General features: G+C 38.7%; 1 protein-coding gene across 6 annotated transcripts; it reads right to left on the reverse strand.

Moving 5' to 3' along the window:
* Positions 1 to 1,954: 1,954 nt before the first annotated feature.
* Positions 1,955 to 112,301, reverse strand: LOC129560125 (DNA repair and recombination protein RAD54B). Of its 6 annotated transcripts, XM_088844670.1 has the most exons (16): positions 112,187 to 112,301; positions 98,158 to 98,308; positions 89,588 to 89,756; positions 48,733 to 48,924; positions 45,198 to 45,479; positions 42,315 to 42,389; positions 41,005 to 41,167; positions 38,081 to 38,306; positions 37,608 to 37,815; positions 27,932 to 28,071; positions 25,618 to 25,908; positions 19,621 to 19,796; positions 14,299 to 14,560; positions 12,733 to 12,799; positions 12,348 to 12,545; positions 1,955 to 3,381 (listed from the first exon to the last, which is right to left on the reverse strand). In XM_088844670.1, the coding sequence occupies exons 2-16, from the start codon at positions 98,290 to 98,292 to the stop codon at positions 3,164 to 3,166; spliced, it is 2,802 nt and encodes a 933-aa protein (XP_088700796.1). In that variant the 5' UTR covers positions 98,293 to 98,308; positions 112,187 to 112,301; the 3' UTR covers positions 1,955 to 3,163. The 6 variants fall into 6 exon arrangements, 5 of the variants coding, with proteins under 5 accessions (XP_088700796.1, XP_088700795.1, XP_055288016.2 ...); XM_055432041.2 differs by lacking the exon at positions 42,315 to 42,389 and having other exon boundaries at positions 1,956 to 3,381; XM_088844669.1 differs by lacking the exons at positions 42,315 to 42,389; positions 89,588 to 89,756; positions 98,158 to 98,308; positions 112,187 to 112,301 and adding exons at positions 64,891 to 65,021; positions 69,062 to 69,527.
* Positions 112,302 to 122,574: the final 10,273 nt, after the last annotated feature.

Genomic DNA, 122,574 nt, shown 5'->3' on the forward strand with positions numbered 1-122,574 from the left:
TTTTAAAAATGTTTTCATGTATCAGCTCATTCCATTCAATGATTATTCTGCCAACAACTAATGACAATTGTAAGCCATCGAATAATTATTCGAGTGCTTTTCCTTGGTGATGCCTCTGTGGGTAATGTCTTAGGTCATCTGGAAAACAGACCAAGCAGATCTGCATGCACGGAGTCTGTTAGGAACGACATCTGTAAGGCACTGAAGGAAGTGGGTCTGGACATGGAGACATGCTGAACGGCAGTGAAGCGTCAACACAGGCCTCAGTGGAGGGCCTGGAGTGGAGTGGTCCTGAAGGCTTGTCCCAGACTGAGGCAGGGGGCTGGGCCTTTCTAGCCTACCTCATCAGCGGGCGCCAGTCACCTAGGGGAGGGAGGGGAACTTTGCATAAGGCAGCTCCTTTTGGCTGTGGGCTCTTCCTGGAGAGAGACTTGGCTATGAGTGATCATCGGTGACACTCCCAACAACTGGATAAATGAGCAGCTTGATCCTCAAGGGGGCAACCTGGGCAGTACACCCTAGTGTCCACTACAATTAACTGCCGGGAGCCAGCGAGGGAAATCCTACCCGTGGCAAAGGTCAACTGGGGAAGAGGCCTGACAGGCAAAAGCTAATCAGGACTCGAGGAACCCCCTGGACTTACCTGAGCATCCACCCCAAAGAAAACCGGAGTCTGACTGCCTTACTATCTTACGCCTCTTATCAAGTCCTCTAATACTTACGGGGGCTTCCCCCCAACCACCTTTCTCTGAAAACATTAATTCAGAGCTATAGTTAAAAAGTTCTCGGCTTAATAGGAGTGTTCCAATCCAAGCCCCTCTGATAGCTTTCTAACTTGCATGACAAGTTTGTCCGGGCTCACCTATGAATGTGACTGTTTACAGCCTCCCAGCCATGCAAGGACAGAAAGCCTAATATTCTAAAATACAGGAATTTGTTGAAGAAGTTAAAATCATTAGAATAGTACTAAAAAAGATTTCATTGTTGAATCAATGCTTGCTGCAAAGTTTCCTCTATCTATTGTATCCTTGGAAATATATTAATCACATATAGAGAAAATAAGTAGTAGCCTTTGATTTAACCACATCAGATCTTAAGTTAATAAATTCCTTTCTTGCAGCTCACTACACCTTTGCCTTATAGGAATGTAACTTTGTCATGTGTCTAGCACCTGACTTTAGGAAAATCACCTTAAAAGAATATAAGACTTTTTCTAACTAACTAACCTTTGTTAGGAGAGAGGGCCATAAACTGTTAGCAGGCCTCCTGGCCAGAAGATGATGTAAACCACCTAAAACTTTTGTATATCACGAGACATACAAAAATAAGCCCTGATCCTGATAAGGGTCAAGACTGCTGACCCCGCGTGATTTTGGCATGACTCTATACCTCCCTTTCTGTATTTTTTATGTGCACAACTTAGGGTATAAAAGCAGCACTGGAAAATAAAGTTTTGGGCCTTGCTCACTGAAGCTTGGTCTCCCCGTGTCGTTCTTTCTCTTTTTCCGTCCTTTTCTCTATTCTCCTTTTTCTGGTTGAGATCCTTGGAGCGCTGGGCCCTCTGAGTTTACTTATCTGCCTGGGCTTCTAAGACCCACTCGAGGGGGTGCCATGGTGGGGTGCCTCCAGTGATTCTAGAGGGTGCCTGCGGCCTACGTAAACAGAGCAAACCCCGTGCTGGGGTTTTATTGGTTTCCTGCGTAAACCAAGGAATCATCAGCCCCTGTCTCTCTCTCTCTCTTTCTCTCTCTCTCTCGCTGACGCTGACGCTGTTCATCCCGAGGATACCCTGGGCCATATCGAGGCTGGTCCCCAATAATTAACACAGACAATAATGCAACTAGTCTCTTACCTTTTTAAAAAGATTTTATACCTGAGAATAATGTGATACAAGATACATACTGAAGACAGTTTTATATGTTAAGCCTCACATAAGAAGCCTATACACAGAGTCCAGAAATACCATTTTTTGCTTTTTATTAGTTGATTACTTCCTTTCTAACAAACTTGGTCCCCAAAATGCCAGTTCATGAATCATAGACGTACAAATGCCCAGGCGTGCATATGTGTGCATGTTTAGTCACTCAGTCATGTCCAACTCTTTGCGATCCCATGGAGTGTAGCCCACCAGGCTTCTCTGTCCATGGGGATTCTCCAGGCAAGAATACTGGAGTGGGTAGCCTTTCCCTTCTTCAATTCTTCCCAACCCAGCAATCGAACTGGGGTCTCCTGCATTGCCAGTGGATTCTTTACCATCTGAGCTACTAAGGAAGCCCACAAACGCCCAGGCATGGCACTACAGATCTAAAGAACTCAGATCTGATGATAATTGAGTCCTAACTCAAAACCTCAAGACCATATTCAGTCTAAAAGAAATTTCCCTAAAAGGAATCAAAAGCTGATTATAGGAGCCCTAACTGGAGATTCAATGAGTAATTCCTTTCTCTTTGCAGACTTCAGTCTTGTAAAGCTTGCTTTGTACATTAATGTCAACAATTACCTCAGAAACCTTTGGCATGATGGTAGCTGAACCATGGTCCAGTGTATGCACAATGCTTGGTGGACATGGCTTTACAGACCGCGTGTCAGTCCCCTAGGAGTCAGAGGCCCCAGATTAGAAACCAGTGCTCTGAAGTGTCCAACGCTCCTCCCCATCCTGCCACAACCTACACACCATTCTCACCCAAACTGCCCTGCAGTAACTACTGCATCACATCTTCAGCATCTGTAAGCCTAATCTCTCATTCTCTTTCTCCTTTGAGCTATAGTTTAAACTTATCAAAGTTTGCAATTGTCTCCCACATCTACGGCTACAATTCCTAATCGATTTAGCTTTCCCAAAGACAAGAAACTGGGCATTTTACTTTTTAATATTCCTTATGAAAATTCTTTAGAAAGCACTTAATAAAGTGTACAAATTATGGAATTATTGATAAGCAATTATAGGATGATAGAAGTATGTCTTTAATGTTTCAATATTTAGGAACATATACAAAACATTAAACAAGTCAGTTTTGACTACCGTATCAAAACTATAATACAGCGTGCAACAAAATATAGTATTATAATTAAAATAATTCTATTTATTTTCCAAAAGTACATTTACTTACTAGATTAACCTTTTAAAGGGGGAAGCAAAATAACGTCATAAAGTAATATTTCATTATATAGCAATAGTTTGATTGGTTATATTTTGAAAAAAGAATGATACATTTTCTCTTATTCTTTCAAGAAAAGGATCTGTAACATTTAAATGGTCTCCAGGAAAATGTTTCCACTGCTTCAGTTGAGACATGGAGAGGGGTTTCAGGGAAGCAGACTTCTGCTGATGTGGACCAAGCTGACAATTTCTAGACACGGGGAGTTTTTCCAGTGAATCACCTGAAATAAGTAAAACAATACGAAAATCCTTAGGCCAATCAATACTCTATTATATACAACACTTTTTTATTATATAATGAGCTTGTGTGATTTATTACATTTGATTACCATAGTTCATGTTAAGATGAGCAAATTCAATTAATTCATTCCTTCTACAAATATTTATAAATTGTTTATTATGTGCTAACTTGAGCAAAGAGGGCCAAAATGGTCAACAAAAATAGACATGGCCTCAGACTTCAAGGACCTTATGATCTAACAAGAGAACTACACATTAAACAAATAACCATCCAGAGAAATAGATGTATTATAGGTCCACAATTTCTTATCTAAAAGCCTGTGGGGCCAGATAGGTTTCCAAATTTAGAATATAATTGTAACAACGTGGTATAACACTCCATAATCAAACTCATTAATCAGCTACAGCAATAACAGTTGTACAAAAGAGATTAAAGACCATCGATAAATTCACATAAATTTAGCTAAGGTTTCTGCCACCAAATAAGATTGTTGCAAATTTATGAAAGTGAAGTGAAAGTCACTTAGTCGTGTCCGACTCTTTGCTACCCCATGGACTATATATATAGTCCATGGAATTCTCCAGGCCAGAATACTGGAGTGGGTAGCGTTTCCCTTCTCCAGGGGATCTTCCCAACCCAGGGATCAAACCCAGGTCTCCTGCATTGCAGGCAAATTCTTTACCGGCTGAGCCGCAAGGGAAGGTGAGGGGCAGGGGGGTGGGGGGACAACTTTTGGTCTTTCAAGCTTTCTAGATTTCAAAACTGGAAATAAGGAACTAGGGAGCCACATTACAAATAGAGCTAAGGGTATGAAGCTAAGACAGAGAGGGCTATCAGCACGTATAACAGGAGAAGCTGACCTGTGTTACTAAGATCTGAAGGATGACAGAGTGGCCACAATGGTAAAGTAGGAAGACCCTGAGCTCGCCTTCTCCCACGGGCACACCAAAAGTATGACTATGGAATTGTTACAAATTTCAACTTTCTATGAGAGGGATGTGAAGACCAACAGAAGAGATGTTCCACAATTAAAGACAGAAGGAACTACAAGGAGATGGGCAGGAGAGGCAGAGACGCAGTCAGGACCCACACCCCGGGCAGGTGACCCACAAACAGGAGGATAATCACAACTGCAGAGGTTCTCCCCAAGGAGCAAGGGGCCTGGGGCCACACCAAGCTCTCCAGCCTGGGGGTCCTGCACAGGGAAGATGAGCCCCCAAAACATCTGGCTTTGAAGACCAGAGGGAATTTGCATATGGGAAAGCCAGAGGACTATAGGAAATAGAGACTCCACACTCAAAAGGCTCACGCAAAATGTCACATGCTCCCAGTCCTAGGGCAGAGGCAGTGATTTGAAAAGAACTGGTGTCAGACCCACTTGCTGACCTTGGAAAGCCTCTTGGAGAAGCAGGAGCCAACTGGCTGTTTCCCCTGGGAACAGCCATTCTGGGGAGCTCATTCTTCCCACAAGGGCACTGATGCTGGCGAGCACCATTTTCAAGTTCTCCCTCTAGCCGAGCAGAACCAGGGACCCACCTACCCACCAGCAAGCCAACACCAGTCCCAGAAACCACAGGCCGAGTCGCTAGACAAGAACATGGCCCCACCCACCAGTAGGCCAGCACTCCCTCTATGACCGTCTGGGGCACACAGCAGCACAACCAGGACGTCATACCGCCAGTGAATGGGCTGGAGCCACCACATGAGGCAAGTCTGGCAGCCAACCAGGCCAGGGACCGGCCTCACCTCCCAGGGCACCCACTCTGTCTGTCCCACCACAACAGAAGGAGCCATGCAGCCCCCAGAGGGGGCACCCGACATACAGCTATAGTGACCAGAGGCGAGTGCACTGAGGGGCCCCACTGCGTGTCTCCTACACAAGGCTACTTCTCCAAGATCAGGAAAAATCCAACATATTTAATACACAAAAATAAACACAGAGGCAAAATGAGGAGACAGAAGAATACATTCCAAACAAAGAAATAAGATGAAACCCCAGAAGGAGCACTAAGAGAAGTAGAGATAAGCTGCTGCTGCTGCTGCTAAGTCACTTCAGTCGTGTCCGACTCTGTGTGACCCCATAGATGGAAGCCCACCAGGCTCCCCCATCCCTGGGATTCTCCAGGCAAGAACACTGGAGTGGGTTGCCATTTCCTTCTCCAATGTGTGAAAGTGAAAAGTGAAAGTGAAGTCGCTCAGTCGTGTCCAACCCTTAGCGACCCCACGGACTGCAGCCTACCAGGCTGCTCCATCCATGGGATTTTCTAGGCAAGAGTACTGGGGTGGCTTGCCATTGCCTTCTCCAAGAGATAAGCAATCAACCCAATAAAGAGTTCAAGATAAAGATGCGCAACAAACTCAGGAGATGAACAGTGAGAGAAATGGTATGGACCTAACAGAAGCAGAAGATATTAAGAAGAGGTGGCAAGAATACACAGAAGAACTGTACAAAAAAGAGCTTCACGACCAAGATAGTCATGATACCGTGATCACTGACCTAGAGCCAGACATCTTGGAATGTGAAGTCAAGTGGGCCTTAGAAAGCATCACTACGAACAAAGCTAGTGGTGGTGATGGAATTCCAGTTGAGCTATTTCAAATCTTGAAAGATGATGCTGTGAAAGTACTGCACTCAATATGCCAGCAGATTTGGAAAACTCAGCAGTGGCCACAGGACTGGAAAAGTCTTCATTCCAATCCCAAAGAAAGGCAATGCCAAAGAATGCTCAAACTACTGCACAATTGCACTCATCTCACATGCTAGTAAAGTCATGCTCAAAATTCTCCAAGCCAGGCTTCAGCAATATGTGAACCGTGAACTCCCAGATGTTCAAGTAGGTTTTAGAAAAGGCAGAAGCACCAGAGAGCAAATTGCCAACATCCGCTGGATCATGGAGAAAGCAAGAGAGTTCCAGAAAAACATCTATTTCTGCTTCATTGACTATGCCAAAGCCTTTGACTGTGTGGATCACAATAAACTGTGGAACATTCTGAAAAAGATGGGAATACCAGACCACCTGACCTGCCTCTTGAGAAACCTGTATGCAGGTCAGGAAGCAACAGTCAGAACTGGACATGGAACAACAGATTGGTTCCAAATAGGAAAAGGAGTACGTCAAGGCTGTATATTGTCACCTTGCTTATTTAACTTATATGCAGAGTACATCATGAGGAACACTGGGGTGGAAGAAGCACAAGCTGGAATCAAGATTGCTGGGAGAAATATCAATAATCTCAGATATGCAGATGACACTACCCTTATGGCAGAAAGTGAAGAGGAACTCAAAAGCCTCTTGATGAAAGTGAAAGAGGAGAGTGAAAAGGTTGGCTTGAAGCTCAACATTCAGAAAACTAAGATCATAGCATCTGGTCCCATCACTTCATGGGAAATAGATGGAAAAACAGTGGAAACAGTGTCAGACTTTATTTTTTTGGGCTCCAAAATCACTGCAGCTGCTGATTGCAGCCATGAAATTAAAAGACGCTTACTCCTTGGAAGGAAAGTTATGACCAACCTTGATAATATATTAAAAAGCAGAGACATTACTTTGCCAACAAAGGTCCGTCTAGTCAAGGCTATGGTTTTTCCTGTGGTCATGTACGGATGTGAGAGTTGAACTGTGAAGAAAGCTGATAGCCGAAGAATTGATGCTTTTGAACTGTGGTGTTGGAGAAGACTCTTGAGAGTCCCTTGTACCGCAAGGAGATCCAACCAGTCCATTCTAAGGGAGATCGATCCTGGGTGTTCATTGGAAGGACTGATGCTAAAGCTGAAACTGCAATACTTTAGCCACCTCATGCGACGAGTTGACTCACTGGAAAAGACTCTGATGCTGGGAAAGGTTGGGGGCGGGAGGAGAAGGGGACGACCGAGAATGAGATGGCTGGATGGCATCACCGACTCTGTGGACATGAGTTTGAGTGAACTCCGGGATTTGGTGATGGACAGGGAGGCCTGGCGTGCTGTGATTCATGGGGTCACGGAGAGTAGGACACGACTGAGCGACTGAACTGAACTGAAGAAATGGATGAACCAAACAGAGCAGAAGCTACAAAGGCTGAGGCTGCTCTGAGAATCCAGGAGACAGTAGAAAGTACTGACCTCGAAAGTACTGACCTCGAAAGTACTGACCAAAAAAACAGAACATTAAAAACCCTGTCAACTAGAACTGTACACCCAGCAAAGATGGAATTTAAGAAAGAGAAAAAACACTTTGAAAAATAAAATACTGAGAGACTTAACCACTAATCGACCCTTGTTCGGGGACAAAACAAAAAATGAAAAGACAGTAGAAATGAATCAAAATATATCAGTAATTATAATTAAAGTAAACAGACTGAATGCTCTAGTTAAAAGAAAACATCAGACTGGATAAAAAAAGAAAATCCAGGCTCATGCTATTTAAATGAGAGTTACCTAAAACATAAGGATACAGAAAGATTCAATGGAAAAAAATGTATCAGATAAACATTAACAATGAGAAAGTCAGTGTAATATATTAACATAACACAAAATGAAAGCAAAAGACATTAGGGATAAAGCAATCCCTACATAATAAAAATATAAATAATGATAAAATAAATAATAATGAAAAAATTCCACAAACAACATATAAAATATATAAAGCAAAAATTGACAGAACAATGAGAAACAGGCAAATTCTCTGTCATACTATAAAATTTTAATGTATTTCTTTCAATAACAGACACATCTAACAAAGAATTAGGTTATTAACAGAAAAATGGACAAATGTTATGAACAGGTGGTTCACATTAAAAAAATACAGCTCTTAACCATAGAAAAACATTCTCAACTTCACTCATAACAGAAAATTAAATTAAAACTAGACAAACAAGCCATTTTTTACTCTCAGATTGGCAAAAACCCAAACATTTGATAATCCTAAATTAGGAAAGCTGTGGGGAAATAGTATACTGCTGGTGGGGTATAAACAATACAACCTCCCCTCCAGAGGAGGGCACCTTAGCGGGACCTATCAAATGACAAATGCACATATTCTCTGACAGAGCAGCACTGATGATTAACCTTACAGAGATATTTGAACGCATGGAAAAGATGTATGAATGAAGATGCATACTGACTGGAAAGAACCTAATTACACAGCTGTGAGGTTAGATGAATAAACTACGGTCTGTTTGTTCAATGGAGGATTATATAACTGAGGGGGAGAAAAGACTGAGGAAACTCTTTCTGTAATGATAAAGAAGGGTTTCCCTGGTGGCTCAGAGGTTAAAGCGTCTGCCTCCAATGCGGGAGACCCAGGTTCGATCCCTGGGTCAGGAAGATCCCCTGGAGAAGGAAATGGTAACCCACTCCAGTATTCTTGCTTGGAGAATCCCATGGACGGAGAAGCCTGGTAGGCTACAGCCCATGGGGTCGCATAGAGTCAGACACGACTGAGCGACGGAACGGAACGGAACGATAAAGAAAGATCCTGAGGTATACTATGAAATGGAAAAGGGACAGAAGGCACAGAACCATACACACACTACACTATCCCTTACGGGGGCACAGGAGAACTGGGCAGTAATATTTATTCAGAGTTCCTTGCACACGCATAAAAATACATCTAGAAGGATACACAAAAAACCAGTAACAGTGGTTTCCTATAGGGTAGCAGGACTAGAAACTAGACAGATGAGGGCATTACAGGAGGAAATGTTTCCACCATATACATTTTATACTTTCAGATAGCTTTCATATGTAAACGTTATCAATTTTCCAGTTAATTTAAATCTTTAAAATAAGAAAAAACTAATTTGGTAACAGAAACTTTGACTAATATGGCAGAACTCTAAACTAAGTAATTGAGAGAATACAAATGATTTTCATGCAAAAGAGAAACATTTACTAACAGAACACACCAGGCCACACACCAAGTCTCTATAGTTACCAAAGAATCAATATCATGCAGACCATACTTGGAACTACAGTGCAGTAACCAGAATTCAATAACAAAAACTAAAATACATTTTAAAATATACTTTTAAATATCTCATGAGCCAAAGAAGAAATCATAATGGAAAATAAAAAATATTTAGAACTGAAAAATAAAAAGACAGCATTTCAAAATTATGAGATTCAGCTTAGTAGAATATTTACAGCCTTAATACCCATTTCAGAAAAAAAGACTGAAAGTTATCAGGCTAAGGATTCAACTTTAGAAAATGAGGAAAAGAATTAGATAAATACAGGGCAAAAGAAAAGAAATAATTAGAGTAGAAATCACTAAAATGGAAAAAAAATAGAGGAGATTGACTGTATAAATTATTTCATGCTAGTCTTATACAGTTTCACCTCTTAAACTCATCTCAATACAATTATCAAGTGACTTCCAACTTCCGGACACTGCTTGCTCAAGTACTACTCTAAATCGAGTTCCTATCTGAATGGTGTTCATTCTGGAGGGTTGACACTTCCAGCCTCACTGAAGCAGCACAGGCAGTGTGTGAAGTACTAAGAAGCATGGTGGCTTATGCGTACCGTCCAGAAAGTATGACCTCATTAGGAATAAGCTGTACACAAATAAACAGCAGGATTAGCCTGCCAAGTGTTTGTGTGTGTGTGAAACAGAAACAAGGATTAAAAACATTTCTCTCATTCTTAAATCATTATCATCAGGAATTGAAAGATTCTTACTAAATAAGTCAAATTTTCTCCCAACTGATTCTGAAATAAGCTAAATTAAGAGAACTAATAGGGTTCTAATTAAAACTTTCTCTCCTAGAGTAATGGAAATAAAAACAAAAACAAACAAATGGGACCTAATTGAAAGTAAAAGGAAACTATAAACAAGATGAAAAGACAACCCTCGGAATGTTAGAAAATAATTGCAAATGAAGCAACTGACAAAGGATTAATCTCCAAAATATACAAGCAGTTCATGCAGCTCAGTATCAGAAAACAAACAATCGAATCAAAAATATGGGTGGAAGACTTAAACGCACATTTCTCCAAAGAAGACATACAGATAGCCAACAAACACATGAAAAGATACTCAACATTCAGTTCAGTTCAGTCGCTCAGTCATGTCCGACTCTCCGCGACCCCATGAATCACAGCACGCCAGGCCTCCCTGTCCAACACCAACTCCCGGAGTTCACTCAAACTCATGTCCACAGAGTCGGTGATGCCATCCAGCCATTTCATTCTCGGTCGTCCCCTTCTCCTCCCGCCCCCAACCTTTCCCAGCATCAGAGTCTTTTCCAGTGAGTCAACTCGTCGCATGAGGTGGCCAAAGTATTGCAGTTTCAGCTTTAGCATCAGTCCCTCCAATGAACACCCAGGATTGATCTCCTTTAGAATGCACTGGTTGGATCTCCTTTCAGTACAAGGGACTCTCAAGAGTCTTCTCCAACACCACAGTTCAAAAGCATCAATTCTTCGGCGATCAGCTTTCTTCACAGTCCAACTCTCACATCCATACATGACCACGGGAAAAACCATAGCCTTGACTAGACGGACCTTTGTTGGCAAAGTAATGTCTCTGCTTTTTAATATATTATCAAGGTTGGTCATAACTTTCCTTCCAAGGAGCAAGCGTCTTTTAATTTCATGGCTGCAATCAGCATCTGCAGTGATTTTGGAGCCCCAAAAAATAAAGTCTGACACTGTTTCCACTGTTTTTCCATCTATACTGATTATTAAAGAAAGGCAAATCAAAACTACAATGAGATATCACCTCACACTGGTCAGAATGACCATCATCAAAAAATCTACAGACAACAAACGCTGGAGAGGATATGGAGAAAAGGAGTCCTCTTGCACTGTTGGTGGAAAAGCAAACTGATACAGCCACTATTCCTTTAAAAAACTAGGAATAAAACTACCATATGACCCAGCAATCCCACTACAGGCATAAACTTTGAGAAAACCATAATTCAAAAAGACACACGTACCCCAATGTTCCCGGCAGCACTATTTACAAGAGCTAGGACATGGAAGCCACCTAGATGTCCACTGACCTAAAAGAAGTTGTGGCACATGTATACAATGGAATGCTGCTGCTAAATCACTTCAGTCGTGTCCGACTCTGTGTGACCCCATAGACGGCAGCCCACCAGGCTCCCCCGTCCCTGGGATTCTCCAGGCAAGAACACTGGAGTGGGTTGCCATTTCCTTCTCCAATGTGTGAAAGTGAAAGTGAAGTCGCTCAGTCATGTCTGACTCGTAGCGACCCCATGGACTGCAGCCTACCAGGCTCCTCCGTCCATGGGATTTTCTAGGCAAGAGTACTGGAGTGGCTTGCCATTGCCTTCTCCAACAATGGAATGCTACTCAGCCATAAAGAGGAAGAAATCTGAGTCAGCTGAAGTGAGGTGGATGAACCTGAAGCTTGTCACACAGGGTGAAGTTAAGTTAAAGAGAGGAAAATATCGTATATTAATACATACATATGGAATCTAGAAAAACGGTACTGACGAACCTATTTGCAGGACGGGAGCAGAGATGCAGACGTAGAGAACAGACAGTGGACAGAGCTGGGGAAAGGGGGGTGGGTGTGAATTATGAGAGCAGCACGGACAGATGAGCACTGCCATGTGTGAGACAGCTAGGCGGGAAGCAGCTGCAGGGCACAGGCATCTCAGCTGGGTGCTCTGGGATGGCCTGGGGTGGGGCAGGGAGGGGATGAGCCAGAGGCTCAGGAGGCGGGAGTACATGCACACCGATAGTGGAGTCATGTTGTCGCACAGCAGAGACCAACACAGTCTGTAAAGCCATTATCCTCCAATTAAAAAAAAGGGGGGCTGCCAAAAAGAAATTTCTTTTCTCAAATACCCATGTCGCAGCTGCCCTAAGACCTGAAGAAAAAAGAACTAACATATGGAAGTGGTCAATATTTTAGTTATTCTGTTTTTAAATATTTTTAACTGCTCAAGAGAGACCACTTAATTTCATCATAACAGAATTAAAATACAACTAACCTGTATGGTTTTCTCCTGTACATTCACAGTCAAGCAGGTCATGAGTAACGCAATGTGAACTTTCATGCAATGTGAACAAATTTTTAAGCTCTTCCACTGAAAACTGAATATGATCAGATGTCTTGGAAAGGTCTACAACTGCCCCAGAAAGACCTTGCTTACTGATCTGTCTTTGATAGATCTTTTCTTCTATTGTACCTGAAGAGAAAACATTCATTAGATTTCCTTCAGATCTTTACAACTGTCATTTTGGTACGGTAAACTATGTTTATTATTATACTAGCTAACAAAATAATATTCCTGGTACTGAAGCACAGTTTAACACAAAAAACACCTTTATTTACTCAAAGAGAACGCATCTGTTTTCATACGGGAGGCTTACTACCTGTGGTTAGGAGTCTATAAATATGTACAGGGTGCTTCTGACCATCTCGCCAAACTCGAGACATTGCCTGTGGAAAATAAAGGAGAACTCTGAGAGCACAGTAGAAACTAATCACCTTCTCCACATAAGCAACTGGTATGCATAAACTTAAGACTAGGAATTCTAGATTTCACTTACAGCTTCAAAAAACAAAGCCCAGGCATAACTAAGCCTTCTCCATTTCAATTTTTTTTTCCTGAGTTAAAGAAAGGGATGAATGAACATTCGCTATGGTACTGTAAAATAACTACAGGGTGCCATGCAACAGTGGGAGGGTCTATCTGCATCGAAAAAAAAAAATGGGATAGCAAGTTTGGGAAGTAAGAATGCAAAGAACCAAGGATAGCATGGCCATGGAAGGTTTATTCTCAGTCCAAAAGGCTAATGATTCACCTCTAAGGAACCCTAGGATACCTGCAATCAGCTCAGACTCTAGGCAAATCCCTGAGGTTTTAAGATTTATCAGTGATACTATTTAGTAAAAGGTTTATGTTCAAACCCTGAATATGCCAAAGAAATTTATGGCCTTCAACCAGCTTGTGGAAGCCCCTGGAATATCATGCCTGATAAAAGCATCTTAGGTTACCTGGGGTCTTGGTCCACACCAAGCTGTTTATGCTAATGATGTGATTTAGGTGAGGACTTGGGCCAGTCTGACCTTTGCAGAGGCTAATCACACAGGTATCCGTGCCTACATGACCAACCTCCAGCAAAAAGTCTAGACATCAAGGCTCAGGTGAACTTCTCTGGTTGACAAAATTCCATGGGTGTTGTCACTCACTGATGCTGGGAAAATTAAGTGTTGTCCATACAATTCCACAGGGAAAGGAAAACTGGAAGCTTGTACCTGGTCTCTCCTGGATTCTGCCCTGTGTACCTTTCACCTGATTTTACTCTGTTTCCTTTCACTGTAATGAACCCTAACTTGAATATAACTGCTTTTCTTGATTCTGTGAGTTCTTCTAGTGAATCACTGAACCTAAGGGTTATCTCCCGGCCCCCTAACACAGCTACCAGGTGAGGTGCAAATCTATAGGTAGAAACTTCAAAATCTGTCAAGATGGACTGTACTCTGAAGAAAACCAAAGGCTGCTTCTGAAATATTTTCCTAAGTAAAATAATTTTATATCTTCACTATACCCTGCACAAACACCGATCATGGCACCTGTAACACCTTACTGTCCTCCCCTGATGATCATGAGCATCCTGAAGGCCCAACTAACTACAGAGTCAAGTAGGGCCTGGAGACATATAGGTTTGGGTATGAATGCTGGCTCTGCCTCTTACAAGCTATGTGATCTGGAACAAGCTTCCATACCTCCATCTACAAAACAGCATACAACACGCACACTTGTAGGACTACTGTGAGGACTGAATAGATGTAAAGCATTTAGCAGAATGCCTGATACAAAATAAGGACTGGATATGCAGCAGTTCTTATACTTCATCATCACCCTCATGTCCCCACAGGCACCGTATCCCCCTTCGGCATTTTATAATGTTTGTTTAATACAGAAACAGTCCTACCTGGATGTCAGTAGCTGGATTCCAATCAATGTCATAGAGGATTAAGTGAGATCCTCCAATAAGGTTAAGCCCCACACCACCAGCTTTTGAACTTAACAAAAAAATAAAATCAGAAGAGTATTTACTATTAAAGTCATCAACAATTTGTTGCCTTTGAGAGATTGGGGTCTGTCCATCAAGTCTTGTATAAGCATATCCATGACGCTTGCAGACTTCTTGTAAAATATCCAAGGTTCGTGTATAGTTGGATACCAACACGACTCTGTCAATCAAAAAGAAAGAATCTTCATATACAACTTGGAAGCAGTATTAGATTGTTTTAATTAGATAAAAATACTAATATTATCACTGATATTTATAGAATATCCAACAGAACTTTGTATAATTAAAACATAGATTCTCTTTCAAATTCCATTTTAAAGTCAATATCTAAGAGGGAATTCCCCGGCAGTCCAGTGGTTAGGACTTTGTGCTTTCACTGCCAAAAGCATGGGTTCAATCCCTGGTTGGGGAGCTGGGATCCCACAAGGCACATGGTATGGCAAAAAAAAAAAGAAATCTAAGAGACTTTCAGTATAAAGATAATGGAGTAAACACCTTTCTGCTTTCATTACCTTTCTTAAGTCACCCTAAGAATAGCAGAATAAGAAACAGAAACACAAACTCTATCTTTGATGAAACAAGGAGAGATTTATATATGAAAACAGAGACTAGTGGAATGGTGACCCGTTTAGGAGTGAAACCTAAGTGCCCAAAGAGGGATATACAAGTTCATACACACAATCACATCTTATAAAGGCAGCGCAGAAGGAAGGGGTTTAGACTGCAGCTATTACAAGAGCAAAGGTAAGTGGAACCCAGGTCCTACTCCCATGAAGCTAGTTGACTTCTCTTTCTCAACTAGAATTCTTATTCTCTGTGGAAAGTAAATCAAAGAAACGTGGACCAGGGAGCTCTAGAAGGCAGAGATATAGCAATAAACCAAAACCCAAGTCTGCGTTTCTCATGGCTCTCATCCTCTAGCAGGCTAGCCCAGGCTTATTCGCATGGTGACAAAAAGGTTCCCGGAACCCCAAGGGAGGGCAAGCCCCACTGCACGAGATCTTTTCAAGCCCCCTGTTTTGCCATGTTTGCCAACATCTCAAGTCAGGTGGCTAAGCTCAGAATCAGAATGGGATATCACCCAAAGTTACACCAAAGGAACAAGGATAGAGGGAGGGAGAACTTGAGACCACTGGTTGCAATCTACCAACATTCCTATAAAAAGGATCTGCTTGTACTAGGAACAACATTATTACTACTATTAGTAGTATAGGAAGGACACTCCAGTACTAATATTTCAGTCACTTTTTCCCCTTCCTTTTCAATACTATTGTACGGATGAATAACATTATCCAAACATAGTTTTTCTGATACAACTTTACTGGACTGGAGGAAGTCCGGTTTAGAATATTTTTCCCCAACAAGTTCTTTCTTACAAGACTAGCTGTAGACTAACAGCAACAGGGATTATCTTGGTAAGGAGTCTTGGACAATCCCCTTTAAGAGGTCGAGAGATCCCCCTTCCCCGCCACGTACATACCACTTTCAAATAAGGACAGTATTTTTATGATTACTTTACTGTCCCTAAAAGCAGTTGAAATCTTCAGGCAAGGCTGCCATGTGAGGTAGAATGCAAGGTGTACCCAGCACAAGAGTGTCCAACCAAGATGTATGGGGCTAGAATTCAGAATGAACTCTGCTCACTAGGTTTCAAGCCATGCATGAATGCAACAACCGAGAGGGAAGAGGAACTTTTTAAATTTTGAAGTATCTTTTTAAGAAAGTCCATATAAGGGCCACCATCCAGACAAGTCAGGAGTTCTAATTCATCTGAATGTACACAAAAGCACTGTTGAAGAGTTCAGCCTGGGGACCTAAACCACAGCTACCTGGTTCCAGTTAGTGATAGCACAGGAAATAAAGTGACAGTAATACCATCCCTGAAATCAAACACCGTGAGCAACTTATAGCTACATACTTTAAAGGTTTAGGAGATGCCTGTGCACAGGCAGTTCAGCTGTGGAAAACCTGACCTCTATACCCAACTAGCCATATGAGAAAAAACATAAAAGGCTACAACTCAAGAACAACAACAAAAAAAAACCAACCCAATTAAAAAATGGGCAAAGGATTTGAATAGACATCTTCCAAAGAAAATATACAGTCAACAAGTACATCAAAAGAGGTCCAACATCACTAATTACTGTGTGTGTGTGGGTGCATGTGTGCACTCAGTCACTCAGTTTTGTCCAACTTTTTACAACCCCATGGACCCCACGGGCCTCTGCCAGGCTCCTCTCTACATGGAATTTTCCAGGTAAGAATACTGGTTGCCATTTCCTACTCCAAGAGATCTTTCCAACCCAGGGATCAAACACACATCTCTTACATCTCTTGCATTGGCAGGCAGATTCTTTACCACTGTGCCATTTTGGAAAGCCCCCATTAATTACTAAGGAAATGCAAATTAAAACCAGAATGAGATATCATCTTACACCCATTAGGACATCAAAAACAAAACAGAACATAGCAATACTGGTGAGGCTGTTGAGAAACTAGAATTTTTGTGCACTCTTGGTGAGAATGTAAAATGGTATGGTCACTGCAAAAAAAAAAGAGTATGAAGTTTCCTTAAAAAATTAAAAAGAGAATTATCCTATGATCCAACAACTCTGTTCTGGACATGGATCCAAAGGAATCTAAAAGAAGGTCTCAAAAAGACACTGATACACTCATGTTCATGGCAACATTATTCACAATAGCCAAAAGGTGGAAGCAACCCAACTGTCCTTAGCAGATAAATGGGTAAACAAAATAGCATATACATACAGTGGACTATTATTCAGCCTTAAAAAGGAAAGAAATTCTGACACATGTTAGACCATGGATGAACTTTGAGGACATTACGCTAAGTCGAATAAGCTAGTCATAAAAAGACAAAAGATTGTATGATTTCACTTATATAAGGTACCTACAGTAATCAGATTCATGGAGACAGAAATTAGACAGGTGGTAACACACTAGTATATATAAAATATTATCCAATAAAACATTTTAATCCAACTGTATTAAAGAGTTCATAGAAAGTTTCCTTAGTCACTTTGTTATTATGAAAAAAAGCAAATGACGATATTAATGCTCCAAAGAGGTGAAGCAGACTCCTTGACAATTAAATATAATTACTATTTTGCAAACTTTTCTCTGTATTTTTACGTTCAAAAGTTTGAATTATCTCCTACAAGGATAATTAAGACACAGTCCCTGTACTATAGGTGTTGACAGAAGAGAACTGTTGATTACAGTATAACACGAGAAGAGCTCCATCAGAGGCAGGTACATGACACTAGGGGAGTACAGAAGAGGGGCCGCTAACTCAGTATGAGGCCAGGGGCTTCCAAGAGCAGAAAGCATCTGAGCTGAGTCTTAATGAAGCCAAAGTTGGCCAGAAGCATGAGAAGTGGAGGTACTTCAGGCATAGGAACCTGCAACAGGTAAGAACAGAGGTGAGAAGCAGAGCAAATTATAGGTTCTGTAAATAGATTCTGGTGTAACCTGACAACATGAAAGCGTGAAGGAGTCAAGAGGGATAAGGTTGGAAAAGGAGGCATCTCCCATGTCATGTGCTACAATGTGCTACAGAGTTGAGAAATTTCTGGAAGACGACTGGGAATCTTTGAATGATTTTTAAGAAAACGAGTGATGTGTTCACATTTGTATTTAAAAAATATATACAACTTAGGACATACTGATCGGAGAAGGCAATGGCAAGCCACTCCAGTACTCTTGCCTGGAAAATCCCATGGATGGAGGAGCCTGGTGGGCTGCAGTCCATGGGGTCGCTAGGGGTCGGACACGACTGAGCGACTTCACTTTCACTTTTCACTTTCACACATTGGAGAAGGAAATGGCAACCCACTCCAGTGTTCTTGCCTGAAGAATCCCAGGGACAGGGGAGCCTGGTGGACTTCCATCTATGGGGTCACACAGAGTCGGACATGACTGAAGTGACTTAGCAGCAGCAGCAGCAGGACATACTAATATGCAATGGGATTGAAAGTCAGAGGAACACAGTTTATACGAGACTACCACAACCCAACTGTAATAACAAGAATCAAAACAAAAATCTTGGTGCTGAACAGCAGTAATTAACACAACAGTGTAATCCAACCAGACCTCAAAAATAAATTTTTAAAAATATTTAAAATAAAACTCAAAACAGGTGCTGAAAAAAATCTTGGTACCAGAAAGCAAATGGATTCCTGAGATTAAGAAATAAAACCAACAGAATGTAGTGACTGATGACACTGGGAAAGTGCAGGAGAAAAGTGACTCTGGAACGAAGAAAGCTTTTTCTGTGCGTATGGTACCATTCATCAAGCCAAGGAACAGTGAAAAAAGATTTAGGCTTGCAATGGCAAAGTGATGAAGCTGGCTTGGTACATAAGAAGACTGAGATCCAGACAGATTTAGATTCCATTAAATTGAAGCTTGAACTAGAGATACAGATTTGGAATCAACACTATATGGCTGACAGCTCAAACTAGGAGAAGAGAACTAAGGCAGGAAGGATGTTTAGAGTGAGAAGGAGGCTCAAGAGAATGTCCTCAGGAGTATCAACATTTAAGGACAGAAAAAGAATGATTCTTAAAGAGATAAAGAAGTGACTTAGGGGCTTCCCTGGTCGCTCAGTGGTAAAGAATTCAGCTGCCAAGGTAGGAGACACGGGTTCGATCCCTGATACAGAAAGATCTCACATCCTGTGGAGGAACTAAGCCAGGGCACCACAACTATTGAGCCTCCGCTCTAGAGCCTGGAAGCTACAACCACTGAGCCCACACGCACAGCTGCTGAAGCCCGCACGCCCTAGGGCCCATGTTCCACAAGAGAAGGCACCGCAACGAGAGGAGGCCCTGCTTGCTGCAACTAGAGAAAGCCCGTGCAGCAACGAAGACCCAGCATAACCAAAAATAAACACATTTAAAAACAGAAAATTTAAAAAAAAGAAAGAAACAAGTTAGGTATTACATATCAAAAGATATCTCTAGGGTTTTTTAAATATAGGTATTTACATTTAGTTTCTCTTAGATAAAAACTTATAGGAACATTAGTAATGATAAGTTTATAAAAGACTAAGAGCTGATCATGCCCCCAAAGAAGAAAATAACTTATTTTTAATGTTTTCTTTTTTTCAAAAAGAGGCAGTGAGGGGGGCAGTAAGGACATGGTCTAAGCTGAAATTCCATAAGCATATAGAAGTGGTTTATTAAACTGCCCTCTTACTTTTCAGCAGGACGAAGTTCGCGGATAACGGCTAAGAGCTTTGACAGCACCTGCAGTTTTCCGGACTCTTCCTCAGTAAACATGATCGGGTTGTAATCAGCAGGGAACACATTCATCAAGCCTTCATAGAGATTTCTTTCTTCACTCTCATCCCAAGTTGAGCTGCTTTCTTTTTCCTGTTCAAAAGGATGATTGTCAACCCTGGTTCTTTTTTTTTAGACAGGGAGGAAAAAATGCTAAAATTATGGGTAAAAAAACTGAAGCTTAATAGCTACCTGAAAAGCCCACTCTAATTGTTACGTAAATCTTTAAAGGTCACAGTTTGGCCATGTTTGATTACAGAGCAGTTCTAATGATGTCTCCAAAATGCCTGCTCCCTGAACCCAAGTGCAGTATCATTGCCGATGTGTGACTGAGGGGGAGGCGGGTAGCGAGAAATAAACGGGAGGAAAACAGGGCAGACAGTGCTAGGACATCTATGCTCTCCGAAACCCTGAGGATCCTCATCACTGGTGCCTCGTTTTCTCTCATCCTTCCTTCTCTCCCTGCTATTCCTTTTCTCTCTTGATTTGCAGGCTCACACAGCACCTCCCAGGTGATACTCAACCTCAAACACAATAGTTGACTCAATCTTATCCATTTCTTCTACAAGAAGGACTAATTCTGCCAACACGTTAACAGAGAAATTTACTGTTACAATATTTTGGCTTTTTTACAAAAAGTTTTTGTATATTATTCCAAAGAGATTATCACCACCTCTGAAATTCTCCTGCCAAAACTGACATGTGAACACAAAACTGGAGATTACATTTGTTAATGACTGCATCATTTTTTTAGATTAAATTTCTGGGATTGGCAGTCTCCTCACTCTCTCCCACATTCACCAGATTTATCACTGTTCTTGAAACTTTGTTCAGCCTATGCCCCCTGCCTGGAATGTTCCATCACTTTTTAAATTTTGCCCAATTATCCCACTCCTATAAGCACTTGAGGACCCAATGCAAATTCCACCTGATTACTCATAGACACCTTTTGGGGGCCATTGAGTCTTAAAACTTTATGGCTACACAGTACATTTCAACTCTGAATTTATTTAGTTGTACAATTAATAATTTTTTTTATAATTCCCTAATGCTTTAATGTGTTGTAATCTTTCATTAATAATACTAGAAACATCTTAAGGGCAGTGAATCCTGTGGCATAAAATGCTTGGCACAAAGTACTAATTTTAACTTGGCTTATTCCCAAAACATAGCAATATTTGCATAAAATCACTTGATTAAAAATACTTGGAACCCTAAGATATTTACATAACTGGGATATATATGAGAGGAGAGATGGTTGTTGGCTACTTTGGGTTAGGTTTCCTACACCAATGCCTACACCTTGGCAGGGTTATCAAAGGATGACAGACCCCAGGTCCAATCTACAGCTTTTCATGTTCAGAAACTTGCATATGCTTAAGCTCTAGGAAAATGAGCCATACTAACCAAATTAAGAGACTAAATCAGACTATAAAATATACAAATTTATTGACCTATAAATGAGACCTGCCTATTTAAACCGACTGGTCTATGTATTCTGTCCTATAAACGGTCCATGGGGAAACCAAATTATTAGCACTAAGTTGTCTGGTGAACATTAAACCAAAGTACAAGGGAGATGAATGATCCTAAGGCACAAGAGTTCTTAGCCAGGAGCACATAATCAGAATTACTCGGCGCAGCTTTTTCAGAATCTTCATGACTAGGTCCTACTCTCAGAGAATCTGAACTGGCTCACAAGTGTCTGGAGTGGACAAATGTACTCTTAAGAGCTTCCCTGAAGACTGTAATGTATACTCCTAATTAAGAATCAACTAACAGATAACACCTTTATGCTGAGACAGCCTGACTCATGGAGGTGCATCACAGAGATTTACCAGTTAGACTTCCCAAATCAACTAGACAGGGCAATCTCTTCTCTGACTCTATGCAACCCAATACTCTCCTTATAAGAAGATACACATATATCATATATACGAAGATACACAGAAATATGCAATTCCTGTAAGTTGTAATATTTTTATTGGTTATATCCATGTACATTTCCTGACGAGAAACCCATCATTTTGATTGAACTTGGGAAAAAAATCTAGTTTCAGTTGGAATACATTTATTAAGCCATTGCTTAAAGATTACTTATATATGTGAAAGGCTCATTTCAGTCATTTTTTTTATTGATCCTTACTTGCTATGACGTTAGAGGGACGGTAAATTATGTACCCTATTTGAAGTTTGTAGTATACTCTGCCTATTATTAGTTAAGCAGTACATTCTGGGCCATCGTAGGTTTTTTCTTTTAAGGAAGACTTCTAGCTTCTTTTGTTGCTGGGCATCATGCCAAAGAGTTTAATTTTAATCACTGTGTATAGAATCTGTTCCTTTAAAAGTTGCTTAATAAATTGTTATAATCCTGCTGACTGCAGAGTTATAGAAAGCTGACTTCTCCTATGATAAGCTATGTAAATATAATCCACTGTAGGAATAAACATGGAGAAACGTGACAGAACACTACATCTCCTAAATACATAATTAATGACCTCTGCATAACATAGCACCCACAGGTTTTCTTTTCATTTGTTTGCAAATTATTTTAATGTTTAAAGAAAAAAAAATTAAGGGTGGGTTGGGGATAATAGGGTATTAATAGTTACTGTACAACTTCCATGACCAGGCATTCTTCTAGGTTCTTTCCATATTCTTTCAAGTTGCCCCAATAACATTATCAGGAGGTTATTATTATCTCTGTCTTCCAGTTAAGACAAACTAAGGTTCACAAACATAAGTTGGCCATGGTTAAACTTGCTTTTAGCTAAATAAGTAGTCCAGAAACAGAAATCCAAGAAGGCAAAGTGGTTGTCTGAGGGGACTTTACAAATATCTGAGAAAAGAAGAGAAGCAAAAGGCAAGGGAGAAAGGGAAAGACATACCAAACTGAATGCAGATTTCCAGAGAATAGCAAGGAGAGATAACAAAGCCTTCTTAAGTGAAAAATGCAAACAAACAGTGGAAACCAACAGAATGGGAAAGACTAGAGATCTCTTCAAGAAAACTGGAGCTAGCAAGGGACCATTTCATGCAAAGATGGGCACATAAAGGACAGGAATGGTAAGGACTTAACAGAAGCAGAAGAGATTAAAAAGAAGTGGTAAAAATATACAGAAGAACTATACAAAAAAGGTCTTATATGACCCAGAAAATCACAATGGTGTGGTCCCTCACCTAGAGCCAGACATCCTGGAGTCAAGTGGGCCTTAGGAAGCATCACTACGAACAAAGCTAGTGGTGGTGATGAAATTCCAGGTGAGCTATTTCAAATCCTAAAAGATGCTGCCATCAATATGTCAGCATTTGCTGACCAAGGGGAAAAGGTCAGCTTGCATTCCAATCCCAAAGAAAGGCTATGCCAAAGAATGTTCAAACTATTCTACAATTGCGCTCATTTCACATGCTAACAAAGTTACGCTCAAAATCCTTCAAGTTAGGATTCAACCATAGGTGAACCAAACACTTTCAGAGGTCCAAGCTAGGTTTAGAAAAGGCAGAGGGAAAAGAGCTCAAATTGCCAACATTTGTTGGATCACAGAGAAAACATCTACTTCTGCTTCACTGACTGTGCTAAAGCTTTAACTGCATGGATCACAACAAACTGGAAAATTCTTAAACAGACAGGAATACTAGACTACCTTACCTGTCTCCTGCAAAACCTGTATGCAGGTCAAGAAGAAACAGAACCAGACATGGAACAAAGAACTGGTTCAAAACTGGGAAAGGAGTATGTCAAGGCTGTATACTGTCACGCTGCTTATTCAACTTATATGCAGAGCTGTTGCTGTTGTTCAGTTGCCCAGTCGTGTCTGACTCTTTGTGACCCCATGACTGCAGCACTCCAGGCCTCTCTGTCCCTCACCATCTCCCAAAGTTTGCCCAAGTTCCGTCCATTGCATTGGTGATGCCATCTAGCAATCTCATCCTCTGACACCCTCTTCCCCTTCTGCCCTCAATCTTTTCCAGCATCAGGGACTTTTCCAATGAGTCAGCATCAGACAACCAAAGTATTGGAGTTTCAGCATCAGTCCTTCCAATGTACTTTGCATGATATGCAGAGTACATAATGCAAAATGCAGGGCTGGATGAATCACAAGCTGGAATCAAGATTGCCAGGAGAAATATTAACTACCTGAGATATGCAGATGATACCATTCTCATGGAACAAAGTAAAGAGGAATTAAAGAGCCTCTTGATGAGGGTGAAAGAGAGGAGTGAAAAAGCTAAGAATATTTTAAAAACTAAGATCATGGCATATGGTCCCATTACTTTATGACAAATAGAAGGGGAAAAAGTAGAAACAGTGATGATTTTCTTTTGCTGGGCTCCAAAATCATGGCAGATGGTAACTGCAGCCAGGAAATTAGAAGATGCTTGCTCCTTGGAAAAACAGTTATGACAAACCTAAAGAGTGTATTAAAAAGCAGAGACATCACTTTGCCAACAAAGGTTCATATAGTTAAAACTATGGTTTTTCTGGCAGTCATGTATGGATGTGAGAGTTGGACCATAAAGAAGACTGAGCACCAAAGAATTTCTGCTTTTGAATTATGGTGCTGGAGAAGACTCTTGAGAGTCCCTTGGACTGCAAGGACATCAAACCAGTTAATCTTGAAGGAAATCAGCCCTGAATATTCACTGGAAGGACTGATGCTGAAGCTGAAGCTCCAATACTTTGGCCACCTGATGCAAAGACCTGACTCAATGGAAAAGACCCTGATGCTGAGAAAGACTGAGGGCAGGAGGAGATGGGGGCGACAGAAGATGAGATGGTTAGATAGCATCACTGACTCAATGGACATGAATTTGAGCAAACTTCAGGAAATAGTGAAGGACAGGGAAGCCTGGCATGCTGCAGTCAATGCGGTTGCAAAGAGTTGGACATGACTTAGCAACTATGTAACAACATCAGAGTAGGGACTGATACTTAGTTCCAACTCCAAAACAGAAAGTTCTCACTGTAGCCCAAACTGCCTTATGTTCAAATCCAAATGGACAGCTCAACTATGTAGCTATTAAAAACTGTATTTGTAGAAGGCATCTAATGTAAGGAAATGACTACGATTTATTTAGTTAAAAAAACAGATTTTTAAATAATAAGCATAGCATCATTACAATTTTCTCTAGAAAAAGACTACACATGTGTATCTTTAAGCTCCTATTTTCTCACCAAAAAATGGGGATGGTAATAATACTTATTCCTTAAAATTTTGTGAAGAATAAGTAAAATAATATTTGAAAAATACTTGGTGTTTGATACATGTAAATGTTTAATAAACATCAACTAAGATTATTATTATTAATACCAAATGTGGTTTTCTCTAGCTGAAGAGCTTTACCTCTTTATAACAAATTCCCCAAAGTGGTATTGCCAGGCCACAAGTTACATAAAATTTTAAGGTCTTTGATACACATTGCTAAACTGTCTCCCAGTTAGGCCAATTTGCATTCTAACCAGTAGATGATTTTATTTTCTTCTTTGTGATTTTCACAAATTTCATACAACAATCACGCATTACTTCTATAATGAAGAAAAACTAAATTATTTCTTAATGGTGGATTTTGCATGAGTCAAGCCAAACAAACTGACTGGCTTTATCCCCATAAAATAGGAAGGAAAACCAGGACTTAGCATTAGGAGAGGCACCGGGGGGCTTGGACACAAAACCCAGAAGGAAGACCCTCAAGCCCAGTTCATCCCTCGCTCAGCTCTGCGAATAAGGACACGCTCTGAAGAACAAGCAGAAGCATGGATGAGCTCTAGAGAAGAATCACACCGGAGAGGCTGCACAGCTTTTGGAAAACATACAAATGTAACCTCAGAGAATTAGTCTCATCTGCCCTTTTGGGTTCATATGACATAGAACCCTCAGCTCATATTCCTGACACAGTCTCACACACTACTTACCTTTATTGAGCCGAACAAAAGGCAGGGGTGATTGCACAGTTTTTTAAGAGCTCCGATACATATGAGATGAGAAGTATTTTCCAACAATCCTTGAAGACAGAATCTGACGGCCTGAGAATTTAACAGTTTTCTATAAAGTGCAATCTGTAGGGCTCCTGGTCGGCAAAAGACTACATTCTCAATTTTAGGAGGGAGATATTTATTTATGACTTCTTGGGTTCTTCTAAGGATGAAGAGTCCAGTGAGGCAAGTAAGTTCAGCTGCTCTTTGCTCTCCTAACTCCCTTTCTTCCTATGGAAAAATAGCAGACTTAAAAGTGTTTTAGACAAAAAAATAAATAAATAAATGCAGTTAAAAAGAATATTAAACATTTTATCATGATCAAACATTTACTAATTGCTTCCTTTCAGATTTATTTTAAACAAAAATTATTTTAAATACAGTTTAGAATAGAAAAACCAACAATCATCTCTTTAAGTGTTTAGCATAATCATTTAAGTGAAGCCACAATCTTCGAATCCTTGCTTCTTTGGCTATTGCCACTACTGAGAACCACTGGAAATCAATAATCTACAAACTGAATTATCTGAAAATAAGCTTTTATGTGAAGATACGATGGTACAATAGTCTTAAAATCATTATCAAAGCACTAAAAAAGCAAATTCTTGGAAGAAAATATTTTGACAAGTTACTGACCCTAAAACTAAGCCTTTAAGAAATTACTGGCACAAGGCACTGCTGACTCTTTCAAAATCATTACACATTGTTTGTTCATTATATAATAGCACATCTTTAAAGTCAAAATACAGTATGAGTGAAATATATGTTTAAATTCTCTACATAGAATCTTCTAATCTTCTACATTAGAATCTTCACCATATAAGTACATATTTGTTTCTATATAAGTCATGGAAAACTTCCCTTATATTTTAAAACTATTTTCAATTTTTATTCCAAAAAAACTGGGTCACAGGTCAGAAAATACAGTGATGCAAAAATAAGAAAATTAAAGCCAACTTTCATCAACCAGAAATAGCAAATGCTGTCAAAACTTTTTACAGACATCTTCAAAATCATTTTGTTTGCATAAATATGCAAGTATATTAGATGTTTTCTTTTTGTTACAAAAAACATGATCTCAAATGATAAAGCATCATGGAAACTAGAAACCAGTTTGGCTTATCATCATAGTCCCCCATGCCTGGCATTTAACATTTGCCCCACTTCAGGGATTTCATATGTAAATACTGGGAAAATGAATGTCATCTTATTTTTAAATAATGTATCATAAACATTTTCCTTTCTACGAAATATATGAAATAATTATTTTTATATGGTTCCTGGTTCATGGAAAATGCTCAGCAACTATCTGTTAACTAATAATAGCACTCTGTTAATTCTGAGATTTACTTTTTTTCTCACTTTAACTTCTCTGAAATAGGATGCTTTTACAATTGGTGACTTCTTACAATTATAACTGATAGTATGTTTTGCTACTGGTACAAAAAATAATGGTGCATCCTAGAATTAACAGTATCCTGCTGCTAAGTCACTTCAGTTGTGTCCGACTCTGTGCAACCCCATAGATGGCAGCCCACCAGGCTCCTCCGTCCCTGGGATTCTCCAGGCAAGAATACTGGAGTGGGTTGCCGTTTCCTTCTCCAATGCATGCACGTATGCATGCGAAGTTGATGCAATGAAATATACAACATACAGCACCTAACTTAGATTTTCAGAAATGTTTATTTCCAATTAGTTTGCTTTCCTTAGTTTTATCTAATTATTTTTACCCTTACAGCTAAATCTTTAAGCATTTAATAAAAATCTATGAATCTTTCTTTATAATAAATTCCTAAAGCTGGTACTTGCAGGCCAGAAGATACACTCAAATTTAAAGCTTTTAATACATATTGGCAAACTATCTTCCAATCATACCAATTTTTATTTCAACCAGTAGAGGACAGTATTCTTAGGTACATTTGCTATTACAATGCAAATCTAACCAACTAAAACATCAATAGAAAAGTATAAAAATCACTTCACAGTTACATTTTTCAAAATCAGTAAAGATAAACATTTTTATACGTTTACTGTCATTTATAATTCTTTGTGAAGTGCCTACCAATGAATCTTTTTAAAGTGATAATGTCATTTTACAAAGTAAGAAATGCAAGAGAAGTTGAAAGATTGTGGAGAAAATAAAAAATTCACTCTACTAATTAATTTTTTCCTAAATTAAAATAATACCCAAGTTATGGATGATTTTCCTAGATAAACTGGTCATTCTTAACCTACTTATTAAAGTAAACTATACCTCAGAAGCAGAAGGTTGTCTTGATATAATAATGGGTTCTTCATATATTTTTCTATAAGCTGACAAAGAGCCTAATATTCCTGGATTTACAAAATCAATTAATGTAAAAAATTCTTGGAGATCATTCTGAACTGGAGTACCTAAAGAGATAAAAGTGATCAGAAGGTCAAGTTTGTGTTTTACAGTATCAGTTTTTTAAAGAAATTTGTACTCTCTTCCCTAAGAGGACTACATATAAGCAAAGTCTCAAATTAGGAAAGAGCAGTTAAACCAAGTTTTTAAAAAGGAATAATCATGTAAATTTTTAACTCTGGTTGTAACTGTGAACTGAAGTCTTATTTAGTACAGCATTTTGGCAGAGTACAGGCTCCAGTCACTCAGTTGTGTCCGACTCTTTGTGACCCCATGGACTGTAGCCCACCAGGCTCCTCTGTCCATGGGGATTCTCCAGGCAAGAATACTGGAGCGGGTTGCCATGCTCTCCTCCAGGGAGAGTCTGACTATTTGGGTTCAAATCCCACCTGTATCACTTACTCTCTGAGTAACCCTGAAAAGTTACTTACCCCAATTTTATTTGCTGTAAAATAGGAATAATAAAAGCAGTACTAGGCTTGTGAGGATCAAATGAATTAATTCATACACTAAGAACAGTGCCTGGAGCATAATAGCTGTTATCTGTTACTATTAGAACTGTGTGACTCTGGACAAAGTTGCTTAAGTTCTTTTAAGTTAAACTGGAGATTGTTTTTTCACTTAAAAAAGTGGAAAGATAATAATTTCCCAGTGATATTACAAAGAAAACTAAAGACAAAGGATGTGAAGTGCCTAACGTTTAGTAGACACACTGAAAGGTACCTAATATTAATACATTACAAAGTGATCAGATAAAATTGGGATCTTCACTAATCCTAAAGAGTGACAAAGACTCTAATGGATTGATATACCCTGCACATACTACAAGCTCAATAACTTTTGGCTAACTAATTTTCAAAGAGACACTAGCATGTTTCAATAATTACAATAATGTCAAATGAATATATAAATCAGCACAGTAAGACAGCATCATTTCAGATGAGTTTCAGACAAGAGACTACAAAAAGTTGTCCAAAGATATAAATAATGTAAGATGTACATTAAAATGGACTTCTTTCAGTAACAGATGACATGAACTTTTACGATGTTAGAGAGTTTCACAATCACTTTCTTTGAAATTAAATGGGTAGACCGAGGTTGGACCAATGCTTGCTAATTTTTTTAATACATCTAGTTAGTTTTAAATTTTTTTAGACACATCACAGTTAAGAAAATACATTTATATTGATATGCATTTTGTTAAGCCTTTAAAAGAATCCATGACAATGATTAATAAAAAAGTGGGGGAACCAGAAAAGCAAAAAGGGAACAGAAGGTACACGGTTCATTGTGACTGGCTTCCAGACAGTCATCCAAATGATTAACCCAAACTAATCATAGTAGTTCTGTCCCCTTTGCCAACGACTGATGTTAAGAAAGAGTTTGTCTCGGACTAGGTTCTCAGTAGAGCCTGAGATACAGATTAGCTACACCTGATTTATGGAGAAATGACTCAGGAGAAAGGGAATCAGAAAATACAGGGGAAGAAACCAACAATGTAGCTTGAGTTAAATTACAGGGAGACGTAGAGCAAAAACTGCACCATATAAAGCTGCTCCTGAAATTACCCTAAGGTGAAGGAGCTGGCATTTTCCACTTGCTGCTCTATATGAGTCAATCATTGACCGAGCTGCAAGGGAGGGAAGAAGCTCTCATTCAACCAATGATAATTCTCCAGATAAGGCAGGAGACACGAGTTCTTTTAACCAACAGCCCCAGCAGCTAAGGAGTGGGTCTGACAGCTCAGGAAAGGGGAGCTAGGGAGGGCACCAACAGTGTCTGCCAAGAGTATGCAATCCATCTTGTCCAATGAGATACAAGAGGAAGTCAGGAGACAAAGGCAGAGCCAGCCCCTGTTCTCCTTTCTTTAAACATCACCACATCTAGATGTGATGTCTGGAACTGCTCTGGCCACTTGTTACAAGCATGGGGATGAAGTCAACACCAAACATGGCACAGCAGACAACAAAAAGAACTAGAATCCTTGACAACATTGTTGAGCTGCTGGATCACCCCCCTGGAACCTGTCCTCACTCTAGATTTGCAGTTGTGTGGGAGAATAAGCACATTTGATTCACAAATCTGTTACTTGCAGCTGAAATCACCCTGATACACAAGGAAAAGAGGCAAAAGCAAAACTGGTTAAAAGAAAGGTAAAACATAAGAAGTGGGTATGAAAAGGATTTAGGGCAAAAAATAATAAGGAAGTAAAGAAGGAAAAGAAAAGATGGATTTCCCTGGTGGTACAGTGGATAGGAATCCACCTACCAATACAGAGGATACAGGTTTGATCCCTGGTCCAGGAAGATTCCACACAGCAGGGAGCCATTAAGTCTGGGGACCACAACCACCACAGCTAGTGAAGCCACCGTAACGAGAAGCCTAAGCGTGGAAAAGAAGAGCAACCCCCGCGCACCACAACTAGAGAAGGCCACTCACAGCAGCAACGGCCAGTGCAGCAAAAGTAACACACTTTTTAAAAAAGAAAAGAAGGCGCTATAAGCTAGGCAATACACTAGCACAGCATCATTCTGAGAAGCTGTCACAAATGTCTAGACATACTTTAGTCCCCAGGTCGCTGCTTTTAGTATTCCCTTCTAATTCTAGACTATGTAGAACCTGTAGAAGAATCTAAATAATATGATGTTAATAAAAGTTAAGCAGCAATGTCCTGTGACAAGAAAAGAGGAAACACTAAAGATTTTTCAAGTTTGTGTATTTACTAAAATTATTTTCAGAGCTATGGAAGTGAAATTAAGAGAACTTTCTCTTCCCCATGTCTATCCCAGCAATAAAAGCTTTTTATTTCATTGTTTACTTTTAAGGAGACATAAATCTACCACCCAACCCAAGTACAGGAATACTACCAATAACCTACAGCTATATTCATGTCTCTGATCTCCATAAAAATGTGTAAGAGCTCTTTATACATACTCCAACGTGTATTTTTCCTTTAGGTCCAATAATTCCACTTTTAGCAGTCTACATAGAAAAAAGTATGTGTTGTAGATAGTCATCACATTTCAAAATTATGCAATATAATAGAAAAATGTTTACATGAAGTGTATTTTGATGTGCATTATGTGTGTCAATGAATAAAGATGGATTTTGTATGTACTGGGTTGGCCAAAAAGTTCATTTGGGTTTTTCCATATAGATCTTATGGGAAAATCCAAACAAACTTTTTGGCCAACCCAATATATACAAAAAATAAAGAAATATGCATGTATGTTCTGTGTGTGTGTGTCTGTGAATAATGAAACATGACAAAATGCTAACAGCTCATTAAGAAACTGAGAGTGAAGGATGACCTCCATTCTCCAGTTTCTAAGCATGCCACAAACCAGCAGTATATATATGGACCTATATGTCTATGTATGTTGTATTATATATTTTTAACTTATACTCTTTAATAAGAACTTTGCTTCAAATTTCACTTTTCTTTTTTATACTATAAATAAAGGATATCTAATATCTAACGAAGGCTATCTAACATAATGAGATGTTATGAATTGACCTGTGTCCCCTCAAAATTTGTATCTTGAAGTCCTAATTCCCAATGTGACTATATTTGAAAACAGGCCTTTTAAGGAGGTAAAGCTAAAGAAACTCATAAGGGTGAGGTCCTAATCCCACATGACTTGTATTCCTTCAAGAAGAAAGAAAGACACTGGGATACACACACTCAGAGAACAGGCCATGAGAGGACCCAGCGAGCAGACGGTCATCTTCGAGGCGAGGAGAGAGGCCTCAGAAGAAATCAAACCTGCTGACAGCCTGAGACTGGACTTCCAGTCTCCAGAACTGCGGGAAAATACATTTTTGTCACTGAAGAAATTTACCACCCAGCCCTTGGTATTTTGTTATGGCAGCCCTAGAAGTCTAATATACCTCTATTAAATTTTAATATTAAAATTTTCCAGGAAATAGTAACTGAATATTCTTCACAGCACTGGGCCAGATAAGAGCAGGAAACAAAATCAAAATTACTTTCATTGGATTCTTAGATAGTTTTTGAGCACCTGTTATGTATGCAGCACTGCACATACTCATAATCAAATGCTAATTCCATAATAAAACACAAATCACCTTGGGAGTAAGATATCCTGCCACTATTAAGAAGAATTTATTCTGGCAATTCTGAGCAGATAAAAACCAACTATAAGCATTTCTAAATATGAGCGGTTACCCAGTGCTGGTTTTCACCTAAATTCACAGCTCAGGAGCAGCAGTGACCGGGACAAGAAAGCAGAAACAGGGACCTCTCTGGTGGTCCAGTGGTTAAGAACCCACCTTGCAAGGCAGGGGACCGAGTTCGTTCCCTGGTTGGGGAACTAAGACCCCAGAGGCAACAGGGCAACCAGAGAGCCTGCTTGCCACAACAACACAACAACAACAGCAAAAAAGGTCCCACATGACGCAACGAAGATCTGCAACTAAGACCCAATGCAGCCAAATAAATAAATATATTTTTAAAAAAGAAAGCAAGCAAGCAGAAACAAGGTAAAGAAGACAAAGCACAAATAAAGGGGGCAATGCTAATTCCTCAAAGGAACGACCATACTGGTCATCATTGGGACAGTTCTTCTGAATGGAGTCCCAGAATCATTTTCTACTGAAAATATTAAATTTATTAATCTCCAAAATATATAAGCAGCTCATATAGCCCAATATCAAAAAAACAAACAACCCAATCAAAAATTGGGCAGAAAACCTAAACAGATATTTCTCCAAGGAAGACACACAGAGGGCTAATAAACTCATGAAAAGATGCTCAACATCACTATTAGAGAAATCAAATAAAAACTACAATGAGGTATCACCTCACACTGGTCAGAACTGTTGTTCAGTCACTCAGTCACGTCTGACTCTTGCAATCCCGCGGACTGTAGCACACCAGGTTTCCCTGTCCTTCACTATCCCTCAGAGTTTGCTCAAACTCATGTCTATTGAGTCAGTGAGCCCATTCAACCATCTCATCCTCTGTCACCCGCTTCTCCTCCTGCCCTCAGTCTTTCCCAGCATCAGGGTCTTTTCCAGTGAGTGGGCTCTTCACATTAGGTGGCCAAAGTATTGGAGTTTCAGCTTCAACATCAGTCTTTCCAGTGAATATTCAGGGTTGATTTCCTTTAGGATTGACTGGTTTGATCTCCTTGGTGTCCAAGGGACTCTCAAAAGCCTTCTCCAGCATCACAGATCAAAAGCATAAATTCTTCAACACTCAGCCTTCTTTATGGTCCAACTCTCTTTGACTATATGGACCTTTGTCAGCAAAGTGATGTCTCTGCTGTCTAGGTTTTAATATGATGGTCAGAATGGGCATCATCAAAAAATCTACAAACAAAAAAGCTGAAGAGGATGTGGAGAAAAGAGAAGCCTCCTGCACTGTTGGTGGGAATGTAAACTGATACAACCATTATGGGGAACAATATGGAGATTCCTTAAATAAAGAAAACTAGGAATAAATCTACCATATGACCCAACAATCCCACTACTGGTAACATACCCTGTTGTTGCTGCTAAGTCACTTCAGTCGTGTCCGACTCTGTGTGACCCCATAGATGGAAGCCCACCAGGCTCCCCTGTCCCTGGGATTCTCCAGGCAAGAACACTGGAGTGGGTTGCCATTTCCTTCTCCAATGTGTGAAAGTGAAGTCGCTCAGTCGTGTCCGACCCCTAGCGACCCCATGGACTGCAGCCCACCAGGCTCCTCCATCCATGGGATTTTCCAGGCAAGAGTACTAGAGTGGCTTGCCATTGCCTTCTCTGAACATACCCTGAGAAAACCACAATTTGAAAAGACACATGTACCCCAATGTTCACGGCAGCACTATTTGCAAGAGCTAGGACATGGAAGCAACCCAGATGCCCATCAACAGATGAATGAATAAAAATGTGGTACGTATATACAATGGAATATTACTCAGCCATAAAAAGGAACACGTTTGAGTCAGTTCTAGTGAGGTGAATGAGTGTAGAGCCTGTTATAGAGAGTGAAATAAATCAGAAAGAGAAAAACAAATATTATATATTAACGCATATGTATGGAATCTAGAAAAGTGGTATTGATGAACCTATTTTCAGGGAAAGAATAGAAACAGATACAGAGAATGGACGTGTGGTCACAGTGGGGTAAGGAGAGAGCAGGACGAATGGAGCAAGTAGCATGGACATACATACACTACCAAGTCTAAAACAGATAGCTGGTGAGAAGCTGCCATGTAACACAGGAAGCCCAGCCTGGCACTCTGTGACAATTCAGAGGGGTAGGATGAAGGGAGGGAAGGGAGGCTCAAGAGGGAGGTGATATATGCATAATTAGAGCTGATCTGCATTGTTGCATGGCAGAAACCACACAACACTGTAAAGCAATCTTCCCCCAATCAAAAATCAGTATCAGTTCAGTTCAGTCGCTCAGTCATGTTCGACTCTTTGCGACCCCCTGGACTGCAGCACGCCAGGCCTCCCTGTCCATCACCAACTCCCAGAGTTCACTCAGACTCATGTCCACAGAGTCGGTGATGCCATCCAACCACCTCATCCTCTCTTGTCCCCTTCTCCTCCCACTGTCAATCTTTCCCAGCATCAGGGTCTTTTCAAATGAGTCGGTTCTTTACATCAGGTGGCCAAAGTATTGGAGTTTCAGCTTCAACATCAGTCCTTCCAGTGAACACCCAGGACTGATCTCCTTTAGGATGGACTGGTTGGATCTCCTTGCAGTCCAAGGGACTCTCAAGAGTCTTCTCCAGCACCACAGTTCAAAAGCATCAATTCTTCGGCAATCAGCTTTCTTCAGTCCAACTCTCACATCCATACATGACCAATGGAAAAACCATAACCTTGACTAGACGGACCTTTGCTGGCAAAGTAATATCTCTGCTTTTTAATATGCTGTCTAGGTTGGTCATAACTTCTCTTCCAAGGAGCAAGCGTCTTTTAATTTCATGGCTGCAGTCACCATCTGCAGTGATTTTGGAGCCCCCAAAAATAAAGTCTGCCACTGTTTCCCCATCTACTTGCTATGAAGTGATGGGACTGGATGCCATGATCTTAGTTTTCTGAATGTTTAACTTTAAGCCAACTTTTTCACATTCTCTTTCACTAAGAAGCTCTTTAGTTCTTCACTTTCTGCCATAAGGGTGGTGTCATCTGCATACCTGAGGTTGTTGATGTTTCTCCCACCTTTCTTGATTCCAGCTTGTAACTCATCCAGCCCGCCATTTCTCATGATGTGCTCAGCGTATAGGTTAAACAGCAGGATGACAGCAGACAGCCCTGTGGTACTCCTTTCTCGATCTTGAATCAATCAGTTGTTCCAAACAGGGTTCTAAATGTTGCTTCTTGACCCGCATACAGCTTTCTCAGGAGACAGATAAGATGGTCTGGTATTCCCATCTCTTTAAGAGTTTTCCAGTTTGTTGTGATCCACACAATCAAAGACTTTAGTGTAGTGGATGAAACAGAGGTAAATGTCTTCTGGAATTCCCTAGCTTTCTCTATGATCCAGCGAATGTTGGCAATTTGATCTCTGGTTCCTCTTCCTTTTCTAAACCCAGCTTGGACATTTGGAATTTCTTGGTTCACATAATGCTGAAACCCAGCATGCAAGATTTTAAGCATGATCTTACTAGCATGGGAGTCATTGAATGCAACTGTCCGACTCACAAAGAGTTGGACACGACTGGGTGACTGAACAACAACAACAAAAAATAAAATTTAATTTGTAATGCTAGTTAAATTGGTATTTTCTTATAATTGAGAATAGCAGTAAAACTGTTAGTTTTTGCTAAGGGACATTATCTGATCGTCAAATAGAAGAGAATCCAATTTTTTGAACTGGGTCTGGGTCTGGTTGCCATGTGTGGGCTTTCCCCAGCTGTGGTGAATGGGCTCCTCTTCATCATGCTGTGCAGGGTTCTCACTGTGACAGCTTCTCTCATTGCGGAGCACAGGCTCTAGCCGGGCTTTGGTAGTTGTGGCTCCTGGGCTCCAGAGCATGGGCTCAGTAGTTGTGATGCTCGGGCTTAGTTGCTCCACAGCATGTGGATCTTCCCAGATCAGAGATTAAACCCGTGTGCCCTGCATTGGCAGGTGAATTCTTATCCACTGTGCCACCAGGGAAGCCCTATTTTTTTAATTGCTCTATTATTATTACCCAAAAATAATCTAAATTTCTCTTCATTTTTGTTTTCCCCCTTGAATGCCAATCTTTTTAACACTATAGCTATTACTACTATTTAGGTAAGCAATATTGACACCACATTGAGCAGTAAAAAGAAATAATCTCTGCTTTGCTCTTTCTACAATGTAACTAAATTCAGCTAAATCTTTTTATTCCATTGCTTTTCTGGCCCCAAGGATTTCAAAATCAAAGGCTAGTCAAAAAATATAAAGAATCCACTTTGACTAAATATGAAGAATGTAAAGGTCATTTAAGTTCCCCAAATCATTTCTAAAAAGCATATATGGTCTTAAAAATCACATTTGGTAACGGTAATACAATCCTTCTACACAAATTGGAAGTCAAATAGCCGTAAATTATTTAAAGATGGGCCCCCTCTGTAGCCCAACTCAGTGAGAGCACAGCAGGGGCGCGGTTTCTCTGTTGCTCCAGGGCACACTTCTACCCTGAAGATGTATATTGGAGGAATAAGCTGTTGGTCACACCCCTTCTCCCTCATTTTAACTTCAGAGGAGAGCTCTGACATGCATAAAGGACCCATGACGGACACAAAGACATGCGATATAATGCAATAAAAATAACCATGCCCTGCCCATCCTTTCTAAAAGGATAAAAGACAATCAGGAAAAGCAGCCTTGAGCAGAAAACAGAAGGGCTGTAAACATTAGTAATGACAACAACTTTTTTCTCCTGCTACCAAAATGGTAAATTGAAAGCACCACACAAAACCAAAATGAGGTGTGGAAAAATAACTCCTCTGAGTTATTTAGGACTAATTCTAGTCTAGGCCTTAAGCTAAAAAAGATAAGGCAGAAAAGTATTCTTGTATTTATGTACAGTCTATCCCACTTTTCCAGACAACCTGGGCTAGAAGCTTTGGCCAGCAAAAAACCATATGCATACAGCACAAACATGGAAAAATAAAGTATATTTATATTAAACACTTATCATATAAGGGTAGTCTTTCAAGAACTTTACATGAATTAACTCATTTGACTCTCAAAACATAAGGAATCTATTTCACACATAAGAGAACTGAGGTACGGAGAAGTATAACTTGCCCAAAGTTGCACAGCTGTAAATGAATGTCAGGCTTGGAAACCAAGCTCAAGCAGTCTAACCCCATCTCCTACTTTCTTTACCACGATACCATCGTGTTTATTCCTCAAAGAATCCAAAATCTGGGAAACATTACACAGCAATTTGGTAATTCAGAATCCTACCGAGACTCAACTAACCCAGGCTGATTAGTATAAATTCCACTCAATATCATCAATTCTTTGGATGTCAAACATCATACTACAAGTTCGGCATATTCATTAGGCAAAATTCCATCATATCTCACCCAAAGTAAATACAGACCAGTTAAAATTATCCTTTTCTCACAGGAGAGGCTAATGAGGGCTGTAGTTGTCTTAATGGTACTATTCTTCAGACGATGCCCTTCATCACAAATTAGAAGATCAAACTTTACATTCTTAATTTGATCCAGGGAACGAAGTAACATTTCATAACTGATGATAAGAACAGAATAAAATGGAGATTTGGTGAATTCTTCTACTTTGTGGTCCTAAAAAACAAAAGGTAGCCTTTAACAAATCATGGGCCAAAACTGTGTGAAATTAAATAAAAGCAGCATATTCCTGAAAACCATTATCTAGGTATTAAAATATATTAACTCATAACTAAATTGTAAGGCAAGATTCCCTTAATCAGAAAAAAGAGAACTACATACACTTGAAAAACTGCTGGATAGACAGTGAAAGCTGCAGCATTGATGTGAAAAGCTAGATATTTAGTAAATGACCAAATCTAAATTTTCAAAAGTCTCTTACCTGATCAACAGTAAATATCTTGATCCTTTCAATTCCTAGCCATTTTTGGAATTCTTTCTTCCAATTATTCACCAAGCTTCCGGGTGTGACAATAAGTGTCTTCTTTACTACTGGCTTGCCTCCATAGGGTCCCTGACACTGTAGGGTCCAGATAAGCGAAATACATTGCAGCGTTTTCCCTAAACCCATTTCATCGGCAAGAATAGCTCCACATCTGCCATTTACCCTGTTAGAAATAATTATATTTCCTTCAACTACAAAAGGAAAGTATTTTACGCACCTAACATCATCACCTATTAGTCAAAAACCAGAAGCTGGTATTTTGTAATTAGGATGAATTCTAGCCCCCACTAAACACATTTTCTAGCTCTTCATTCAGCTGATTTATGACATTTTGCATCTGCGCTAATCATATTCATTATATATTTATTGTCAACTAAATTACTAAAACAAATTGAAATTACAGTTGAATCTAAATCTGTTACTATAATGATTCCATATTTAGAAACTAGAAATGAATGCCAATTTCATATCTACAGTTAAATAATTTAACTATAACTGTGCTTTTCATCACTAACAGCTGAGCAGTTTTTATCAGTTTCGGTATTAGATATAAAAACACTTTAAAGTGTAATGAAACATAAACCAGAAAGACCTAGTGATCTGTATTTATGATTCTCTTGCAATAAATGAAGTCCTCAACCAAAATAGCTCCTTGACCTGTAAGAAAAATTAAACACTATTTGATCTAATCACATAATTTAGTAAAAATCTTATCCTACAAGCTTACTTGGTTCATGCAATTCAAAATTAAACATTATAAGGAATACTATCAGTAACTGGGATTTATACCACTTCATAGTTTTAAAAGTTCTTTGACAGGTATTAGATAAACACTTTAAAAGTTACAAAATCCAAAGGAATTAAGGAAGTATAAGTATAGTTTGCTAATCCATTCTGTTTCTTACTAGTAGAAATAACAACCAAAGCCGATTTCATTTATGTTTTCCAGTTCAAAATGTAGAGAAAAAATTACAAACATGAATTATCACCACTATTATTATTTTAGATTATTATAGCCCTTATTATTACTTTAGATTATTTTAGATTCTGCCATTGCAAGATGCCAGCTAAACAAGATACAGTTAGTGGCAGAGAGAAAACAGTGATCCAGCATCCAGGTATAGCAAAGAGAGCAGAAAGGCTTCCCTTGAAGAAGATGAACCTTGAGTAGAGTTTTAATGGAAAACAGAAATTCACTACATTAACCAGTATTAACACATCAGCACAGCTGGAGCTTGAACTGAATTCCAAGCAAAGAAATACAAGGTTAGGAAGCTGGCAAGACTGGTAGAAGACAGAAGATAAGGATACTTGCCCTTGAAAGCTGAGACTGTTTCCTATAAGTCAGTGTCTCCCCAACGTAAGTCTTCCATGAATGACTACAATGCTTTGCCATATATGTGATACTGTATGTGTTACTATTCATTATTTTTCTCTAAATCAACTCACTTTTTAACTTAGATTTATTTGAAAAGAAAATGAATTCTTTCCAAGCATAATCTACTTATGAAACCAAAAGTTTGATGTGCTATTTCTTTCCAATTATTCACTAACTAAATATGCCATGATTAAAAGTAAAAAATAAAGTTTGTCCAGGTACACCTAAAATAATTCTATACACCACCCAAGTGGAGTGCATACCACAGATTAGGAAACATTGCTCTAAGTTCTGAGAATTGCAATCATTTTAAGCAAGGAAATGCCATGTTCAGAACTGTTTCCAGAAACATCAAACTGGCAGCAATAAGTAGAAAGAATCTAAGGAGCATCAGAAACAGATACACAAGTTAGAAGCTGTTGCAATAGTCCAGATAAAATGTAATTTTATGACACCAGTTACTAGAACTGCTATAGTGAGGTGCCAAAAACAGTTAGGTTCAAAATGGTATTTGGGAAGTCAAAATATTCAAAAGTTCAGCTATGATTAGATAGAGAAGGTGAGAGAGAAGATATAAAAGATGATTCTCAGGCCAACTGACCTAAGATCTCCAAAAGAGAAGAGCATATTTGAGAGATCATGAATCTAGAAAGTTTCCAGGAGATAATTTTCCCCTTGTCATCATTCAAGGGGTTCTTTAGAGCTTGGAGGAATTTACATTCCCAACTCCCTAGTAACTGAGGCATACTGAGTGGCAATGACCAATGTAAAAATTGAGGTCATATGCATTAAAAACAACAAAAAAGGACTGGAAGGAAATGTACTAATACGTTAGCAGAGACCTTTGATTCTTTTAACCCTCTTTGGTTTGAACTTATGTGTGCGTCTTCTACTTCACCTGTATTTTGACTATAATTCTTTAAGAAAACTCAATTTAAAAGAGGAAGAGGGACTCGTGTGTGTGTCTATGTGTGTAAACAGAGGTGAGATAAGTAGAAAACGTTTTTGCAAAATCCTTATAAGTTGTGTGTCCAGTTCCAAGCAAGATGTCTAGCACACAGTATCCTTCAAGAATTACCTGTGGAGATTTCCCTGGTGGTTCACTGTGGCTAAGACTCTGGGCTCCCAATGCAAGGGGCCTGGGTTCAATCCCTGGTCAGGAAACTAGATCCCACATGCTGCAACTAAGAGTTCTCATGCTGCATTAAAAAAAAAAAAGAGATCCTGCATGCTGCAACAAAGATTAAAAATCCTGCCTGCCTCAACTAAGACCAGGCACAGCCAAATTTTTTTTAAATAAAGTGAGTTTTTTAAAAAGAACCCATCTGTGGAATAAAACATACACATTACTATTTGCCATTCCTATCAACTAAAATATATGCTGCACTCATTGAGACTCATTATATAGTAGGCTCATCCTAGAAAACTATTATGTTACAGGTAAATCAAAGCTCTGATAAGATCAAACAAACTATTTTCCTACCTCATTCCCATCACACATTCATAAAGGAATATGATCCCTTCTTTCTGATGTGGTCGAAGGTAATGTACAAGGTGAGGATCTATCACTACATCCACAACAGGAAAACAGTTCTTATTGAACAGCCACTGGTGATTCTTATCTGGTCGGAGCATAACAAGGGAATCTTAAGAAAAAGGGAAAAGTATAATTATAAATGTATTCCACTCTGTCAGTAATTACATTATCTTGCTCTAATTACTCAGAAGATAAAACTGTTTGCCATCATTTGTGACCAAAAAAAAAATCAAACTTTGACATTAAAAAAGAAAAAAAATTAAAACAATAATTTTGAAATTCAGTAACATCAATGCTAAGCAAAGGTACAAAATTTTAAAAATAAAATCTCATACCTTATTGACGTAAGATTCATGCAAAGAATGGCAAACAGCTTTCCAAATTCATGTGCAAAAGTGCTTTTAAACCACTAAAATTCATTATTGTTTCATAAAGAATTCATTAAGCCACAACACTTACAAGTTCAGTAGTCAAAGCAAAGAGAACTATTTCCAACTGAAAGCACAGGTTGGAATTTTGCCAAGATGGCCTTTACTAATACTCATAGCTTCTTATCCTGAAAAGGCTTTCCAAATTTAATATAAAGGCTTGCTTTATTTTCATTCCTATGCCCACTAACAATGTCTATTACCCCTATTAATCAGAAGAACTGAGAAAGAACGACAAATTTTCCATTGACTTCACCACGATTATTTAAATTTATTACTTCATTCATGAAATGTAAAATTCATGAATCTTGACAAAGCAGCATGGAGTACCATCAAATAACAATGTAATTCTTTAGTAATATGGTAATACAATTTAAAAGATTTATTTAAAATCACTCAAAAAACAAAACCAACCGTAACTAGAAAGCTGGTATCAATTGTTAAATCTGAAATCAGATAATAAACTCATCAAAATAATTTTTTGGATACATTTGTATGTCTGTCTGCATCATGGTTAAAAAAAGTAAAATAGATTTTTTAAAATATGAAAAAAGAGAACAAAGATGAGAAAAGGAGATTAAAAAACAAAAGGTTCCAGGAGACTAAATATGGGAAATCCCCTGGTGGTCCAGTGGTTAAGACTCAGTGCTTTCACTGCTAAGGACACGGGTTCAAACCTTGGTCCAGGAACTAAGATCTCACAAGCTGTGTGGGGCAACCAAAAAAGAAAAAAAAAGGGGGGGGGTGGGTATTTAATAAATAACCATCATTGTGGAAATATATAGTCACAGAAATGAGAGTCTGGTCATGTTTACTGATAGTAATTACCTGGAGGAAGGTTTTCTGTGGATCTTCCCAGGTTTCTGAGCAACCAAAAGAAACTCTCATTTTCGAGGTGAATTCCTAGCAGGTAGGGGACTAGGGAGTGAAAACGGAAAACTTAGCCCCTGAGTTTCCACCATATCCCAGTAGTAAAGAAGAGTGTATGTCTTGTGGATTTCCAACCAAGAAATGGTCCCTTTTTTTTTTTCTTCTTTAAAAAAAAAAAAAACAACAACAAAAAGAGGATCTCCTTTGTGGTCCAGCAGTTACGAATCCACCTGCCAATGCAGGGGACACAGATATGGCCCCTGGTCCGGGAAGATCTCACATGCCTCAGAGCAACTGAGCAAACGCTCTGCAACTACTGAAGCCCGTGTGTTTTAGGGCCCAAGTGTAATGAACAAGAGAAGCCACTGCAATGAGAAGCCTGCACAGCAACTAGAGTAACCCCTGCTCACTGCAACTAGAGAAAACCCACATGCAGCAACTAAGGCTCAGTGCAGCTTTAAATAAATAAGTAAAGCTTTAAAAAAAAAATAGTTAAAAAGAACAAAGGGAATTAAAAAGAAAATAGAGGTAAAGATGATTCAGAGCTCAAGCAAGGACCATAGAATCATAAGTCATCTAACAAAGCATGAAGCTTCGAGAAAAATAAAACCTAAAGCACCACAGCAATAGGACATCAGTTTAAATCTTTAGATGCCCTTCATGATCATGAAGCATCATTTAATGCTAACAAAATCTCTCTTGCTTTAGTTTTAAGTCTACAACTTAATACTACCTTTAAAAAGATTTAAAAAGAGAGAGGATAATCAAGTATTTACCACTTAAAAAAAGGGCTTGCTTACACACACACACACATATACACACTCATGTACAAATGTATACAAATTATCATAATAAAATTTTTCATTCACTCAGTTATCAAATATTTATTGTACACAGTATATACCAGGCACTCTAAGTCTCTATGGTAGTTATTAAAACCCACATTTTACAGGAGGCAAAATATATAGTGAAGTAAGTGACTGCCTCAACTGGTTGAAGAATCAGTAGTTTAGTGGCAAAAGCAGGACTCTAACTCAGGTCCTTGACTAAGCACGGTGTTCTTTTCGGTTCAGCACAGCTCTCTACTCACAACAGCAAGGCGAAGAGAAAGACACATAAAGGACAGAAGGAGGCTTATGAGCCGGTGTGACAGGCAAAATATTCCGACAAAGAGAAAAATCAGAAGCAGAAACTCCCACTCTCTAAATTTCAGCTAAGTCTCAAATGAGCTGAAATAAAGCAAAGAATTTTTAATTTGGGGTTTTAATCCAAATTATGCCAATACCTACTTTAAGCAAGTCAGTTCATCCTTCTGATACTCAGTTTCCTCAAATGCAAAGTGAAGGGATTGGTCTAAATTATCTAAAAGGTCCTTTTATTTCAAAAATTGTTTCCAAAATGGCAAGAGGGGAAAATAGTTATTTTAATACTTTTTGCAAGCATGCGTGCATTCTAAGTCCTTTCAGTTACGTCTGACTCTTTGTGATCCTATGGACCGTAGCCCGCCAGGTTCCTCTGTCCACGGGATTCTCCGGGCAAGAATACTGGAGTAGGTTGCCATGCCCTGCTCCAGGAGATCTTCCCAACCAAGGGGCTGAACTGGCGTTTCTTCTGTCTCCTGTATTGGCAGGTAGATTCTTTACCACCAGAGCCACTTGGGAAGCCCTTAATACTTCTATTTATAGCTATTTTAAGAGTTATTTTTATAATTATTTCAATATTTTTACTATCATCGTGAGAAAAGTTTACTCTATTCTCCAACTTCTACATAACAAAACAAATTCAATAGGAATAAGTCTTTTCAAACAAATGCTGAATCAACTGGATATCCACACGGAAAGAGCTTCCCAGATGGCACAGTGGTAAAGCATCCACCTGCCAATGCAGCAGATACAAGAGAGGACGATTCGAACCCTAGGTTGGGAAGATCCCCTGGAGAAGGAAACGGCAACCTGCTCCAGTATTCTTGCCCTGACAATTTCATGGACAGAGGAGCCTGGCAGGCTGCAGTCCATGGGGTCACAAGACACAACTGAGCACATACACTGCCTTTCTTACTGCCACATGGGAAAAGATGAACATCAATCATTAACTCACCCTGTACACAAAATTTTAGGCAAAATGAACCACAGACTTAATATAATTCAAACTTTATGTCTGTCACGTCACCAAATGAGAAGCTCTGTAATGACAGTTTTACCTCTGGGCCCAATGTATAAAAAGCATACAAAAAATACTTGTTGACTGAGCAATCAAATCTTAAAAAGTCATAAACAGACTAGGTTTTATTTTTGATGCAATTTTTAAATTAAATTCATTAATGTGAAAATTAACTTGACTGGATTGAATTCTCATGAATAAAATTTGAATCCTTTACATGAATTCTCACTTTCCAATACTTTTTTTCACTTTTCAATATTTTAATACTCAATTAAGTCACTAATTACTAATACTTGTGATCAAAGCATACAGTCTGCAAAATGGAAATTCAAAAATATTCCTAATTTATGAATTTACTAATTTTTATCCCTACAAAAGATATCAGGTTTTGTTGAAATCATACACATGTATGTGTGTATACACCTATAATTTGCACAATTTTCCTTCAACACATGTATTTTGGTTACTATACTCTTGCAATTGAACATTTACCTATGAAATAATTCTCAAACTATATTATTGTTCAATTTCAACATTATCCCTTATGTCAGACTATATATCTGAAAAATGATACTACTTTTACCTGAAAGTGTTAAAACAAAATTTCAACTTTAAATTCACCTACCAAAATATCTTTAGACAATAAAAACAGAAAACTGAGATTAAGTTTTTAAATCTTACTTGGCGCATATGGGTCATGGCGTGGTTTGCAATTTTTGGAACTGTTCTGTTTATTTTCCTTTGAACTGAATTTACAGACACTTTTGAAAGGGTTAGAGAAAGATTTCTTGGCAGCTTGAGAAGAACTTAAGACAGCAGAACATCCTCCTCCAAACTGAAAACATCTCCCACTGTTGAAATCATCTGGAGAGATGACACCCGTGACTTCTATTTCTTTTCCACCAATCATCATTGTTTGACCTTCTTCAATCTTTTCAAGCTCTTTCAATTTATATCCAGTGCCTTTAAATTGAGAAGGAAAAAATTAATTTATTGACACTCTAAGATGACTTAATTAGTAAAACCAGAGTCTCTTCTTAAAACTGTACAGAATGAAAACTACTTTGAATGCAAATAGCCTCATATAATAACCCACTAGCCAGAACAAAAATATAATTCATCCTTTTAGTAAAAATACACACATGAAAAAATCAAAAGGAATAAATAATTATATAGTTATAAAAATTAGGTAAGGTTTAGAGAGCCAAGGCTTTTTTTAAATTACTTAAAATACAGTCTACTGTATTCATAGTTTTGCCATCCGCTGTCTAAAGAAAATCAAGCAAAGAAGGGTTTTGGTAGGCTATGTATGGACCCTCCTTTTTTGTGAACAATCTAGACAAATGCCAGGACAGCTCTATTTCCATTTAGAAACAAGTGGAAATGTGAAGAACTAGCAATAGAAACAATTTCTAACACAACCAGTACTGTACTCTTCCACCTGCAATAGCATAGTAAAACTACATTTGTCATAGACGCTACTGATAGTCCAAGTTCTCGCTCTTGAATAAAAAGCAGGATAACATGCTTGTTTGAATTATTATTAATTCAACAGACATTTATTAGGTGCTGCCATGTGTAAGGTGTTGATGCAGTATAAATATGAGTAAGTTATCACGGGCTGCTTAAAATGAACTCATTTATCAGATAGAGTGAGGGAATTTTATACTCCTCTGCTTGAAAAAATTAAATGCATGATTTTTGTGCCACTGTGAGGGGCAAAACTGTGTATACCAAAAACTTTAAAGTTTCTAAAAACAAAATAAAAGATCATCATATTTTAGATAACATTACATGACCCTTTTAAACTAGCTGGAAAATTGCTACAATTCCCTATTAATACTGGGCTAATAATTACAATCTCTGACAACTGGGAACTACATAATATACATTTTTCAGTTACTAATGATAAAGCTCTAAGATGAAGCCAAATAGTTATTTGGCTGGTGTTCCTAAATGCTAAAATACCCAGCCCTCCATTTCCCAAACTGTTTCAATTCAACAGCAGTCCTGACCTCTCCATATTAATGAAGATAACTGTTTTACCTTCATATTGAAGCCAACTCTATTAATCCAATTACCATTAATTACATGAAAATGGGAGATAAGGATAAATTTAACTTTGAGGCATCTTCAAGAGGCTCTGCAACTCCAAAATCACTCGTTTCACTCTGCTCCCTAGTGATGACTGTCTCAAACATCTCAACATCTCCAGAAGACTTTCTTTAAACTCTTGAACTTTGTTTCCCACACTTGTTCTTTGCCGGGTATGTGGAATGAAAATCAACTGAATCTGACTATATTATCACAAGCTATTAGCAATTTCAGCATTCTAGCCTTCAGGTTTCTTAGGAGTGTTTATTCTTACAGTAATAATATTTAAATGCTGAATATCCAAATTATTTAAAAGAAAAACTGCTTGTATTATAGGTGATAACTTGCAAGATTAACTCCAGGTTGATATATTTATTAACATTATAATTAAGCAACCAAGTCTTATATTTGGATGCTTTCACTTTGAAAGCCAATAAATTAATTTTTTAAACCAGTGATTTTCAACTCCTGCTTGATATGAGAGTCATCTAGAAACCAGATGTTCAGTCCCTCTCCCCATCATCCAGACCAAATAATTACAGCCTGAGAGATCAAGGCCTAAGCACTGGCATTTTTTAAAAGCACCAGAGGTGATTCTACTTGTACAGAGGTGATTCTACCTTTTTCCACTATTTGCAACTGAGAGATCATTTTATAATTAATCCAAACTACACATACTCAAAACCATATATACTATAGTTATGGGTAACAGATATTCCAGGGTAATTTTGGTAATTTTTTCCTTGCTAGGGGGCTTTAGAATATAATTTCACTAAATAAGTATAAACAAGTTCTCAAAAAAATTTAGCCTCAATCCTTGGTGGCTCAGATGGTAAGAAATTTGCCTGCAGTGCAAGAGACCTGAGTTCAATCCCTGGGTCAGGAAGATCCCCTAGAAAAGAGAATGGCAACCCACTCTAGTATTCTTGCCTGGAGAATTCCATGGACAGAGGAGCCTGGTGGGCTACAGTTCATGGGATTGCAAAGAGTCAGACACAACTGAGCTACTAACACCTTAACTAACATGGAATGTGTATTGCTAATTTTCTTTTTAATTTCTCTAAACACTAAGCATAATATTGGATATATGGTATTTGTTCAATATTTTCATAATAAAAAATTCTATTGCAGATAATTCCATTCAGCCTCAAGTCTTGCCCCTCTGTCACTGCCCTTCACATACTACATTCCAGAAACACTGAAGTAGTTGTAATTCACTCTTGCCTATACCTGTACATATGCTATGCCCCTTTCTCATTCCCTACAAAATTACTCATTCCTCACATATTACCTTAAACAATAATTCCTTTGATGCTTTCCCTTAGCCTCGTAGGCTGATTTACATGGTCCTTCTATATATGCTCCTATTGTACTTAGCAAACATTCTCATTGAAAGTTATCTCAGTGCTTCCTAATTATCAATTACATTACCCTGTCCCTACTAAACTACAAACTATAACCCTCTTTGAATGCTTACTCATAGCATAGTTATTGAAACTACAAACTATGTTATTTTCAACATGTAGAACAGACTTTATAATTATGGGCCACATTTAGAATTGAAGAGTAATTTAAGAGACAATGTAAAAAGACCGTATTAATTTTATATACTCTGATTTTGTGGGCTAACCTATGCAAATAAATCATGCTGGCAATGTTTTATAATGGAAATAACGGTTACCTCCAATTCAGATGAAGTAATCTAAGTTATCTCTAGCTATTATCTCCTTGCTATTTTCAAATTTTTATTAGGTATCATTGAAGTTAAATATTCTACTCCTAATACCCACATCTTTTTAACCTTTAATCATTCAGCATTCTGGAAAAAAAGAAAAAAGATGAAAAACACACAAAGAAAAACTGCCTAATCTCAGAAAAATGCCAATATAACTGTATATATCTAGCTAGCCATTTAATATTCAAAGAAAATGATACCATAGGATGAAATTCATCTCACTGAGTATACATAAGACTGTCACACTTGCTATTATAAGATAAATTTATGTTTATCAGATAATTTATACATGAAAGTCAAGAAAGAACACCTTCAGAAAACACAGTTACATTTCAATTTTGTAGTCAGATACATATATTAACTTTAGACCAGGTAATATCACAATACCTCTTCCAATGTCTTTGCCTTCCAAATCCTTTAAGGTAAATGATTTTCCTTTTACAATAAGAACAGCATCACCTTCCCACTTTTTGTGTTTTTTCTTTGAAGCTTTACACCAAACAACACTGAAATATTTAACTAGGCTATCAGGTTTCTCTTGTCCCTTAGACACTGTTATTTCTTTAGGGGCTGAATGAACTAGAATATAAACAAAATAAAAACCAATTATTATAGATGACATTAATATTTAAGTAATAAAATCACTCAGCAGAATAAAAGCACAAGTAAACTGGATTGCATTAAGTATTTTTTCATATGTATGTTATAAACTGGGAAATTCAAATATCAGCTTCTAGCATTACCACGAGAACAGAATGTAAATTTCTTACCATCATACAAACTTAGTAGAAGTAGAAAAACATAATAATCACTGGTAAGATTTTAAAACTAGTAATTAAAGATAAAACTTCAGCTGCTGCTGCTGCTGCTAAGTCACTTCAGTCGTGTCCGACTCTGTGCGACCCCATAGACGGCAGCCCACCAGGCTCCGCTGTCCCTGGATTCTCCAGGCAAGAACACTGGAGTGGGTTGCCATTTCCTTCTCCAAAACTTCAGCATCCATGGAAAAATACCTAAAATCACGTGATAAGATATATCAAGGAAAAGTAATACAAGATCACAGAGATCTTTTTCTCTAAAAGAAAGCCCTGTAGTTTTTTCGATAAGAACAAAGGTAAAACATGAAAGCAGCAATCAGACTAAAATTTCATCAATATATTCTTGTCTCCTAGCTTAGGGAGCTGTCAGGTGGGGTCACTGATTCTGAGAATTCAGTAGTATATGATCAGGAAATTAAAAGTTCCTCATGAAAGTCTATACTTTACTTGAAAACATTCCCCGTATCACCTTACAAAAACATATCCAAAGGGTCCAACACAGAAAACTTTTCAGCAATGGGGAAACTGATTTATGGTGACAAAAACCAGAAAGTGGCTGCTGGCTCTGGAGCTGGGAAATTGACTGGAAAGGGGCAGGAAAGAAGAACTGTTCTGGGTGATAGCTGCATAGGTGAATACATTTAACAGAAACCACTGCGGACCATTTAGAGCTATAAATTTTACTGCATGTAAAGTACAGGGCTTGAAAAGGACAAAACATAAAACAACAAAGGAAACAGCAGAATAGGTAGAGAGGTATGTATATGACTATATAATGGTATCTTTTAGTGCTTTGAAGCAAAAACTCTCTAAAGTTATTAACTCAAAGCACACTTGACACTAAAGACAAAATCTCCCCTTATTACTCTGTCTTGTTCTTTCTTTTCCCCTTGGCAGTTAACCATGAGCACTTCCGTGAGAAATACAGAGCATCCTCATACTGAGCCCTAGCTCTTGCTTCTCACCTAACTTGTATACTATATTTTTCAATGACTAGATAAGTTTACTGCAGCTGAAGAGAGGAAAATCTCATTCCCCCATTACTGAAGAGCTATTCACTGTATCTTTTACCAAATACACACTTGACCTCCAATGCTATCAAAACAACAGAATTTACAAAACAAAAGCCAAATTATTACTTTATCTTTTAAAATACACCCACCTACTTAAATAGGAAAAGAAAAAGCCTTAAGACTAGGAATAAAAAAAGAATCCCATTTTCACCACTACTAATCAGTGTTGTCCTGGAAAGTCTTAGCCAATGCAATAAGGCAATAAAAACAAAAACTATAAAGATCAGAAAGGAAGAGAAGTAAAACTGTACCTATGTGCAGATGATAAAACTGTCTACATAGAAATCCACAGGGAAACTAAAAACAAAGGACTGAGAACTAATGACTTATTCCATCTAATTTCAAAGTTAACTATTATGTAACAAAAATGAAGATATTTTGGTATTTTAAAAAAAGACACAATGATCAATGCAACAAAACAGTGGCCACTGTGTATGGCCATTATTTTTCAACAAAATTGGCAAAACAAATTGATTTTCAACTGATTTTCAACAAAGTTGGCAAAACAAATTCAATGGGAATAAGCCTTTTCAAACAAATGCTGAGTTAACTGGATAGTCACACAGAAAAAAGATGAACATCAACCATTAACTCATCCCGTATACAAAATTTAACAAAAAATGAATCATAGACTTAAATGTAAAATTTTACTACAAACTTTTACAAGAAAATGTAGTAGAAGATATTTGTAATCTTGAAGTAGGCAAAGGTTTCTTAGAATACAAATGTATAAAACATTAAAAATAGGATATATGTTTGATTTTATCAAAATTTTTAAAGGACGCCATTAAGAAAACAAAGTCAAACAAATCAATAAAAAAATGGGCAAAAAAACATGAATAGATAATTCAGGAAAGAATATATACAAAAAGTCAATAAGTACATAAAAAGATGTTTAACATCATTAACCATTTGGGAAACGCAAATAAAAAACACAAGATACACTTCACATCTACTAAGATGATTAGTCTCAAAGGGATAAAAACAAGTATGGTGCAGATGCAAAGAAACTGGAATCCTCACTCACTACTGGTGGGAATGTAAAATAGTCCAGCCACTTTAAAAAACAGTTTCACGATTCTTCAAAAGATTACAGTTACCATATGATCCAGCAATTCCACTCCTAGGTATATGATCAAGACAGAGAAAAACATGTCCACACAAAAAAACTTGCACATGAATATTTATAGCAGTATTATTCATAATAGCCCAAAGGTAGAAAGAAACCAAATGTCCATTCAACGAACAAATGAATAAACAAATTGTGGTACATCATGGTATTATTAGTGATATTATTCGTAATATTATTCAGCCATTAAAGGAATGATACTGATACAGGCTTCAACACATAAACCTTAATAACATTATGTTAAGTGAGAGAAGCCAATCACAAAAGACTACACATTACATGATTCCATTTATATGAAATGTCCAGAACAGGAAAGTCCATAGAGACAGAAAGCAGTTTAATGGTTGCTTAGGAGGTGAGGGTGAGACTAGGGGCGGGGGGTATGGGGTTGAAAGTGAAAGAGCACAGGATTTCTTTCTGAAGTACTGAAAACATCTTAAAATTGTGGTGAGAGCTGCACATAACTGTAAACACACTGCTAGAAAGTCATGAATTATATACTTTATATGAGTGAATTAGGTCGCTGTTGTTCGGTCGCTCAGTCGTGTCTGACTCTTTGTGACCCCATGAATTGCAGCACGCCAGGCCTCCCTGTCATATAATGAATGAATTACGTGGAATGTGAATTATAACTCAATGAAGTTGTTTAAAAACATGAGATAACACCACACACTAACTTGACTAAAATTTTTAAAACCGACTATCTTAAGTGTTAGCAAAATGTAAAGTCAATTATAACTGGGAAAAAAGTATAGAGCGCCTAGAAATATCACACACTACTGGAAGGAATGTAAAATATTAAAATAACTTTGGAAAACAGTATGACAGACTCCTAAAAAGTTAAACGTACACCTACTATAACCAGCTATTCCACTGGAAAATATTTACTAAAGACAGAAGAAAACACATGTCCAAAAACCAACCAAACAAAAAATGTGTACAACTTCAAGCCAGGTACATCAGCCTCCTAAAAGCCTGAAAAACCACTGTCGCTATTAGAATTCAGATAATTCATTTGTGCATCATTGGCATTCATGGACTGAGAAAGTGAATTTTGCTGAAACCAGCAAGGTTTTTTTCTAAGAAAACAATTGATTGACGTGCAGCTAAGAAGTTGTGTCCAGAATGCTTGGCCCAACAGCTTAATCCCCTGAAAGGATCCCAGCTGCTGTAATCCCAAACACAACAGTCAAGAACAAAAGGACTGAAGGGCGGTGGCTCCAGTTTCCTGGTCTTCCTGTCACAAATGAGGGTGGCTGAACAAAGAGTAATTTTATACACTTCGTTGAGGGAAAATATGCTTCTAATATAGAAAATATGGTGTAGTTTTTTATTCTCCTCTTTTCGTATATTATTTTGAATACATTTCTCATATCATTAAACAGTAAAATGATGCTTAATATCTGCATAATGTATTACCAGTGATACTCCCATAAAGACAGGATCCACTTCACTACTATATTTAATATCATCTTACCAATTTTTAACTGTATTTATTTTTTATTGTTGCAATTATCATGCAGCAAAATTGACACTTTCTCTTGGTGTACAGTTAAGTTTTATGAACGTTAACACAGGTATAAATTGATTTACCCACTACCACAGTCAGGATGAGTTCCATCACTCCCAAGGACTCCCTCATGGGATTTCCCTGCTGGCTCAGCGGTAAAGAATCCGCCTGCCAGTGCAAGAGACATGGGTTTGATCCCTCATCTGGGAAGATCCCCATGCCTCGGCGCACCTAAGCCTGTGCACAACTATTGAGACTGTGCTCTAGAGCCCATCCTCCGCAGCCAGAGAAGACCTGCAAGAGAGGCTCACGGCAATGAGAGGAGCCCCGCTCTCCACTGGAGAAAAGCCTGCACAGCAAAGAAGGCCCAGCAGAGCTAAAAATAGTCATTTTTTAAAAAAAGACTCTCTCATGCTATTCTTTTTTGATCACACCCTTACCCTATTTAGTTGCTGATCTGTTTTTCTACCAATATAGTTTTGTCTTTTCAAGAACGTTTCAAATAAATCGAAATCATACAGTACACCACCTTTCAAGCTCGTTTCTCACACTCAGTATTATGTCTTTGAGATTTACCCCAAGTTGATGACTATATATAAACTTTGTTCTTTATTATTTTGTTCCTTATTATTTATTGAGGTGTTTCCATTAATAGATCTTAACTATCACAAATAAAGCTACTATGAACATTTATGTACAAATTTTTGTGTGAACAATCATCTTTACCAATTTGATAGAAATGGCATTTAACATGGTAATTTGAATTTTATTATTAGTGGTGAGACATTTTTTATATATAGTTACATTTCCTCTTTGCTTGACTTCTCTAATTTCATATTATAAAGGATGTACCTCAAATAAGTTTCTCACCTTTTTAAACTGAATTTTCAATCTGATCTGAAAACCCTCAACATTCATTCATCCAACAACTTACAGATTGCCCAAAATGCACTCTAAACTCGAACTCTTATTGCAAAATTTCAGTGAAATCTATAAGTAGAAAACGGACACTAAAGAGAACTTAAATTAGTAAGAAATTGTCAAAATTAAAGTAAAGGACTTTCCTGCTGATGCAGTGGATAAGAATCCACCTGCCAAAGCTAGGGACAAGGGTTTGATTCCTGGTTCAGGAAGATTCCACATGCCATGAAGCAACCAAGCCCCTGTGCCACAACTACTGAGTTCAAGCTCTAGAGCCAGCGTGCTGCAACTACTGAGGTCCACATGCCTACAGCCTGGACTTTGCAACAAAAGAAGCCACCACAATGAGAAGCCTGCGCAGGGCAACAAAGAGTAGCCCCTGCTCGCCACAACTACAGAAAGCCTGTGCACAGCAACGAAGACCCAGTACAACCAAAATTAAATGAATAAAAAAATTAAAAATTAAAATGAAATATAATACTATTATTTTAATATGTAAAAGGCGAACACTTAATAAGTGTTGAATGTGCTAGAAGAATCAAGAATCCATTTATATCCTCTTTAATATAAGGAATTCACTACACCTTTTATTATAATAAAATTTCAAATAATTTGTGAAATTTTAAATAGGCCCAGGTTATTTCAACACTCCTCTCCATCTCTCCCCACTAAAAAAAAAGAAAATCATACGTTTTGGCAACACATAGAATTTAAATGATTAAAGTGAGGCAGGTCAACATAAGCCCACTCACTAGAAATTATTAAACATTATACTGTAACTCAATAAATTATTATGTTTTAGTAACAGGTCAAAAGACTGATTCTTTTTTTTTAATGAGAAACTATGGGATTGGAGGGAGAACCAGTGCATTATTTTAGGCGTAAGAAAGAGCTCTTAAAAAGATCATTTGACTTCCCCCTACTAAAATCCTTTCCCCACAGTAAATCACAGGAAAAAGCCATAGCATGGAAAAATAAAGTTAAAATTATTCTGTGATGTGTTACATTCAGGGATAAATCAGAACACATGCATAAAAAGCGAACTTACATTGCCTGAAAGAGTTGCCTGTCCCCACTGTTTCCACTACAATCATCTAAATAACCACTCACTCCCTTGGTTTCTTCAAATTCGCAACTTCTCAACTTCACCAACTTGGCTTCCAGTCAGGCCTGCCCCAAAGTTGCTGTGTTAAAGGCCACTAAGTCCAGGTTCGATGCATGAGACAGGGTGCTCAGGGCTGGTGCACTGAGATGACCCAGAGGAATGGGATGGGGAGGGAGGTGGGAGGGGGGTTCAGGATGGGGAACACATGTACACCCGTAGTGGATCCATGTCAACGTATGGCAAAAACCACTACAATATTGTAAAGTAATTAGCGTCCAATTAAAATAAATTTATATTAAAATAAAAAAGAAATAAGAAACCACACACAAATAAAAGGAGCTCTTTACTTTTTAGTCCTGACCAAAGTTCCTGAAAGTATTGGATAATGTTGACCATTCCTTTCTGAAATACTGAACTCTACTTTTATAGCTTCTAACACACTTCAAATTTTCCTCTTCCTTGATTGCTATTTCTTAATCATCTTTGCCAGTTCTTACTTCCTGTCTAACCTTTGTTTATTGGAGCTCTTCAGCCCTGTGTTCTAAGCCTACCTCCCTTCACTATGTACCAAATCTCCTGAAATTAGCTCCCGTGGCTTCAATACCATTACTATACTAAGTTATATTTTTTTCTCTAGCCCAGATCATAACTCTAGATTTGTATATATATCAGTACATGCAGTTGGGTCTACATGAACGTCTCATGAATGTCACAAACTCACCAGGTCCACTTATCTTCTCTTCAAAAATTGCTCCTCTTTCAGTTTTTCCATTTCAATCATCCAGGACATTCATTTTCTCAATTCCTGAGCCAATCAACCACAAAATCCACATGATTCTATCCTCTTCATGGTTCTCAAAGCTGTGTGCTATTCGCCTTCTGCACTGTCCTTACTCTTTCCAAACAATCATCTCAATGGAAATAATGCAGGGTATTCTCAACAGTTCTATTGAAGTCTTCTCTTGCCACCCCTACAACCAAAGCCATTTTCCATATTTACTGTATTTATTTTTAAATGTGGGCTTCCAAGGTAGTGCGGTAGTAAAGAATCTGCCTGCCAATGCAGGAGACACAAGTCCAGTCCCTGGGTTGAGAAGATCCCCTGGAGAGCGAAATGGCAACTCCAAGATTCTTGCCTGAAAAATTTCATGGACTGAGGAGTCTCACAAGATTGAGCGACTGAGTTTTTAAATGTAAATCTAATCATCTACTTGTCTTAAAGATCTTGAAGAAAACATTACTTCCAGCCAAAGTTCCTTCTATTTCTCTTCCTTCAACATGCTTATCTAAATAAATTTCTAGTCACCCTTCCATACAGTTTAAATTTCCCTGACTTCAAAACTACATTAAGCTGTGTTATCTCAGCATTAACCCAGCAATTATGTGATAAATTATTTAATGTCAGCCTTTCCCACAAAAATATAAAGTGTTGAGAGGAGGGTCTCTTTGGATCTTGGTCATCACCATATTCCCATAACAATAGGTAGTTTTCAAAACTGCCATTTTTATTCTAGGCACATTTTTACTTCATGTTTATAAAGATATTAAAATAGAATTACCTTAAAACTAATTTTCATGAGAAAGTAGCCTTAGAAATTAACTTTGAACTCAGCTGCACAGTTACACATACTGTACATTCAGGATTATTTTCCAAGTAAATGCTATAACAAAGATTTATCACTTCTTAATGTATTTTAATTTTTGCCAACATAAATTCTTTCATAACCATAATTTCTACCAAATAGTTTTGCTAAATCAAACTTTGCTTAAATATTATGAAGACTGTATTATTCCATTAGTTTTTAGTCAAAAGGATACCAGTTTTTAGATAAGTTAGTTGTCATGTGTTATTTTTGTTGTTTTAATTTTTCCAGATAAAGTTCTGAGGGTTTTAGCATTAATGAAAAAGATCGGATGCTTTGATCAGTTTTTGAATTCTAAAAAATGTGGTGGTGTGCAATTTCAGACAATTTTAGTTTGTCTTCTTCATACACTACTTCTGCGGGTAGCAGTCACTGTGCACTGAAGGAAAGACTGACAACAGCTTTCTGTATTTTTCACATTTGTTCTTGATTTTCTCTTGGTTAAGAGAAAAATGCAATTCCTCAGGACTGCTAATAAAGAAGGGACAAAAAGCCAGTCTTCACCAAAAATGGCTGGGAAAGATATCTTAAGAGTCAAATATCCTGTTGTATTCCCAGGACAGCTGCCTGTTATGTCCAAACCTACCCCCCTGCAAAAAAAAAAAAAAAATGACTAGAACAAAAGACATTAGTTAAATTCTAAGAATTCAGAATTCCTTATACTAACTGAAATAACATGAGAGTCTCAGATTTAGATATATGCTTTCTTGTGCAGGAAAGAAAGGAGAAGGAATAAAAGCATGAACTCTGGAGCCAGACTGGTTGCGCTTGAAGCTTGAGTCTGCCCTAACTAGCAATATGACTGGACAAGTTACTTACCCCTGTGCCAGCTTATAAATTGTCAAACGAATTCAATACTAATACCTACATCACAGAGTTGTTGCATTAGACTAGCTAATACACCTAAAATGCTTAGAACAGTCTTTGCCATGCAGTAAGTGTTCTCCAAATGTTAACGACCATCATTATCATCTTGCACTTGTCCCTTTCCCATTTAGTCCCATTTTAAATGTAGGCATAGGGCAGAAGAAAGGACTGGCTACCTGTTCCAGTATTCTTGCCTGGAGAATCCCATGGACAGAGGAACCTAGTGGGCTATAGTCCATGGGGTTGCAAAGAGTCAGACACAACTGAGAAGGACTTACACATAGGGCAGGCAAAGGAGAATGACTGCAAAAAAGCAGAATGAAGATATTAGGAATTAAACATATCAGAAGCATCACTTCCTTTATCTAGACTACTTGTAACATAAAAAATAATGACTAATCTTCTACATTCCAGACTAACCACCACTAACAATTCCACTCTAACCTATAATTCTTCCCAGGCTTCCCAGGTGGCTCAGTGGGTAAAGAATTCGCCTGCAATGCAGGAGATGAAGGAGACATGGGTTTGATCCCCAGGTTGGGAAGACCTCCTAGAGGAAGGCATGGCAACACAGTCCAAAATTCTTGCCTGGAGAATCTCGTGGACAGAGGAGTCTGAATGGCCATAGCCCATAGGAGTGGAAAGAGTCAGACACGACTAAAGCAACTGAGCAGGCATGCTATTTGTTTTTATTTCTAAACTTGGTTCTAATCTACTTCTCCCTGGACCCTGTAATGTGCTTTCCAAATCAATGCCAAAAACAGTCTTCATAAAACAGAGGCTCGAATGTGTACAGCAAGATTCACAAGGTAATTCACAGGGTAAGAATGCTTAAAACCATGCTTCGACAAAAGAGGAAGGCTGAGACATGGTCATTTAAATATTAATAGTGGATATTATCATCTTAATGGATGAGTCCTAAGCATAGTAACTCTAAGACTGTGTGGCTTAATTATACATTCCATAAACCCAAACCTTTAATATTCTTTTAACAATTCTAAATATATACATTGTTTTTAAAGGAGTAAATGGAATTTAAAATGGCTCATATCATCAAATTCAGCAAAAAATGTAAATACTCTTACAAACCATATTTTTTGAGTTTCAAAATTAACAAAAGCTATCAGAACTTTTAATATGCATTAATATATAACTGCAATATAAATGTGAGATTTGAAAGATATGGTTTTTATTACACTAAAAAATACGCAAACATGAATATACAAATTCTTCAAACTGGTAAACATCCATAGTTTTCTTTACCTAACAAAACAGACTGAATGTCAACTAACTGCAAGTATCATGATGTATAAAATAAACCTAAAAGATATTTCTTTGCATTAAAGATCATTTTCAGAACGATACTTTGAGGATGGCAGGAACTATACATTTCATCATATTTCTCAATTCTTCATGCCAAAGCATATATGCAATTAGTGCTAAAACAGAAAAAAAAAATCAACAAACTACAATATTCCCAGATATCTAAACTATCTGCCCAGCATTTTAAATTCATTTAAATATAAAAAAATTATTCATCATTTCAATTCTGACATTCCAATCAATAAACATGCAAAGCTTATTTTAAAAAATAATCCATACACTGTTGATGGAAGTGTAAAATGGTACAATCACTTTGAGAAAAGGTCTAGTAGTTTCTTAAAAAGTTAAACATATATCTTCCCTAAGCCAGCATTAAGTTCATGATACACTTATACGAGAATATATAGAACAACCAAAATCTGGAAACAAGTCCAGAAGTCCATCAAAAAATAATGGATGGGGACTTTCCTGGTGATCCAGTGGCTAAGACTCCATGCTCCCAATGCAGGGGGCCTGGGTTCGATTCCTGGTCAGGGAACTAAGATCCCATATGCCTCAACTAAGACCTGGTACAGCCAAATAAATTCATTAGATAAATAAAAAGAATTTTTTTAAAAAAGGTAAAGGATAAACAAACTGTGGCGTGTTTATAAAATGGAATACTACTCAGCAACAAAAAAAGCAATGAACTACTGATAAGAGGATGGATGAATATTAAGAACATTAAGATGGATGAAAGAAAACAGAAATAAAGAGTCCATACTGTTTGATCTCAATAATATTAAGTTCTAGAACAAGAAAAATTTATCTATTTTTTTTAAAAATTAGAATAATGGTTGCCTGAGGTGCCAGGGGATCGGTTAGGAAGGGGCAGGAGAGCACATTCTAGGGTGATAATTTTTTACACTTGATCCTGGCAAAGAAGTGATAGGGTGATAACCTTTTAAATCTTGAAGTGGGTTTAAGCTACAAAGGTGTAATTTGTCAAAACTCATCGAATGGTATATTTAAGATTTCACTGTTTGCAAATCTTACTTAAAAAAATCATACACACACAAATAAATATTGAACTGCAGTTCATAATACTCATGCTAAAGTGTTTATGGGTAAGGCATTTTTGCAACTTGTTTTAAAATAAGTTTTCCTTAAAAGAAAAAAAAAAATCTGTGGATGGATATAGATGGATAACTGTGATAAGTATAAGTCTAATGATGTATCCATGCTAGTTAAGTGTGGACTAACTTGGGTGATATTTTCATTTATTTATTAACTTTGCTTTCCACTATTTACAAAGGAACTCAAAACTAAAGATAAATAATATAAATTTACATCATAGCTGCTATTTTTAGTGAAAACAACTTACAGAAGATATAGAAAAAACATGGAACCAATTCCTCAAAATCATATACAAAGATCTGGCATGACTATTAATGTTTTATTAGGTTGCATATTTTAAGAATTTGCTCTTTTCTCTTTGTTAAGTATTACAACCATATTTCATCTAATTACTTTTACTATTTACAATCAAAGTCACCATTAAATGTTCAATTGATTTTGAAAATCTGTGAATCTTAACAATTTAAAAAAATAAATATATTATGAAATTTAGACATGGTACATTTGGCAACTATACTGGCACAAGGGCTTCCCTTGTAGCTCAGTTGGTAAAGAATGTACCAACAATTCAGGAGACGCAGGTTCAATCCCTGGGTTGGGAAGAGTCCTAGGAAAAGGAAATGGCAACCCACTCAAGTGTTCTTGCCTGGAAAATCCCATGGACTATAGCCTGCCAGGCTCCTCTCTCCATGGGGTCACAGCAGTCGGACATGACTTAGCAACTAAACCACCACCAACCACTGGCACAATCACCTAAAGAAATGTCATTATTTCAATTATGTCTCATCAGAAAATTTTACCTGTGTAGTACTGAATTCTTTGACTTATGGCACATAAAAAGAGTATACAAGTCAATACAATGTATACCATGTATTTAAAAGAACATGTATTAACAAACCATTTAACCACTATCATCTATAGTATATTTTAATTACAATTTACCACATTCAGTTAAAACTTGATATTATTCTAAAAGAAGGCACATGAAAAATAATTCATATTTTAAACATTTTCATGTAAGTAATGATGTAACAAGGTAGAATGAATCTTTCAAAATTAAATTACACCAAGTTGATGTCTCATTACACAAAACAGAAATATATTAGAGTATTTTAAGAAACCTGGCATTTGTTAGAAATGAAAGAACTTCAAAAACTTTTTCAGGGTGCTATTATAAATCACACCTAGTTTTATAAAGTCATAAGTTGTTAAAAAAAATACCCATTTAAGTTCAAATGAGTAAGAAAAGATAAGATGACAAGAATAACATATGCACTATCTAAATTACTAATATATTGGATGAAATAGTCTTATGACTTAGTATAATTTTCAAATTTAATGTATTTATACAGAACCAAGTCTACATTTAAAAAATAAAATCACTCTTTCCTATGTTTTCCCAGCATTACATTTCATAAGTAAAGATCATGGCCCCAAACAGTTCTCTGTAGTATGTAAGACGTCAGGGGGCTTCAGTTCTATTCCATTTGCACTAATAGAATTTGCCCTTACATATGCCCCTTAGTGAAACTTGTCCTCAACAAAAACTGTTAATGTAAGTTGGTAAGTAGTCAAAAACTCAAAAAATTCTCAATACAGAAAGGAAAAGAAAAAAGCTTTAGCTCAGAATTCCCCTAAGATACTCTGCAAGATAATAATAAACAGCCTCCAAAACCAGTTCAGTAGTTAAGTCTTTTTCACACAGAATTTCTCAAAAAACTATCCTATGCTAACTATAGTTGCTGGGGTGAGGAGGTGGAGCAATAAAAATGGAGCAGAATCACATTCACTTTAATTTTTGCAGATTAAAATTAAACAACAGTGACTCAGAAAAACTGCTGCAGTGAACTCCACTGCAATGAGTGGAATGCTAAGGTTTTCTATTCTATTCGGCCCTAAATGCTAACACATTCGTCACATGATATCAGCAACGAAACAACAATCTCGAACACCGCCGGTAAAAAATCTTACTGAAGTAGACTATGTTTTCTCGGCAGCAAAAAAAATGTTCAAGGACAATTTTGAATGGTCTACGTTTTTACCTTCCACACTTATTTTAGAATCTAATCACCAAAAAATGTATACCGCACTTTTTTTGAACACTTACTTTGCTAATAAAGACATTTCATAGAATGACTATTCCACAGAACAATTTGGAAAACTATGATTTAGCTATACAAAGTTAGCATTCAAATTGAACATTCATTAACAATTCTGAATAGTACCATGCTAAGATTATAATATGAATTATTACATTTTGTATGGTAACTTGCTTTCAATAATTTCAAAAAGTTAAAGCTTACTACTGTAAAGACTTATGAGAATTATACTGTGAAAACATTACTTCAAATAAGACTTTTAAAGTCTTTAGACTGAAAGAAAAGTCAGAGAGCAGATTAAAGAAGATGAAATTGTCAAAAGGATGTATCACATTATACATTCAAGACATTTTTATAACATTTAACTCTAATAGCAGATATAAAACGCCAGTGAAATTAAGCAGTCAACAGGCTCAAACAGTACCGTAAGAGTCTATTTTACTTACTTTCTTTCTATTCCTGTAGCCATAACCTAAATTTTGGATTTCATCTCCTCACTACAATGCCCACTCTGAAATGCTATTATGACATTAAGACAGAGCTTAAGGTATATGCCCCTAGTCAGAAGCCTTCCAAGGTTTCCCATTATACATTCACATTTGATTCCCTAAAACAGCTTTTAATGTAATCCATAATCTAGCACCAGTTTCCAACTTCCAAAATGATACCCCTCAGTTTACCTTCATCCACTCTTCAACAAAAATTTTTGAAATTCTAATGATTATGCACCATGTTATGTTTCAAAATACTCTATTTCAGTGCTTCTTTGAATGGCTTTATAGTTTGCATCAGAAATCTCTACAGAGCTTATTAAAACAAACTGCTGGACTCTCCCCTTTGAGTCACTGATCCAAAAGGAATGGATTTACATTTCTCTCAAGTTCTTAAGTGATACTGATGCTACTGGTCAAGATGCACTTTTGGTGAACCACTGGTCTATACCAAAGGCCATGAGCCAGAAGAACAATGCCTGAATGAGGCCCATTCACACATTTTAAATTATTTGTAAGCGTTTTAAAAGTAAAAGTTTCTCATAAAAATGCAGATTTCTTGTTTATTTCTGCATGTAAAAATTCTGCTAAAGATAAAGAGTAGCTACCCCAATTAGTCAAGGTGTATGTCCTCATCCAGACTATCAGAGCCCTAACTGGCTCTGTGTTCACTTAAAACCACTTAAAAACCACCTGGCTTAGCACTGTATTTGGGCTTATACACTCTGACCCACTTTTTCTCTTCATCTATGCCTTTCTTCACGCTTCTCACTCTGACATAAACAGCCTTTTCCCCCAAAACTGCTGAAATCCAACCTACCCCATTCTAAAGCTTGGCTTAAAATAGCCTTCCTCAACAAACCCTAGCAAAACTAGAAATCCCTAAGTAGTACACATATTAAAGATTTAACAAAATGTGTATGTGTGCTTTAAGAATCAAGGTTTTATTTATTTCCACAAATACTAAAATAGTAATATTTACAGAAACATAAGACTACAGATATCATAAGTTATACACATATAACGTTTTGCTATTTTTATTGTAAGTAAAATTTTAATTTTGTTCTTTAAAGTTTACTGTGATTTTACCATGAAAGAAATCTTTTTCAGACTAAGACATTCAAAATGAATCAACATATTAAATCTCAGAGTCAACATATTGGATTGGCCAAAAAGTTAGTTCGGTTTTAAATAAAAATAAGACACATTTACTGAACAACATATTCACTACGAAACAAACTTTTTTGGCCACCGCAATATATAACAGCTCCAACAGTATATCTTATTTTGCAGAAGGAAAAAAAAAAGAGGATGGGAGTAATTGACACAATCCCCCTGATTTTACAATCCACCAATTTTTAAAGACAATTTTAATGAAATAAATGTTTCTAATTTTTTACCATGTAGGATACTGTAGCAGATTTTTTGGAACCGCAGGGGGGAAAAATTACAGAGAAACAAAAACTGAGTGCTGGTCCTTGCTATGCCATGAAGAGCTTTGCTAAACCAAGTCAATCACTGAGTTTTCCCTCACCCTCAGTTTTATTACCTTTAAATTGAGGTGGGAAAAGTGTTCTCCAAATAATTTCTATTTTAGTCCCTAAAATTCTAGAACTTATTCCTTCAAAGAATGAAAGCATAAAAATCAGTGTCATATAGACAAGCTTCTATTACGCTAGTATTGCTTCTAAATTAGACTAATTTATTAAGAAACAGCTTGAACTACATACAGCTTTCAAAGTGTTAATTAAAAATGTTGAAGATTCAGAACTTTGAAAGAATATTTATGTATATACATATGCATTTATATATGTTAATCAAAATAAAACATCTTTTGTAAGGCCTAGAAAGACAAAATATTTATAAGCATGCCATCAGTGTTTTACTATATCTCAAAGGAAAATTAAATAATCAGAAAATCATGTCTAAAAAGCCTTTTTCATAATAGAGATTAACAACATGTTTTACAAATATGTACTCTGCTTCAGGATATTCCCAAATGAAATTAATCAGGCCAAAATTAAAATAATCAAATTGCAAGATTGAAAAAAAATCTCAGAGACTATTATATTCAGGTAGATCATGCCGTAGTCGAATTGCTTTCAGCTTCTCAACTTCAATTTTTGCTCTTAGCAGCTCTTCCTCTAGCTGCTGCCTTCTTTTCAATCCATCCCTCTTCTCCTGAACATATAATCCAAAACTTTTTTGATTTTCTAAAATTATCTGATGCTCCTCTTTCAGCATTTGTAGAATCTGAGGATCATACCCTAACTGTGACCTAAAATTGTCTCCACTTTCATGCCGAAAAATATCATCTCTCCTTGGGATAGAAGATGGAGACGATGTCATTCTCATATCAACAGAGGAAAGTGATGGTGACAAAGATCTTTCCATTACACGCACTAATTCCTGTTCTTCTCTTTGCTCTAAAGTATCACTCTGTTGAGAACTTAAAACCAGTGGAGGAGGGGGTTTAATGTCTTCTTCTTGCTTCACCTCCACTGTAATAGCAACTGGATGGCGGTCCAACATTACCTGCAGTGAACTGGTACCAGCCTGTGCTTCCTCATCCAAGTTTGCACTACAGCACACAAAAAACCATTATAAAATGTAAATCAAATGAATACAAGAACATTTTAAAACATAATTTCATATTTAATATACATTAAATCATCAAGCTAAAAAGCAAACTATGAAACAAAAAATATTTTTTAATCCTTGGAATAATAAAGTGACTAAGGCTGAGATTTTAATTATTATATATATGTGTATATATATATATATACGGCTCTCCCCTATCCTTAACTTTAAAATTCGGCTCTTGAAAGAACAGTAAATTACAACTACTAAACAAGGCTATGGAGGTAAATAAAAAAGAAGTGGCATTTTTAACACTCTCAAAGAGATATCAATTGTCCCTGTAAGCCTGAGGTTCTTAAATGCTATAGAGTCATTTGATTCATTCTGGGCCTCACTATCCCCACATGGTAGCCCTACTGCTGCTGCTAAGTAGCTTCAGTCGTGTCCAACTCTGTGTGACCCCAGAGACGGCAGCCCACCAGGCTCCCCCGTCCCTGGGATTCTCCAGGCAAGAACACTGGAGTGGGTTGCCATTTCCTTCTCCAATGCATGAAAGTTAAAAGTGAAAGTGTCGCTCAGTCGTGTCCGACTCTTTGCGACCCCACGGACTGCAGCCTACCAGGCTCCTCTGTCCATGGGATTTTCCAGGCAAGAGTACTGGAGTGGGTTGCCATTGCCTTCTCCGCATGGTAGCCCTAGACCTCCTATTTCTGCTCTCCTTAACTGATGATCTAAAAACCACTGAGGTCCATGACTTTGGAAGGAGGACAGTGGGAGGCCAGTGGACAGCACAAGGCAGTCTCTGAGAGGTACTGATTTCTGTATTTGTCACAGACAAAAAATCAAAACTGTGTGAGATTTGGGGTAAGCTCCACTAGCAGGGGGTTCTCCTAACTTCCCGTTTCAAATACAGTGGTGTTTCCCCCTTACCTATCCAGAGCCACATGACTCAAAGTGCTTACATCTACCACTGAATCATCAGTACCCAGCATCATACTGTATTTGGAATCTAGTAGGTACTTGTCATATTTTGAAAGACTGAAAAATTAAATGGTGTTTTTAATGAAATTTTTAATGGCCTCTATATATTGTTTATTAAATTTACATGAAATTTCCATAAAATATGCATTCCTATTAGAGGCAATGACAGTTTTACCATAATTTAAATTTTGATATACCAGTATTTGTTATGACAAAACACAATTTTCCTTAAAATTCTGTTGGTTTTTAAATAATTTCATGTATAACATCAAGTTGTGAATTAAGAATACATGTTTCTTAGTTTTTTTTAAAATATGTCTCTGCCTAACTTAAAAATAAAAGTTATAGAGGTGAAAGAGATTATTGGAACATTAATGGAAATGCTACACTTAATATTATTGAAAGAACATTTTATAAATCATAAATAAGTAATACAGGTAAGAATGCATTCCACATGGGTGATTAAAATGCTGGAACAAGTTCAAGTAGAACATAAGGAAAAGAATTTAAACTCTCCATATGTCACTAATAGCATTAAATTGCCAGAAATATCAGATATTTGTCTAAGAGGTACAAATGAAATAAGATATTTAATATGTTATGAAAAATCTATTTGTATAATAGATTATATAAATTATAATCTTGCCTTTCTGATTTTATGATTTTTGAAAGCAAAAAAAGGAATACAAATGTAATTCAAATGAGTAAGATTTGTTTTTACTAACATCTCTAAATCCTAGAGTGGGAAAAAGTTAAAACAACAACTACAAATGAAATTTTAAAAACCCACATAATTACTTTTCCAAATTAGTATGTATAATAAGACTATATGACTCACAATTAAACATAGATGATATACTCCCAAGTAAATTTAAAATATGCCTTATATCTGTTATATTCCATGCTATTTTATTTTAAAACATCACAAATAAGGCATAACAAAGTCTAAAAATGACTTAGAGAAAGTCACAAAAAATGATCAAATAGAAAAGGACTTTTAAAATTTATGACTATGAATTCTGAGGATCAAATTGGTTATAAAAACACAAAATAAAATCTGATACTAAAGAGAGGCAAAAATAAAGACATAAATCAACGTGAAATGCAGAAACAGCCTTATGAAATAGTTGCATATCTTTAAATACATTAAATAAAATATGTAGTAACATTTTCCTTATTAAGTATAGAGAGTTTGAAGAGATTAACAGGCATATTTATATAGAAGCATAATTAAGATACCGTAATTATAAACTTCTGAGATAATGAAGAGTCAAGATGATGTAAAATAAGTATATTAAATACACAAATAAATTCAATGAAAATACTAGTATAGAGAAAGTGGCAGCGCAGACACGCTAACATGAGTGCTTTAAGTGGCATATTTCTGATACTCCTACCGTTAAAAACTGAAAAACTGTTTCAACAGTAGGCATAGAAATGTGTAAACCCAGTGGGTACGGACATGTGTAAATCAATTAACTCATTTTATCAGAGAAATGTTGGTGTCCCAAAAGACTGACTGTGTAGGTATATATATTGTGTGTATGTATGTGTACGTATACCATATATACATAAACAGATACTTGTATCTTATATATCATTTCTCTTCTACATTACTATATTTTTAAAATACACAACTTAATAAAACTACATTTAGTTTTAGTTTTCAAATTATAAAAGCCTACAGCCAAAAGGTAGTGTAATACCTATAATGCAAAGCCAATGTTCTTTATGGCTCAAAGAGGTAAAAAAATTGAAAGAATATAAAGCAGTCTCACTGTGAAGGGTTTTTTTTTTGACATTCACCATACTGGGGTTTAATCATTTGTCATCACAGTGAACAGTTTAAGCAGTGGCCCCCACGAATCAATGTAGTGTGTATCCATGTCTCGGATTTCCACTGGTGTTATCTTTCACTATGCTATCAACTAGAAATAAGAAGGATATTCTAAGAAATTGGGCTCAAAAATACTATCCTAGTCAATTATCAAAATATAACAAATATGTTTGACTAAGAAGGTTTTTCCCATTTCTTCCCTAACTTCAAAGGAATTTCACAGGTAATTAATCATTTTGCTTATATAAAGACTCTTTCACCAACAGGAAAGTACTTTGTAAAGTTAAGTTTGAAAGGTTCCTCAACTAGCGAGGAGTTTACAGTTTGCTTAAATTATTCCAAATGATTCAGAAAAAGCAAGAAGCTGCCATTTTTATCTTTTGCTGGGGGTTAAAATCTGAATTAGCAGTAAGATAATAGTTTTTTAAGATTTCCAGGCAAGTGGTTACGTAGAGCACAAAATTCAACCAAAAACCTGTTTCTAACCCATTTGCTCTTATTGACATATTAAAATTCATATTTTGATACCCTTGCAAAACACTATGGGACAGCTTAAAGTGAAACTAGACCATTAACATATAAAAGCAACAAAAACTTTTATTAATCTGAATCCTTAATTAGGCATTAACACCTTTTCCTGTTTCCTTGTCTCTTATGAGTCTAAATTTGAAAAATAAACTGTCTTAACATATACATGTGCAATGGTGCTACTAACAAGTTTACTTAATTGTTCATTTTAGGTTTTTAGATCAATTAATATTCAGGAAGTGTAGACAATGAAAATTCATAATAAAGCAAGGGTCCCATTTCTCCTGAAACTGCTAACTTTATACAAAACTGTAAATCCAATGAAATGTAATCTTAAGTGAAATAAGAAAAAGGTATCTCTCAGAAGCTAATTAAAAAAATTAATATTAAAGCTTCAAAAGTTTATGAGGTAATGTCACAAACTACATCCCATTTATTCCTCCCTAACCTTTACTTTTTACAAACTACAGAAGGAGGGAAGGGGGAAGGGAAGACAATCAACAGTGGCTTAAATCAAATGCAGCAGAAAAATTCCTTATAGCCTCACTTTTCTTGTTTAAGAATGCAAAACAAAGACACTATTCACTGCTCCCGTAGTGGAGATGTTTACTATGCATATCTCTATCACAACTAAGCCAGAGCCCAATAGATAGGAGGCGCCATAATTTTTCACAACAAAATAAAATAAAGCTTACCTTTGTATGTGGTTTCTGTCTCTTACCAGGCAAAAACTGGAAATCTGGGGAATCATCTCCATAACTTTCTTGGTTGGCTCAGAAATATTGCCTTTAAAATCTGACTGGGTCTCTTTTTGCTGCAATAGCTCCTGTTTGGCATATTCTTTGAGCCTTTTGTAAAGAGTGCGTAGGCCCTGCGCTGTTCGAGGAGGGCGGTCTACTCCAATTGCATTATAGTTAACTGCTATGATATCCCAACATCTATTCTTTTCCACTATCACTGAATGTTTGTTAGTGTGTTCTTCCAGAATTTTAACATATGGCTTCACAAGCTTTAACAAATCAAGCTTTTCAGATAAGGTAAAATTGGAAGATCTAGCTTTTCCTACCATTGTTCTTTTCAAATTAAGTAGGCAGTTTCTGAAACCACCATGCAGCTTTCAGCTCTGCTCAGCTCTTTTCACAAACAGAAAAAGATCAGGCTTAACTAGGCTAGCCTCATTTAGGCCCACGCCTACAGGGGAGGGTTTATTAAAATTCCTCCAGCTTAAGCTGACGCAGGTTCAGGAAATCTGCTTAAGCCAAGCCTGACCTACATAAAGCTTCTCACCGAAGAAGACAGGAAGGCACAAGCAAACCACACTTGCTTATAAAGAGAACAGCTCGAGACAGGATTTAATACACAAAGGTCTAGAGATAAGCATGGAACACAGCTAAAAACTGGCTAATTTAGTGAGAATATCAAATTTCGACACGTTTGCCTAGCTGATAGACTGAAACTGCATTGCAGTATTACTTTAACAAAAACAAAAGAGGAACTGTTTTGTGCTATTTGTTTACAAATCCAGTAGGCAGAAAAATGAAAAAACTAAAGATATGGAGTGGTGAGTGCAGTGATTCCTAACAGAGCCCTTATCACGGTTTCTGAGCTGCTGCTCGCTCTTACAAAATCTGCCTAATGCTGGTCTTGCTGTCAATCAGGAATTGCATATCCTCTAGCTAGTTAGGTTACACCCAGCTCAGACTCCACAGTAAAGCTAAGCTTCTCCTTCATTTTACAGTCTACAGTAGCCACCGTGTATTTTTCCCCCCAGTTACTTACAAAAAAAAATTTGAACACTAAATCTAAAAAGCAGATAAAAATGATTTTTAAAGCAATGGATTATTCCATGTGTAACGTACGCTGAATATGCTAGCCTGCTTTACCATGTGTAGAAAACACCATTCACAGAGAGAACTGCATAATAACGCCTTGAGAGCACACACACCAAAATCACACTGGCTCTTAGTACTGAGGAGGATTTCTGTTTAGCTCTATCCACACAGTTTGGACTATGAAAGCAGACAGACAGTCTAGTCATTTGCAAGGCTATCCATTTGTGTGTTTAGAATATATATCCTAATCTCTGTCTGAAAACATGATAAATAACAAAGTAAACAAGCCTATTTTCTCCTGATATACATGTTTTTCCAGACAGAAGAATGAATTAGAACATACTTCAACACAGTTACATTCAATCAAACAATTACTGAACACCTACCTATAATAATGTTCCCAAGCACTGAGAAGGACCCAAGGAAAACAAAGGTAAATACTGAACTGTCAGGGAAGCCCAAATCTAGAAATCTAGATACAGACCCTATCCAAAGAACTGCAGCTCTACAGAAATGTCATAAATTTTCAATACTTTGTTTTTCATTCTTTCAAAGGAAGAGAATTAAATTTATTAAGTTCTCACTCTGAGCGAAACAGTGTGCTAGGAGCTTTAAATATGCTATATGTCAGGAAAAAAAGTGAAAGACTGCCAGGCGCACTATAGGATGTTAGGTGTTTTCTGGCACACTCTAGAGGGTAATCTGATTATTTAGTGGTCTCACACTGGAGAAGGAAATGGCAACCCACTCCAGTGTTCTTGTCTGGAGAATCCCAGGGATGGGGGAGCCTGGTGGGCTTCCGTCTATGGGGTCACACAGAGTCGGATACGACTGAAGTGACTTAGCAGCAGCAGCAGCCTTTCACTGTTTTTCAGTAGTTTTATTGCTGAGAAAGACTGCAGAAAATAGTCATGTAAATGATTCTGGTCCATAGAGAAGCAAACTGAAAACTGACCTGCTCCAACCACCTGATCAGTTACTTGAAGGAAACCAAGAACACAGGATATATACTATCTTTAAATACAAGTGTTGTGTTAAGAAATGAAGTGCTAATGGAAACATGAAAAATCATTCAATCTATCAAGGAAATGTATACCAAAAATGATTTTCATTCATAAGACTGGCAAAACTTTTAATGACTGAAAGTATCAGGAGTGGATGAAGGTGCAGGACTATTCAGGAAATGTTCATGGGAGGGTAAAATGGCTTTTGTGATGGCAATCTGAGAGTATCTATTCATAGTTCACATGTGCAAAAACTTTTAAAATTGCAGTAATTTTACTTCTCAGAATCTACCTGGAAAAATACTCAAACACACAAGGCCTTCTTAGTAGGTGCATAGTACTGGGAGCAATCTAACAGCAATCAGTTGGGAACAAGTTAAAGTCACTAAAGTATATTCATACTATGGTCAACCCCGGGCAGCATTAAAATGCAAGAGGCAGATTTCTATGTATTGACACAAAACAAGCTCCAAAATAAATGGTAAGTAAAAAAAAAGCAAGTAAAACAAAAATACAATTCCATATGCTTATCAAAAACACCCAAACCTAAATATTTCTGTGGGTACAGAAAATATATATTTAGGTACAGAATGCAGGTCAATACACAGGTAATGACACTCCAAAAGGTCTAGAACTCCACTGTCTAATTACAGGAGCCATGAGCCACAGCCAGCTATTGAGCAATTTTTTTTTTTTTTGGCCCTGCGGCACATGGGCTAGGTTCCCCAACTAAGGATCAAACCCACAACTGCTGCAGTGGAAGCACAGTCTTAACCACTGGACCACCAGGGAAGTCCATCTACTGAGCACTTTAAATGTGGTTAATGGGATGAACAGATTGTTTTTATTTTACTGCCGTGCTGTGCTTAATCGCTCAGTCGTGTCCAACTCTTTGGGACTCCAGGGACTGTAGCCTGCCAGGCTCTTCTGTCCACGGGGATTCTCCAGCCAAGAATACTTGAGAGGGTTGCCATGCCCTCCCCTCCAGGGGATCGTCCCCACTCAGGGATCAAACCAAGGTCTCCTGCATTACAGGCAGATTCTTCACCATCTGAGCCACCAGGGAAGCCCAAGAATACTGGAGTGGGTAGCCTATCTCTTCTCCAGGGGATCTTCCTGACCCAGGAATCCAACCGGCACCTCCTGCATTGCAGGCAGATTCTTTACCAGATGAATTACAAGAGAAGCCCTAGTTTTTAATTGATAAAAACACAATTTTTTAACTGAAGCAGCATATTATTCCATTAAACACAACTTCATTGTTTGGACAGAATTACATTTGTACTTAACCCTTTTGTCACAAATGATTCTATTGTTTCTAGTATTACTGACAAGAACTCCCTCCTTGACCAAACTTTAATCAGGCTCCTCTAAGCCTTCGTCTCAACTAGCAAGAATCCTACTAAACCAGTTTACAGACAATCCCCCTACCCTTGAAACCTAACCAAATTGTTGACATTCCCACCCTTAATACCTAACCAAGTTTTTCTCAGTAATTTTTTACCTGACTGCCTTACCCTGCCCACTGGCTACAAACCCCTGTTGCAGCAGCATCTGAGTTCAGTCTCTCTCCCCTGTTGGAACAGTCTTGAGTAAAGTCCTCTTGCCTGTTTTAACTTGTCGATACAATTTTTCTTGACACTACACATAATCACATCACCAGTGCAGTCAATCTTAAATCAGAGACTCTGTTTGAATGAATTTTTTCTATGCATTGATATGATTTGTTTGAATATTTTATGCAAACAGCACAAATTACACTGACACCCTGTGTAAACTGTAACTGATTATTAATCTCAGCTACTTATTCTGTAACTATAATTAATTTTCTAGCCAAAAAATAATGAGCAAAAATTTTAATGTAAAAAAGTGTACTACTGATACAAAATTAAATGCAGGTGTAGAAGCTAGTACTCTTATTGAAATAATACAGAAAAAAAGAGAACTAAAGCATATTGCATATTTCACATTGAATAACAAATGTAATTTACTAAGCAGAACAGGAATAAGTTGCCCAGTACATTTTAAAAGCTTAAAGAAAGTAAACTAAACAATACTAAGAGACATTTTCAACACAAACATAATAAACCTGACAAGCAACAAACAAGAACTGAGGAAGTTTAGTCACCTCAAATCAAAATTAAATATACAGAAATATTTTTAAATAATATGTAACAAGGTCTGATCTTGCAACTTTGGTCAGCTATAAAATGGTTTCTTGCACTCACAAAAAAAGAAAACCATTTTTAGACAAAGAAATGGTAAAAATATATATTATTTCAGTTGTGGAAATTTTATCAGAAATTATGGAGAAAAGATTTTAAAAGATATTTTAAAAATGAAAGACCTTCAATTAAGCAACCAACAATTGCCTATAGAATATGAGACCTAACATATCGAACATCAATTGATTCAATATTTTTTAAATTGCTAACAGTTTCCTTTAGATTTAAATGAGTTCTACGATAAAAGAGATACTGCCCTATTAACATATGAGTCACATTTTATCGCAAAAGGTTTTCAAAGTTAAAAAGAAATGTTACCAATTCATGACCAAATAGATATATGAACTCTTAACACAGGTATGTTTTAATCTTCTACATCTGTCAAAGAATTTCAGCTACACATGGAACAAAAAACAGTTCTACTACAATAGATGCTGCTCTGTTAAGTCTAAAAACCCAGATTTATTGAAATTTTAAAACAAGAAATTAATATTTCATTTATTACTGTTCCATATACATATGATAATACTTTGCTCAACTTTCTAGAGGAGAATCTATGACGAGTGTCATGACTATGTTATTAAACATCTGGAGGACTTTCCTGGTGGTACAGGGGTTAAGAATCCTCCTGCCAATGTAGGGTACAGGGTTTGATCCCTGGTCTGGGAAGATTCCACGTGCCTGGGGGCAACTATGCCCATACACCACTAGTGAGCCCACGCTCTGGAGCGCATGCCCTGCAACAGAAGCCACCATGATGAGCCCAAGTGCTGCACCTGGGGAAAGCCCATGCGCAACCACAAAGACCCAGTAAAGCGAAAAGTAATAAAATAGTAAATAATTAATTAAAAAAAAACACTTGGAATACATATGGAAATATAAATTCTTGGAACTGGTTAAAAAAAGAACACAATTTATTTATTAATTTTTCTGGGTTTTTGCCAGTGCTCATTGGTTGGATCATGAAGAGTTTTATAAATTACTGTACTATCTATAAAATTTATAATTTTTATTGCCTGTGATTATGGGAGATAATAACTCCAATAATCCAACCAACCCAAGATTTTTAACTGAACCGAAGATTTTTTAAAAAAACAAAAGGGACACTTGCTAAACTGCCAATGCAGGAGATGTAAGAGATGACGGTTCGATCCCTGGGATGGGAAGATTCCCTGGAGGAGGGCATGGCAACCCACTCCAGTGTTCTTGCCTGGAGAATTCCATGGACAAAGGAGCCTGGAGGGCTACAGTCCATGGGGTCGCAAAGAGTCAGACATGACTGAAGAAGAGACTTAGCATGCACACACAGCTTTACTTATAGTATTTTAGACAGTTGCATGGGGAGAATGTATTTAGGTACATTAATCTCAATGAGTGCATGATGTATTTTGAAGAAAATGTACTGATGTTTACAACTTTAAAATTCATTTTTTTAAAAGTAAGACAGACTGATTAATGAACAGACACGCAAAAAAGCAAATACAATAAAATTTTAATAGTGGAACCTAGGTGGTTGGTGTATGGGTAGTCAATGTAAAACTATCAATGTTTCTTTATGTTTCAAAATTATACGTTCAAAAAATTACCCTTAAAAATAAATACAGCTGCTAATATATGTTAACTCTTTAGCTATAAAAAATGTGGGAAGTTTGGACAAAGCTGTATTTCTAAAGTAGAATTTAGATGATTGGATCTACTAAATTTAATAAATAAGGAACAACTCATCCCAGAAGGAAATGGCAACCCACTCCAATGTTCTTGCCTGGAGAATCCCAGGGATGGGGGAGCCTGGTGGGCTTCCGTCTATGGGGTCATACAGAGTCGGACACGACTGAAGTGACTTAGCAGTAGCAGCATCCCACTAGGAATAATCCCTATTGCACTTTCAGACTGTGCCATCCAGCCTCCAAGGGGCACAGAGTGCCACCCTCAAGCTCTGAGGTGTGGTGTTTTGTCCAACATCAGATGTGGCGGGAGGAGTCAGTCCCTCCCAGAGTGTGGGGTTGTAGTGATTTTTTTCCATGAACTACTTGTTAGATAAAAAGAGTACATGACTACTGAGATTATTTCCAGATTTTAGGGAGATTTTTTCTTTAAAAAGGCACAGATTTGCTATCTTATAATCTGTGTCTTTGCCCAGGGTCTCTGGCAAACAGGGCCTGAAACGATGACTGGAATGCTGTGGCTTTCCTTGGGTATTGCAAACACAGGGCATCAAGAGTGAAGAAAAGTAAACTGAGGCAAGGAACCACGTAAAGTCCTGGCTTGGGGACTTCCCTGGAGGTCCAGTGGTTAAGACTCTGCACTTTCACTGAAAGAGGCATGGGTTCGATCCCTGGTCAGGGAACTAAGATCCTGCATGCCACATGGACAATAAATAAATAAATACTATTTTTTATAGTGCTGGTTACCACTTTATAACAAGCTATAAAAAGACAGAGTAGGCCACTTGGCGAATGCATCCACTTGGTCCTCTCCTTGGAACACCTCCTAACACACTGTAAAAAGAAACAGAGTAGTCCATGGAGGGAAAAGAGGAATTTATCTGGCAGATTCCCTCCTGTCTCCCAATCCTCAAAGACCAAGCTCACACCTCTAGGAATAACCTCTACCGCACTTGCAGACTGTGTCATCCAGCCTCCACAGGGGCACGGAGTGCTACCCCCGAGCTCTGTGGCACAGTGTTTCATCCAAGATCGGAAGCGGCAGAAGAAGTCAGTCCCTCGCAGAGTGTGGTTCATCGGCCTGCGAGGTAGTGGTCACTGTGAGGTGCTGGCTCAGGTGAAGCAGCAGGCCGGCCTCCAGAGGCAGGGCAAGGGAACAGTTGATCCAGGAGGCACACGATGTCCAGAGAATCCAAGAAGGCATATTTCACACCACAGGATGTGAGGAAGATGAGACTTTTAAAAAAATCTTCCACATGGGGTTAAAAGCCAGGGTGAATCCAAGCCCTGAGAATCATTCTCAGTTACAGCATTTACATCTCATACTTCACCACTGTGCCTTGGGGATGACACCCTGAAATGCTACGCACTCACGAGAATCCCAGGGACGGGGGAGCCTGGTGGGCTTCCTTCTATGGGGTCGCACAGAGTCGGACACGACTAAAGTGACTTAGCAGCAGCAGCAGCACGACAGTCAAAACTGGGAATTCCCTGGCGGTTCAGTGGTTAGCTTTCACTGCCTCCGGCCCAGAGTTCAATCCCTGGTCAGGGAACTAAGACGCCATAAGCCAGGTGGCATGGTCAAAAAAAATAAAGACAATCAAAACCCCTGTTAACAGGGATCTAGAAAATCCTTACAGAACTGAAGGAAATCTAAGAAGGAAAAACTTAGTGCTCTCCTAAGCTTCTTTTCTTTCACACCCCCTCCAACACATGCTGGATGTTCTACAATTCAGCTCAATTCCGATGCTATCTACCTGGAGACAGCATCACGTATCACAGGTTTGGAGCTCAGTCCTACAAGACTGCTCCCACCCCACTTCAGATGCCCATCACAGGCCAGGTTTTCAGTTGTGCTTCTGACCCACCAGCTATAAACCAGGGGTTCCCATGACCCCACCTCAGGTTCGGTTAGTTTGCTAGAGCAGCTCACAGAACTCAGGAAAACAGCTTGCTTACTTTTATGAATTTATTACAAAAGCATATGATAAAAGATGAACATTCAGAGGGAAGAGATGTGTAGGCAAGGCATAGGGGGAAAGCTCAGAGTGTCCATGCCCTCTCTGGACACCGCCACTCTCTCAGCACCTCCATATGTTCACCAAGCCCAAAGCCCTCCCTACCCCATGTGTGCCTGCTATGTCGCTTCAGTTGTGTCAGACTCTCTGCGACCGCATGGACTGTAGCCCGCCAGGCTCCTCTGTTCGTGGGATTATCCAGGCAAGAATACTGGAGTGGGTTGCCAGGCACTCCTTCAGGGGATCTTCCCGACCCAGGGATTGAATCCACATCTTTAATGTCCCCTGTACTGGCAGGTGGGTTCTTAACCACTAGCGCCACCTGGGAAGTCCCGTACCCCATACTCTTGGGATTTTTATGGTGGTTTCATCATATTGGCATGATCAACCATCAGCCCCACTTTCAGTCCATCTCCCTTCTCTAGACAATGGGAACGAGGCTAAAAATTCCAGGCTTCTAATCATAGCTTAGTCTTTCTGGAGACCAGCCCTCAACCAGGAGCCCACCCAGAATCACCTCAAAAGTGATAAAAACAAAAGACATTTCTATCACCCAGGAAATTCCAAGGGATTTAGGAACTGTGTGTCAGGAATTGAGGTCAAAGGCCAAACATTAGGAAAAAAAGATGCTCCTACTGCTCTTATCACTGAGGAACTTACAAAGGTTTTAGGAACTCCGTGCCAGGAACTGGGGGGTAGAGACCAGTACAGATATTTTCTATTATCTCACAGAGTCAAATTACGAAACATTACTCCAGCCATTCTGTGTGAATCTCTATACAATCTAAATTTACACACATTTTCTTTAAAAAGCTCCCAGACATCTATTAAGGAACTCAGTTTGGCCAAGCCTTGTCTTTGGGGTAAGAAACTGTGAGCTAAAGGAGACTGCCCCAGAAGCCAGCTGGGAGGAGTCTAGCCTTCTGTTAAATTTGGTATACTAAAAATGTTGCTAAAGCTACTCGTCTTTGGACATTTTTTCACTTAATCATCTTTCAGTATAGTTAATATGGCTGTTCGCCCAGCATGTAGCTACCAGGAAATGTGGGTGAGATAGCTCCCACATCCTGGAAGGAGACAGAGAGTGGGAATCTGATAATTTTCAAAAGCCACTAAGGCTTCTTCTTCACTGTGGTACCCTAGGTCTAAGGTGAGGAAACCCAGTGCATACAGGAAAGTAACTCAATATCAGCACAAAGTTAAGACACATTATTTAATGAGTATGAGTAGGGGTAATACATATGTCATCAGATTGATGAGAAAAAGGAAGTGCGTGGTGCCAAGAGTTGCCGGTATCTATCATTTAACATGAGGGGAACCAGTGTAGGAATGAAGTCAATCCTGTGGAGGACAGAAAAAGTAGAAAGAAACTGGGCTCATAATGCCATCCTTTAAACTGCTACACCAGTCATCCTGAAGCCTGCATTTTCCAGCTACACATGCTAATATTAACAAAATTCATATTTACAGTCCAATATTTTTACCAATACTTGAACAAAGGGAGAGGATATATGTATGCTGCTGCTGCTAAGTCACTTCAGTCGTGTCCGACTCTGTGCGACCCCATAGATGGAAGCCCACCAGGCTCCCCCTTCCCTGGGATTCTCCAGGCAAGAACACTGGAGTGGGTTGCCATTTCCTTCTCCAATGTATGAAAGTGAAAAGTGAAAGTAAAGTCGCTCAGTCGTGTCTGACCCTTAGCGACCCCACAGACTGCAGCCTACCAGGCTCCTCCATCCATGGGATTTTCAAGGCAAGAATACTGGAGTGGTTTGCCATTGCCTTCTCCGGGGGATATATGTATACCTATGGCTGATTCCTGCTGAGGTTTGACAGAAAACAAAATTCTGTAAAGCAATTATCCTTCAATTAAAAAACAAATAAATTTTTAAAAAGCATATTAACTGATATAATATTTTTTTAAATCTTTACATTGTGTTTATCCTGTTTGCCTATTTTACATTGCTTAAATCACCACTTGTCCACACTTTATTTTTAAATGAGGATTCGAGTAAGACGCAAGATGTAAACACAGTTCAATCTCTAAACAGTAGAGGCTGAACACCATTATGATTTCAATTATTCCATACTAAGTTTCCCAAAGCATAAAGCATATTGCCAGATTAATCTGTTGCTGTTTTGTTGTTATTCAGTCGTGTCCGACTCTTTGCAACCCCATGGACTGCAGCACACCAGGCTCTTCTATCCTCCACTATATCCCAGAGTTTGCTCAAATTCATCTCCACTGAGTCAGTGATGCTAAATAACCATCTCATCCTCTGCCACCCCCTCCTCTTTTTGCCTTCAGTCTTTCCCAACATCAGGGTCTTTTCCAATGACTCTGCTCTTTGCACCAGGGGGCCAGAATATTGGAGCTTCAGTTTAGCAACAGTCCTTTCAATGAATATTCAAGGTTGATTTCCTTTAAGATTGACTAGATTGATCTCCTTGCAGTCCAAGGGACTCTTAAGAGTCTTCTGCAGCACCACAATTTGAAAGCATCAATTCTTCAGTGCTCAGCCTTCTTTATGACCCTTTCCCATGAGTGCCCATCTTTGGAAAAAAAGCAAGCAATTCTCTATATTCAGGAGAGAATTTGGTAATTCAATCTCCTAGAGTCCTGGATAATACTTAAGTAATTTCAAACAAGACTCAAGACTCAAGATATTTGGAGGGATGCGTATAGGAGGCTCAGTATGCAAATAACTAGGATTGTTTTTTACTGGTCTGATTTCAGGTTAAAGTTGAATGTATTGACTCACTTCCAAGTCAGGAATTCAAAAGAATAGTCCCAGTATATAGACTTCCTCAAAAGCCATTCTTTATCCTGAGAACTACAGGCAAATATTTTGGGGAGAATTATTTTCACTAGTATTTTTAAAAGATGTAGGAATACACCTGTCATGTTTTCCCAGTTTAGCAGATTTGGCTCCTGACATTGGTGAATAATCTGGACTGGGAAATAACTTAGAAACCTACTTATTCCTCGACCCAAATCTTCATAAAAGAGCCTGAAAGGACAAGAGATAGCCTCCTAAATTCTTAATATATTTTTCTTTGGTGAAAAAAAGGACATGATGTCTCTGATTCCTTACAATTATATTAAAAAGAGTCACTAAAGAGAAAAAATTATTCACCATTTAATTGGTCACAAATTAAAAACAAAAACAAAACACCATAGTTCACATTCAAATATCTTATAAGGCTTCAGTTCAGTTCAGTTCAGTCGCCCAGTCGTGTCCGACTCTTTGTGACCCCATGAACCACAGCTCGCCAGGCCTCCCTGTCCATCACCAACTCCCGGAGCTCACTCAAACTCATGTCCATCGAGTCGGTAATGCCATCCAGCCATCTCATTCTCTGTCGTCCCCTTCTCCTCCCACCCCCAATCCCTCCCAGCATCAGACTCTTTTCCAGTGAGTCAACTCGTCACATGAGGTGGCCAAAGTATTGGAGTTTCAGCTTTAGCATAAGTCCTTCCAATGAACACCCAGGATTAATCTCCTTTAGAATGGACTGGTTGGATTTCCTTGCAGTCCAAGGGACTCTCAAGAATCTTCTCCAGCACCACAATTCAAAAGCATCAATTCTTCGGTGCTCAGCTTTCTTCACAGTCCAACTCTCACATCCATACATGACCACAGGAAAAACCATAGCCTTGACTAGACGGACCTTTATTGGCAAAGTAATGTCTCTGCTTTTTAATATGCTATCTAGGCTGGTCATAACTTTCCTTCCAAGGAGTAAGCGTCTTTTAATTTCCTGGCTGCAATCAGCATCTGCAGTGATTTTGGAGCCATCAAAGTCTCTTTGAAGACCACATAACAATACAACGAAAATGAACCCATAAAAAGCTGACATGATAGGTACTTAGAGATTGATTTGAATATCAAAGGATTTCAGGCCTTTGGGAAGAATTAAGGAACCCATTCGCAGTGATTTTGGAGCCCAAAAAAATAAAGTCTGACACTGTTTCCACATCTATTTCCCATGAAATGATGGGACCAGATGCCATGATCTTTGTTTTCTGAATGTTGAGCTTCAAGCCAACCTTTTCACTCTCCTCTTTCACTTTCATCAAGAGGCTTTTGAGTTCCTCTTCACTTTCTGCCATAAGGGTGGTATCACCTGCATATCTGAGGTTATTGATATTTCTCCCGGCAATCTTGATTCCAGCTTGTGCTTCTTCCAGCCCAGCGTTCCTCATGATGTACTCTGTATATAAGTTAAATAAGCAGGGTGACAATATACAACCTTGACGTACTCCTTTTCCTATTTGGAACCAGTCTGTTGTTCCACGTCCAGTTCTAACTGTTTATTCCTGACCTGCATACAGGTTTCTCAAGAGCCATGAAATTACAAGACGCTTACTCCTTGGAAGGAAAGTTATGACCAACCTAGATAGTATATTAAAAAGCAGAGACATTACTTTGCCAACAAAGGTCCGTCTAGTCAAGGCTATGGTTTTTCCTGTGGTCATGTATGGATGTGAGAGTTGGACTGTGAAGAAAGCTGATTGCCAAAGAAGTGATGCTTTTGAACTGTGGTGCTGGAGAAGACTCTTGAGAATCCCTTGGACTGCAAGGAGATCCAACCAGTCCATTCTAAAGGAGATCAGTTCTGGGTGTTCATTGGAAGGACTGATGCTAAAGCTGAAACTCCAATACTTTGGCCACCTCATGTGATGAGTTGTCTCACTGGAAAAGACTCTGATGCTGGGAAGGATTGGGGGCGGGAGGAGAAGGGGACGACAGAGAATGAGATGGCTGGATGGCATCACCGACTCGATGGACTTGAGTTTGAGTGAACTCCAGAAGTTGGTGATGGACAGGGAGGCCTGGCGTGCTGTGATTCATGGGGTCGCAGAGTCGGACACGACTGAGCGACTGAACTGAACTGAAGAAACCCACAAATATTTTGCAAAAATGATCCTTTTTATGATGGTGCTGTCAATAAAAGCATACATAAAGAAGCCTTAACATGCCATAATTTTCATTTGATTTTGCTCAAATAACCATTTTTTCATATCCCTAACTCTCTTTTTCTATAACATTTACTACTAATTATTGTCCCTTTTTAGTAGACTGCCTCCATACAAGGGAAATGAATTAATAAATATATTTAGGTTAATGATGACCAATTATTTCACTATCAAAGAAAGTGCTGCAGCTATGGAAGAGTAAGGACTAGACTGAATCCTGTGGTGCTAAACTGGAGCTGGAGTACTGGTATGAAACCATGGTTTTTAATGGAGATTAAAAAATAGAGATATATTAATAAATACATATCCTAACCCTGATCACAGAAGGGTTAAAAGGAGTAACACTGCAGTAATAATGAGCTTACTTAGTCCCCAGATCTTGGTTTTTAAATAGCATTTTCCATTAAAAATGAATCAGGACCCTTGGTTAATTTCAATAACTGGGGCAAAGAAGATCTTACTGTGTCAGACAGTGCTCAAAAATTCATGGGGATTGTCCAAAAGACACAGGAGCCCTTGTAAAGAGGTTTCCATTGGTCAAATCTGAGGCAATCTGAGAATCACAATAAATGATAACGTATCGGTTCAGTTCAGTTCAGTCACTCAGTCGTGTCCGACTCTTTGCGACCCCATGAATCACAGCATGCCAGGCCTCTCTGTCCATCACCAACTCCCGGAATTCACTCAAACACAGGTCCATCGAATCGGTGATGCCATACAGCCATCTCATTCTCTGTCGTCCCCTTCTCCTCCTGCCCCCAATAACAGATCACAACCCATTAAATAAAAATTTAAGAATCTGTAAAAATTAACAAGTAAATGAGAGAAGGAAAAGTTCTAGCTTAACCTCAAAATGCTAACTAATAAATACAGATGCAACAAGAAAATCACCATTTAGCAACAATCACAGTGATCATATTTAGGCAAGAATCAAAGCTAAAACTACTGGATGAAAGTCTGATTAAATACAAGATATCTACATAGTCTCAAAGTATCTCCACATAGATACTTACTAAGTTCAGTTCAGTTCAGTCGCTCAGTTATGTCCGACTCTCCGCGACCCCATGAATCACAGCACGCCAGGCCTTCCTGTCCATCACCAACTCCCGGAGTTCACTCAAACTCATGTCCACAGAGTCGGTGATGCCATCCAGCCATCTCATTCTTGGTCGTCCCCTTCTCCTCCCGCCCCCAACCTTTCCCAGCATCAGAGTCTTTTCCAGTGAGTCAACTCGTCACATGAGGTGGCCAAGTACAAAGGCAAAATTAATAATTTTATTGTGACGAAACCTAGTAGACTTCAATGTATTCAAATAACCACACTTACTGTCACTAATAATAGGACAAACTGATATCATATCCCTCCTAATGATACAGTAAGAATTATTTCTGTGATATTTCTGCCAGAAATGTATAGCCTAAATCTACTCATGAGAAAACACCAAACTAATGCAAATTGAAGAACACTACATAAATGAGTGGCCTATAATTTTAAAAATATTAAAATACTGCACAGAAGACAAGCAAAGACTAAGAAATTGTTCAAGACTAAAGGAGACTAAAGAGACATGACAACTATATACAACATTCTTGGGCTAGCAGAAAAAATGTTCACATATTCATTTTTTTAAAGTTCCTACAAATTATCATGCTAAGTGAAGTAAGCCAGACAAACAAAATACTATATATTATCACTTACATGTGGAATAAAATTTAAAAAAAAAAGACACAAATGAACTTACATACAAAACAGAAACAAATTCACAGATATAGAAAAGAAACTATGGTTACTGAAGAGGAAGGAAAGGGATAAATTACAAGGTTGGGATTAATATATACTCTACTACTACATATAAAATAGATAACCAATAAGGACCTACTGTCTAGCACAAGGTATATTCTATATAATAACCTATAATGGAAAAAAATCTGAAAAAGAATGTGTGCATACACACACACACACACACACATATATAAAACCAAATCATCCTGCTATACAGCAGAAATTAACACTGTAATTAAATCAACTGTACTTCAATTTTTTTTAATTTTAATTTATTTTTTGCCATAAAGGTTATCATTGGGACAACTCACTCTCTCAAGTTGAGTGAGATCTGTGGATCAGATGATAGTATTATATCAAAGTTAATTTCCTAATTATGATGGTTATACTTTTGTACTTTATAGAAGCTTATCCTTATATTCAGGAAATATTACATAATGCTGACTTTAGAGTAATGAAGCACCACGTCAGCAGCTTATTCTCATCTGGTTCAGAAAAATTACACACACACACACAAATGTGGTAAAATATGTGGAAATTCTTTGTACTATTCTTTGAATTTTCCTGTAAATTTGAAATAATCTCAAAATACAACATTAAGAAGTTTAACTTAAAAGGCTCAAGAAAATATTTTAACGATTAGATTGTCAAATACCAAAAATTGCAAGTATATACTCCCATATAGATTTAGCATCACAGTAAATGACATACGGTGTCTATACATTGATGGTGAGAATACAAACTTGTATTAGCCTGTGCAGAGGGCAATTCCTCAACATGATCCATCAAAATGATAAATGCACATACCTTGAGACCCTACTCCAAGATATCCTAAGAATATATCATCACATATGATTATAATATGTGGATATTCATTGTAGCTTTGTTTGTAATAAGATACCAAACAATCTAAATATCCATTAATACAGAACTGGTTAAGTACAACTGGCAAATTCACACAATGGAATATTATGTTTTAAAAAGAATGAGGTAGCAGAGTTCCCTGGTGGCCCAGTGGTTAAGATTCTGGACCCTCACTGCTCTGGCTAAGGTTCAACCCTTGGTCACGGAACAATGAGATCCCACAAAACAAACAGAGCAGCCAAAAAAAAAGATGAGGTAGTTCTAAATGTACTTAAAAACGATTTCAAAGATAAGCATTTATAAATTAATTATACACCAATAAAATTCAAAAATCACATTAATGTGATAGTGATATTTTACTGAAATTAACCTGCTAATCACAATATAAACACTGTACCAAAAGATACAGCATGAGTTCTTTCATGTCCAACTATCTTCTTCTCCAATACAGCATGTGTGTGTGTGTGTGTGTGTGTGTGCTTGCGCACACACACTCAATTGTGTCAGACGAGTCTTTGCAAACCCAAGACTCAATTCTTTGGCTATCCTTAATGTGAACAGACAAAACCTGCATTTGGTAGAATACCTCCTTTTGTCTTCCTCTGTTCTCATTTGCAGACATGAAATCCTGCAAGAGTACTCAATTTTACGGTGGCCATCCAAAAGATCCAACATATGCATACATACTTTTAGCATATCATTTAAAAGAAAACACAAAATTCTAAGTTTCTCTGAGAATTTATAAACCCCTGAAAACATGTCCAAACATCTCTAAGGACCTAAAACCTATCTGGAAAACACTTATCCCGCCAACAGAGAGAGATTTTATCATTTCCTTTTTATATCCTTTATCTTCCCCTCTTCCATGCCGCTTTCCTTTCAACCTACGACACACTACCTTTAAAAAAAACAACCAAAAAATCTCTCTGGTGCCCTGCTATCCCTCAAGATACCACTCCTTCCGTCAAAACCACATTTCTGTACTGATTTACATACATTATTTATTTAATACACTGTCTCCATTTGCCTGTTTCCACTCATCACATATCCATTACAATACAGCTTTTGTTCCAAACACTTTCTGAAACTATACTCTCAAGTATTACCAAAACCTGCAAACTGTAATGTTCCAGCAGCTACTTCTTGACTTCTCTAAAGCACTTGAGAGCCAAAGGGCTTAGCCAAGACTCAACTACAAGTTTTTCAAAATCCCTTTATTTAGTCATAAAATGTTTTTTAATTTATCCTGTTTGACTTACAGCTCAAAAAGGACAAAGTTACTGCCTTTTTATGCCACAGTTTAGTGAAGGAAAATCAGGTAAATATTAATAGATAAAATATAATGAGTATAGTTCAACAGCCTGAGGGAGAATTAATGGTCTAATCTTATACTTCATCACAATGAAAAGGAATCAGAAAGAATCAAAGATTCCTTTGTTTTTCTAAAGACTGTAAGTATAGCCATGAGCATCAGGAGGTCTTCAGTTCAGTTCAGTTCAGTCGCTCAGTCGTGTCCGACTCTCCGCGACCCCATGAATTACAGCACGCCAGGCCTCCTAGGACTCTATTAATTTCCAAGGACTGCTGCAACAAAGTATTAATACCATAAACGCTTAAAACAATGTAATTTATTGTCTCACAGTTTGGAGACCAGAAGTTCAAATTCAAGGTGTCAGCAGGGCCAGATGTAAGAGATAGATGGGCCCCAGGTTAGACATTTACAACTAAGCCTCCTGTTTGCATTTCCCGGGACAGGAGACGGCGGGCTCCAGCTGAGGCGTTTACAATCAGCTTCCTGTTTGCCCTCCAAAACGGAAGTAACAGAAACAGGATAAACAGACAGTGTTTGTCTCTTGTAAACACCTTCAGGTAACAGTCGTGGCAAGGACAAAGAGGTGCAAAATTCTGTTTGAATAAAGGATTAAGGTATCTGCTCCCCTCTCTTTTGGAACAAGGGATACACGATACATGCCAGAAAGGCTCCCAGTGGGTCTAAAGTCAGGGGATGACGCCAGGCTCTAATGAGTCTTGTTCCTCCCAGAAGCCTTCACTTCGAGATCCATCTTGGCTGAGAGGTGCAAGCCACCCCAGGGGAAGGTCCCAGGGTAGGTCAGGTGTGGAAAAAGAAGCCAGATAATTGGCCTGAAGGAAGACAAAGACCCAGAAGAACTGCCGGACATAAACGACTAATCTGCTTCTCTAGTGTGCTCCTCACTAGGGGGCACACCCATACCCTTTCTCTACAGGGTACATCTCTGCCTTGCTTGTCTTAACTAAACAAACTGTTTCTCTACGTGCTCTCCCACTTGTTGTGCTGTCTCTAATAACAAACTCTGTACCTGCATTTACACTTTTTTGCCTCCGTGATAAATGCATTTCTCACTAGGGGTAAAGATCCAGGGCAGCTTCTAGCCTCTAACCCTTGATGTTTTAGTGGGTAGGATTTCTGGTTTTCATCCAGGACACCCAGGTTCAATTCCTGGGCAGGTAATTAAGATCCAGCTTCATGCCACTGCTCACTGCTGCCTCGCTGAGATCAGGCCATGTTTTCTCAGAAGGATCTAGGAGAGAATCCTTCTGTGCCTCTTTCTGGCATCTAGTGATTGCCACCAATCCTTGGTGCTCCTAGGTTTGCACCTTACTCTGATCTCTGCCTCCACCGTCAGAAAGTCTTTTCCTCTCTGTATTTCTCTGTCTCTCTTCACAACCAGCCACTGGATTCAGGGTCCACCCTAAGCCAGTATGACCTCAACAGACTTGGAAGAGACTTAAAGTATCCAGTAAAGTTCAACAGAATGAAAATATACTTATTAGGGCTCTTTTAGTTAGTAAAGAAACTAAATATAAACTAGCTTAAGTAAAACCGGTTTTCCTGATGAACTAGATATTAAATACTACGAATTATTGTTAACTCTGTTTGGTGTAATAATGTGGTTATATAGGAGACAGCATTTACTTTAAGACATACCTGCTGAAGCATTCAGAGGTAAAGTGGCATGAAAACTGCAACATATTTTCAAAGAGTCCAAAAAATAAATAAATAAATTGCATACACAGGGGGGTGGGGAATATAGACAAATGAGGCAAAATATTAGAAACTATTGAATTTTTGACAATAATTGGATTATTCTTTCAACTTCTCTGTATGTAGGAAATTTTTCAAAATAAAAAGCTAGTAGGAAATGAGGGTGTATTTTCACTAGGACATGCAGGTTGGGAACTGACTTCAAGGTGATTTAGACCTAGAATTAAAAGAATGTCAAAAGATGAATATATAGGTCTTTCATCTCCATACTTCTCTATGTGCAACATTCCTCGCCAGCAATCACCAAAGGAAGCATGATGTTTCTCACAATAGTTTTTTCCCCAGTTAACCTCTCTCTCTAAATGAGAGGCAGGAGAGTATCAGGAGATTGGCACAGGTACCCCAGTCCAGTCAATGTACTAAATCAGAGAAGGGGTTAGGGGTTGAGTAAATTAACTCCCTCTTCAGTTTACCTTAACTCTTAATTCCCTTCTCATATTTAGTAAGGAAGAGAAGGAGAAACTATAGCAGAACACAAAAACAGCCCCAAATCAGTAACATTAAATGTATTATATTCTAGAGTCTAATATCATTCTCTGGAGGAGATTAGCTACCATGATAGAAAAGAAACAAGTATAGATGGATCATTACCTGCCACAGGCTTGACAGCAGAGAAAAAAGAATCTGGGAAAACAGGATATTAACCTAACAAACATGAAAGGAAGAAAAGAGAAAAAGGAGGGAGGTAAGGACACGACTGAGCGACTGAATTGAACTGAAGGAGAGAAGTGAAAAGAGAGTAAACGAGTGAAGCAGGGCTATGCCCGCACCCAGAGCTGTCTCGGGGGATCTCACTAAATTGATACCAGCTCCAAAAGTCCTCTCAACTTCATTCTGAAACTTGTTACAGATCTGAAGTTATGAGGAGCACATAAACGGTACTAAGGATCCTGGCCAGTTGGAAAAACACAGAAGACCCTCTGCCCCAACAAGAAATGAACCCATTCACGTGTAAAATTTATTAAATACCACAACCCCCCAAAGTTCCTTCAAAAGGGTTTAGTTTAAGGCACAGTGTTGATCTGCATTGGTATCTTAGGGAGAGAAGCTGCATTCTGTATATATATGACTAGTATATGTATATGACTAGTATATGAGACTCTCTCCCTGAAACTCTTTTCAACCAAAAAATGAATAAAATGTAATTTAGAAAAATGGTGTGTCTTTCAAAAGGCCAAACAAACACCCATGAACACTCCAGATAATTTTTTCAAGTACCTGGAAAATATTAATCTCTTACAATGCAATAAGAACCATAATCATTATTTTAGTTCAATTCAGCAACAGGGGAAATTGTTAAATGCTTTGTTTTCCTGCAATTATATACTTTCAAATCTTACTGATTTGAAGTTACTCCAATGTACTATAATGAATTAACAATTGTACTCATTTAAAGTTCACCCCTCTGATTTTAATGCTGATAATGCATTTTAAGACATTTTTTTAAATTAAATCTTAAATTAAAAAATCAAACCTTTAAACACAATTCATTTTGGTACTGGAGGTAAAGACAGTTATTTGACCAATAAGTTTACGATGAATAACCTTAGACATATGCCTATTACAAAATACAAGATTTAGATGACATGGTTACTAATTCAATCATTAAAGATAAATTATGACCACAAAAAAATCTGAATTGCCAATGATCTAGCGGTGCTATTAATGTATCAACTATTTCAAATATAACATATTCATTATTGCATATAATCAATTTAAATAATACTGTAATAAGACTGGTCAAGTATAACTTGTACAGTCTTACCTGTATGATGGAGATCTAATGTTGTCTTTGTAGATGCTTCCAAACAATATTTTTCCCTGTAATTATCCCCATGATTAATTCCTTTAGCACATTCTTCAGTAGGCAAATTAAAATTGCATATTCTGGGATAATTTTGTGGCTGGAGAAAATTATTCTTATTTGCAGTAACCTAAAAAAACAAAGTATGTATTTTATGCTGATATTAAACCTAACTTCCCATATTTTTACATAATAGATTTCCAATTTAAAATACTGAATATGAGCTACTAGTTTCTCATATCTAAATAGGGAATAGATATTTTAAAATAAATTAAAATTATAATTTTTTTTCAACTAGTTTTATTATGTTATAAAAGCTGAAAGCTGGTAAAGAATCCACCTGCAATGCATGAGACCTGGGTTCAACCCCTGGGTTGGGAAGATCCCCTGGAGAAGGGAAAGGCTACCCACTCCAGTATTCTGGCCTGGAGAATTCCATGGGGTTGCAAAGCGTCAGAGGCGACTGAGCGACTTTCACTTACACTTTCAAAAGCTGAAAGATACCACAGAATGAAAATTATGCTTACAACTGTAGTGTATTTTAAGCAACAGATCAAATGAGGTTTTAAACAAGCCACAATGTGCCATTTTCAGTCAACTGCTTATTTTTCCTGCTAAATTTCTCAATATTAAAAGCAACACTTAAATACTGTTAATTTCTTACGTGGCTAATGATACACTGCCACGGTATTGTTTTAACAGTACCTTATATTTTAGAGTCAAATACTAAAATATTTACAAATGAGAAGAGATTCCTGGAAACTGCATCAAAATAATGAGTTGGGGAAAAAGGGGGAGGGAGCTGGAGAGGTAAAAATGAAGCAAGGGGGGTCACAAACTGACAACTGTGGAGTCTGGGTGATGTGCACATGGGGGTTCTTTATATGCTCTGTTCTGTTTTTATATATGCATCAATTTTCTGCTGCTGCTGTAACAAATCACAACAAACTTAGTGGCTTAAAACAACACAAATGTATTGTCTTATAATTCTCTAAGTTTGAACTCTGACTTGGCTCTTAACAGGCTGAAATCAAGGTTATCTGCATTTCTTTCAAGAGGTTCTAAGACAGAACACATTTCCTTGGCTATCCAAACTTCTAAAAGCTACCAACATTGCTCCACTTCACAGTCAGTGCCTCTGCATCTCTCTGCCCCTGCTTCCTTAATCACATCTCCTTCTCTAACTCTCATCTGTCTCCCTCTTCTACTTTTAAGGACCTTTGTGATTATATTGGGCCCACCTTGATAAGCCAGAATGACCACCCTCACTCCCATCTCAAGGTCCTTAAACATTAATCACTTAATCAAGAGTCCCTTTTGCCATATGAGGTTGATATATTCACGGGTTTCCAGGGATTAGGATATGGACGTTTTTGGAAGGTCATTTTTCTGTCTACAATGGTATGTTTGAAGTCTTTTTTAAATAACAGCTCACAATAACAGACACAGCTGTCATAGCTCTATAAATATTCATTTTAACAAATTTCAGAGACATTCAATAACCTATTTGATAAGCTTTTAAAGTAAGTCATGGAAATAAATTAATGAGAGTCACAAATTTTATTTTTTGCAACATTTTATTTTGATATAATTTTAAGCTTATAGAAACATTCCAGAAATAATACAAGGAAGTCCCATGTACTCTTTACCCAAATTCACCATTTGTTTACATTCTGCTCCACTTACTTTCCCTCTCTCTCTCCTGTGCATGTGTGTGTATCAGGTGTGTGTGTATCAGGTGTGTGTGTGTGTCTACATTTGAAAGTAAGTTGGAGACACTGTGCTCCTTTACCTCTAAAAATGACAGTGTGTTTGCAAAGAGCAAACACACTCTCTTACATAATCACAGTAACTATCAAAATCAACAATTTAACAATGGTAGTAAAATATTATCTAATCCACAGCCCACATTCAAATGGGGTCACTTATAAAGGACAGAAATGGTATGGACCTAACAGAAGCAGAAGATATTAAGAAGAGGTGGCAAGAATACACAGAAGAACTGTACAAAAAAGATCTTCACGACCAAGAGAGTCACGATAACGTGATCACTGACCTAGAGCCAGACATCTTGGAATGTGAAGTCAAGTGGGCCTTAGAAAGCATCACTACGAACAAAGCTAGTGGTGGTGATGGAATTCCAGTTGAGCTATTTCAAATCTTGAAAGATGATGCTGTGAAAGTGCTGCACTCAATATGCCAGCAAATTTGGAAAACAGCAGTGGCCACAGGACTGCAAAAGGTCAGTCTTCATTCCAATCCCAAAGAAAGGCAATGCCAAAGAATGCTCAAACTACCGCACAATTGCACTCATCTCACACGCTAGTAAAGTCATGCTCAAAATTCTCCAAGACAGGCTTCAGCAATATGTGAACCGTGAACTCCCAGATGTTCAAGCAGGTTTTAGAAAAGGCAGAGGCACCAGAGAGCAAATTGCCAACATCCGCTGGATCATGGAGAAAGCAAGAGAGTTCCAGAAGAGCATCTATTTCTGCTTCATTGACTATGCCAAAGCCTTTGACTGTGTGGATCACAATGAACTGTGGGAAATTCTGAAAGAGATGGGAATACCAGACCACCTGACCTGCCTCTTGAGAAACCTGTATGCAGGTCAGGAAGCAACAGTCAGAACTGGACATGGAACAACAGACTGGTTCCAAATAGGAAAAGGAGTGCGTCAAGGCTGTATATTGTCACCTTGCTTATTTAATTTATATGCAGAGTACATCATGAGGAACGCTGGGCTGGAAGAAGCACAAGCTGGAATCAAGATTGCTGGGAGAAATATCAATAATCTCAGATATGCAGATGACACTACCCTTATGGCAGAAAGTGAAGAGGAACTCAAAAGCCTCTTGATGAAAGTGAAAGAGGAGAGTGAAAAGGTTGGATTGAAGCTCAACATTCAGAAAACAAAGATCATGGCATCTGGTCCCATCACTTCATGGGAAATAGATGGAAAAACAGTGGAAACAGTGTCAGACTTTATTTTTTTGGGCTCCAAAATCACTGCAGATGCTGACTGCAGCCATGAAATTAAAAGACGCTTACTCCTTGAAAGGAAAGTTATGACCAACCTTGATAATATATTAAAAAGCAGAGACATTACTTTTCCAACAAAGGTCCGTCTAGTCAAGGCTATAGTTTTTCCCGTGGTCATGTATGGATGTGAGAATTGGACTGTGAAGAAAGCTGATCGCCGAAGAATTGATGCTTTTGAACTGTGGTGTTGGAGAAGACTCTTGAGAGTCCCTTGGACTGCAAGGAGATCCAACCAGTCCATTCTAAGGGAGATCGATCCTGGGTGTTCATTGGAGGGACTGATGCTGAAGCTGAAACTCCAATACTTTGGCCACCTCATGTGACGAGTTGACTCACTGGAAAAGACTCTGATGCTGGGAAAGGTTGGGGGCGGGAGGAGAAGGGGACGACCAAGAATGAGATGGCTGGATGGCATCACCGACTCTGTGGACATGAGTTTGAGTGAATTCCGGGAGTTGGTGATGGACAGGGAGGCCTGGCGTGCTGTGATTCATGGGGTCGCAGAGTCGGACACGACTGAGCGACTGAACTGAACTGAACCCCGACAATGTCTTTTGACAGTTTTTTTCCCTGAGCAAGGATCCAATCCCAGATCATACAACATATTTAGTCAACAAGTTTCTAACAGTTCCTCACCTTTATTCATCTTTTGTGATTTCTGACACTTTTGAAGAATACAGGCCAACTATTTTATAGAATGTTCCCCTATTTGGATTGTCTGATGTTTCCTAAGATTATGTATTTTGGAGGGAATATCATAGTTCACCATACTAAAGGCACAAAATATTAATCTGTCCATTACTGGAGGCAGCCATTTGATTAAAGTGGTGTCTACCAGGTATTCTCACCAAGTTAGTATTTTTCTACTTGTCTTTAAAGTATGTTGTAAGGAGATGCTTGAGTCTATTCAAGTATCCTATTTCCTGATGAAATAGCCACCCATTAATCCAATGGATTTTGGAACCCATTAATATTTTCCAACATCACCATTATCTTTATTTTTGTGATTTAGCATTCTACTCTGAGAAAGAGTTTACTACTTATTTAGTTATATCACTATGGATTCAGACTCCTAGATGATTCAGTGGGCTATTATCCATTAGTATATTTATTTTGATGCTCGATTTGTTCCAGATTTTTATTTATCAGACCACTCAAATAAAAGACCCCTGAAGTCACCAAACCAATACATTCTTGGTATGGATGAATTCAATCTAAGAAAAAATTTAAGGATGGAATAGACAAAGGGGACAGTAAAGTTGAGTGCTAAGCCTAATATTTTTAGGTTTTGCATGTTGCCTTACTTAAAATAAATAGTTGTATGGTTTCAAAAATGCCTACTTCATTAGTATTTAAAGAAAACTATTTAGCTTCTTGATAATAATTATAAGAGGAAAAGAATAAATCAGTGGTTTCAAATTAGTCCTTAGAACCTCCATCAGAAAATAAACCTAAAGACAAGGGTGTCAAATGATTCAATGGAGGAAAAAACAGTCTTTTCATAAAATGGTCCTGGAACCCAATTAGATATCCACATGTAAAATGATAAAACTGGATTCCTACCTTACACCATACATTAAAACCATTTCAAAATGAGTCATAGACTGAAATGGAAGAATTAAAACTATAAAACTCTTATAAGAAAACACAGTAAATCTTCATGACCTTCTCAGATACAACACTAAAATCACAAGTACTGCCAACACCAAAAAAGAAAAACCCAGATAAACTGGACTTCGTCAAAATTTAAAACGTTCGTGCTACAGACGAAATCAAGAAAGTGAAAGGTAATCAACAACATAGGTGAAAATACTTGCAAATCATATAGCTGATAAGGCACCTATGTTTAGAACCTATACAGAACTCTTACAACTCTGCAATAAAAAGCAAATAATCCAACTTAAAAAAATAGGATCTGAATAAACAATTCTCCAAAAGAGATATACAAATGGCTAATAAGCACATACAAAAATGCTCAACATTAGCCATCAAGGAAAAGTAAATCAAAACCCCAAGTCAGATACCACTTCATCCATAGTACGGTTATAATCAAATAGATAATAATAAGAGTTGATAAACATGTGGAGGACTGAAACCTCATACATTAATGATGGGAATGAAACAGTACAGCCACCATGGCATTAAAAGGTTAACCACAGAATTATTATATGACCCAGCAATTCCATCCTAAGAATGCACCCAAGAGAAATGAAAATATATGTCTATACAACAATTTACACATGAATATTCATCAGCATTATTCATAATGCCTAATAAATTTTAAAAATAGAAAGAACTCAAACATCCATCAACCGACAGATGGAATAATATGGTATATTACTCAGTGTGGTAAGCAGAATAATGCCCCGCAAAGATCCATACCCTAATTCCCAGAACCTGCGGAAATGTTACCTTATGTGCCAAAAGAGACTTTGCAGATGCAATTAAGGTTAAGGACCTTGAAATAGAGAGACTGTCCTGAGTTATCCAGGGCAGCCCAATCTAACCAAATGACTTCCAGTTTCAGAGAACCAAAAAGATGCCAATAAAAGGAATCAAACTGCCACTACCAATTTTCAAAGAAATAAGAAGGGGGCCACCAGGATTGCAGGTGGCCTGTAGAAACTATAAAAGGGAAAGGAAACACTCTTAAAACCTCCAGAAATAAATGCAACCCTGCCAACACCTTGATCTTAGCCCAATGTGACCCACGTTGAGCTCCTGACTTACAGAACTATAAGATAATACATTTGCATTGTTTTAGTCACTAAATTTCTGGTAATTTGTTACAGCAGCAATAGGAAACGAATACATTCAGCAATAAAAAGAAATAAATTACTGATACATGCCACAATACAGACGAGCCTTAAAAAACACTATGAAACTGAAAACAGTGAGTCATAAAAGGCTACATGTTGTATGACTCTATTTATATGAAATGTTCATAATAGATAAATACATAAAACAGAAAGTATATTAGTGATTACAAAGGGCTGAGGGATTTGGATGGGTTGATGTGTGTGAGGTCTCTCACTTTCTGGAATGATTAAAATGGTCTGAAACTGATTTTGGTGATCATTGCACAACTCTGACCATACGAAATACAGTTGAATTGTAGTAGGTAGATTACAGGTATGTGCATTTAATTTAAACAAAGTTGCTTTTATAAAAAGAAACCATATTTAAAATGAAAAACTATGTTTACATAGCTTTCTCCTTTTTTTGTGGCCAGAATTCTAAAGGAATGTCAGATAAAACAAACAGATGCAGACCAAAAAACAGAGTCAAGAATGAGTAGATGTTTTCAACAACAAAAAGACAAAAAACCAGTTAAAAGCCTCAAAGGATGTGAAAAGACATTTCTCCATAGAAGATAAGCATATGGTCAATAAGCACATGAAAAAATGCTCAGAATTACTAGTCATTAGGAAAATGCAAATCAAGACCACAGTGGAACACCACTTCACAACAACAAGGATGGCCATAATGAAAAAAATAGCAACAAAATCAAAATAACCAGTGTTGCTAAGGATGTGGAGAAATTGGAACCCTCACACATCATTGGTGGGAATGTAAAATGGTTCAGTACCTATGGAAAACAATTTGGTAGGACCTTAAAAACTAAACATAGAATTACTGTATCATTTAGCAATTCCACTCTTGGGTATATATATATACAAGAGAACTAAAAGCAGGTACCTAAACAGAAACATGTATGCCAATGTTCATATCAGCATTATTCATAACAGAAAAAAAGTAGAAACAAACCAAGGATCTATCAATGAATGAATGAATAAAATATGGTGTATGTGTATACATATATACACACACACACACAATTTAATCAACATTCAGAAAACTAAGATCATGACATCTGGTCCAATCACTTCATGGCAAATAAATGGGGAAACAGTAGAAACAGTGGCTGACTTTATTTCTGGGGGCTCCAAAATCACTGCAAATGGTGACTGCAGCCATGAAATTAAAAGACGCTTGCTCCTTGGAAGAAAAGCCATGACCAACCTAGACAGCATATTAAAAAGTAGAGACATTACTTTGCCAACAAAGGTCCATCTAGTCAAGGCTATGTTTTTTCCAGTGGTCATGTATGGATGTGAGAGTTGGACTATAAAGAAAGCTGAGCACCGAAGAATTAATGCTTTTGAACTGTGGTGTTGGAGAAAACTCTTGAGAGGAGATCCAACCAGTCCATCCTAAAGGAGATGAGTCCTGAGTGTTCATTGGAAGGACTGATGTTGAAGCTGAAACCCCAATCCTTTGGCCACCTGATGCAAGAGCCAACTCATTTGAAAAGACCCTGATGCTGGGAAAGATTGAAGGTAGGAGAAGAAGGGGATGACAGAGGATGAGATGGTTGGCTGGCATCACCGACTCAATGGAGATGAGTTTGGGTAAGCTCTGGGAGTTGGTGAGGGACAGGGAGGCCTGGTGTGCTGCAGTCCATGGGGTCGCAGAGAGTTGGACACGACTGAACGACTGAACAACTCAAACAACTGAGTATTACTAATCACATAAAGCGCTGATGTTCACACCTACTACAACATGGATGATCCCAGAAAACATAGGCTAAGTGAAATAAGCCAGACACAAGAGGACAAATATTTATGATTCCACTTAAATATGAGGTACCTAGAGTAATCAAATTCATGGAGACAGAAAGTGCAGTGATGACAAGGGAAGGGAGAATAGGGAATTACTGCCTAATGGTTACAAAGTTTCTGTGTAATGAAAAGTTTCGAACACAGAAAATGGTGATTATCGAACAATAAAGAAAATGTAATTAATGCCACTTACTTGCACACTTAAAAATGGTAAAATGGCAAATTTTATGCTATATATATTTTGACATAATAAAAAAAAGAAAAAATATTAGTAGATTTCAATCTCCAGAATATAAATCAGAGAACTGTAGAGTAGCCAAAGTGTGGACTGTCCATTTTATGTATGCTCTATATAATCTTTATAAACCTTCTATTATACCTAAGACTTAAATAATCCTTCATCTTAGTAGCAAAAAATATATATTAAGACTGTTTTGAGCACTTACTTTTTATAAGAAAAAAGGAAAGGAAGTTTCCGTAACAGTGATATAAAACATTTATGTATGTTTTCTCTTTAAATTACCTTATCCAAAGTTTTCATTTACTTACACGGTACCTTTAAAAAGAACACTGATCCGGAATAACTTTTTTTCTTGAACAAGAATCTCCACCCCTTCCCTTGTGGAGGTATTTTTCACTGTTACCAAAAGTTTATTTATAGACCTAAACCAAGTTTACTTTATGCCATTCCTTCAAATATATATAGTTAGCCATTAAGTCTAAGGTTTTTAGAAGAATTTATCAGAGATACTGAAAATTCCTATAGGCATTTTAGGACACTGCTAACTGTTTAAACGGCAGTTTTTTAAAATACATGTTTCTCTACATTAGGCTTCCACTACTGTTGTGTTTTGTTTTGTTTTTTACCTCAAATAACTTTATATCTGAGTTCAGTTTTGCAACCTCTTCATTAGGACTTGGATGACTTCTTGCTGGTGATATAAACTTTGGTTTTTTGAAGGGATTCCCTTGCAACTGACTTGGTGCTGCTGATCGTCTCATATTTAGCAGTATTAACCTGAAAAATACCCAAGAGTCATTTCATCAGAAGTCTGGTTAGAATTACCTCCAAATATATCATCACTATAATCATGACATCTTTAAAAATATAAGGGAATAAGCCTGTAAAAAGCCTTAGAAAACAAATTCAACAGTTGGTAACATTTTATTTTCCATCACAAAACGCTTTTGAAATGTATTAAGATTCAAAATATATGGTACAAACCTGAACATATATTGTACCAATTTTGATAAAACTATAGATAACAACAAAAAAGCTTTAAATGTAATTTAGAGAGTAGTTTCAAAATCAAAGAAAACATAATTATTCACATACATATATTAAGCATGCTGCTTTTTTCTTATTCCACCAATCCATAAACTGCATGCGGGTAGCAATCATTGTTTTCTTAACCATTCTGTAAGCAGCATCAACCACAAAGTCAGATACATGATAATCACTAATAAATACTTTTGAAAGAGTGAATAAAATCCTGGCAATTGAAAGAATACATTTAGAGTTCAATTTTTACTATTCTATTTCCTTTTAAAGCAGTGAGGTATTTTAAATAAATAATCAAGAGACAAGAACTATGTTTCCAAACTTTTGCTCGATGTTATTTCCATTAGGACAGGACCGGTGAGACAGATAAAAGACGAGAACATTACAAGCATACATCATGCTTCTGCAATGGACATCAGCAAGCACTCTTATTTAAAGCAATCTCACCAAACGGTACACAAGATAAGGCATCAACAAGGATGTACATAGCTACCAAAATAATTTGTTTAACCCAGACATCACACTTCTGGAAATTTACCCTAAGGAATTAGCAAAGATATACTCAAAGAATTATGTATAAGGTTTTCATGCCAATATTATAGTAGGAGAAAAAGGAAAATTTAAATATCTACAACAGAGTACTGGATAAAATAGAACACACTCTCTTCCTACATGACTAAAATGTAGTCCTGCAATTTCCCAAACGAGCCATGTTCTCTTTGCCTTTAGGTCTTTGAAAAAACTCCCTACACAGTGCTGGGTCTCTGATACAGCCTTTACCCATTTTTCTTTGCCTGATGAATTTCAACTTATCCTTTAGGACCCTTAATTATGAGCGGCCTTCATCTCCCCCAAGACTGGATTAGAGATCCTTCCTATGCGTCTACTACCCAAGCACTTTTCACACTGTAATGAAACTGCCTATTAATCCCCCCAAGTGGTAAACTCCTGGATCAGGCACAAAGTCTTACCTTCCAATCATCAGTATATTGTCAGTACCAACACAAGAAAGCATTCACTATTTGTTATATAAATAATTCTACAGCCATGAATGGGGGGTGGCGGTGGGGATCACATTTTAAAAGAATGTTTAATGATATGAGAAACTTTTTTATACATCAAATAAAAAATGGCTAAAAACAGCAATTTTAGCAAAGTTGCAAAAATACAAGATTAAAACTCAAAAATCAAATATTTTCCAACATATCAGCAATAAGTGGAATTTGAATTTAAAAACACAGTACCATTTACATTAGCACTCCACAAAAAATGAAATATTTAAGGGTAATCTGACAAAGCATGTGGAGAGGGCAATGACAACCCACTCCAGTACTCTTGCCTGGAAAATCCCATGGATGGAGGAACCTGGTAGGCTGCAGTCCATGGGGTCACACAGAGTCGGTCACGACTGAAGCGACTTAGCAGCAGCAGCAGGAGCAACAAAGCATGTACAAGATCTATATAAGGAAAAACTATAAAAACTCTGCTGAGCAAAATCAAAGAACTAAATAAATGAAGAGATATTGAACCACTGGTGGTCCAGTGGTTAAGAATCACATGCCAGTGCAAGGAACACGGGTTCAATCTCTGGTCTGGGAAGATTCCACATGTCACTGAAAGCAACTAAAAGCCTGAGTGCCACAATTACTGAGCCCACCCTCTAGAGCCCACAAGCACACCAGGCCTCCCTGTCCATCACTAACTCCCGGAGTCCACCCAAACCCATGTCCATTGTGTCGGTGATGCCATCCAACCATCTCATCCTCTGTTGCCCTCCTCTTCTGCCTTCAATCTTTCCCAGCATCAGGGTCTTTTTCAATGAATCGGCTCTTTCCATCAGGTGGGAAGTATTGGAGCTTCAGCATCAGTCCTTCCAATGAATATTCAGGGTTGATTTCTTTAAGATTTACCATTTTGATCCACATGCTGTCCAAGGGGCTCTCAAGAGTCTTCTCCACCGTCGCAGTTCAAAAGCATCGATTCTTCAGCACTCTGCCTACTTTATGGTTCAGCTCACACATTCATACACAACTACTGGAAAGACCTTGACTATACAGACTTTCGTCAGTAAAGTGTTGTCTTTACTTTTTAATACACTATCTAAGTTTGTCAATTTTCCTGCCAAGAAGCAATCGTCTTCTAATTTCACGGCTGCAATCACCATCCATAGTTATTTTAGAGGATAAGAAGAGGAAATCTGTCACTGATTCCCCCTTCTTCCCTTCTATTTGCCATGAACTGACAGGACCAGATGCCACAATCTTAAGTCTTTTTTAATACTGAGTTTTAAGCTTTTTTACTCTCCTCTTTCACCCTCATCAAGAGGCTCTTAAGTTCTTCACTTTGTCGTTAAAGTGGTATTATTTTCATATCTGAGGCTGTTGATATTTCTCCTGGCAATCTTGATTCCAGCTTGTAACTCGTCCAGCCCAGCATTTCACAAGATGTGCTTTGCATATAAGTTAAATAAACAGTGTGAAAATAAACAGCTTTGTCATACCACTTTTTCAATTTTGAACCAGTAAATTGTTGTAAATAAGGTTCTGTTGCTTCTTGACCTGCATACAGGTTTCTCAGGCGACAAGTAAGATGGTCTGGTATTCCCACCCGTTTAAAAGTGTTCCATAGTTTATTATGATCTACACAGTCCCTTGGACTGCAAGGAGATCCAACCAGTCCATTCTAAAGGAGATCAATCCTGGGTGTTCATTGGAAGGACTGATGCTAAAGCTGAGACTTCAATACTTTGGCCACCTCATGCGACGAGTTGACTCACTGGAAAAGACTCTGATGCTGGGAAGGACTGGGGGCGGGAGGAGAAGGGGACGACAGAGAATGAGATGGCTGGATGGCATCACCGACTCTGTGGACATGAGTTTGAGTGAACTCCGGGAGTTGGTGATGGACAGGGAGGCCTGGCGTGCTGTGATTCATGGGGTCGCAAAGAGTCGGACACAACTGCGCGACTGAACTGAACTGACACAGTCAAAGGCTTCAGCGAAGTCAATGAAACAGAGGTAGATGTTTTTCTGGAATTCCCTTGCTTTCTATATGATTCAGCAAATGTTGGCTGAATTGATGTTTTTGAACTGTGATGCTAGAGAAGATTCTTGAGAGTCCCGTGGACAGCAAGATCAAACCATTTAATATTGAAGGAAATCAACCCTGAATATTCATTGGAAGGATTGATGCTTAAGTTCCAATACTCTGGCCACCTGATGCAAAGAGCTGACTCACTGGAAAAGACCCTGATGCTGGGAAAGATTGAAGGCAGAAGGAGAAAGAGACAACAGAGGATGAGATGGTTGGATGACATCACCGATTCAATGTACATGAGTTTGAGCAAACTCCGGGAGATGGTGAAGGACAGGCAGGCCTGGCGTGCTGCAGTCCATGAGATCGCATAGGGTTGGACACGACTGAGCAACTCACTGGCAGGCTACACTCCATAGGATCGCAAAGACTCAGACACAACTAAAATGAATTAGCATGCATGCACACATGCAAAGAAAATGAACATAGAAACAAGACTTTACTCTTCAGAATAATTAACTTAAAATGAAGCATAGGCTTACATGTAAAACACAAAGCAAAAATACTCCTAGAAAATAATACAGAAGAAAATCTAGATGACCTTGGGAATGGTGATGACTTTTTAGCTACAACATCAAGGAACAATCCCATGAAAGAGATAACTGATAAGCTAGATTTCATTAAAATTTAAAACTTGTGCTTTGCAAAGACAATCTCAAGGTAATGAAAAGACAAGCCACACTAGGAGAAAATACCTGCAAAAGGTGCATCTGATAAAGGACTATTATCCAAAATATACAAAGAAATCTTAAAACTCAACAATAAGAGAACAACCCAGTTAAAAAGTGGGCCAAAGATCTTAAAAGACATATCACAAAAGATAGACAAATAGCAAATAAGCACATGGAAAGACGCTCCACATCATATGTCATCAAAAATGAAGAAAATCCAAAACAGACAATACCAAATGCCAGTGAGGATGTGGGGCAATAGGAATTTTCATTCATTCCTGGTGGGAATGCAAAATGGTACAGCCACTTTGGAAGACATTCTGGCACTTTCTTACAAAATTGAACATATTTTTATCATAGGATAAACTCCTTTCAACAAAGAGTTGAAAAAACCTGCATAAAAATGTTTTACCACAACTTTATTCATTATTGCCAAAACTTGAAAGCAACCAAGCACTCAGGTGAATGAATAAACAAACTGCGGTGCATTCAGACCATGGAATGTTACTCAACACTTAACAAAAAAAAAGAAAGAAAGAAAACAAAAAGAGCTGTCAAGCTATGAAAAGACATGGAGGAACCATAGTGCATATTACTAAATGAAAGAAGCCAATCTGAAAAGGCTCCATATTATATAATTCCAACTATGTGACATCCTAGAAAACCACAGAGGCAAAAGTACGGAGTAAAAAGATCAGTGGTTGCCAAGGGTTAGGGGAGGGGCAGAGATGAAAAGGTAGACCACAAAACTTTTTAAGGCAGAGAAAGTATAGTTTATAACGCCCTAATGGTGGATACATGTCATTACATGTTTGTCCAAATGCACAAAATGTACAAGGCCAAGAATGAATCCTAATGTAAACTATGGACTCTGGGTACTTATGTGTGTCAACGGTAACAAATGTACCATTCTGGTGAGGGATGCTGATAACAAGGGAAGGCAGGGGTACATGGGACATCTCCACCTAAACCTAATGCTGCAAACCTAAAACATCTCCCTCCACTTTGCTAAACCTAAAACTGCTCTAAAAACAGTAAATTTTAATTTCACAAATGGATACCAAACATGTTCAGCAACATTTCAATGTTACAAAAGAAAAAGACAAAAAAATAGTATGTGAGTTTGTGCTAAAGACTAGAATGCAAAGGGGCATGGGGGACTAACTTTCGGGTGTGATCAAGGTAAGCTCCATCATATTGCAATGTGGTTACAAGTTTGTTAAAACTCATCTAAGCGTACACATTGAATTACTAACTGAAAATTACACATCTATAGAGAGTTTTAAAAGACTAGAAAAACACATGCCACAACATTAACATTATATCTAGATGTCAGAAGTACCAGTAATTTTTATTTTCTCCTGACTTCTTTACTGTGTATTTCCAATTTTCTACAAAGAAAAAAAGAACTGCAGCCAATTAAGCTGGGACATGCCATCACTGCTGGTTAGACCTTTCCCACTTTCAGCAACGTAAAAATGACAAAATACATGAGTATCTGATAAATAACCAGTCTGGATATAGTTTGAGAGATCAGCAGTGGTACAAAAATTAACAGAAATCTCAACTAAAATACAGACCAGAGGCCAGAAGGAGAAGCTGTCCTAGTACATGATGAGAGCAATGACCAACAGTTAGAAGAAACCTCTTCTGGCCTGGCAAAAACGCAGCCAATAAAACTGTCAAAACTCAGCCAATGAAAAGTCACTACTGAGACTTCCCTGGTGATCCACTGGTTAGGAATCCGCACTTCCACTGTGGAGGAGCGTGGAGGGGAGGCGTCAGGGTAGACTCCAGTCAGGGAACCACAATCCCACATGCCGCAGGGTGTGGCCCGCCCCCCCCCAAAAAAAAAAAAAAAAATGAAAGAAAAGTCACTAGACTTCAAATTCTCAATTCCGCCAATGGCCTCTGTTTACTGTAGGCCTTTTACATTTATTTTTGGTTTGGCTGAGTCTCCATGCTGTGAGTGAGCGGGGGCTACTCTTTCCTGTGGTGCATGAACTCTTCACTGGCACGGCTTCTACTGACGGGGAGCACAGGATCTAGAGCGAATGGGCTCCAGTAGTCCTGCTGCAGGGGCTTAGCTGCCTCACAGCATGTGGGATCTTCCTGGACCAGGGATCGAACCCATGTTTCCTGCACTGGCAGGCGAATTCATATCCACTGTACTACCAGGGAAGTCCTACAGTAGCCTTCTCAACTCCTCCCCCCACCCATAAAAGTGTTCTCCTATCCTGTGTGTGCAGGTTTTGCACATGGCTCACCATGACTGCAAACCGCAAACTGCAATTGTTTGCTGATCCCGAGTAAACCCATTTTACCCGGAGAAATAACTGGCAGTCTATTTGTTGAAAGTCAACAGTTTGGCAGCCCTGACTGGGATCCAGAGAAGACCCGTGATGACTCCAAGGCTGGTGAGCAAACAGGTGCAGGACCCACACCACGTCCACTGGAGCCCACTGCTCTTCTTCTCAAACCCTGGGGCTCAAGGGTAAGTCTTCTCCTGGATCTGAGCTTACATCCTCTTCGGGTTTTGAAGCTCTCCAGGTTTTATTCAGGATCTGTTTCAGGAACTCATTCTTTCTGTTTAAGGCCTAGTTCTGTCTGTGAGCACTCATTTGGCACTTTGGCCTGACACTTTAAAAAAGCAGGCTGTTTCAACTATAACTGCACTAGCCTCCAGGCTTGAGTCCTTTTAGAACAGGGGCTGTTTTACCAGAAATGTGCCAGTTCAGCCTTTGGCCAGATTCCCTTTGAAATGGACTGTTCTGGTGGAAATGCACTGTTAAACCTTTGGGCTTGCTCCCACAGATTTAGGCTGTTTTACTAGTTTTGCTGAGAAGCTTTTAACTTGGCTCTTGCAGGACTGGGCTGTTCCCTTTAAACTGGCTGGTATTAGACCTACAAGGTATTTGAGTTGTTTAGGCTTTTGAAACTTATTCTTTCACTCCAGAGGAAAAACTCTGAGAAATGGGATCCCAGTTACCTGAATTATTTTGAGGGTGCCCTCTACCACTACAGGGACTCCGGCCGATTTTACGTTTAAAAACTATAGTCCTTCTGCATGCACATTTCCAGCTACGTGGACCAACCTACCCAAAAGCAATTTAGAACATCAATGGCCATTAGGAGGAACTTGTGAAATTCCCAAACTTACTTTTCTTAAAACCAAACTGGACAATAATAGTTCTAAAATTCCCCAAACTGAAGTAAATGAGTATTTTGATTGCTATTCTGAGGTTTCCAAATGTTATCAGGAGCCTAAAATTGTCTCTTTGCAAAATAACATCTTAGCCGATGCAAATAAAGAAAGGTAAAAAAGCTTCAAAATCCTCACACCCCTCTTCCTCGGCCCTCATGCTAAGAACCGCCCTCTGGCACCATCTCTCTTCCCTTCCACACCACCTCCACCTCCTCTACACCCTCAGTTCTCCCATAATAACTCTCCAGTGGAATTTCCCTTTTTCACTAAAAGTCTCCTATCCCCTTTTCCTCTGAACGTATCAGAACACGCCTTTTAAAATTCAACTTTCTGAGGACCCAGAGGATAAACTCTTGTTTCTTATAAACCCTAAACTAAAGCAAAACTACAAGCAATAGTCAAAGATTTTCCAAAAGTAAACAAAGATCCTCACAGGTTTCTATTGGAGTTTAGTATAGTCATTCAAACTTATCAGCCTGGTTTCTCCAACTTGTACCAGCTACTTCATATGTGTGTCAGCAAAGTCAGGCCCACCTTGTATGAAAACTGCTAACTTGGAGGAATTCCCTGGCAGTGAGCTGGTTAGGAATGGGTACACTCACTGTCAGGGCCGGGGTTCAGTCCCTGGTCAGGAAACTAAAACTCCACAAGCCATGCAAGCATGGCAGGAAAAAAAAAAAACAACACATGCTAACTTGGAAAATACTGAAAGGTCTCTAGAATTACAACCCGGAGACCAGTCCACCAACTTATATGGTCAGGCTCAAGCAATCTCCAGGTGACTTCATCAGGCATTTTCACAGACTTTTGCAAAGACTGTTAATTTGAACAAAATTCAGGCTTGCACACAAAAATCTGATGAATCTGTTCAGAACTATTCCAACTTTAAATTGTTTTTTTAAAAAACTCTTTTTTTCCTTCAGATGTTGATTCCACCTAGGTAGCTTTTAACTCTATTAGTGGGCTGAACCAGGACCTTTCTCTTCTAATAAAATGGACCAGGATAGGATGGAAGACTATGCCTATTCCAGATTTAGCTAACCTAGCAAACCAGCTCTTTCACACTCTAGATGAGTCACCTCAAAGAAAGCCTGTCAAAATTTTTAATATTCAAGTCCAGTAAATAAATTCAAGTCCAGACCCTAAATGAAACCAAAGCCCTCCTAGTTTTGCTACGACTTCAAACAGTCAGGACACTGGAAAGAGACTTATAAATTTAAGCACTTTCAGGTGCCATTAGCCCTCTAACCAGCCTTTCCAACATAATCCCAATTGTCAATGAAGGGATTCTGAGAAACTACAGGGGTTCTTTCCAATTCTTCCTCTTAAAAGTTTGGAGAAACATTTGCCAGACTGAGGATGAGTCTCTTCCAGTCTTAAAGGACATCAGAGCCTTACTCTCAGTGTTCAACACCACCAGAAAAAGGAGTCTCTGCCTCAGAGTACTACAACAGTTCAAACCATGGGGATCTCTAGTGAACTTCAATAGATTCCTGTCTCTGAATCCATACCCTTTTGTTTAGACTGCTTGAGAGACACACACCCTTTTCCTCTTAGTTTCTCTGCCCAAACCCACTTATTAGGTTGATCCTTTTTTAGAAAAGTCTCATGCCAGAACTTCTTTCTCCCAAAGGGTAAATAATTCTAGAGTTTTTACAGTAGTAAAGCAACCAACCAGGTGAATGGAATTATCTTTGACAATCTGTATTTGCTTCATCTCTCATGATACTAGAGTTGATTCAGAAAACAGATCATCTGTCCCAACTGAATCAGCTACCACCCTCCTTATGGGCAAAATCTATACCTGAAGTTGGCAAAATTCACAGTGCATCTCCCATCAAGGGATATATTTACAAGTGGCGCTAGTGGTAAAGAACCTGCCTGCCAATTCGATCCCTGGTCAGGAAGATACTCAGGAGGAGGGCATGGCAACGAATTCTAGCATTCTTGCCTGGAGAATCCCCAGGACAGAGGACCCTGGCAGGCTGCAGTCCAGAGAGTCGCAAATAGTCAGACATGACTGAAGCGACTTAGCAAGCTTGCAGGCACACATGCACTCCCATCAAGATTCTAATAGATCCTTCAAATCCCGCCCCCAAATTAATTAATGCCCTACAAGTAAAGAAAGCTGATCGCCGAAGAATTGATGCTTTTGAACTGTGGTGTTGGAGAAGACTCTTGAGAGTCCCTTGGCCTGCAAGGAGATCCAACAAGTCCATTCTAAAGGAGATCAATCCTGGGTGTTCACTGGAAGGACTGATGCTAAAGCTGAAACTGCAATACTTTGGCCACCTCATGCGAAAAGTTGACTCACTGGAAAAGACTCTGATGCTGGGAGGGATTGGGGGCGGGAGGAGAAGGGAACAACAGAGAGTGAGATGGCTGGATGGCATCACCGACTCGATGGACATGAGTTTGAGTGAACTCCGGGAGTTGGTGACGGACAGGGAGGCCTGGCGTGCTGTGATTCATGGGGTCGCAAAGAGTAGGACGCGACTGAACTGCTACTGCAAGCACTGTACATAATACCACTTGGTCTACTGACAATATGATAGCGTTCATGAATCAATGTTTATGAGGAAATATTAACAAGGCCACAAAAAAGTGCTTACCTCACTTTAAATACAACCCAAGAAACCTGAAAGTACTTCTCCCAGATATTTTAAACTGACTAGTGGACCTTTAGAGGTCTGGCAAATGGATTTCATACAACTTCTTTCATCTTATGGATAAAAACATGTTTTTGTCATGGTCTGTACATTTTTCACACTGGACTGAAACCTTCCCCCTTACAGACAATCTACCACATCTTTTGCAGCTAAAGCCTGTTTGGAAAAGATTGTCCGAACCCTGAGATTTCCCCCTCAAATTTCAAAATATCTGAGGAACCCATTTTACTCGCTAGGCACTTCAACAAGTCAGGCCAGTTCTACACCACTTTCACTGCGTTGATCCCTCTCAACGCCCTGGTTTAGTTAAACACACTAATGGCTTTATTAAGACTCAGTTGACAATTTCTAAAGACTCCAAATATCTCGGCCAAAAGCATTGCCACTGGTGCTCCTAAATCTCACTTTTAAGAATCACTATCTTAAACCCTTAAACTCTTCTACACCTAAGTCCTGTCATGTCTAATTTTTCAACCTTTCTCCTTATCCTGTAAAATAAAGAAAATATTAATGAATTTGGGTATGCAGGTATGGGAAAAGCAGCAAAGTGGGGATTAAGAAAACACTCTAGAGCCAGCCTGCCTTGGCTTGATTTCTAGCTCTGCCATTTATATATGCCCTTAGGCATCCACCAAGCCATCTAACTTGCTGATGATGCTTTTCAGACTAAACTGCAGATGTCATTATGTCTGTGTGCTCAGTCGTGTCCTACTCTTTGCAACCCCATGGACTGTAACCACCCGGGCTCCTCTGTCCATGGAATTTTCCAGGCAGAAATATGGAGAGGGTTGCCATTTCATGCTTCACAGGAGCTTCCTGATCCAAGGACTGAACCCACAGCTCTGCTTGGCAGGTGGATTCTTTACCACTGTGCCACTGAGAAAGCGCTAGGCATCAGTATCAGTTCAGTCGCTCAGTCGTGTCTGACTTTTTGTGACCCCACGAATCCCAGCACGCCAGGCCTCCCTGTCCATCACGAACTCCTGAAGTTTACCCAAGTTCATGTCTATTGAGTCGGTGATGCCATCCAGACATCTCATCCTCTGTCGTCCCTTTCTCCTCCTGCCCCCAATCCCTCCCATCAGAGTCTTTTTCAATGAGTCAACTCTTTGCATGAGGTGTCCAAAATATTGGAGTTTCAGCTTCAACATCAGCGCTTTAATGAACACCTAGGACTGATCTCCTATAGGATGGACTGGTTGGATCTCCTTGCAGTCCAAGGGACTCTGAAGACTCTTCTCCAACACCACAGTTCAAAAGCATCAATTCTTCGGCGATCAGCTCTCTTCACAGTCCAACTCTCACATCCATACATGACCATGGGAAAAACCATAGCCTTGACTAGACAGACCTTTGTTGGCAAAGTAATATCTCTGCTTTTTAATATGCTGTCTAGGTTGGTCGCAAAGTCCTTCCAAGGAATAAGCGTCTTTTAATTTCATGGCTGCAGTCACCATCTGCAGTGATTTTGGAGCCCCCAAAAATAAAGTCAGCCACTGTTTCCCCATCTATTTGCCATGAAGTGATGGGACAGGATGCCATGATCTTTGTTTTCTGAATGTTGAGCTTCAAGCCAACCTTTTCACTCTCCTCTTTCACTTTCATCAAGAGGCTATTTAGTTCCTCGTCACTTTCTGCCGTAAGGGTGGTGTCATCTGCACTAAGGCTATTGATATTTCTCCAGGCAATCTTGATTCCAGCTTGTGTTTCTTCCAACCCAGCGTTCCTCATGATGTATTCTGCATAGAAGTTAAATAAGCAGGGTGACAATATACAGCCTTGACATACTCCTTTCCCTATTTGGAACCAGTCTGTTGTTCCATGTCCAGTTCTAACTGTTGCTTCCTGACCTGCATACAGATTTCCCAGGAGGCAGGTCAGGTGGTCTGGTATTCCCATCTCTTTCAGAATTTTCCAGTTTATTGTGATCCACACAGTCAAAGGCTTTGGTATACTTCCCCCTAAAAGTTTCTGAATCCTTATTACTTCTTAAGTTAGTGCTATTTGAGCCCTTTCCCAGACCCTAGAAATAACACCCATTTGGCAGCCCTGCTGTGATGCTCTAACATCAGTTATAGTCTGCTGCTGCTAAGTCACTTCAGTCGTCTCCGACTCGGTGTGACCCCATAGACGGCAGCCCACCAGGCTCCCCCGTCCCTGGGATTCTCCAGGCAAGAACACTGGAGTGGGTTGCCATTTCCTTCTCCAATGTCTACCTATTTCTGTTCTCCCAAGTAAAGTGGCAAACCCAGGCTAATGACACATCAGAAGGCCTATATTACCAGGCAATTTAATCCACTGCACTGTGCAACAGTTAAGAATACAGTTTTTGAGGCAAACGCCTAAATACAAGTATGGACTGACATTTCTATCATTTGATCGTCAACGGTTTACGTAACTTCTTGGGCTTCCCTGGTGGCTCAGTGGTAAAGAATCCGCCTGCAATGCAGGAGATGCAACTTCAACCCCAGGAAAAAGCCAGGGAGAAGAAAAAGCCGGTCGGGAAAAAGCCCCTGGAGAAGAAAATGGCAACCCACTCCACTATTCTTCCCCGGGGGAAATCTCATGGACAGAAGAGCATGGCAGGCTTCACACCATGGGGTCGGACAGGACTTAGCAACTATACAAGGACAACATAATAATGATTATTCATAAGATGGTTGGGGGGGTTAGAGTCCCTTGGACTGCAAGGAGATCCAACCAGTCCATTCTAAGGGAGATCAATCCTGGGTGTTCATTGGAAGGACTGATGCTAAAGCTGAAACTCCAATACTTTGGCCACCTCATGCGATGAATTGACTCACTGGAAAAGACTCTGACACTGGGAAGGATCGGGGGCGGGAGAAGAAGGGGACGACAGAGAATGAGATGGCTGGATGGCATCACCGACTCAATGGACATGAGTTTGAGTGAACTCCGGGAGTTGGTGATGGACAGGGAGGCCTGGCATGCTATGATTCATGGGGTCGCAAAGAGTCGGACACGACTGAGCGACTGAACTGAACTGAACGTACTTAGAATAAAGAGTGACACAGTAAACACTCAATGTTATCTGTAATGTTACTGTCTATGATAATTACAATTAGATGTCTTGCACATAATGTTCTAGGAGACTGGAGCTGAGGAAGGTTCCGAGAGAGGGTCTAGCAAAAGATGAAGTTGGACAAAGGAGATTTTGACCAGAATCTAGGGATTCTGTTTGGCTATGAAGTGGGCGTGGGAGGGGAACCATCAAACCTCTAGGATACAAGAATGCAAATACAACAGCCAAGAACCAACAACACACCTCCCCTGCTGTTTGTGCTTTCCGCCTTCCAACTCCATTAGAAAGAAAGAAAGTGAAGTCGCTCAGTCGTGTGCGACTCTTTGCTACCCCATGGACTGTAGCCCACCATGCTCTTCTGTCCATGGGATTTTCCAGGCAAGAATACTGGAGTGGGTTGTCATTTCCTTCTCCAAGGGATCTTCCTAACCCAGGGATCGAACCTGGGTCTCCCCCGTTGCAGGCAGACGCGTTACCGTTATTTCCCTTCGTGACTCAAGTCGCTCCTTTGATTTTTGTGGCCCCGCTAAACAAAAAAAACTTCTTCCATTACTTAGTTAATTCTAATTAAAGCCGCGCAGGAGAGTACACCTGAATCCTGAAGAAAGACACCCAAGCGCCACAGGAGGTGAGCGGGAGGGCGAGAGCGGAGGCACCCCCGCGCGCAGTCGCCTCCTGGCGGCCTCCCCACCACAGACGCGCCCCCGCGGCCCGCCCTCCGGCACCAGCGCCCCAGGGCCGGCAGCCAAGCGCCCCTCAGACTTGAGAGCCCATCAGCACTCCCAGACCCGCAGGAAGCGGCCGCCGCTACGCCGCCGCCTTCCCGCCCTCCCGCCTCCTTCGGAGCCTCGCTCTGGCGCCTCTCGCGTCTTTGTCCCACACAAGCCTACAGCCTGTCACAGCCTCACACGCCTCCCCGCTTCAGGGACGCACCGGCGAGAATCCGAAGGGAGCGACGGCCCGGGTGCCAGGACTACGCGGAGTAGACAGTGACACCCCTCAACGCCAGAGCATCTGAAGGCGCCCGCCTCGGCGCAGCCAATCGCGGACGAGTCCCTGGCGCGTGCGCAGTAGCTTCCTGCCGCAGTTCCGGGTCGCAGGACTGCGCAAGCGCCTTGGTGTGTCTCCTCGAATGCCCACTTCCAACTTGGCTTCGGGGTTGCGGTACATTTCGGAAGTTTGCTACCAACACTCAGATATGGTGTAGATGCTGAGGCTACAAACCACATCCTAGGACATATAAGGCATATTTCTTAAATCAAGAGAACGTCTCCATGGATGTGTTTGTGCAGTTTGATGGTCGTCTGAATAGCAGTATTTGCTGCGAAAAATAGTATATAAACATAATTGAATTTTTTTTTTACCGTATAGCTCTTAAGTTACGCCTTATTTTAGCAATGAGGTACAAAAAAGATCTTCACCACCCAGATAATCATGATGGAGCCAGATATCCTGGAATGTGAAGTCAGGTGGGCCTTAGGAAGAATCACTAGGAACAAAGCTAGTGGAGGTGATGAAATTCCAGTTGAGCTATTTCAAATCCTAAAAGATGATGCTGTGAAAGTGCTGCACTCAATATGCCAGCAAATTTGGAAAACTCAGCAGTGGCCACAGTCAGTTTTCATTCCAATCCCAAAGAAAGGGAATGCCAAAGAATGCTCAAACTACCACACAGTTGCACTCATCTCACATGCTAGTAAAGTAATGCTCAAAATTCTCCAGGCCAGAATTCAGCAATACTGAACCGTAAACTTCCAGATGTTCAAGCAGGTTTTAGAAAAGGCAGAGGAACCAGAGATCAAATTGCCAACATCCGCTGGATCATAGAGAAAGCAAGAGAGTTCCAGAAAAATATCTATTTCTGTTTTATCAACTATGCCAAAGCCTTTGACTGTGTGGATCACAATAAACTGGAAAATTCTGAAAGAGATGGGAATACCAGACCACCTGACCTGCCTCCTGGGAAATCTGTATGCAGGTCAGGAAGCAACAGTTAGAACTGGACATGGAACAACAGACTTGTTCCAAATAGGAAAAGGAATACGTCAAGGCTGTATATTGTCACCCTGCTTATTTAACTTCTATGCAGAGTACATCATGAGGAACGATGGGCTAGAAGAAGCACAAGCTGGAATCAAGATTGGCGGGAGAAATATCAATAACCTCAGATATGCAGATGACACCACCCTTATGGCAGAAAGTGATGAGGAACTAAAAAGCCTCTTGATGAAAGTGAAAGAAGAGAATGAAAAAGTTGGCTTAAAGCTCAACATTCAGAAAACTAAGATCATGGCATCCAGTCCCATCACTTCATGGGAAATAGATGGGGAAACAGTGGCTGACTTTATTTTGGGGGGTCCAAAATCACTGCAGATGGTGACTGCAGCCATGAAATTAAAAGACGCTTACTCCTTGGAAGGAAAGTTATGACCAACCTAGATGTCATATTAAAAAGCAGAGACATTACTTTGCCAAACAAGGTCCGTCTAGTCAAGGGTATGGTTTTTCCAGTAGTCATGTATGGATGTGAGAGTTGGACTGTGAAGAAAGTTGTTTGCCGAAGAATCAATGCTTTTGAACTGTAGTGTTGGAGAAGACTCTTCAGAGTCCCTTGGACTGCAAGGAGATCCAACCAGGCCATCCTAAAGGAGATCAGTCCTAGGTGTTCACTGGAAGGACTAATGTTGAAACTGAAACTCCAATATTTTGGCCACCTCATGAGAAGAGTTGACTCACTGGAAAAGACTCTGATGCTGGGAAGGATTAGGGTCGGGAGGAGAAGGGGACGACAGAGAATGAGATGGCTGGATGGCATCACTGACTCGATGGACGTGAGTTTGAGTGAACTCCGGAAGTTGGTGATGGACAGGGAGGCCTGGCATGCTGTGATTCATGGGGTCGCAAAGAGTTGGTCACAACTGAGAGACTGAACTGAATTGAACTGAATTTCAACAACTTTGTTAATAGGTTCCTTTTAGGTGCGTGAATGCTCAGTTGTCCAGTCCTGTCCAGCCGCCTGGACTATAGCCTGCCAGGCTCCTCTGTCCATGAAATTTTCCAGGCAAGCACACCAGGGGGGATTGCCATTTCCTATTCCTCAGGGTCTTTCCTATAAAGGGATCTAACTGGGTCTCCTGAGTCTCCTGCAGGCAGATCCTTTACTACTGCAACACCTGGGAAGCCCTTCTTTTTAGGTACCCAACGGTGGCCCAGGAGGTAAAGAATCTGCCTGCAATGCAGGAGGCCTGAGTTTGATCCCTGGGTTGGAAAGATCCCCTGGAGGAGGAAATGGCAACCCACTCCAGTATTTTGCCTGGAGAAGCCCCATGGACAGAGGAGCCTGTCAGGCTGTAGTCCATGGGGTCACAAAGAGTCAGACACAACAGAGCGACTAAGCACACAGTGGAAACATCAGTGAACTGTTGTTTTAAAAGTTGCCAACGGCTTCCCAGGTGGTGCTAGTGGTAAAGAACTCGCCTGCCAATGCAAGAGACTAAAGAAACTCAGGTTCCATCCCTGGGTTGGGAAGAACCCCTGTAGAAGGGAATGGCAACCCACTCAAATATTCTTGCCCAGAGAATCCCAAGGACAAAGGAGCCTGGTAGGCTACAAGTCCATAGGGTCACAGTCCTAAAGTGACACAGCTGAAGTGCCTTAGCAGGCACACACACCTTTTAATACAGTGACTAGTTAGAAATACATAGGTCTTGGCCCCTTTCATGTAAAACTATGTCCAAACCAGGACACCATCTGTAGTATGTAGAAAAATATTCCAGTTTGAAAAAAAACACTTAAAAGTGTGTAAATAGAATAATTTTTATCATTCAGCCTCATTTTCAAAAGCCGTTAACTAAAAATATGTGAAGAATTAGAGTATTAAATTTTACCAAATAGTAGTAGAGTAGCTATCTTTTTTTATATAAGACATTGTTACAATTTTTAGACCTTATTTTGGTAAAATCAGTGTTTTAATAAAGATGTTATTACTTGTATAACAGCATAAATTTCTGTGTTCATGGTTTAAAAGCTTGGGCTAATTTTCTACGGTAAAGATAAGGACAAAAAGCAAAGCTATGAGTGATGAGTATAATCCAAAAGAAATACAGTCCTAGTTCAGTTCAGTTCAGTCGCTCAGTCGTGTCCGACTCTCCGTGACCCCATGAATCACAGCACATCAGGCCTCCCTGTCCATCACCAACTCCCGGAGTACACTCAAACATAGCAAATAAAATAATTATATTTGAAACAGTAAATTTCAACTTACTTATGTTCTATAGGTATTGTCTGTGAGGGTGAATAAATCAAACTTACTTTTTATTCTTTCTAATAAAAATCATCATCATGAAATATTTTACTTCACTTATTATTTTATTAGATTAAAATGGCCTAAAAATGTCATTTTAGTCAGAAAGCATACAACTATTTCTCAGTACTAACATAATTTATTACATAAGTGATTTGTAATTGTCTGCATTTCAGTCACAAAGTATACCAATGAGTTTGACTTTGTGCCAGTCACCATAGGTGCTGGGGGATATGTGTGTTAGTCACTCAGTCATGCCCAACTCTTCGTGATCCCATGGGCTGTAGCTCACCAAGCTCTTCTGTCCATGGAATTCTCCAGGCAAGAATCCAGGAATGGGTTGCCATTCCCTTCTCCAGGGGACCTTCCCAACCCAGAGATTGAACCTGGTCTCCTACACTGCAGGCAGATTCTTTACCATCTGAGCCACCAGGGAAGCCCACTAGGGGATACAGCAGTGGGTAAAACAGATAAAAATCCCTGTCTTTATGGAACTTTGCTTTCTAATGGACAATCAATAAAGAGCATAGATAAATAAGTAAATTATTTTTAAAATATAAAAGTAAATTATTTAATATATACTATTAGATAATGAAAAGTCATATGAAGAGTAAAGATGGAGGGTATTGAAATTTTAGATAAGGTAACCAGGGAAAGCCTCCCTCAACAAAGGTCCCTTGGTAATCATGTCCTTAGGGGCAGGAGGAGCACTGAGGATTTGGTGGCTGAAACAGAGTGGGTTCAGAGTAGTAGATGAAGTCAAAGAGATAACAAGGCAGCGAGAAATCACATAGAAACTTGTGGATCCTTATAAGGACTCTGGCATTCATTCTGAAATGGCAGGGGTTTGAGCTGAGTGAGGAGACTATTTACATAATTGAAACAAGAAACAATGGTGGCTTAGCCTTGGGTGGCTGCAGCAGAGGTGGTAACAGTTACAGTCAAGATATGTTTTGAAGGTAGAGGCCAAATCAGAGGTAGAGTGTATGAGAAAAGGAATAAATAAAAATGACTAAGGTTTTAGGTTTAAGAAACAGGAAGATGGATGCCATTTATTGAGAAAATGAAATTAGCAGAGGAGAAGTTACCATGAAGGGAATATGAGTTCAGTTTGGATAGTCCAGATTTGAAGTGCTTACTAGACACTGGTAGAGATGTCAAGGTGCAAATCTGGGGCAACATAGGAGAGGTCTAGGTTGGACATTTAGAGGAACCGGCATGTAATGGTGCTATCTAAAGCCATGACCCCAAGAACAAAAAATTTAACGAACAAGTAAACAATGAAGTCATGACTCTGAATGTGGACAAGATAATGGAAACAGTTTTTGAAAAAAGTCACCCTGGAGAATTCCCTAGCAACCCAGCGGCTAGGACTCAGTGTTTTCACTGCCATGGCCAGGGTTCAATCCCTGGTCAAGGAACTAAGATACCACAAGCTGTGAGGTGTGGCCCCCCAAAAAGAAAAATAAATAAAAAATCTTCATCCAGGCAATTCCATGGATACAGATATCTTGGAGCAGGGGGGGGAAATGGTAAATTTTAGTTCCTTTCCTTCTTTAATCATTAATTAAATATTAAAATGTTATCACAATTAAATACTTTTTATAAGTACATTATACTGTGTCCTCAGGTTCACCTAACTTAGAACTACTGAAAGTAAAAGTAAAAAATAACTTCTAATTTTTAAATAACTTTAGTTATTGAGTTTTGATAATATTGGCTAATTGATTAGCCAGTACCAACATCAGAGTTGAATGCTTCTACAAGGGGGAATGGAGAGGGGGGAAAAGAATGTGAATACCTCCTTTTCATGGCATACCTTCCTTTCTCAGTCGTGTTTACTCTACTTGTCTCTTAGTCACTACATCTCATCAATTTTGGACTGCTCCTTTGTACTTCAGTCGTACAATAAATATCTGTAATAACATCTCTTCTGACTCATCCTTTCCAGTATACACATTCTGAATCCTATTTTACTTTTTTTATTTTTTACTGAAGTATGGTTGAATTACAATGTTCTGTTAATTACTGCTGTACATAAAAGTGACTCAGCTATATGACAAATATACTTTCATATTCTTTTCCATTATGGTTTATCACGTGAATCCCATTTTATACTTAAGAGTATAGGAGAAAATAGAGGCCCCAATGATGATTTGATTTGTTCATATCACATAGCAAGTTAGTGAACAGGAAAGTCAGGACTAGTGCCTACCCTTTTACATTTCCAATTTATGTCTTTTCATTAAAATGAGTTTGGGAGAGAAGCAGCTTTTTAAAATTCCATATGCTTATGGAGCAGTTTGGGGATAATATTTGCTATAGATGACATTGGCTTACAAGTGAATTCCTTCTGATTTCTTATTTAAAGTAAACAATGATTCCAGAGGACCCTAAATTAGTCTAGCAGAGCCAGGTGAAATGTTTAGTGAGAGTAAATAGCAACTGTACTATTCCAGGGCTACCAGAAAAAAGCTTCATCCCTAAACTTAAAGCAGCTACAGACTTAAGAGCGCCTTAGGGCCTGCTGTACTTCAAACATTTAACAAAATGCTCCCAAAGCCTCTCTGTAGCAAACAAAGAGACCTTCACTCTGAGGAATAATCTAGTTTGTCAAAACAAATCATTTGTTAAGATTTATTAACTTGAAAAAGTCTTGAGAATTTTCATTTGGTTATTTCAGTCTCGTCCTTTGCTTTAAAATTAAAACCTTGCATATCAGCATTTTTCCAAATTAATACTGCCAAATGCTATTCCATCTGAAACCCTTAGGGAATTCCCTGGCAGTCCAGTGATTAGGACTTGGCGCTTTCACTGCTGTAGCCCAGGTTTAATCTTTGGTCAGGGAATGAAGGTCCTGCCCATGGCATGGCAAAAAATAAATAAAAACAAACAAACAAAAAACCAAGAATATATGACGAATATGCATGGACAGGGAGGCCTGGCGTGCTCGTGGAGAGTCAGACACGACTGAGTGACTGAACTGAACTGAACTGAATGCTAGCCAGAACAGGGTCATTACAAAATAACACTTTGAGGATACCTCAGTTCAGTTCAGTCTCTCAGAAGTGTCTGACTCTTTGCGAGCCCATGGGCTGCAGCATGCCAGGTCTCCCTGTCCATCACCAACTCTGGAATTTACTCAAACTCATGTCCATTGAATCAGTGATGTCATCCAACCATCTCATCCTCTGTCGTCCCCTTCTCCTCCTGCCCTCAATCTTTCCAAGCATCAGGGTCTTTTCAAATGAGTCAGCCCTTCGCATCAGTTGGCCAAAGTATTGGAATTTCAGCTTCAACATCAGTCCTTCCAGTAAACACCTAAGACTGATCTCCTATAGGATGGACTGCTTGGATTTCCTTGCAGTCCAAGGGACTCTCAAGAGTCTTCTCCAACACCACAGTTCAAAAGCATCAATTCTTTGGTGCTCAAGTTTCTTTACAGTCCAACTCTCACATCCATACATGACCACGGGAAAAACCATAGCCTTGACTAGACGGACCTTGGATGGCAAAGTAATGTCTCTGCTTTTTAGGCTCAAATAATGTTTGAAATTATTTAACTTGAATTGCCATACTTGAAAACTGGTTACACATCAACAATCTAGATTTTGGGCTTTCTCTTTAAGAGTCACCAGCACATCCATTAAGATGGATATTATTAAACGAAAAGAAAGTCTTGCTTTCCGGCCACAGGCCTGTACCGCCCGCCCTAGAGTCCACCTCCGACCCCCGGAGCTCTCCGCAGTTTCCCAGCCTCAAAACCTCGAGAACACAGCAAGGGTGCACTGGTTCCCATGCGAAGGACAGTGACTTAGCCTGTGAACGTAGGCAAGAAGAAGCGGCCATCACGCTCCAGACCAAGATCCATGCTCCCGGCTCTGTCCTAGGCGGCTGGTCAGTGGGAGAGACCTGCACGTGTGGCTCGTTAGGACCGCGTCAGGACAGAACATTCCAGAACCCCGCTGCTGTCATGAGGTCTCCAAGCCGAGATGGAAGTCCTACTGGGGAGCCGAGCGCATCCGAGTGAAGGCAAGGCGCCTGCCCGACTCAGTCCAGCAGCTGAGCTCAGCCGGTCTCAAGGGCAGCACAGAGCCTGGCAAATCGTGGCCTTGGGACTGTCCTCCGATCAAGAAGGATCTTTAGGCTTATGATGTTGTGGGACATGTTGGTGTGTTGAAAAGCAGTAGTTGTGTGCGTGTGGATCAGCAGCGCGAAGGCGGTGGGTGAGTGTGTTACAGAAGTGTGAGCAGAGAGTGCGTGGAGTCCGGAGACTCCAGGGAAGCCAAGGGTGATGGAAAGTCCAGCGAAAGAGGACCGGCATGGGGTGCGGGTGGGGGCACAGTGAGAAAGCAGGAAGTTACCCCAAGGCATTGGTGTCCATCTGGGGTCCTTGTCCTTAAATCCTCCAGCCCAGAGGTCCGGGGAGCTGCACCATTTTGTGGGCACGCCCACCCTAGTCCTGAGCTGTAATTGGATTATCCGCCCCCAGCCAACGGGAGAATGTAGGTGAGGTTCAGGAATGAGGGCTGAGAACACGGGTGTCACAGCTGAAATTTGGGAACACATGTTTTCAGCACAAGGTGTTACAACGAATGGAAGGATTTCATGCATTTGTCAAGGAGGGTGTCCCCATGTTGACAAAACTAAATAAATGGGTCTTTTGAATTTAAAAATTCTTGGTGAGGAATGTGGAGAAATTAGAATCTTCGTGTTGGTAGAAATGCAAAATGGTACAGGCACTATGGAAAACAGTATGGAGAGCCCTAAAACACTTATAAAAAGAACTACTATATGACCCAGCAGTCCTACTTCTGTGTTCAGTTCAGTGGCTCAGTCGTGTCCGACTCTCCGCGACCCCATGAATCACAGCACGCCAGGCCTCCCTATCCTTCACCAACTCCCACACTCAACAATTCAAAGTAGGATCTTGAGCAGGTGTATACCCACTTCATAGCAGCAGCATTATTCATAACAGCCAACTGGAAGCAACTCTAATGTCTACTGACAGATGAATGAACAAAATATGGCATATACATACAATGGAATATTGTTCAGCCTTATACAGATACAGAAGGAAATTTTGACATGTGTTACACAATGGATGAACATTGAGGACATCATGCTAAATAAAAAAGACAAATGCCACTTATATGAGTTACATAGTTAAATTCAGAGACAAAAAAGAAAAATGGTGGGTGCCAGGGGCTGGAGGAAGAAGGGATGAGGAAGCTGTTGTTTAATGGATACAGAGTTTCACATGTGCAAAATGAAAAAAAGGTCCTGGGATTCCCTGGTGGCGCTAGTGGTAAAGAATCTGCCTGCCCATGCAGGAGACACAAGAGATGCAGATTCCATCCCTGGGTCAGGAAGATCCTCTGGAGAAGGAAATGGCAACCCACTCCAGTATTCTTGCCTGGAAAATTCCATGGACAGAGGAGCCTGCCAGGCTACAGTCTATAGGGTCGCAAAGAGTCAGACACGACTGAGCACACACACTGAACTCTACACTAAAAAATGGTTAAGATGGTAAATTTTGTGTTTTTTTAAAACACAAATAGTATTTTTTTTAAATTTTAAAATTTAAAACATTAAAGAACTAACTCTCCTAGCTTTCTCCCTCATGCCGAGGCCAGTGTCAACTGCCAACTCCTCCCCAGTTCTCACTCTCTTCTTCACCTGGCCCTCTTCTCTCATTCCTGTTACTTTCAAGGCCACTGCTAATACTCAGAGTTTGCATCCTTTTCTCGAGCTCATGAATTTACAGAATGTTTGTAAGGTCTTGTTCATTACTTCCCAATCTGTCCTTTTAATTTAAAAATAAAAATCACATGCATATGATTTTCCATCCTAACTAGTCTTTATACAAAAACAATTCCAAAGATGTTATGTATGGTCTAACAAGATATAACTGTAATATCAAGTCTTTTCTTTTGTTCCTTTGGCGATTTTAAACATATTTCAAAAACTCCATAATAAAATCAGTTTGCAATGTATCAGCTGGATTATTCAAGAACTCTAAGTTGTTCCATGTTCATACACTCACCTATTTACTTTTTAAAAGACAACAACAAACTACACACACACAAACTTGCTTACCTGATTGTTTTCTCTACTAGATTATAAGCTTTGGGGGGACAGAAACTGCATTTTATTCATCCTTATATTCCCTAGACTGTGCTAGGGAACATGGAACACAGTAGACACTTAGAAAACATCCTCTTGTTCCTACTTTCTCAATTTCAACATTCTTGCCATTTTTTTACACTAAGCAATAAAACTCAACTGGACCTACTGCTGCTCACACACCCTGATTACTACCAGCGACACTGCTTCTAAATAAAGCACAGCAATATTTCGGAGCATTTTTGTCGTCTTCTCACAAAAAAAGTATAAATCATTCTGTCAACTCCTTGTGTTACTAATAGAGTATCTTATCCTCAAAATTCGTTTTTCATTAATTTCTAAACACTAAAACTTCTTCTAAAATCTCTTATGTAAAAAAGTTATACAAATAACACAACTATTCTACCAAAGTACTCATAAAACTGACGTTCATTTTCGAAGCTATGAGGTCCTACACACAAATGTAAATGTACACGACAAGAGCCATCACCCAGCACCTATCTGGCTCACTTTTTTTTCTGGCTGCACCGGGAGTTCACTGATGCACACAAGCTTTCTCTAGCTGTGGCCAGTGAGGGCTCCTTTCTAGCTGCAGTGCGCAGGCTTCTCACTGTGTTGGCCTCTCTGTTGCAGAGCATGGGCTCAAGAGCGTAAGGGTTTCAGTGGTTGTGGAATATGAGCTTAGTTGCCCTGGGGCAAGGACTTAACTCATGTCCCCTACATTGGCCAGCGGATTCTTAACCACTGGACCACCAGGAAGTCCAAGAAATACAACTATTTAAAGAATTATTTTTACATATATTTGTGTCAGACATTAGGGATAAACTTCAATTTCTATCTAATGTGAAAAATGTGTATTTAGAGAAGATGAGTTTATTAGTTTCAGGATTAA

Source organism: Moschus berezovskii, chromosome 16 (assembly GCF_049115385.1).
Source record: "Moschus berezovskii isolate FMDL1 chromosome 16, NW_MosBer_1.0, whole genome shotgun sequence".
Lineage (NCBI taxonomy): Eukaryota > Metazoa > Chordata > Mammalia > Artiodactyla > Moschidae > Moschus > Moschus berezovskii.

Excerpts from the sequence above, each read along its gene's own strand:
- LOC129560125 (XM_088844669.1), bottom strand. The coding sequence starts at position 69,435 with ATGGTAGGAAAAGCTAGATCTTCCAATTTTACCTTATCTGAAAAGCTT. Across the intron at positions 45,480-48,732 it reads AGGCAAAGACATTGGAAGAG|GCACTGGATATAAATTGAAA; the intron begins GTATTGTGATAT and ends CTCAATTTAAAG. Across the intron at positions 14,561-19,620 it reads GAACTTCGTCCTGCTGAAAA|AGTCGTGTTGGTATCCAACT; the intron begins GTAAGAGGGCAG and ends TTTGATTGACAG.